At 37.8% G+C, this 120,709-nt stretch overlaps 3 protein-coding genes across 19 annotated transcripts; 2 read left to right on the forward strand and 1 right to left on the reverse strand.

Moving 5' to 3' along the window:
* Window positions 1–344: 344 nt before the first annotated feature.
* On the forward strand, window positions 345–14,907 carry CCDC28A (coiled-coil domain containing 28A). Of its 8 annotated transcripts, none has more exons than XM_021553091.3 (6): window positions 345–431; window positions 1,221–1,409; window positions 3,960–4,123; window positions 5,080–5,234; window positions 5,867–5,889; window positions 7,041–7,769. In XM_021553091.3, exons 2-6 carry the CDS (start codon window positions 1,252–1,254, stop codon window positions 7,093–7,095), a joined length of 555 nt encoding a protein of 184 aa, XP_021408766.1. In that variant the 5' UTR covers window positions 345–431; window positions 1,221–1,251; the 3' UTR covers window positions 7,096–7,769. The 8 variants fall into 8 exon arrangements, 7 of the variants coding, with proteins under 7 accessions (XP_021408766.1, XP_021408770.1, XP_021408768.1 ...); XM_021553095.3 differs by having other exon boundaries at window positions 361–431; window positions 1,225–1,409; XM_021553093.3 differs by lacking the exon at window positions 345–431 and adding an exon at window positions 483–601.
* On the reverse strand, window positions 12,975–76,675 carry REPS1 (RALBP1 associated Eps domain containing 1). 10 transcript variants are annotated; one of them, XM_021553086.3, is made up of 20 exons: window positions 76,453–76,675; window positions 61,086–61,209; window positions 56,995–57,194; window positions 48,196–48,349; window positions 42,157–42,221; window positions 41,452–41,614; window positions 41,083–41,146; window positions 40,078–40,232; window positions 35,390–35,529; window positions 30,707–30,787; window positions 27,769–27,856; window positions 26,870–26,971; window positions 24,656–24,728; window positions 22,272–22,390; window positions 21,466–21,530; window positions 20,262–20,447; window positions 18,959–19,054; window positions 18,212–18,360; window positions 17,442–17,547; window positions 12,975–16,371 (listed from the first exon to the last, which is right to left on the reverse strand). In XM_021553086.3, the coding sequence occupies exons 1-20, from the start codon at window positions 76,603–76,605 to the stop codon at window positions 16,303–16,305; spliced, it is 2,352 nt and encodes a 783-aa protein (XP_021408761.1). In that variant the 5' UTR covers window positions 76,606–76,675; the 3' UTR covers window positions 12,975–16,302. The 10 variants fall into 10 exon arrangements, with proteins under 10 accessions (XP_021408761.1, XP_021408756.1, XP_021408759.1 ...); XM_021553081.3 differs by having other exon boundaries at window positions 30,707–30,784; window positions 42,094–42,221; XM_021553084.3 differs by having other exon boundaries at window positions 35,390–35,508; window positions 42,094–42,221; window positions 76,453–76,674.
* Window positions 76,676–94,774: 18,099 nt separating this feature from the next.
* ABRACL (ABRA C-terminal like) lies at window positions 94,775–102,583 on the forward strand. Its single transcript, XM_021553055.3, has 3 exons — window positions 94,775–94,853; window positions 97,187–97,253; window positions 98,466–102,583. Exons 2-3 carry the CDS (start codon window positions 97,193–97,195, stop codon window positions 98,648–98,650), a joined length of 246 nt encoding a protein of 81 aa, XP_021408730.1. The 5' UTR covers window positions 94,775–94,853; window positions 97,187–97,192; the 3' UTR covers window positions 98,651–102,583.
* The last annotated feature ends 18,126 nt before the right edge of the window (window positions 102,584–120,709 follow it).

Genomic DNA, 120,709 nt, shown 5'->3' on the forward strand with positions numbered 1-120,709 from the left:
GTGTGAACCTTTAATTTGAGGTGCCCGGTGCTCCGCGAAGCACTAAGAAGCAAAGGCAGCTGAGGCCTATTCCCTATACAGCGGGTTGTGGGTGGAGTGTAATTACAGGCAGGAGGTGGAGTGAGCAGGGTGTAAGCCGCGAAAAGAACCGGGTCGGCAGCGCGGTGGTTTTCCCCGCGTGTTTTAACACGTGTGGACTTGGATCAGATATTCCAGGAGAAACCCCCGGTCCTGACGGCCACCGCACGCCCCGCGAGGGCTTCTGGGAGCTGTAGTCCGCCCGCGGGGGAGGTGGTGCCTTGGGGCGGGTCTCCCACAATGCACCTCGCCGCGCCGCCGGGCCGCGCCGCCGTCACGTGATCCGCGCGCCGGGACGAGCCGGCCGCTGCCGCGGGGGTCCGCGCGCGCCGCGGGGGCGGGGCTCCCCTCAGGTAGGGGGCGGGGCCGGCGGGCGCGGGGCCGGGGCCGGGCGGGGAGGCGCCGCGATTCCCCCGCTGCCCCCCTCGGTGCCCCCTCGGTGCCCGCCTCCCGAGCCTCCGCCGTAACGAGGGGCGGTACGCGGCTGCCCGGGCTGCGCGCGGCCGTCCCCTCATCCCGCGAGGTAGCGGCGGGCCCGCGATGGCGCCGGGGCGAGGTCGCGGCCCCCGGGGTGTAACGGGTGTCGGAGGCTCCTCGCCGGGCCCGCGCAGCGCGGGCTGCGTTGCCGAGCCGGGCAGGGCCCGGCGGTGGCGGCAGGAGGAATCGCAACGCGACGGGCGCGTCGCGGCGGTAACAGCGAGCAGCGCCGAGCGCTGCAAGCCAGACCAAGTGCGCGGCTGCGGAACTGCTGCGCCGCCGCAGCCGCTCGGCGTCGGCCGAGGCTTCCACCGCGGGGAGGTTCTGTGCCACGGGTGCGTCGCAGCGTCCCCGTGCTGTAGGTGTTTTGCCTGCCGTGGGCCCAAGCAGTCGTGGTGTTTCCTAGCCGTAATCCACGGGACACGATGCTTGAGATCATTTGCAGGTACCTGCTGGCTGATGGAAGTTTTAACTCCTACTTTTTCCGCTCATCAAGCAGGCCAGGGCATCTTCTCTTAAAAACTGGGTTCCCTTGTTCTCAGAAATGAGTGCTCGTCTCTGAAGGAACTATAAGTGTCATTTCCACGAGCTGTCTTTCTACTTGCTTTTATTGTGAATGCCAGTTTAATTTTTCTTTTTCTCACTTTCTTTTCTTCCCTATGAAGACAGTAGTCTAGATGCAGTAAATTGGAAGAAATGGAAGAAAGGAAGATCAAGAGGAGGAGCCCCAAATCATCTTCCAGTCACTCTGCTCAGGTTGCTAACTCCAAGAAAAGCTCAGTGCCAGTCAGTAAAAGTACAGCCTTTTCCAACCCTGCCCCACAGCCTGCCGTACAAAAACCAAAGTTAAAACGGTAAGTTCGGGGCATTTGCAGACTTTACAGGAAGTGAGAGCCAGAAACTTAGCAATGTTAAGACAGTCTAAAGGTTGTTCAGACTGTGACAGAAGAATTTCAGACTTGTGAAAAGTTTTGATGATGTGTCTTTGTTAGCAACATGATTTGTGTTTAATGCAATATAATGGTTATTTTACAGCAAAGGAAGGTGTATTACACTCTTCCTGTAAGTTTAATGAAATGTTACACAATGTTGTAGACCCACACCAACAACAATTTAGCTGAATATAGCCTGATGTGACTGGTTGGGTGATCAGGCTTGGGCATCATAGATAGCAGAGCTCCAGATGCACAGCTGTGAACAACAAATAAAATATTACATGACACAAGGTTGGAACCGACAAGTATGGCAGGAAATGAAGAACATAAATTGAATAGGATGAGCTGGAACTGGAATTTCTAGGTGTTTTGTAATTGGGGACCTCTCAGCTGGGGCAGCATCTTGAGTAAAGAGAAACATTCAGTTCTTCAGAAAGTATCGCATCAGACTAGTTTGTGGTTTTTGTTGATGATATGTTGGTTTCAGTTTGAGAACATTAATTTACCTGCATGTTAGGAAATGTGTTTCTTGGCTGTGGCAGACACAGTAGATAAGTAAATGAAGAATTTTAAAGTGAAATGTTAGCTGGAGAGAGGCAGCAGAATTCACTGACCTCTGAGTTTTAGCTGAAGATTAAATATAGAACTGTCAGCATCAGCATAGAGAGTCTGTTTGAAGGATGCAGTATTGACATGATAAATAATTAATCTCTGCAGTGTAAAGTCTATACATTATTTTTAGGAAAACTGTATTAATACTCAGAAGGAAATGTTAGTAAATACTAATGTGCTATAAATTGGTGGCTTCTGCAGTTGACTGAACAGTCTACTCAAGTCTCAGCATTCTCCTGGGATTTACTAGAAATTAATTTCTTGCAGTCCACAGGATTGTCTAGAGAAAAAAATGTCCTTTTTGCTGTAAGTTCTGGCCATTCTGGCACTATTGCTAAACTTACCAAGCAGTGCTGATACAGAGAATTATTTGAACTTTTCAAGCAAGAGAGGTAATTGACATAGTAATGTGAGGATGAACTGCTGTTGTGATAATGGAGTGAGACTGTTTAATTAATTTTCACTTTATCTGCAAGAAGCCAATGAAGTAGGTTTTACAAGACCAATAATATATTTTATTAAAAGAATGGGGTAGAAAAAATGGATGACCTGTCTGTTGTACAAACCATTTAGTCTGAAATTGAAACAGAACCTAAATTGAGATGCTCTGAGTTGAACTGGATATGGTGATTGTTGGACTGCTGGTTGTTTTTATAGCATATAGTCTATATGATGTTTTATAGACTACAGAAGCTCTTGGGCTGGACAAAGAATTATTATTTCCTGTAAGAAAGACAGAATTTGCAGAGCATGGGGAGGGTAGGGCTTACTATGCTTTAAACCCCCTAATCTTCACTAATTAAATAAAGTCTCTCTTTTAAATCTGTGGTATTTTTTTAATATCCCATAGTATTCTAAATTAATTTTTTAGGCTCAGATTTTTTCACTGGATCAGAACATCAGGTTCTGAACAGATTGCTCACAAGGCTGCAGGACAGCCTCCTACCGAAACTGTGTTAGGATGCAGCCTGTCTGTCTGTCTCTGGATCAGAGATGGAACATGCTGCTTCTCACTGGTAGCTGTGTTTTTAGTTTCCATATTGGTTGTGTGTTCATGGGGATTTAAAATGGTTATTAATTTTAATTCATGTAGTTTCTGTGGGCACATGGTGCTCTGAATAAATGTTATGTCTAGAGAAAAGTGTATGGAAGATCCAGGAATTTTGATGGTTTTCTTGCAGGAAGGGCTGTAGAGTATTTTTAGCAATTTGATGTTTGGGTATTGACTAGTATTATTTGGTACATTAGAGTAATGGGAGAGTGGTTTTGATGGTGAGCTTTACAAAATTAGGATGTTGTTTGTGGATTGAAAGAAAGAGCTCTAAGAAAATTTATGTGGAGGCAAGGTCACCTTCCAAAGCTTATAGCCAGCTGCTTTCCATATGGGTTGGAGTCTATAGATGTTTGTGACAAGAGGCGAGTATGATTTTTCAAGGGTTTTCGCTCTGGGTTACAGATGCTTTTTGGGTCATTTTATGTAGATAGTGTCTGCCTGGGAAAGTGGTGGAATCACCATCCCTGGAAATGTTAAAAAATCCTGAGTGTGGTGCTTGAGGATGTGGGTTAGTGGTGAACATGGCTGTGCTGGGTTAATGGTTGGATTTGATGATCTTAGAGGTGTTTTCTGTGCTAATGCCCTACGTGTCACTGCTGGGTAATGTTGGCCTACTTTAGATTACTAAGATGACCATCACGGATGTGTGGTTCCTACTATGAGCAGGAAAACAGTGACTGAAATATACACTATGTATTTCCCATTTAATTTTCAAAGCTCAGATGTACATTTCCTTACATTTCAAATTTACAGTGAAATTGAAAGCAGGAGGCAATATTTGTTTTGTTCAATTTTTTTTTTAGCGTAATCAAAGAGAAAGCCAAACCTCCAGGAGGTGAAGCAAAAGGGGCACAGGCAGCACCAATCCAGCATTCTTTTCTCACAGATGTATCAGATGTCCAGGAAATGGAAAGGGGACTTCTGAGTCTCTTGAATGACTTCCACTCTGGCAAACTTCAGGCATTTGGTAAGTGCATGAATTGTGTGTGTACAATAGCTGTTTTTTATAGTACAGTGGTAACATTTGCAAACAAGTGTGCTGCATGGACAGACTACCAGCTCTCAGTTGGACTCTGCCACATGAAATCAACATAATTAATACATCTTACTGCCTTTTAAAATTAAAGTCCCATTGTAAGGTTGTCTGTGTTTTAACATTATTCATATGTCATTTCATTATTCCTTCCAGCAGGGAAGCACCTTTCCTTAACATACCAAGTTTAAAATCACTTATTTATGTAGGAAGAAATAACTGTTATTAGCACCCAGTTTTGTTGCATATGAACATTTAAGACTATTGGTAACAACTGTTATGAAATTCAGTGCAAGCTGCATTTTACCAGGTTGCTCTTCTGTCTGAGCTTCTTAATATTTTTACAGCCTCAGAGTTGATGGAGGTTTTAGAATAAATATTGCACATTTTTGCTTTCTTTTCTCCCTTGTATAGAAAAATGCATGTGTACTTTTTCAAGTATAGTGTTAGGTCAACATGTCAATTCCATACTGATTTTACAAAAGAATCTGAGAGGTTTGTATTATATCAGCCATCTGTTCCAAGAAAGCAAACACTAGAGAAATCAGAATTGGAAAGGTGTTCTTGACTGTATTTTAAATCTTCAGAAAGGCCCTGTTTTTTAACTTAATCAGAGAAAAATTCAGGAGTATAGAAAAAACATGCATTCTAAAAAACCCTGAGAACATTGGATAGGCATTGTAAATTCAGCACAACACAACAAATGGGATGATAGAAACTTCAATAGTGAAACAGTGAGAAATCATCGAGAAAGCAAATGTACTTGTAAAATCGATGATAAAATTCTCTGATGTAAAAAGCTGCATCTCTTTGATGTAAAAAGCTGCATCTTCACACCTTCATTTTCTCTCTTGGGTTTCTTTATATAAAGTTTTTGCTTGTTCTTTTAGGAAATGAATGTTCCATAGAGCAGATGGAGCATGTGCGGAGCATGCAGGAGAAACTTGCTCGCCTCAATCTGGAGCTCTATGGGGAGATGGAAGAACTCCCTGAAGATAAAAGAAAACTAGCCAGTGATTCCAACCTGGATAGACTGCTGTCAGATGTAAGTACTGGGAAGGCAGAAATCATAGAACTTAGCCCACAGCAAAGCTCAGTTCAGGAAAATGCCACTCCTGTGTGCAGAGCTCTCTCTCTTGAGGAGAATGTAGCTCTTCAGTGAACCAAGATGTGCCTTGCCCACCTCTTGGTTTTGAGAAAACACAGGAGTTGTTCTCCTTTGTAACAGCTGCTGGTTGCTTTGGGGCAGGGAGCAGGCTGGCTGCAAGCTACCTGAGCACATCAGCCTGCTTAGGGACAGCCCATGGACAGCTTAGGGAGCTACAGCCATTTTCCCTTCAGTCCATCCTCCTACATTTGGGGGAGGTGACACATAACAAGGATAGATCTGTATATTCTACACTTTGTCTAATGTGCTTCCATAAAAACCATAACTGTTAAAATTTCTTTAAATTTCTTGACCTCAGCAAATTTAAACTTAATTTGGAACTTAGGTCATTGTGTAGAATTCAGTGTAGGTTTGATTTGATTTTTGTAATAAATCATACATTTCAGCCCAAACGATTAGTTATTTCCTTCATTATTTTAATGTATTTATTTCAGCATACCAGCATAATTGTTACATTTCTTTGACTAACAGAAGTGCCATTTTTCATAATTTCTACATTTATATTGCAGCTAGAAGAACTAAATTCATCTATGTATCCTTTTTCTAAAATGTTTATTTTGCATCATAATTACTAACTGTAGTCAAATTGCAGTGTGTTTCCCAAGTAACTGATGTCTTTACAAGAGTCAAATTGCCTTTGTGTTGTTTTTTTAGTTTTACACAACAAAGGATCAAAGTGCAAATCCAGGTGTTTCTTTCGCATATTCCACTGACCACTGCATTATGTGAGGGCTCAGTACCCCAAGTTGTAGTTAATTGTGATGCTGTGCTTTTAAATTAATACTGTAATACATCATTGATGTTTAGGTTCTTCCAATACATAAGTGAATATATCTTAACACATCTAATTACAGGTTGTTTTTTTCATCTGGTGATCTATTTAGCTACCACGTACCACTTGTGTACCACAATGCGTTGTCAGTGGCAAAGCCCATCAGCAGCAGGGTCCTTTCTATATGCATGAGACATTCTGGAACAAACATCCATAGAAATATTCCTACAACAATATTCAGAGGCATGTGTCCCACTGATAAGTGAAAAATTTTGGTTTTTTTTTTCTAAAAATATGTGTGGTCATTTATCCCCGTCTGACTGTGGAGAGTCAACTGACCTGATTTTTTATTTCTAGGGTCAGATACTTCATCCAGAGCTTAGGTAACTGAACAAATGTGTGCTCTGAGCCCACAGAGAAGAAAGAGCTGAATGTCTCAGCTTGTCTTTCACACTGTGCTTTTGATAAGCCAGGATGGCAGTGGAGGAGTGCAGCACTCCGTTTGCTCTGCAATCTGGTTATTTCTGTTGTTAAACACTTGGCATGCATTGAGGAAGTGAGGCTCTAGTTTTTGGGGCTTAAGATCCTGCACTGGTATCTACATTCCCTGCATATCCATGGAAAGCTGTTTAAGGCAGACTTCATAAAGAGGGTAAGTGGAATGTGATAATATGTAATAGAGATAAAAATAATTTGCCATTGCCTTGATCCCCAGGCTAGTACTGCAGGTATCTAATGCTGAAGTCTCATTGAGAAATATGAATCTACTGGTGGGGAACTAGCGTAGGACTCACCAGAACAGAGTTTGTCTGGACTGGTGCATACCCCAGAGTAAGCAGTTTCATAACAGTGCTGTCTTGTTTATGCCTTATATGTATGTAAAAGTGTTATTCCTTAATGATTTGCTTCAGCCAAAAACTACATTTAGCCGATGCTCAAGATATTCCAAATGGTACCACAGGTTGAGAGAGAACATCTTTGTCAATCTGGATTCTTCAGCTTGGCTTTTGTTTTTCTGGATAATGGAATCAAGAAGAGTTGTGACTTTGTGTTGTTTTTAATTTTACACAACAAAATCAAAGTGCAAATCCAGGTGTTTATTTTGCACATTCCTCTGCACTGCATTATGTCAGGGCTCAGTACCTAGAGTTGTAGTTAATTGTGATTTTATTATTGCCTTACTTAACAGAAAAATTGGAGAAACCTGGAAATATATTTCTTCTGCTGAGTGCCCATGTGGCTGCAAGTGGTACATGTATTTAAGTTCATGGGCATTTCTCCAGTTTTTATAAAGGTAGTGATAATACTGCCTTTCTGATTATTACACAGACAATCTGCTCACTGTCTCTTTAGTGTTTTGTTGATGAGTGATACCACAGATTAATTTTTTGTTAATAAAGTGAAAAGTTTTAAATATATGATGTTTCACTTGCAGAAGCTGCTACTGGTTTGGCTGTGTTAGGAAGATGAGCTTTAGCGTTGTGCAAGTGTTTGCAGAGTTTACATTTTTTTCGTTACTATGAATAATTATAACATCTCACCAAATTAAAATTAGCATGCATGCTAATAGTCTACATAAATTAAGTATTGTGAAACTCCAAAATCGGGTAGTTACTGTTCAATAAATCCAGGATAATCAATTTTGTAGTTACTCTGATGTTGTAAATAGGTTACTATTAATTGGTATGAACCTTCTGTGCACAGCCAGAGATAAAAAAAAAATCTGTATTAGTGTAAAATCAGGCTGGTTTTAGATCCAAAATTTCTATCTCAGTCCATCAAACCATGCCTTTGGTTCTAGATTTATTTTATATTCCATTTTTAGGTAATTCATTCAGATTCCACACTGATTTTACGCTTACTGAACAAGGAATGGAATCTTTATCCTTCTGCCTGAGCAGAAAGCTTTCATCAGCCCAGGTTGGGCCTGTGGCCAAGGAATAGATTTTGTTAAGTATCTTTGGAGAAGAGGCTCCTTCAGCCACAACATGTAGTTTTGGATTGTGCAGCACCAAGCCTGCAGCACACTGGGACAGAAGGATCCTTCAACCACCACAGATTCAGCCTCAAATTCCCTGCCTCACCTATCATGCAAATCTCCATGATTTACAAACCAGTAGGCAGCCCAGTGGTTGTCCCCTCAGGTTGTTCTTGTTCTTTAAGCAATTTATCTCCTTCGTTGCCAAGATTCTCCAGGAGTTTGTGTGCTGGTAAGTGTACCTGGGAGTCCCTGCCTGCAGCTGGGCACGTACCTGTGATATTGTGAAATCCAAAGTAAGCTTAAGAGAACTAGAATACAAAAAGCTTCTCACAGAGTGAAGCCAAGGTTGATGTTTGCTCTCCACACACACACCTCTGACCAATAATTGGGTAATTATCATTTCTGCACAGCACCTTACATCAGCACTAAGCCATTGTTTCTAGGTAGACTTCTGAACAACAAGCAAAAAAGTAGCATCTTTTAGCCTTATGCTTCATACCAGGTGTGGCAAAAGTCACTAATAGAGCTGCAGTTATACAAAAAAAATTGTATTCTTGCAGCTCACTTGGATGCAGGAGCAGAGGTGTGCTCACTAGCAGCCTCTGGCCAGCAAGTGCAGTGTATCGCAGCATTGTAACGCACACTTGTCCGTAACCACACTTAATTTTAGAGTTTAGGTATTCTATATTAGAGGCAGCTCTTTCCCATTTTTGGGCTCTGACATCAAACTGCTTAAGCTTATTATTTCAAACACATTTCAAATCAGTTACAAACATGTTGGATGTCTTGATCTTGTTTCTGTAGCAATTTATGCAAGGACAGAGGGTATAATTTGAGATACAGACACAAACTAAGACCTTTCTCAAACAGCTGTTTAGAATTGTACAAGAATTAGCCCCTTTTTCTTCTATCACTTTAAGCCCACAGGCATTTACAAGCCACAAAGAATGCATTAATTGCGAATAATTGAGAAATTCTTTTTCCCTTACCTCCTCCTGGATACAACTTTGTGTCTTTAACACAGTCTGTTAATTATTAACTTCTGGATTCATACAAGAAAATTTTGTAGCAAGACTTTTGAGATACTGAACTCTTATGTGGTAATGACTTAATCACATTTCTGTGCTCCTGCAGGAAAAGAAAAAAAATCTACTGTAACATATTTGTGGAAAGTCTTTTTTAATTAGAAAAGTATGCAAGCGACTGCAGAAAATGAGGTCACTTTCTATTATGTTGTTTCCTGAAGAGTTGTTTATGGAGATTAAAGTGTATTAAGTGTTTAATATGTTTATCAGTGTGAGTTTAGGCCAGTGCTGTGGTTTAAAAACTCACACTGATGAATGGGTTTGGTGTTTGGAAGAAGGTGCTCTTGGCTGCGTCACTGTGGGGAATCTGGGGCACAAGTTTCATTCTCCTCTGTACTTCCAGTTGAAGGCTACAACACTGGAAGAAACAGATGGGCTGAGTCTATTAGTGCACAGCTTCATGGCTGGTGTCACTGCCAAAATTTTGGGGTTTTTGACAGTGCAATTAGCTATGCAGCACCAGGGCTGCTGCATCCCCTGATGGGATGTATCCTTTTTGCTGAGGGAAGAGAGTCTTTGCTTGGGAAGTAGCAGGACTCACTGACAGAGCTTTACAATAGATGTGAAGGGGGACTGGGACAGTCCCAGACTTGTTGCTGCCATGACATGGGATGAGATGCAGAGGTCAGAGGGACAGGGTGGTGGTAAAGGTCCTCTGCTGCTCTCAGCTGTGCTGGGTCAACTGGAGCACACCTGCAATCCCAGGGACTTGTCTGGTAGCAGAAGCAAACAGGAAAATACCAAGGAGGAAACATGTCAAATTAAGTACTCCTCTGGGAAAGATTGATTCTGCAATGACACCAGATATTGTGAATCAGCACTGAACTTTGCTGAAATAAAGCTTTACAAAGAGACTTGTGGCACACATCCACAAGAGCTGTACATCTCTCTCTCCCAAGTAAAAAAAAGAAAGAAAATACGTTTTTAGTAGTTGATGTTAGATATAAATTTTGAATCATAAAAATTAGTCATTGTAATAGAGTATAATTTTCCCACTAATTAGAAATACTAAGATTAATATGAGATCTCCAACTTACAGCTCCTTAATCATATTAAACCAGTGAAAACCAGAACAGAAATAACCAAGAACAATTCCCAACAAACTGAGAGACTGAGACCAGAGTGAATGAGTAGTTTGCAAATTATTTGATCACCCCAATCAATGCAATATTGCAGCATCAAGCCAAAGTACTAGAACAGATACAGTCCAACAGTTCAGCAAGTGCTAACTAATACAAGAAATATTATACAGAACTCTAAAAACTGCAGTGCATACATGAAAGAAAGATAAAGGAAAAAAGGATGAAAAACGCTGACAAAATTGGTACTTTTGACATTAGAAGTTCTGAGACAGTATCCATTTTAGCATGTTTTTTGGTTAACAAAGTCACTATGGAGGCAATGTTGTGAAAACCATAGAACCTGTCAAAATTACCAGCCTCTTAATTTTGAAAAAAATTATGTGAATAATTACTGGTTTTCCACAGAACATTCTTGCTTTACTTACTTTATCCCAAAAGGTTACATGCAAAGTAAACTAGGGAATGCATGCTTTTTAGGTACCCTTCTGCAGCAAAAGGACCTCCTGATTGGTCTATGATCTCTTGGTTCCTTTGGACAAGAAGGCAGGTGGCCATGTTCCTTCACAAGGGCAGTGAAAGACACAGGATTGAAGCTCTAGAAGAAAGGCTTGTTATAAATGGAACCACTCTTCTTCCAAAGGCAGGATATGTAACAGAAAAAACAACATGCTCAAGGCATGGCACCTTCTGCATTTTCTGATAGAATACAATGAATTACAGCTTCCTACAAAATTCCTTTGATCTTTTTCTTACGTATTCAACTCTGTATTCTTCACTCTGTATTTCCACACCTTGATTAACTCAAGCTTGCTATTAGCTCAAGCTATGCAAAATAAGGCACAAAAGCACTTACTAGAGTGCTAAATTTCACAGCATTTAATGAAACACATACCTAAGTTAATACAGGGATTCCCAAAATACTTCCTTTGCCTTCTGCAGAGAAATCATATATTGCTGAAACTCCTTACTATACATAAATTTCTTGCTAAGTCTGACACAACCAGTCAGGGATGCTAGGCCTTCAGAAGCCCTTAGGTGAGTGTCCACAGCAGCTTTTGTAATGCTTATTCCACTTCCTGCTCCTCCAGCTGTCAGGAAAATAACTGATTCCAATATGAAATCAATTTATTTTCTCAATATGCAACCAATCTTTCAAATGCTAGTGTTCCTTACTTGCCTTTTGGTTGGATACTAAAACTCACAGGCTCTTTGTAGAAGACAGTTCTGTTGCAGAGTGCAGTTTCTTACAATGAATGTGTTCCATTCCAGTCAGCTTAAATGCAGCCTCACTTGAGCCAAAGAGGAAATGCAGTCAGACCTCTGAGGCTAAGTGACAGAAAGCAAGAGGCACCACTACAGCTGTAAGGGATACACCAAAGAGTGCAAGTGCACTGCAGAGTATGATGTACCTCCCATCTCTGTGAGCTCCTCTGCAGACTGGGAAGCCATACAGCCACACATGGTTCAACAGCACTGTTGCCAAAATTCGGGTTTCCATCAACATACCACTGAAAGTCAGCTTAAACTGCTTTAACTATCTATGACATTTTGGTAATTTCATAGGCCACTCATAAACAAGAACAAAACAAGTAATTTTAGCTGCTTCCAGATTAAATGAATCAGTATCTGTAAGAGTGATAGTGTCAAGAATATATTCTACCAGAGATGAAACAGAATTAATCTAGCTTTCTGAAGCTCAGTATGCTGGTGAAGTGTAGTGAACAGTATTAAGAGTCTTCTTAATGCTTTGTATTTAAGCTGTGAGATCATAAACTTTGTATTTCATAGAGTCACAACACCAATTTTTTTAGTATTATAACTAATACTGTTTTGGACAAAAATATTGGACAATAATTGAATACCTATATATCAGTAGGGTGGAAAAAGGTACTGTGAAATCACTTTGAAACACACTAACAGTGTGTTAATTAGGTACAACTACTGTACAATCAATATATACTTTAGGTACAAATAATGTACAATCTACCTTTAAAGCACAAAACAGCACCTTTAAAACCCATGTTGCCAATTTAAAGAAATATTACTGAAATTACCCAGTATTCAAATTCCCCCTCCGTGTCCCCAAACAAAAACAATTAATTAAAAAACTCCTGTGAAGTTTATATTTTGCTTGTGTACTAGCAGGACAACCCTATATTGTCTCATTTTAAACATTAAAACATTAACATTTTTTCTGTACAATCCCTAGTTCATTGTTGAGACTATTAAGAGAACATAGCATTTAATGGTTTTTTTGTTATTAGATAATGAAGTCCTTGGTTTTCATGTGTTTTCATCTAGACAGCTGTATGATAAAAGATTGGTACATCAATATACACGGCAAGACAAGCATGCTGCATAAGCATGCAAATATATTCAAAATAAACAAGTTATTTTTTCATCTTCCCCACAGAGTAAGAACTGCATTGTTATTATTCAATTAGAAGTAATGTGCTTTTGCAACACAATACAATTTCATGAAGCTACATTCCACTAGAAACTAGAATGAGCTGGGAGTCAGAAGACCATGATTTACTATCTTTTACTGTTTTAGGAAAAAGTGATTAAGGCTAGGCCACCCATAAAGTGACATTTATAGACAAACTGCACAGCTGAAACCAGAAAAGTAATTCTCAACTCTGCCCTAAATGTAGAGAAACACAGCACACCCCATCCATAAGGGACAGAGACATGTCACACAAGAAACAATGCTGCAAATTTATTTTCTTTAAGTTTTTATAACCTCAACTTTGTTTATCCCATGTAAGACATTTTCAGTAATATGAGATCATCTAGTTCATCACAATTGCAAGGAAAATGAGGTGCATGTGAAGTACAAAAAAATTGAAAATACTTGCTTACACTGGATAGACTTAAAATACTGCTCAAAGCAAAGCGGCTTCAGCTTTTTACCTTTGCATTTTGGAAATCTTCTCTGCAGTCCAAAGATAGGCAGTGAATGGAGAAAAAAGCAACTCCAAAGCAGGTGGAATGAAGAAAGAGGCACATTATTAGGAGACAAAAAAGAAATGCAAATCAAACGAGAAGAGACACTCTTCCAGTGGAAAAGTCCAGAGAAAAACGTTCCCCAGGTGTTTCGGAAAGGCCTGCTGCTGTCCATCCATCCCAGCTGGGTACATGAATCACACTCCATACTATTTAGTAGTCTACATTTATACTTGCAATAGAGAGAGCACCTCTTTTGTACAGTACATAATTCCTTGCTCCAAAGAGCTTACAATCTAAGTTCATACAAAAGAATGTATCAAGTAGCTGGATCAAGATCAAAGAAATAGAGAATACAGGGAGATAATTTTATAGGGGATTAAAGTTGGGTTACATTACTAAATGAGGTAACTTCTGAACATCATTGGCAGTGATGCTCTTAAGACATTAAGTAGTTTTTCCAGTTAGGTCTTCTGATAATGAAAAACTGGTTTAAAATGTACAGAATGATGCATTAAAAGTAATCCATAAAATTCTTCAAAACAGACTTGTTGGCAAGACACAAAAAGGTTCAGGCTGCTAAAGTTCTTCACTTGAGACTAATTTGTCATTCTATTACGAAGATATGGATGTTAGAGAAATTCATATGTACATGTAACGTTTGAATGTAAAAAGCTTTTTACATTTAAGCTTAAAATGTTAAATTCTGATTTAAGAAGCCTGTTGCTATAAACACAGGCTTAATACTTAAATATTAATATGAAAATAGTGCTATTTTTAAAATGTATTTTAGACTTTAAAATAAACTATGGACAAGATACAGTTGGTTCAAAAGATCAACATTCTTTAACTGTGAAAAGTGACTCACTTTTCCCACTTTTTAAAAAAGGGAAAAACTTTTTCCCACTCTGTTCCTGCTACTTGTCAGTTATAATAGAAGTGATTGGTCTATTAACTTTAAAGTTTTAGTTTACTTGGGGGGAGGTCATTTGTTTTGCTGAGTTTTTCTTCACATTTCCCTATTCGTACATAATTTTCTGAAGTCCAAGCCTTGCACTTTGAATAATATTTATATGCCACCTTTGTGACCATTTAACTATCATTTTTTAATCCCTTTACATGCAAATAGAAACTACCATCTTTCATGCAACTATGACATCCTTTCATACCAGACAATTTTGCTTTAGATTATATACATAAACCATCTGCAACACTTCCATGACATTTGAAAAAGTTATAGTAGTAAAAATTCACTGCAATTATCCCGTCTGTTTATGATAACCAAAAAGAGAAATCCTTATTTTTCACTGTAACAGCATAACCAGTGGTAAATCTGACTTGACCTATCCTTTTGGAAGGGAAGCACATGTTAAGAGAATTTCATTTATGCACAGAAGTGAGACAGCGATGTTAAGGACTGCTAACAGAGGATGATTTATCTTTAATTTTTAAAGGAATTTTAGAGGAAATCAAACCTGATATTAAGCCTAAAGAACTATAAATATATTTGACCCAAGTCAATACTAACATTTACTTCTCAGAAATTACATTTGTATTAAATTTGCTTACAGGAGAATATAAAAGGAGTATAGCCACAGATTACCAAGAGAATCACTTCTGATCAACAGCTAAAAATGAGGGAAGAAAATGGCCAAAAGACTACGATCAATCACTTCTTGTACATGCCACAAAATTACAAAAAAATTACCTGCAAACCTGTAATAAAACCCTCCCCTTATATGAATGCGTTTCAATTCCCAGGTAAAGATGAATCAACAAAATTAAAATATTGTGCTGTTTTATTGGTGTAAAAATCACACAGTTGCTAGTTCTGATTCTGCAGAGATACATCCATGCAGTTAAACATCTATGATCCCACAGCCAGAAGAAGCCATTAAATAGAATATCTGCTGTTAGTCAGCAATTAATGCAAATTTACATATGAGATCAAAATGTGTGTATCGTACAATATACAACAAATCCTAATACAGTACATCAACCTGAAGAGTAAGATACACTCAAGGAACTCTGTTAATAGTGAAGCCTGTCTATTTGCCAGAGAAGTAAGGCCTGGAAACAAGATGACAGAAGGTACCCCAGAATTCCTAAGAAGCAAAACTGTTCCTTTTTTGTTTTATATATATTTTTTTTTTTTTTTGCTGGGAATTAGAAGTTTATAGAGGTATTGACACATTACTTGACAATACAATTTGTTATAGTGAAGACCGGTGGATGTGATCTGCTATTAAAAGGGAACATGTGAGACATGCAATTACAGGTGGTGCTTAGATAATGTGCAATTAATGTTTGGGACCTACACCCAACTCTTTTCACAAAAGGGAGAACTAAAGACCTGTTTGACAGACTACCAGTTGTGCCATAAATGCTTCTACGCATGCGGCTGAATCAGGATCATGAATGGATAAAATGTGAACACCTGGCAATCTGTGGTTACATACTCTATAATGTATGCAACAAAAATCACAAAATCCAATCCAGTTGATATGGCAAACAGCCTGCAAGAACTCTCCCAACCTGAGTAAGCTGGGGAATTGCAAAGAGGCAGGCTTTTTAGAATGGTGAACAACTTTCCAATTGTCAAAGGCAGCTTGGGAAGTAACATTGGCTGATGACAGATTAGTAGTTTGTCTCTTTTCTGGCACCATAAAATAAATGCCATAGTGAATGAAGAGTTTATGTGCTTAAAGGTTAAAATCAACTGATCAGGAAACATTTTCTGCAAAGATATTTCAACAGGAAAAAAAAATCCATGAAAAAATTCCAGTTGGAAATTTTGGCGACAAACTCTGCAAACTCAAGTCCAACAAAGATCACGGATGCCCACAGAATAAGATGTGAGAGGCAGTGTCACATTCAAGGAAAAAGTAGTTTGTTTTTTTCTTTCTCTCTGTATGGAAATTAAAATACTTAAAATACAAAAGTGGACAAACTGACAAAACAGAACCACAACATTTAATGTAGAATAGAGTGCATTGAGCTAGATGCATGGATATTTAAATAGGCCTTGAAACCAATACCCCTTTCAAAATTAGTAAATTCACAGTTAACGGCAGTAGGCTTAGAGGTGAGAGAAGGGTCGAAGTTGTTCCAGTTGGACTTCCAGGGAGATTCTCTCTTCAAGAACATCCTGTAAAAGAAAGATTTTCTACTGACAGTCCACAGAGAAAGAGTACTGAAAATTTCATCATGCAATCAAAATCTGCTTCACTTTGAGAAATAACTTATATTCTAGACTCTTGGTAGCTCCTTCCAGAAACTGAATACAAGATTACCTGGCTGGTAATTACTTATCATTGAAAATCAGTACTTTGCTCTAAGGTGATGCTATTTAGTATTTTTTCCTTTTTTTCAAATCACCCAAACCCAAATTTGTAACCAGAGGCAAACCAAACTATAATATTTTCAAATGAAGTTTAAAATGTTAAGGGGGTTAAGCTCTCCCCTGAATTAAGAGTATTGGAAACACACAGGTTTTTTCCCCAGATTTTCCTCCTATGTGAATTTTATGCACCTTGACTCTCATGAAAAGTAAGAAGTGACATTCAGGATTGAGTTTTTAAAATTACCTAACTTCCATTCTAGACAGTATCTTATTAATTCATATTTTCATTTAAGATACTTTTAAAAAATTATCTTCATAGTTAAAATGAGATCTCTTAGGCAAAAATGATGGCAGGTGAAATATATTAAGCTTATGCTTACAGATAGCTCCAAAAGAATGATAGCTGACCTAGATAAACAAATTATTATTATTGCACTAATTATTAAACTGCAAGTTTTGTATTTCAGATTTCTGTATTTGTTTTAAAATATTTATAATTTATAATTTTATTAAGACTTTAAGGCTTGTTTTTTCCTTAAGAAGAACACAAATCACTTCAGCTGCTCTTCTTGGTACTGCTTTTAAAGCATGCAATGATGACAACAGGTAACCTAGTATTGTTAAAATGAGGTGAAATTTTACTGTAGCTAAAAGCAAATCAATACATTGAAAAGTATGCCTTGCAGCAGCAGAAGTGTGATTTGTAATTTCACAAAGCTTATCACAAATAGGTATATTCTATGATCTACAAAAATAGCTAAATATTTCATATCAATATCCTCAACTACATTTATCAGTGGATTGCAGAGATGCCTGTTACTGTGCTTTGCTAACAGCTTGCTCTCTGAAGCTCTTCTCTTACACAAAGAAATTACCTTTAGCTGCTGCTGTAGTTCACTGTTCAGTCTGGCCAAAACAGTGTTGGTTTCCTTGTTACGTCTGATTGATGCCTGAATTGCCTTCTTGTCTTTCCCCACTGATCTGAGAATATATTAGAAGTACTGTAATAAGTAATTTTGCCACATAGCTGAACATCTCACTTATAGTTCCCCTTCTTTAAGTAAGCAGAATCCTCTTTTCAAAGTTTTTTCACTTGTTGTACTGTTAAATTTTCCCGCTTCTGTCTGGCTTGATTAACCACGTTTGTTTGCATGGAAACACAGATATTATACATGTTTTATATATGCACACATAGTTGGTTTCAGTCAAAGAGCACACAGTGCATTTTAAAAACGTGCCATTATCAATTTTCTGAAGGCCCAACACAGCAAACCACATTACCTCAAGTGACTACTACCATAGACTATTTTCATGCTAGGACACACAGACTGCGCATTTTGGACTGTTCATAGCAACCATTTAAAATTAAATGTTACATCTTAATACTTCCACCACTTATTCCCAACATACTTTAACTTGCAGAAGTTAAAAAGAGTTCACACTCCAAAATTCAAAATCTCTTAAAAGTCTCCCAGCAGTAGCAGCTTTGGGATGACCATCTTTAAAAACCAAAAACTCTTAAATTGTTGAATTAATCTAAATTAAACACACTGAAATTGTTTGCAACTCCTGGAACAGAAAGTGTGTATGCTGTTTAAATGTAAACTTTCCAGTAACAGATGTATTTATATACTTCTTGGGTTACCTAGGAATAGATGGCTGTGAAGCAAGAACAGCAGCTATGACACCTGTTTTCTGTGTATGTTCCTCAGCTTCAGGTCTTAGCTCATCTTCTGATTTTAATCTTCTACGAATAGGCTTCGGTGGTGGAGCAAGTGGGGTAGTGCCTTTACCCTGAAGAGGAAAACACAGTAATTTTCTGAAACTACACTTTATTTGGATTATAAACTGGTAGCTTGTGTTTCATATTCAGTTACTGAGGCAACTGAATTCACAACCCATCAGGTATTTTCTGATGGACATCTAGCTGCATTCTCATTTGGTCTGGTAAAAACCTGAAGTACTAAATCCTACCACATGGTGAAAGGCTAGTAAGTTGCTGCACACTGACAAAGAACTGTGCAAGCAGAAATACCACAGTAAAAATGAGTACTGTAAACACACAGCAACGCAGAGCACACTTTCCCCCCAGTAATTTTAAGTCTGTAATCAAATAAAAAGCTACTGTTAAATCAAGTTATGCACTAAACATTTTAATCTGTTTCAAAAATTTGAAAACTTATATGTGTCTTTTCTGCTGTCTCAAGAATAAATCTAATCATCATTATCTGCTACTAAAATTCACCATACACATGCCTATTTGAAGCACCTATTAGGCTTAGAAAACTGGGCTCAAGTGGACACGTATAAAGTTGCTGTTGCAAATCAAAACAAAGATTTAATTTCATATACATCAGAAAACTGTGCTTTGTTCCAAGGGTACTTTGCATACCGCACTACTGGGGACATTTGCAGGTGCTTTGTCTTCAACTCTTCCATCTGCTTTGGCAACTCTAAGAGAACTTGCAGAATCAGAAGGCTTTTCAACCTAAAGGAATATAAACTGTATTTAGAAATCTACTTAACATGTACTTCATTTAGCAACAATAGGAATAAAAACAAGTATGTTGTGTTCTGATATGCGAATACAGTTAACACCTAAATTCTAGTTGAATTCTCAATTCAATGTCATGAGGCACTGTATAGCACAAAAGAGGCTGTGGCCTGATCACAAACTGTTTCAGCTGTTTCTGCTATTACAGTACTACCATTATCAATTTGCCACTGCCAAAGGTTAATCCCCTCAATGGAACACAATGTGACTGCTCCACATCCACCTCAATGCAAAACAATCAGCAAGCTTAACTTAAGCAGTTTTCAATGGCATTTTAAGCTACCATAGCTGGTTTTGCAATGAGGTACATGGAGAGTGCTCAAATGGGGCTACGTCACTGACCTTGCTGAACAAGTGAAGTAAGACTATGCTGCTGACAGTTGGGACAACTTTAAAGCACCACAGGGACTTTTGCAAGTGAGGATGCAGAAGTGTCCCACAGAATTTATAATCTGGATAAAAGCTACAAATTATCAAAGGAGAACATGAAATAGTTTCTGCAACAGCAGCTAGCAATGACATTAATACTAATGCTTCCAAACTTTCAAGTCCTATGTCTGTAGTAGGAAACAAGTTTTTGTAAACTTGTTCTTCTATCATCTTTAATGATAGAAGAACACCAGAGCTCTATTCACTTCAGCTGTTTGTCCAACGACTTTGAAGAAAAGTAAATTAATGGAATTTTAGCAGATGTTTACAATACATGACAGTAATCTCCTTTATTAAAGCACGTCTTTTTTGAGACATCATTTAAAAATTACTAACAAGTCATTTGGAAGACTGGCAAGAATGAGCAGAGCAAAGGTATTGACGGTGCTAAGTCTCAAATGATGTGTATTACCAACACAATTATGTTTGTGCCTACGTATGCTAGTAAGTATTTTAAATTACAATAAAGAGGTGAGACGAAAAGAATTCCTTCTGCCTAGGCATTTGGTAATTACAATAAGTGCAGAAGTATTAATGCAGCAATTTAATTACTTTCTAGCAATGGATTGATACATCATAAAAAACCAAAACAGAATAAAAAACCCAACAAACAACACGCCACTGACAGAGAACAGCAGTAATAGGTTTTAACAGAGTCTCATAACTGTTGGTGGTATTAAAGCAATTGACAAGATCCTTCCTTTCTACTCACCTGCAAGACTTCTGAGTGTGCTTCAATTTCATCTTCTTCCTCTTTGCTTACACCTGAAGCAGCAAATGCCTCAAACTGGCTGAAGTCTGCAAAATTTGGCTGTTCTGGTATTTGCTGAGGTGAGGTACTGGTATGAGCTATTAGGCCATCAGCATCCACTGAGCGATGCACATGAGGACCTGTGCCCTACAATAAAATAACAAAAATATTTAGGGACAGAATGTTAAGCATTATTTGCATTTTATAGTGGACAAAAATGTATGTACTATCAGTAGGACAACAGGCAGGACATGCATGCAAGACATGCATGCAGAAATATTTAAGAGAAAGGAAATTCAGATGTGCTATTATCCAGGAAATAAGACCAAATGGGGATGTAATGTAGCACTAGCTAGACTCATTCAGTAGCAGGTATTTCTGCTGTGACAGAGCCATTTAGGCTCTGGGGGCTTGATACAGACTTTTAGTTTAGTGCTTATGTAATCACTGTGTGGAATATGTCTGTCCTTGTACACTCCCTTCATCCCTTCAGATAATTTCTGAATCACTGACTGACTTCAATTGCTAACTCAGATTCTAACAAGTAGTTGCTGGTGAGAAATAACTGAAAATAAATTTATCTCACTCATGTCAGATCTGCACAGCAGTTGAAGGATTCAGCTGGCTAAGACAAAGAAAAAACTTTTTCAAGATGTGATTTCTACCAAATCACCTAACTGATATCACTCACACTGCAACTGCAAAGATCACCAAGTCTGCAACAAGTGAAGATGTGAAATCACTCCTTTTGGGGCAGACATATTACATAAAGCTCTACCCTGTGCCAGACAAATGGAAGACAAACCCTTATTTTGCAAAACTTTGGAAAATGGCTCTTGCACACTTTGTTACAGCCTATGCACTACATAGGAATGGACAATGGAATGTGAAGGGATAACTTCTCTCTTTCCCACAATTCAGAGTTCCAGAGCCACTCATTCCTCCTCCATATCTACCTTAATCCCTACCCATGCTTCCACTAGAAGCATTTTTTTTATTTAGGAAATACTAACATTTAGCTGTAGTCTAGGTTTTGCCATCATTCACATCCTGGTGCTTTCAAAAATGTATCAAGCAATGATACTAATTTTAGAGATATATTAAAACTCAGTTATATAAAAATAATGCACTGAATTAGAATACCATTTCTCAGAAGTGACATCACCTGTGAAGGCTGTGGTCTTGGAGGCACTGCAGGCGGATAGGCAACAACTCCAGCCTGTTGCTGTCCTGTAAAAGATGCACCACATTTGGACAAGATTGTTACTTTGTATATTAAATTCTTAACATGTACGTTAAATTGTCAACATGAAGAAACATTGCATTTTGCCATATATTAATGTCATATTTGGGCCAATAATTGTAATGTCAACTCCTTTCAAACTGGTAAACAGAAAAAACCAGGGTTAATCAGAACATTGATCTTGTACAGGTCATGCCCTTCTGGTTTTAGTATCTCAGTCTTTGGGATTTTTTTGCCCTCATTATAAGTTCTTAGTATCTTCTCATACTCTGTGAACCTGAATTTAAAAGTATTGACAAGTCAGAAGTCCAATAAAACTCCTTAAGCAGAGTAGCAGAAGTGACTAATAATTTCCTCTGAAGTCAAATACTAAATACCCATCTTTGATACATGTGATTCCAAAAAGACACCCCTTGAAAATATACTGCCAGATACAATTCATTGGATGTGGGTATACAGCCACAATATTCTTTCCTGACTTTGTTTCCTACATGTATCCAAAAAACTACAAAGCCAGAATTCACTTTTAAATTAGCTACTTAAGTAAAGTGCAATATAAATTTTAATGCAAATAATACAGTAATGATGACAACATTTGCAACTTTTTTATTCAGAAGTGGTACTTTAAAAAACAACACTCTGAATCATTCCTCAGAGAAAAAGGCATTGGTTGCTTCAGGAATACATGTGCTGAAAAAGAATATGCACTCAGAACACAGCGTACCTACCTGGGGTAACTGAGAAGGATCTGTTCATATCTAAAGATGACGACCGAGAATGAGAAGCATGAGGCCTTGGAGGGGGTGGTGGTGGTGCTGCGTTATCTGGAGATGTTCCTGAATGTGACCTGCAAAATACATAAGTGTCTATAGTGATTTTAGGTGGCTACAACAGAAGCAAAAATCAAAAGTTCTTCAAAGCATGCAATTAAAAAAACAAGTTTGATAGAGGTAAAAACCCCTGATAGCCATTGATTTTCAAGATTGCCAAATTAGTTTTAAACTTCCAGTATTCTTGGATTTTAAAACTTTTTATATTTCCACTTACTTAAATATCCCTTATTCAAATTATTCTTATATTATCACATGTAATTTATCTTTGGAAAACCAACACCTTGATGTATATCCCAAACAATGACAACTCAGAAACAGAGAATGCTAAATATGGTAATTCCATCTAGATGACAGTCACTAGAATTTTTAAGATGTAGTCAGCATTCTGTTTAGGTTAAATGGGGTAAGTTCAATTTCATTAAAGAAGAATTTTGTGTTTCCGTTGGATCTGCCTCCATGTATATCGAGCTCAAGAAGTATCTCAATGTATGAGATAGCAATTTAATTCTCTATCTGAAATTTTCCAAATCTATATACTTGGCAGAATCTTCAGAAATTTTGACTCATTCTTAGGTAGGATCACCATCTAGTGGATATCTGTTGCAAATTCATGGAGAACACAGGCAGAAAGGATAGAAGGATAAATTACTGCACTAAGTGCCATTTAAGTGTGATTTATTGTATATAGAATTTTGGTACAACTTCATTTTAAAACCAGTTTGCAGACGCTTCCTAACTAGTCTAATTTGAACAAGACAGATTTATTGAATCACTGACATGAATACAGCTGCTTTTTTATTCAACTCATGATAAAATCTTTTCTATGACTGACCTCTGCAACATTCTTCTATAACTATTGTGAAATGTAAGCTAGGAGAGGTAAAGGGTACCCAAGTTTCCCACAAAACCTGGAATTCCTGAATGTTTAAGTCCAGACACAAAACTGAGTTGTCACAATAGAAAAGTTTATTTTCTTAATATATTATCTAAGGCAATGCTTCTGTAATACCGTGTAGTGCTTCAGCTGTTGAAATTAAATTCCAATTATACTGACTCCTTAGGTCATCCCTCTAGCTAGTATAGTACAAAAACCACATGCAGAATTAAAAATGGGAGAAAGTGGTTTAAGGAGAAATCCAAAGTATCATCATCTGACACAGCCTTGTCAGTTTTTGCTTTGTGAAACTACAAAAAAGTAGTATTGACTAATGGTAGGATTAAGTACAATGTCATCTCTATACAAAATTGCAATTGGTAGAAGAGATGCCAGTGGAAGAACTAAAGGAGTAAGTGGGACAACAAATTTCCTGTGTGCATACTCCCACAACTACCAGGTCAGGATAGAAGCTCCCTATGCCATAATGTGGGAACTCATCAGAAAGCTTCACTCAATTTCATTCTCATTCACACAAGTTCAGCAAGAGAACCTAACCCAAAGAGCAAAAGAACATGTTGAAACCATCATGCTGATAGTGCAAAAACATACATAAAAGCACGACAGAATCACATTTTCCATTAAGTAACAATGCTGGAAAGAATCTTTCAAGCTGCTGTACTGACAGGCAAATGGAAATCTTTCTTTGCTATTGAAGTCACCCTAATTATTCTTGTTTTGAAACTTAACTCTGAAACTGATTGTAAGATGGTTAATGGTGGAGCTGGTTTTTAATCCTATTCAGGCAGATTTAGTGGGAACAATTTGCACCAGCTAGTACAGCACATTTTCTTATGTGAAATTATGCAGTTGCTGGTTTTATGCTTGCGTAGCTTTCTCCAATCCCTTAATTTACGCTGGGCCTATGACTGCCCTTTATAAATCCATTAATAAAAGAGACTGAGTTACTGTCATGGTATACCTAATTTATGCTTAATTCTTCTTTTAGGCTACAGTGTCATAAGGTTCTTCTCCAATAATGCCTAAATAGGTATTTTAAAAAAATTGGTTTCAAGTAACAGCATGGTGTCATGTGCTTACATTCCCTTGCATTTAAGGGGAAAGCATTAAGATTCCAACTGAATGTGGAGCTTCACATGGAGCACTTGACTGGCCAATCTCACACAAATTTTTAGACAACTTTCCTATTTTCACTTTACACACTAACAAAAACAACGTATATTGTTAATGCATTAGGAAACAGACTGCTTCCAGATTCCTGAGTGTTAAAGTTAGGAACCTATTTTACCACCATTTAATAAGCTAGTTGTCAAATAACCAGGAGCTGAGAACAGGCTTCTGTAAACACCTTTTACTTGTTCTTTTCAGTTGCTACTCTACTGACCGTTGCCGTGTTACAGCATTTCCGATTTGCTCTGGATCTGAAGTGTAAGAGTCCGAACTGCTGTACCCATCTGCTGGGAGAAGGAAGTACAATTTCATATTTGCTTTGCATCATTAGCATACCCTAACAGACAGAAGTAACAAATAATTTCAAATATCTAATTTCCATTGTTACAAAAAATGCACATGTCCTTGTAGTGCTTTGCTGTAAGGTATCATCTAGTCAGGATTCAAAATCCTCGAGTCTGAATAATTGAAGGATGCAATACAAACCAACTCCACTCACCCAACACTATCAGTTGTTGGTTACTAGTGGCATGTACTGAAGAGTAAACAATGACAGTAATGATGTATTTAAAATACAAAAACTAAGTTTTATAAACAGAAATTTTTAAACTCTTGATGTTCCACTACTTCAACAATCTAATGAACAAGAGTAAGGGTCATCCAAGGAAAAAAAAGCAAGGGGCAGAACATGTCTGATTTTAGAAGTGCTGGACTGTCACCAACCTTAGAAATCAGAAAAAGGAAAGGGCATGTACAGAAAACAGATTAATGCAGTTGCTTTGCTACTACTGTAACTTCTGTACCTCCAAGTCTGGTGGTCAACCTTGTTTTGGACTGAATCTTTTTTAAAACTTTCAGCTTTTGATTAAGCAAACCTAGAGAAATAAAAGATGCTATTAAAGCATCACAGATTCTCAAGGACACCTTACCCTTAGAAGCTCTGCAAAGCTTGAGGGCTTTTTCCCCAGAAAATGAGGAGCCTAACAAAAGTCACAAGATTTATATGGAATGAAGGTAGATAGAAAAATTTACCTCAGGATAATTTATCACAAGGGATTATTCTAGAGCACCAGGCAAATCAAAGTTCAAGGCAGAAGTCACTGGAGCAAAGGGACTCAATTGATTTGTTACCAGTGAAGAGGAAAATTCCATTCAAAAACATCAAGATTTTTTCTGAATTACCCACTCTCTAAGGATTACTTTAACCTCCTAGGACACTAAGTTTTCGAAAGTGGTAAGATATATCAACCAGGCCTCAAAAATGGGAATCCTGAAGAGATGAATTTCCTGATCAGTAAGGCATATTCTTACCTGTTACATTTTTTATACCTTTTCTCCTTAATACTGCAGGTACTACACAGTGCTTATATCTTACACTGTAATGTGGTTTGTTTCATTTCACTACGTTCTTCCTCTCAGGGAAAAACAGTTTATCAAAGATTAGGCTCCATTTGGATAAGGAAAAGGGGGCGCCAAAAGGCTCTTGAACTTATTTCCTGCATGTTTTCTCATTCTTTTGCATCAGAAAACTTTTTAGAAAAAACAGAACTCTCCTTGAAAAGTAAAACTCAGACATGATCAAGACACTGGTCAGAACGAAGAGTGCTACTGAAACAGAGTTCAAGAGAAAAGCAAAACGTATTGCAAGGTGGTACTTTCTGAATTCCTCTTATATTACAAACCAACCAAAGTACTTCTGGTCTTAATAATGCAAAGGATTTAAAATAATGACTTCTTGAGACTTTATTTTTGCTGAAGAACAGTTCCCAACTTGAAGAAAACAACAAAAAAAAGTATCTCAGAAAGACTATAGAGATTCATTAGATTCATTCAGGCAACATATAATCTTGGATCTTGCTCAATATTAGACAAGTGGACTAATCAAATCAACTTAATGCAACATGCTTTGGACAGAGAAGATATTGGAAATTGAAAAGGCTATTAGAAGGAAATAAACAGTTGAAAAGCTGTACTAAAAACAGAATGTAGAAGTCTGTAGCACTTGCTTAGTAGCTAAACCAGATGAGAATTGCCTGGAAATTGTGGTCAACACATTTTCACTTTTTAGAAAACACGTTCCACGGTTCTGAGGAAAAACAATCAAATGCTACTTAGTGAATTCCAATTTAAGTACATTGAATTTTTCATTCTAGGATTAAAAGAGAAAACAGGAAGATGGAAAAGAGCTGTCAAAAATGAACTTTCTTGAGCATACAGGGTAGGAAAACAACTCCAGTGATATCAGTAGAACTTTCTTAATTACTACTTCTAATACATACTTTATATCAGAAATGTTTCTGTTCTTAGAATAAGTTTATCTCATTTTAGAGCTGCTACTATCCAGACAGCTTTCATTCACTGAGAGATATATCAGTTCTACATTTTGTGTAATGTAAGAAAGGAGACCAGAAAGCACTTTGATACTTACTAACTGTATTTCCAGCCGTAAATTTTACAGATGAACTCATTTTATTTTCTTCTGGGAGATCTGATGGTTTCACAAGTAGTGGACTAGTAGGGTTAGCATGATCTAGATGGAAAATAAATCTAGATAAATGAACTTATTCAAAGTAGCCTTTATTTCTGGCATCAAAGTTTTAAACTGGTTTTCTGCCCTTATCTAAAGTGTTGTGCTCAAGACTAAAATTGGTGTATTTTAACTCAGAAATAACACTATTACAACATAAAACAACAATTTCTCAGCATTAAGAGCTGTGAATTTTCAGCTATTTATGAGGCCAAATAAATTTTAAAAGAAGTGTGTTGTTGATACTATTTATTCTTCTATGCTGAAGATTCTTGCATGACTAAGACATACTGTCACACAACTGAAAACTAAGACCTGCCCCCCGCTCCCATTCCTTCAAGAAAATTTATCAAACCACCTTGCTTATTATTGACCAGTGTAAAAAAAGGCCTGCCAATATTCCCAAATGCTTTCAAGTTTCAAAATAATAAATGCAGTATTTCTGACCACAGAAGAACAAGTTTTATGAATGCAGGTTATGATCTCCATCTCCAGTTTCCTTTAGTATTTAACAAGGAAACCCAGACATTCACCTGCAGGTCCAAATCCAATCTTTGTAATGATGCTGAACTACTCTCCAAGAAACATTCTGCTAGAGGTGGTAAAATTCTCACTGTAGCAAATGGCCAATTCAAGCTCTGCACTTATCTGAACAGCAGTTCTTAACTCAGTAATGATATGCTTGTTACAACTCCAGATTTATTCATCCTTGGTGAAGGAGAAAAGTAAGTACATTCAAGGAAGTAAGGCCAACTCTAACTGTATGAAACTCCCCAAATTAGCAAGAGAAAATGTCCTACCACTTCCAGTTCTTTTAAGCTCCATTTCCTGCATGTGGATTTTGCTTGGAGTCATTCTTATAGGAACTGGGTGCACAATTGCAGTATCCTGTGGAAGAGATCACAGTTATCTTAAGCTAGTTTAAATAACTCTTAAAAGTCCGTGCAATGCCAATTCTAAACAAAATTCCATATATTTAGTTTATTTGCACAGTTCCAGGGAACTGAATATACCCAGAAAACCAAAGCTCTCTAAGCTTAATCTCTGTAATGTTAATTTAGCTACTTAAACTAAGATCTAGAATATGTTTCTATAGATAACTGCACACAGGACCTGAATTTTACCAGCTTTCCTCCATTTCTAGCATATCAGACATCTGGTACTTTGAGCACTTCTTCAGAAAAAAAAAAAATTACAATTTAAACGGTGACTTCTCAACATTACTTATAATACCTCAGAAAATAATGGCCTCTCTAAATAGTATAAATAATATTCAGTGAAATAGGTACTTTGTAGTAATTTCAGGTATCTTCTGGAATCTTTAAAATAGCAAATCTTCTAAACTTCAGTATAATCAGCCCTATGGAATATACCTCTAGTCAGGCAGTGGCCTCACACTTGGGCATTAGTCATTCAGACAAGGGGTTCTGTTTGAAGTACTTTATAGACAATCCTTTACATTTTCTTTGAATACTGACTGCAAACAGCTTAAAAGAATAATCTCAAAACTCAGAAGCAGCCTAAAAATAAGGCCATGGCTGTTTGAGGTTTTTTAATGTCATCCATATTCAGAATATATGAATGGGTGGGCCAATGACAGCACAAGAACACCCCCGGATTATATTCTATCATGGAAATAACAAGAAGTTTCAAAACTACCTTCATATCAGAAATTTCATCTATTCAGACTACTCAAGTAGATCAATTTCACTAGGTGTAATACATCTACGTTGTTATTTTCTATAACTTGAAAGTATTTCCATGACTTTCACTACCCTTGTTGCAAGCAAAACCACTTTCTAGTCATAGCTCCAACATTTTTGTTGCAGGAAGCTTTTAGGAATAGCTACCACTTGAAAATACACTGCTTTTTCTTCCCTCTGTACTGAGATTATCATGCAAAAATCACTTTTACTGTGGCTGCTTCAGACCTCTGCTGTACTCTAATGTGCAGCTGTACAGAAGTCATGCCTCAAATAGTTAAATGGATTTTATACAATGCATTAATTTACACCATTAGCCCAATTTTACATAAAACAACATGTTACCAACTTTGACTTACAAAAGGCATACTGTTCTCTCATACTAAGGGATAGATGTACTGTTTTACTTTTTCCACTTATGTTTTACCTCCAAAGCAGCTATGTTCCAACTGAAAAATACCTGGTCTATGAATTTACTCTTTAGATAGTTATTAACAACTGTTCAAGAAAGCTGGTTTTCCCTCCTCTGGGGAACCAGTTGTTCCATAATCATTCCTATGCATCACTACTGAAACTGCTAAAACAAAGTCTGCCATCAGCTAACTGAAAATTTGTCATCATTTGTTCTTATTTTAATATTGAAAATGAAGACTCTAACCCCAAAGTCTGTTACCCTAGCAAATATCAAAGATGCTCACCAGTCTTTTCTAAACTATATAAGCATTTCAAGAAAAGAACTCAAGGACGTTATCAGCCATAAAAATTTTTTTCATTCCCAGTGAATTTCTCTATATACATACAAACATATACTCTACATAAGAGCTCTTCATATACCATCACTGCTCTACTTTTTAGATTATCAATGTAAGAAAAGTTCAAACCTCAGGTTTCTGTCATCTGCTAATTGTGTGTGTAAATAAATTACTGTCTTATTGTGGAAACAAGACAGTGATAGCTCCATACTGTCAAGCAATTATACACAGCAAGTAACAACTATGAACTAAATTACATCATGTTTACCTCACTAAAACATAAAAATATGGTATATTTAAAACAAAAACTACCTCAGATGAAAGAGGGTTGGTTTTTGTTTTAAGCAGGATATTTTCACTTGCTTAGAATGTTTATTAAAGGTTAGTTCTGAGCATGGGGAATAGTGCAGTTTGAATTCTAGCCATCAGCATCTAGAATTGCTATTTGTACATGAACATCAGTGTTAACTTTGAGACTGGAGCACTGATGCATTGAAAATCTATGTACATTTATGTACTCTATCTTTTCAGAAGTGACAGGTTTAATAGTAAAAGTAGTAAAGTGCGTATTATGTGCACCTATTATATTTTGTTACACAATCAAATGGACACCAGCACTGTAATTAATTAAATTTAATGTCACATGCTGTAAAGCTTAAAACCAGCAGAACTTGAAACAATGTAGTGTATTTCTGGCTCCCAAACTTGGCAAGATATTTAACTACATAATCCTTCAGAGCACTCCTCACTGAGTAAAGCCTTAGAACACCACAGGTTTAGCTGGAGAGATACTAAAAGCCTTATTAATAACTAACTTGGTAAAAACATTTGGAATATGAAACACCACACTCATTAAATCCCAGTAGTTTTCTTTCACAGAAGCGAGCACTGGTTTTGTGCACATCAGGCTCTGCAATTCAAAAAAACCCAAAACAAAACCGAAGACAAAATTTACAATAGAACTTGTTTATCATAGGGTGTGGCCCTTGCATCAACTTGCACATTTTTTCAAAAAAACATTGTTTAAATTCTTTGTGTGTGACAGATTTTGACAGAAGTGTTGTATTAGGTCAAAATCAACAGGAAAAAGCATTCTTTGCAATCAGAGATTAAACTTGGAGCAGTACTAGAAAATTTATATTCTGAAAATAAGCAAACAAGCTATTTGCCACCATTCCCCAAAAAGCAGTCCATGGAATCATGCATAACAGGTAAATACAATGAATGGAAATTCAGTGTTAATAAAATTAATTTCAAACAAGCAAGCTAAGTGATTGACTTACAGGATCAGCTGGTGCAATGTTAGAATCAAATTGGGTCAGAGTTTGTGAGCTTGAAGAGCGTTCGCTAAATGTCTCCCACTGCTGAACAGACAGAGGAGAGAAGTCAGCATGATGAGGAAGATGAGAGTAAAAGATCACTGAGGAGATTTAGCATAGTAGTTCAGAGGTTGCACTGGAAAGAACCATATTTGCACAGGACAGTAGTTCACTTGGAAAGCACCCTAATATATATATATTAGGTATTTCTATTTCTGAGATTGTTGTGGAATCAAGTTTGTTATTTGTCAATATTAATGTTTATATTCACATTTTATAATGAAGATACAGGTGCAAAGGCAACCCAGAAGTACCTTCAGAGTTCACGCTTGCCAATGAACATCATACAAGTAAAAGAACTGGTTAAGCCATTAATATAATTTAGACATAAAAATCAGAGAAGCATTGTGTACATTTGTAGTCATAAAATCCACAGAAAGGTTTGTCAGCATTATAGCTGCCAAGTTTCAAACCTATTTAGTAAATGGTCATTTTCTTACAAAATCCCAGACAAATGAACACTGAGCAGAGCACTCCAATCACACCACTTTAGCTGACCAGTGCAACCCCCGAGAAGTGATTCTATGCCGTAAAAGAGAATTTCCACAAGTCTAAATCACTGACAAGGCAAAGAATTAAATCCAAACATACTGTTGATTGCTAAAAGCAAATAAGTCAATCTCTAAACAATTTTATAAGATGTGGGCATGCTGTACCAATACATGGCTGTCAAGAATCCTCATGCAAACTGTATCAATTTATAGCCACAACTGGATCAACACAGCATCGAAGTACATATAATTAGTCTGTGATCTGGAAACCAGATAAAAAAATCACAACAAGAATGCTAAGCCTGTTATATTTTGGCAAAAATAAATATTAAGCAAGTTTCACACACTACAAATACAAGTTTCAAAAATTAAAATCACAAAATTTTTATTGCTCAGAAAACTCAATAAAAATTATGTTTGTTATAGTTGTAGAAACAACTTGGGTCTTGGACTCTATGACCCTTGTGGGTCCTTTCCAACTCAGAATATTCTCTGTGTCATATTCTTCTCCCATCTCTATAGGTAAATGATCCCAGAAGACACAGGACAAACTATATGGTGATAGCCAACCTAATCTCACGTTCTCCTCTATGCCAAACTATATCCAGTGAACAGCCTGTATGTGAACCAAGTCTAAAACAGTTATTTCAGAAATAACTTCTTAAGGAAATTCCTAAACTATTTACAATCAGATGAAATGAAATTCAGAAAAATATTAACTAAATTTGTAATTGTTGTCATGTGTGGTAAAACTTCTTGTAGAGAAAGTGCTTTCCTCATTTCAAACATTAAATGAGGGCAAACATGGAATTCTATTCGTATGGAGGTGGGTATTCTGGTTGTTTTTTGTTGTGGTTTTCTGTTGGTTTTAGTGTTTTGCTTGTTTCTTTGTTTTTAACACAAAACTACCCTCTTCATGGACAGAACGTAACAAAACCTTTTTAGTAAGTATTCCCAACTGCTCTTCCCTGTTTAACACTCCCTGTATTAAACTGTTCATTGCTGTGTCACTCCACCCCTTCATGAAGAGGCAGCACTGCAAGTAGTCTGGAACTCTACAAACCTGTTAGTGAGCCAGTTTTTAGTAAATCAGAAATTTAACTGCCAAGTTCTGCCAGCCTCTCTCCTGATTTGGCCTCTTGCATTTGCACATCTGTTAATTTTCATTAAACATAGTAGTATTTATCTTAGGTCTACCACTACCCTTTTAAACTTGATTTGGCCACTGGCCTCCCAGTTACTAGTAAGACTTGCAAACAGACCATTTGATTACAGAAATATTGTTAATTGTTCCAAAAATTCCATAGGGCACACAGCACTTAGGTTACAGTTAAGATAAATGGTATAATATTATTTGTTACAGATGGATGCTTAATCTCTCTTACCACCCTACTCTGAAGACAAACTACAGGTACCTTTATTACTTGTCCTTGGGTTCCCTAGCTAGACACAGACAGATAAACACCAACACCTGCTCTAGGAAATATACTGTTGTGCTCCATCCTGAAATACTACCAGAAGCTAGCTACTGCTAATTCCCCAGTTAACAGAAAGCTAAATATATTAAGAATCTACTGGACTACATCTACTACATTTAAAAGCATTGATGGAGTAAAACCCATCCTAGTTAAGCTGAAGTATTTGTCCTGTAGAATTGCAAAAATTTTTTAAATTTTTAAAATTACTTTCAGAAGATCAATTACTAGAAACTAAAACTCAGCAACATGAACCATTATGAATAGAACACCAAGACATTTTAAACAAGGTGTAACAGTTGTGAACTTAAAAGCATATCTCCATATCTGTGTTAAAGCTAGTATGACAGCTGCATGACACTCAACAGTTTTCAACAAAAAAATTTGTAGTAGGCTTTTCTATTATTTTAAGCTTTGAAAACTAAGTGCTCGGACTTGGATGGAAAAGACATCTGAAGTGAGAAAGAAGTGATGAGTGAAGACATGAGAATCTGAAGCATGTAGTACAGCCAAAGTTAGGTAGATTTTCATGTTGCTCTTTATTCTGAAACATTTAAACTCATGTCTTGGTCTATACTTGGGAGCCTCCAGTAACTGGGCCTGGCAACAGCATTCTATAAACCAACTATTAGCTAGAAAGAATGGAGTAACCAACAGCTTTGAGTCTAACAGGATGAGACTGCCTGGAATGACAGACAATACGAAGATGAAGAGCTTTTACAAGTGATTCATTTGTTGATGACACTTATAAGAGGTTGAAAGACGAAACAATTAGACTGGTGCCTGCACTAATACCAGAAATTTTTTCATGGAATTAAATAAAACCTTGAGGACTTTGACCTAACTCATGCTGAAAAGAAAATGCCAAGAAGAAAGAGACATGCACAGCAACATATCTGAAAAATCAGAAATTCCTTTGTGTTAGAACAAAAAAATAAACATTTAGTTCAACTCTTACTTTAGTATAGTCAGTATCCAGTAGTATAGCTACTGTGAGAACTTTTCCAAACCTCTTAAGCTATAGTAGACTTTAAAAAGAAAATGCCACCTTATCTTATGTGAATGGATAGTCAGTTTCATAAGTCAAGATTCTAGCTGACAGAATTGTAATTAATTTTGCTCCACTACTGGAATTACCCTATTCAATTGGTTTGAGTCACATTAGACACAGAAGGAATCTGTTCAATTATGATGCAGGTACCAAATGATAAGCTTATTAAATCTTTATTGAAAACACAAGGGACTGTGTCTGGGCAAATTTTAGTACAGATGCATACAATTACAGCTTTTAGCAATAACTGAATGAATATCTGCTCCACTTCCCTCCTTCCTACCAGCAGTCTGAGTCGCTATGTCAAACAGAATAAATAAGAATCTCTAAATAATGTCCAACATTTTTTAACTTGGTATGGATGTGACTATTAGGTTAGCATTTGCCTTTACAAGGAACAGCAGACTTTATAAAGTCCTTCCCTATTGAGGAATGAAGGAAGTTTCCTCTGCTTCTAACTTTAATCCTAAAAATGTGCTTATTTTCTGCTTCATGCTGATTTTCCATTGGTTTGTATAAATCTTTTACTATCAATTTCCTATTCACTTGAAGTCTAGTGAAGAAAGAAAAGGAACCACAAAAAAGCTCTTTTAATAGAAGGCAATACTCAGCTACTGACAGAACAATATTAGAAGTTAAAACAAGTTTTAAATTGCTATTGAGTCCCAGATAATCAAAAATAGTTTTGCAAAAATAATTGCATTATTTTTTCAATTTTCCCCCCTCTCATAATGAAAAGTAAGCCAAAATCATCTTTGTATATGGCTGCAGTCAAACTCACTTGTTGATCTGAAGTAGCTCTTAAAACATTGCTTTATTCTAAATCAGAGGCAAAAACATTAAAACAGAGCAACAAGAAATCTAGGAATCAATCCTTTACAGGCCTTTTAAGCAAAGGACATTTGTGGGGAAAAATAATATAAAAAATATTGCTTCCTAACTTCACTTTCAAATTCTGACAAAATACAGCTCTACTGCAGAGGACCGCTTATATAGCAAGTATAAATGCTTAATTATGATGAAGCAGAAGTATGCAACAGTAAACATTAATGATTTAAAAAAATTTAGCCAATGGCTGGCTGAAACAGTGTAATGACTTCTCTATGTTACTGGTGATGTTTCAGACTAAAATCACCTCCAAAAATAAGTCTCAATGTCCAGATCTGTCAGAAATTAATTCTGTAGTTTAGCAAAAGTGTCTGGTAAAAAAAGAGGGTTTTTGTTACCATTTCAGAGGTAACAAAAAACTCCAACCAAATACATTCCCTACATGAAAATAATTAGGAATTAATTCATTCCAAAATATGCTATGAGATAAGATTTTGAGATTAATATAAAGCTTAATTGCCACTAATAACACTTTAAATAGTATCTCACAATGAGATAGAAAAATCAGAATTAAAGCTTTTTTTTTTTTTTTTTTCATTTTAAGAGAGAACCTTCTTGTGTCTATTGTCCTGCTAACTGTTTCATGATTTGTGATCAGCAATTCACCTATGGCAGATTATGGACACATACACAAGTTACTTATTGACTGGCAGTGAAATAACTTTCAGATAAAAGCGCTGACCTCACTGCTCTGATTCAATTCTGGCCAGGTCTGGTTTAGGGATGGCATTGATGGAGACTTGCTTGGAGGTGCTTCTGCTGGAGAGCCAGAGTAACCTACCTCACCAGTCTGTTCCCCAACTTCTGAAACGACAGGAATCACTATGAACAAAAATCATAAATTGCATTCAGTTTATTTTTAGAAGAGTTGCTTACATCTCATGGAAAGTGCAAAGTACCCTTTATTTTTCATCTTTTTCAAGTAAATATTTAGCAGCAAACAAAACCAAAAAACCCAAGAACTCTCATTAAGTGCACTTATTAAGCTACTACTCTTATTTTACCATCCTGTCCTCCCAGTACTTAGCCTTTAAGTAGCTTCTTCAGATTTTGATTACATATAGAATTAAATCATTTTTCTTAGAGTATGAGAAAATAACTTCACACTAGTGTTTATTACATTATATCCTGCACTAAGCATTTCATCTTACAGAATAAAATACTTCCATGTATGAAAGGTCAGAACAAAACCAGTATGTCAGTGCAAACACAAAAAACATGACAACAGATTAAGAAAACCATTTGCCCTTAGATTAGTCCCTAAATAATAAAAATTTCAAGTCTCCTTACTGTAACAGTGGTGTTTCCATTCACATTTTGCAAATTGACTATGTCTAGTAGCTGTCACAATGCAACTGTCCTTTGACACTGTTCAGTTTTCTTTTGAAGTAAATCTGAACAGCAGATCAAACTGTGTTAGACAGAATAATCTGTCTAACACAGTGAAATCCTGCTTACAATGTCTCCCATTCTAGATATCACAATGCAAGCTAAAACCAGGCATTAAGACACTCCAAAAACATGAAAGTTCAGACTACAACTGTGCAGTATATAAGCAACAGGAACAGTTGAAAAAGTGACTGAGAAGTAGTGAGACATATTAACATGATGTCAGCAGTCACACAGAATTAAAAGTCTGAACAAGACAAAATACTAAAAAAAAAAGGTTTAATATAATTACCATTAAAAAGGACTGCTTCATGGGTATGTTATTGAAGATGACTGCCACAAGAGTATGCTGTATCAAAACTTCTTCAAAATTTATAAAATTGACTGTTTTCAGATTCCTAAAGAGCTGACCTCTAAAGCCTTCTCTTCTGCTAAAGGCAAGTCAATATTCTGCCTGCTAATTTTCATTCAGAAGAAGCTAATAACAAATCCAGTGTCAAACTGAACTGAAAACACTTGAATACTCAATGGTGACCACCTGTACCTCTGAAAACAACCCAATATTTTCTCCAGAGAGCTGCCAGGGACAGCAAAAGGCACAGCCAAACCACTGAAGATAAAAAATAAATTAATTTCTTGTGGTCAGGGGCAAATGAAGTGCTACTACCCTGAAAAACCACACACAGAAACCAGTAACTTGTCGGAGCTTCAAAGGTCACGTAAACTTCCTTTAAATAGCCAGACATGAGGCTGTTTCCATAATGTTTCCAAAATTATGCCCAGCACCTAGCATCTTGAATTGTTTTCCTCTAAGGAAAGCAATAAAAATAGGTTACATTGAGGTCGCAGTGTCACAAGTACTCAAGTTGACCTGCTGTGGTCATTGTAAACAAAAAAATATACTAAGTCCAAACTCTGCCAGTGGCAATATTTTGGAAATACACATTGCATGTTAATTGCTCTGAAGTGTAATAAGAATAAAAAATTTTTATTAACTTAAAAAACTCAAAATTCTTGTTTCACTGATGGTACTCTAGATAACTGAACTAACTTCCCGTGTTAAATACAAAGTCAAAAGATAAGGCTGAAAATTATTATGGATAGACTGTATAGCTACAGTTTGCTACATTTAAGAATTTGTCAGTATTTGCAGAATTCTACATTTGCTAGAATTCTGCAAATGCCTACATGAAACATGCCTATGACAGTCTATGGAAATTTTAAGGGTAAAAGTAATTGTGTAAAAAGGCATGGCAGATTCTTTTCTTACAAAGAAATGCATTGTAGCATCAACCCAAACAAAAATTCACAGAAAAGTAAACTTGCTTTTCAGACTGAGATAAAATTGAGTTTGAAGGAATTACAATTCTGTAGAGATGTACTGCAGTACTAGAAAAACGACCAACTATACAAATGCTTAATTACACAGTAAGTCTGTGCCATGTGAGAGAAACGCATATCTCTAGTTATGAAACCATATGTAAAGCAAAATCCTATCTTCACAGGGGCTAATGAAAGAAAGGCTTTCCAGTCTGAACACTGCCAGAGGGTGCAAGGAGCCTTCTGTTACTCCTTCTTCTGCTGGCCACTTCAGTTCAGAGGTCAAAATGGAAAAAAGCAGCACTTTCCAAGTGCAGAGGAGAAGTGCAGAAGAATAATGGGAAACTTTCTAACAAAAGAACAGGATTAATAATGGTGCTGTTAATGCTTCTGAAATAAAGTTTGCCATCTTGCACACTGGTTTAAAAGACATTCAAGCAAGTAATCTTTAACAGTTTGACTGTACATTATTCATACTGAGGCATGTCAGCAGAAGATAAACCATTTCTTTCTTTGAGTTTTATCCCATGCAAAAGAGTGCACTCAAAAAGACACTCTGGTGGCATACTTTAGTTTCTATCTCTAAGGTGATTTTGGAAGATAGCTTTAATGAAACACAACTTTTACAGGAACTGAAATGAAAAATTATTACCAAAATTTTACTGGTTCATCTTTCTAGGCTGATTTACAGCTCTTAAGATGAATTCCTGTAATTCATCATGTCCAGTACACAAACCTATCACTAACTTTTAATTAGTAAATGTATGCTGTTGTAACTAAACATAAAACTATAGCCACATCAATAACTTCATCTGAAGTATTTTATTCAACATAGAAGTTTTGGCAATAAATCACATTATATGCTAGATAAGATCAGCTATTTCTAATGCTGTTGACCAAATAAATAAATATATAAGTAAAATTAAGCTAATTTGATAAAATCCCACAAGTTTGCAAGAACTCCAATTTTTCATTGTAGCTCTTAATAACCACAGAATAAAGTATCAGATTTTATTTTTTAAGCATGGCTTACATAGCAATGTAACTCTATAATATTCACTAGAACAGGGTAACTTCCCTTTAATATCAGAGGGAAAAACTTTTAAAAAGCAGTTTTCCCTCAAATTTAAAAACCACTTCATACCTCATGAAAATAAGTCAGAATTTTTATATTAACAAAGTTGCCTGTAAAATGAGAACAATGAACATACACATAATACTTTCTGGTCTAGTGTCTGATATATAAAGTTTCCAGACAACTTTAGCTGAAATCTAATACTGAGAATGGCAAGAGAAGATCAAGACAAATATAGCTGTTAAGTGTAGAGTTATTTGGGCTTTTTTGGTGTTTTTGGTGGGTTTTTTTGTTGTGGTTTTTTTTTTGTTTTGTTTTTTTTTTGTTTTGTTTTGGTTTTTTTTTGTTTTTTGTGGGTTTTTTTGTTTGTTTGTTTTTTTTTGTAAGAATGGTTTATACAAATAAATGTTATTTCCGTTCTTACAAGATTTTTGCTTGATCACCACTTTAACACAAAAATGGACAGAATGGAATGGTTTTAGATATTTGCTAGGTTTTCACCCAATTAACTGCAGCTATTTCTCACAAATATCTTCATAGCAAAATGCTTACTCATGCTGAAAACAGTTCAGCAGCAGCTCCTTGAAGAGCCAACCTACTCCCACAGAAAATAGGTTCATTATTAAAGCAGAGATAATAAGAAAGAGTATCTAGTTTAAAAACTCATCCATAATTTTGAGATTATAGTCTCATCTTACAAACACCGTATGAAAAGAGTCCCCTTGAAGTACTTAGTGAAAATAAAATTCTAGGAAATCAAAGTACCTGTGCACTAAGAATATAACCTGACTTTCCAAGCTAAGACTGCTTGTTAAAAAGTAATCTAAAGCAGCTTTGTCTCTTTTAAAATAGAAAAAAATAAGATGGCCACAGACATCCTGTTTTTAAACATCACTTTAACAGGGAACAGTAGTTTGTGTTTCAGTTACGGGACTAAGGTTTTGGCATATATGAACAAGCATAACTCACATTCAGTAGGTTTTCTGGGAGTACCAAAAGGTAAAAGGCAATGCACAGAACAACTAAGTGCCAACACAATGAAGGATAAATCTGCTTTCAAGTCAGGGGGTGAATTTAAATAAAAGGGTCTGTGGTACTGTTCCTGCAGTTTTAAATTGCAGGATCAGTACCACAACTCAGTACTATCCTTCCCTTAGCATTGAATCTGGGAATATTTTTTAAGTACCTTTGATACTTAGAAATTCATACCATATTTTGACAAATGGGGGTGAACAGAAAGTATGCTCATTTGAAAGTGAGTCTCAGGTATAGCTGGCTCGGGAAACTGAAATACAATAGCTGGTCATGAATAAAATCCATACTGTGACAATTTTGTTTTCCTTAACCTTTAAAGGACACAGTCAATACTTCCAAATGTACTAGTGTATGTGTACTGCTCCTAAATAACTGCCCTCTACAGGAATATGTACATGCTCAAATTAGCTTTGAGCAATAAGACTTCTAAAAATTGTACAACACTTTAGTTCATACTGACAAGTGCTTTCGGTTCATACAAACAAGTACCTCCTGTAACAATTAGACCATAATTTTAAAATACTGACATTTGTGTTGAATCCATATCTTACCCGTTGAGTCTTCCAAATCAATCAGTTTGGGCATTAAACTTTCAGGTAACTTTTCTGGCAAATCATACCCATTCTTCCTAGCAACTACCAGATGAAATGCAGCACAGAACTCGTCCAATGTCAGTGCACCATCTTTATCAAAATCTGACAGTTCCCTAAGAAGAAAAACTTTGTGTAAATAAAATTTCTAAAAGTTATTTTATTTCCAAAATACAGGCTTTCATTTTGCTACTTGGATGAGCAAAGTTTATTGTTCACTTTATGCTACTAAACACATCATATTAGTGCTATATGCTTTACTTCTCAAGATGATGAGCCTTCATTAATAACAGCTTACAGATCATTTAAAATCACTTTTATCTCTTCTGCTTTTTAACCCATTTAAGACAGTACTAAATAATTTTATAGGTCTCAGATTTTTGGCAAAGTATACTACTGAAATTACAGTGCTGAGGCAACATGATTTATTTTAAATGGAAATATACCTAAAATAGAAATCATTACACTGAAAGAAAGATAGCACCTGCCAAGGTAAGCCATTTAATGATAGCATGCAATGATGAATTACAAATTCCAGAATACAATTAAACAGAAGATTTGCACAAACTCAAAGCTGAATTTGCCATCATGTACCACAAATTGTATTTAAAAATGTGAATGCATGTTTAATTTAAATTTACTCAGACATAAATTAATAAATAAATATAGATAAGAAAATAATTATTTAAATTTAAATGCATTTTTAACAGTAAAAACCTCAAATAAATTGCTCCTAACTCTGAAGAGTTTGATATTTTCTCCAACTGCCTTATAAATAGTGCTAGCTCAGGCCCATTAAAACCGACTAAATAATACTGGCATAAATATGAGCAGGACTGAACATACTAGTGTAGTAATGAAATTTTACTTAACAGTTTCTAGTAAGTAACTATTAGATGTCTACCAAGTAGATGTCATCTTTCTAAACATTTATCATTAATAATTATTTTAAATAATCACACTTACCAAATATGAGAAAGTTCAAGAATAGGTAGTTTTGACTTAGTGAAAAATTCTTTAGCTGCAGATCCTAAAAAATTGCAACAACTGTTTTTAATATTTAAGGCAAGTGAAATCATTAGAAGACTCAGACCTACTGTAAAGGCAATGAGTTATTTAGCAAAGGTTCTGGCAAAAATGGCACTAATTACTAGGGTTAAATGATGGAAAAAGACATTAGTTTCTAGTTTTTCTTGAATTACACTGAACTATAATAGAATATTATCAGCAAAATGCAGAACTTTCTTCAAAACAGTATGCAAGCCTAAGTACAAAACAAAGACTTCATAACAGAACTGATGCATACACAATTCTATTTTGTAAAGAATAACTTACCTGGTATAAATCCATTTAGATCAGGTTGAATGGTTTTAAACTGATTAACATAATACTGCCTTTGTTCATCAGTTATTTTCCAGGGGTCATCATAACTACTTGATTGCCTACGAATTTCATTTGCTGTTGTAGCTGATGCTACAGTTCGTACTGTTGTCTGGTCCTGAAATGAAATATTTTTCCTCAGTATTATCTACCTTAAATGCTTTTACAAATTCTCAACTTCCTGCCTTCAGAATATAAAGCATAGTTAAAATTCACAGTAGTTAAAAAAGTGCAGGAAACCATCGGCAGATGGCACCTCCAGGATAATGGCAGGGTATTTTTGCACACTGATACAATATGGAATGACCGCAGATATGTAAGCAGAAAAAAAAAAGTATGGCACATATGCACAAAAAGCTAAATACAAATGTTTAAAAGTCATAATTGTTGACATTTTTAAAATTAGTAGCTTTCATTTAATCATTCCAAATTAAGGCAACTCAACAGAACAAGTATCTGTTGGGCAAATGGCACTGAATTGACTACAGCACAGATACACAGTAAACAGCTGCAATGAAAATTATGAAGGAAAAAAAAAATCCAGGACTGCAACATCAATCTGAATGAGGCAAATCAAATACCAATAAAGTGTCACACCTGGACAGAAGCAGGATGCATGGCTAAAAGAGCACTGGTTGGTGGGGTATCTGCAAAACTGACCCAATTTTCTTGATGGGGTGGTGGTGAATGGCCAGACCATATGGGATCACTAGAAGTAGATGAGCCTGAAATAAGAAGAAACATTTCCTTTTCAAAAGACAACCTTGAAAACTGAGAAAGAACTGTGTATATGGAAATATCTGCTGTCAGGGAGATACACTATAGGATGATGAGAAAAATGAAAACCAAAGTGCACCAAGGTGAGAAAGTTCACCTCTTGACATTTCACTTCTGTAAATTTTTACATTACGTTAGCTTCAATCTGCACTAAAAAGACAGAACTGAGGAATGAGCTTATTGCAACACATGTAAAATGTAAAATGGATTTGGTCCATTTAATGGGTTTTGAATGATTTAATAAACACTACATATTTTCATTTAATTGAAATAAGCAACATTTGTATGGACAAATGCTATTTAAAAGTGGCATATCATATTAGCATTTGACTTCATTATCAATATTAAACTTTCTTTTTTATGTTTTAGTTTGCCATTCAAAGAACTAAGTCTTGGAAATTCCTTCTAAGAATCGGGGGCTTTGGCACAGACAATCCTTTTTCCTCTACATCATTTCTACACTAACTTAATGCTTTTAAGTTGCTTAAAAACAGGCTAAGAATAATAACAAGCATCCATATAGAATGCTGATATCTGCTATTTATTAACTATCTGGAACACAACAGTTGAAATTCATCCAATGCCCTGCTATAATCTACTTCTGAAGAACTGCCAATGTTCAATATCTTAATATTAAAATAACGATGAAGCAAATGCCGAAAGACAAGGCCATCCACTGCCCAACATACAAAATCATCAAAATTCTTTAAAATTGCAGATGCAAATTAAAAATTTAAGGAACTCGAATTAGAGACAGAAAACAAACCATTTAGAACAAGTCTAGAAGAATCCCAGGACTTCTTTCTACTCCTCAATTCCTGAAAGAAATGCTGAACTCCTTAAATCTAAACAATTGTGAAACTGATGAATCTACTCTTCTTGCACAACTAAATGCCTTCTCTTGAAATATGCCAAATAAAGACATACTTAGATAAGAATTTTTGCCTTGTATGCAGAAGCAGACTTCCTTTTAAAAGACAGGTCAGTTTCTTGTGACTTTCTGTAAACCCTCCACACAACAAGAAACAGGACACTGATGTCATAAATTTAATTCTGCTAGTAAGATTTAATTTCAAGCAATAAACACCAAGAATTTCTTGTCATGATGCTGACTAAAAAAACCTGCTATGACAAGTGCATTCATATAGAGGTAATCAATTTATGAAGCTGACAAACATCAACAATTTCAGGTTCTTGAAACCTTTATGACACTACACTGCAGTAAACAGAATGAAGGAAATCTGAGAATCTGTGAGGCATGTTGAGGACTAACATCTTAAGTGACAGTATAATTGTTAGTATATAATACTGGTATCTAATACCTGGCATCATGCAATTAGTCTTTCATTCCATAAATGAAAAGTAATAGGAAAAATGCTTAGAACCAGTTTATCTTTGTTCTTTTCCTACATACAGTAATCATAATTGTGCAGAACACATTTAATTTTGCATTACATTGAGTAAAAAGTAGTATTTGCATGAGGAGAATTTAATAAAATTATTTTTTTCGTGGAGGATTTTTTCTTTCTAAGTTAGCTTTAATATGATGAAAAGGCACTATTAACTACTCATTTTGCTTAAATTCATCCTCCACTTTTGGAATCTCCTGCTGTGGCCTGCAGTTTCTAGTGACTTTTTCCAAAAGTGCTGAGACTAAAGGTAAGGCATCTGATAATGCTTTATTTGCTTTGAAGTTCTTCAGTAGCTCACGTAACTCTCAAACACGAGAAAGAAACGCAAGAGAAAAGCTCACTCTCTCTCCACCTTGTCTCTTTTAGGACTAACAGACAGTCAGAGGCAGGCAGGACCTTCCCAACAGTCCTTTTGATATGTGACATTCAAATTTTATTTTTGATACACTGACTTTCCCCTTCTCTACCTCTCAGACACTGACATTATTACCATTGACCTTACATAAGTTTACTCCTCCTTCACTTCTCTCAACAACTGATCTTGGTACAATTCAATTCATATCTCACTTTGCACAGCATCTGTTCCAAAGAAGTACTTTGACAGCAATGGAAATGCTAGTAGCACCAACCTATGATACATTCAGAGTATTTTACAGGTATTGCAAGAACTGTTTCCTTTCTCTCCTGTTCAAATAATACCAGCAAGAACATTCTTACATTACTGTTCTTGTTATTTACTCTCCACTGAAATGTTTTAGGATACAGGATGGAATGGCTGGAGAACACTGGAGAAAGATTACTAGTAACCATGGAGACCTGGAACTACACACATACTCATGGACTGCCACCAGCCAATAACTCAATTTGACAAAACCATTGATAACAGAAAGGTGGAAGAGAAATTGGAAGAAAACTGGGTCACAGAGAAGACTCAAAGCCGTTGGTCTATTTTTATTATTTGTAACCCAATGAAGAAAACCTTCAGCAGTCTCTGTGCATCTTCATCAGTGGAAACACCTGCAACACCACTTTAAATGGAGAATAGGCCCAAGAACAATTATCAGATTTGATCAAGCTGGTGAAGTCTACTGGTCTATGTTTAGCATGAAGACCTAACAAATTCCTGTAGCTGCTCTCTATCTTCCACTAGCTTGAACATCTTACCAACACATTGATAACTTATGGAAAATGATCTAATTTCCCATGGAATAAAAACTACCCCCTTTATTTTGAGATACAAATGGAAATATTCTATCTAGTTAACACATACTTCTCAATAACTAAACAAATTTTTGTTTACTTGAACTAAATTTTCAACTAACTCTGTAAACTAAGAAGAGCTTTCCTTATCATCAATATGTGGTGCAACAAAATCAGAAGCTAAATACAACTCTGACAATAAGATAAAATACTGGAGAGTTCTTATGCCCAGGTAAGAGTATTCCATAACTTGTAACAAGGCCAATTGTCATCAGTTACTGAAGCATTAACTAGGGAACAAAGGACTGTTCAGTCCCTGCAAGCCCACTATATATCTCAGGGCTCTTAAGATGCAAGGGAACTGTTTGTGCAGTAGACATATTAACATTCAACTTCATTATCAATATTAAACTTTTTTCCACTGGTAGACATGTTCCACTTCTGTCCCTGAAGTGTTCCGAAATGGCTACAAAATGCCTCCCAAAGAGAAAAGAAAGAAGTACAGCTTAGGTCTGCAATCTCTCATGCATATTCAGGAATCAACACAAAACTCTGATGTCATGCCAAAGCTAACAAATATCCTAGGACAGAACAGAATATCTCCGATTTTTAAACTTGTTTTAGATCATTATTTAGATACTACCAACATAAATATTCTGCTTTGCTTGCAGTCCCAACAGACTACAAGGTAATGAAAAAATATTTTTGCATTCTGACATGCCACTCAACTATCATTAAAAGTACAGGAGGGTTCTTTCTCCCAGGTTTGTCAACATCATGATCTTATCTTAAACTGCTAAATCAAAGGTACCTGAAAGACTTGGGAGGCTCAGGTTTTAACAGATTTGACTCTGACATTGCAGGATGACACCTGAGCTAACTTTAAATGTTCTACACAGGTAATCGATATCTGTCACTGAATTTTAATTCCTGATACTAAAGTAAAATAAATGTGTCCTTTGGGGCTCTCTTTACAAAAAATCTTGAAGAGAGATGGTAACTAGCCTTGGCTTCTGGTTTCGTATTTGTAAGCACACTGAGCTAGTGTGACAGTACCTCAGAAACCAGTAATAGACATACAAAGCATTAACACTATCTTAACTGAACTACAGTGACAGGACAACACAAGTGACGAAAAATTGTAAAATCCAAATGCTTTTGCTCTTTTGAGATGAGAACAGGTTTTCTTCCAAGAAATTGATAACTACAGCTGTAAGTTATGAGTTAGATTTCTAATGCAAGACAATGTGTAAGATTTTTAAAACCAACAATTGATTTATCTAATAATGATTCTATTTCTCAATAGAGAAAGTGCTGTTTATCTTTGTTTATAGTGGGAGTATGAGGATGCAATGGAATATTTACTATGCATAAGTCAGAATCTTCCTGTTTAAATATATCTTTCTTCAACAAAAAAATTAGATTTGATTTTTGCCCTTCTGGTAACAGCAGATAAAAAACATGCTGTTTATTATCTGACCCACCAGAAACATTTTCACACTTGAGATTCCATGGTTACAGTTGACAGGCTCATAATGTGAAATAATATTTGAGAATAAAGTAAAATACAAGCAGAGAGACCTGGGTTCTCAATTGGCTTGGATCACAAATGAACTGGCACAGTCCTACTGAAACTATAACACTTCACTGGAAGCAAGATGAGCTTGTAGTACTGATCTTAAGAAAACTAACCAGCAGTCTATCTGGTTCTATCCAAATGTCATGAGAACATAATTTTTCTATAAATACTCTCCTTAAAATGTATGATCAAGATGGGGGGAAAGCTGAACTGCCTATAACAGCTGAAATTCATAGCAATAATGAATCATCTGCAGTGCAAAAGGATCATCCACAGTAAATTACACTGACAATTTTTCTTAAAGTAATATATGAAAAACTACTTTGGCATTGCAAGAAGAGACAATCCCTCTATATTAGCATATTTGAATTACTTTAAATAAACTATGAATGTGTTCCAGTACGGAATAGAAAATCAAGGAATACTGAGCTAGTTCAGAAATATGCTCCAAGAACTCCTGAAAAATTTACCTATTGAACATCATAGGGAAACCATTACCAAACTGAAATATGAACATGGTAACTTTATTTTTAAGATAGCAATATTGAACTCTTCAACATAAGGAAGAGTTTTCATACTGTCGTGGAGTCTGTGACTTTTTAGGTTAGAAAAACTTCACAAGTTAGAAATCAGACACACTTGTATTTCAGCTTTAGAGTAACAAAAGTCAGCTGAACTACAGGAGAAAAAACATTGAGAAATTGAGTGCTGACAGTGCTTGGATTGAACCCTTAGAAGTGATTATATAAGCAATAAGCAGACCAATTTTTTTTTTTTTTTTTTTTTTTTTTTTTTTTTTTAGTTGTAAACTGACTTACTAGCAAACAACATTTATGACACTGGCATAAACCTCTGCATACAACCTGCTTCACTTCTGAAGTTTTATCTTCTTATCCAACTAATTCTCATAGAGTCCCTGTTCCTCCATGGATGCTTAGAATTAGAAAATGAGAACCATTGAAAGGTGACAGACCAATTTTGGAATATCATAACTGAAATAAACCAAGCAATCACAGTTCAAACTACAACCTACAAAATGCAACATTATTTAGCAGTACCAACAAAATCAAAACCTGAATTACAATTGTTCCCAAATTTATTAAGACTACCAGGTATCAGAAAAGAAAACAGAACTTTTTAAAATAAGACATATTAAGGGGAAATACTTTTAAATTTGAATACAGGTGATACAATAACAGGGACTGTCTTCATGTTAAATGAACATTAAAGGATGAAAAGCTTCACTGAAACAAGTGGTTCTATTTTGACCGATTGGAAATGCAGACGCTTCAGCTGTTTACATAAACTTTAAAGAAATAAAATTAATTTTTTTGGCAATTGAGCTAATCTACCAGAAATATAATTCAAGCAAACAATATATTATCTGCTGCTTTCCCTTGAGGTCCCCACATTTTCAGTTATACTGACAGCTTCTGCATAATTTCAACAGGATTATCACTTTTGATTTTAAAAATTTTCCACTGGAAAACTTAAGCACTCTTTTCCTCCCTCCAAACCCTTAGCATTTCCCCATGTGACCCTAATAAATGCATCTGCCATATGTAAGACCACAGATTCTACAGTGCTGCTATCAACACAGATACTTGAATCTGCAAGAAAATTTCCAGGACTGGAAAACACAAAGATAAACTGTCCTAAGCTCATTTATTATACTTATTTAAGAATTCCACAACGTTGGGTTACCACTGAAGCATAACAGGACATTGATACCTGGTTGTACTTCACTAAATGGAGCCCAAAAAGGCCCAGGTCCAGCAAGAGGTCGTTCATTATTCCCTCCGCTGGGATGGCGGTTGTGCTTCCTCCAGGTATGTGGAGAGGTTGGTGGGGATTGCTGCGGTGAAACAACTGGAGATGTGGACTCCTAATAAAACAAAAGAATCTTTTAGGTTTTTTACTATATAACTAAATACATCTAAAACCTATCTAAAACCATTATTTCTAGAGACAACCAGTTAAACTCTCATTTTAGAGAGTGAAAATTTCAGTACTTATTAAAATGAGGGAACAGGAGAAATCAGGTAAAGTATAACTAGGGCTGAACACATTTACATTAAACAATGTAATCTAATATATTTTTAACTTGGCACTCTTAAAACAACAGTAATGCTGAGTAAAATGACTTAGCTACAAAGGAAACCAGATTATAAGACTCATTTTCATTTGTGGTAAAAGTTAACATTTGAAACCATGTCTCAAAATAAATACTCACTGTGCAATTTGTTATCCTACCAAATATTAATCAAATGATTCACAGTTATTTACTTTTATTTAAAACAAACCAGAATTATAGATTCTGGTTTTAAAATTAAAACCCCACCAAATAGCACATTGGATTTTTTAATGTGCAAAAACAGAGATGCAATTTTTTAAAAAGAATGATGTCAGCTACGTTATACTTCTCTGCTGTACAGGGCAATGTTGCCATGATGCTAAGGCTCATACTTCTCTTTAATCCCATACTGTACTATATTCTTCCTGAACAGGTGGGGGAAAAAAGAGAATCACATGTGCAATTTCTACATGGAATCAGTTCTCATAAGACATTCAAATTGCCATTTCATTTCAAACAAAATACAAAGGAAAAATAATTTATATTGTACAAAGTAGTCATGCAGTAGAAAGTAATTTCTTCCCTATATCTTGTTTGCCAGTTCTCCCAATTTGAACTGAACGGTATTAGTGAAAACAAGTAAAAGAAGGTAAATCTTGAACTCCAAATATCCTGAAAAGTAATAATAAAGCCAAAAACTTCAAATTCTGTTTCAGCAGTACAGAAAGTTTGGTATTCTATGTAAAAAACAGGTGTTGACATATTATCAAGTATCAAGACAGACTAAATGTAGGCTTGCCCAAAATTACCCAAACTGATTTACTTCGCTAATATTCAAAGACCATTAAGCTTTTTAAACAATATTACACCTATGAAAGTCTAAAAGTCTTTTAAAAAGTCAGAAAGTGCCATTAACAAGCTTTTCTCCAAGAAAAGTATATTCTAAAAGTACATGCATCCTAACAAAAGAGCTTTAGAGCCTCAATGACTGTTAATTTACAATGTGTTGCTATAAACTTTCACCTCTTTTTTGCCCTCTAATTTTCCTATTCCTTGTAAATTGAAGCCACCTTGGTTGATTCTGGAGATTAGGTATTTTCTGGAAGTTCTAACTATCAAGTCGGATTTCCTCAACAAAGTTTCTAGACCACAAAATTTCAAACTTTCAATTCCAAGTATTTATATCATGCTCATATATATGGCAAAAAGTTTTACAAAATGGCTGGGAGCAATACTAATTCATTTCAGCTTTTAACTGAGGGATCAGCTGACTGCACAGTCTATATTACTGTTCCTCCAAAGTACTTCCATCAATTCAATATACCTTTTCTGTTGCACCTATATGCCTTTCTGTACTTTACCTGAAGATTTCTCCTTGTTCCATTTAGTTAAAAGATTTATTTTCAATGGCAGGACATTGTTATCCTCACTGGTACATGGGGACAAGAAGGGAAGGAGTCAGGGTTTCCAGAGCACCACTTGCAGGCTGGAAAATGGAACTGAGGTTGAATGGCTACTGTACTTAGCACTGTGCAACAGGTGATAGGAAAACCACAACACTGCATCACTTAGATCAATGAAAAGCTTCCTCTTCCATTAGCTTTTATACAAGCCATCTTTTATCAAAGATTTGAAGGATGTTTGAATTTTTTAGACAAAACATCATGGAGTAAATGTAGAGAAAGCTATGCTTAGATACACATGTTATTAATTTAATCCAGTACCCTTACAAATCAGATGGTCCAGAAAGACACAGAAGAAAACCTGAGGCAGACAAATGTATGATAGTCTACCTAGAGGAAACTACTCACTACTTCTAGTAACTGCATGTGAACACTAAAACTTGGCACACAGTTACCATGAAGCAGCCCTGTCCTAGGCTGAGAACTGATCTTCAGTAAGCTTCTGCCTAACAGCTGGTCTTACGCTGCCAGCACAGGAAGTAATTGTAAATATGGTCCCCAATTTTAATTCTTCTAAATATTTACTATACACGTGGTTCATATGATTCTGTAAAGCATGTAGTGACAGTAATCAGAACATCAGAAGCCCAAACATAGGAAATAATTAACTTTGTTCTCAGTGTGCAAAACAATATTATATCAGAATTCTGAGCATTTACAGATTTCCCACAATTGATTTGGAGCTTACAAACTCCAAAATAATTAAACAGCAAAAGCTTATCACCAGCTCTGATGTCAAACTTCTGGAAGGGGGACAATCCACATTTTTAACTGTACTGTCATTATAAGGCACACATTCCCAAACCAGTTAAAACCCAATTTAGACAGCATTGCTCTGGCACCATCTTTCCCTTGCACAATCCTAGTCACTCACAAATACCACTCATGGCGTTCGTTCACCTAGCTAACTAGAATCTTAAGAGAGCTAAAACCCTTAGCTGGTTTTTAAAAACATATTTACAAATATACACAGAAAAATGTGCATATATAGCAAATGTCTTGGCCAAAATACTGATGGCTTGATGCAAGTGTAAAGAAAGAGGATGAAAGGCAAAAAGGGCTGGGGAGGAGGCAGGACAGTAGAAATACTAACTCCCATTGTAAAGCAGTCATGGAAAAACACAATGAATAGAGATTTACTGAAACTGCAATTATATACAGGTTCATCTAACCCCTGTATATAGGTTATTGACTATGTATTTGCCTTTACACTGGATAAAAAGTTATCAGTTTTACCTAGAAAACATGGTTTGGTGTACAATTTTCCACTTCAGTTTTGTCTTGAGCTTCACAATTCAGCAAACAGAGGCAGTAATTTTATCAGAACCAACTTTATTCTGAGCTGCAACACTCATTTGCATAATGTGATAGCATTTTGAGAGTTTATGAATGCATTTGCTGCAGCTGAGCAAGTAAGGGTTTGCTGTCATTCTCTGGTCTTTCAAAGCCTGAAATATCTAGAATCCAACTTTTAAAAGATAATTAGGATACAGAACCTAAGTGATCTGCTCTCCCAAAGTGTAGCATGTGAGAGCAGTTTGCATTATTTAGCTTACTGGTAGCTCAATCATTTGAAGTTACACACCTAATCCCTTTGGGAACTTTGAAAATTTTACTCAGCATTTGCACACTGTAGAAGATGCTTATTAGATCAGCTACTATTAAAATCTTATTTTTATAATTTTTTTAGTATTTTCAATGCAATTACATTTAAACAACTACCTTTCATTTTCCCTCTAGACAAATCTCTATAAAAAAATCAAATAAATTACAACATTCTGTATTTTACCATGTTAAGGCGCTTATTTTATCTCTTCAAATGATTCCAGAAAATATCTTAAAAAAGGCATGTTGACATAAATGGTTAACATTTTCATGTTAAATCAAACTAATGAGGACATCTTTGTCAATAACTAATCAAAATAAAAGGTTATAGCTACCAGACAAAAATTTAGTAGTATATCTTAATTAAGAAAAAAAAAAATCACGTTTAAAAACATTGTAAAAAAGCATTTTTGTCAGACTGGAATTCCAAAACTGAGACTTGAAGCACTCGTAATTTGGGTATTTTTGAACTGACAAGAAGTTACTAAAAATAGCATATGGATTAAAAAAGGTGATATAATATATGACTAAAAGAAGAGCCTTAATGAAGACAAGTCAAATAAACGGGCTTAAGGCAACACGATAAGGTGCTAAAGGGACAATACTGTCCAGAGGGATCTCAGCCTCACAAGGGCATTATAAGCATACATGAGACAAATGAGATTATAAACCTTTTCCTGGGTTGCACACATCAGGTCAGAAGAAAACTGCCTAACGAGAATTCGAGATGCAATGAAGCCAGACGTCATATCTAAAGAACAGCTATAAAGGTGTTATGATCCAGGTCCTGACAACCACCCAGCCTGCTTATGAGTTAGCTACCAGATCCGTAATGAAAAAAGATTTATGTAGAGATGGCAATTGCATTGTAGAAACCAAATTTTTTTAATCAACTGGCCTTCATACCAAAGATCAAAACAGCCCAAGGTTCAATGAGAACTTCTCCACTTGTTACACTATACATTTTTCAAGGCAGGATATATGGTTCAGCCAATTGATGAAAATAATAATTAAACCAGAGACAAATGAAAAAGAGCTCAATCATAGCATGAGAATTGATACTGGTATTTATGTGATTTCCTCAACAAAGGAACTGCACTACATTTAACCTGAAGCTGAGCATTATCTCAATGGGGTGTCATACAGGATAGTTCCAACAATGTGGAGATTAATACAAGGATCTAAGGTAAAAAGGAACTGCCTATAGAAGGGGCAAAGCTGGATTGTATTAAAATGGGAATTACAAGGTTGAAGGGAAGTTTCTAATAATCCTCTTGAATGACTGATTTGGACAATAACCTGATCTGATACTTTAGATAACCAATTATGCACACTACATAGCATGCTTACAAATTTTAACAACAAATGTAAGGCAGCAAACAGATGGATCCCTTTCAGGACATAGGGAACAATCAGCTATCAGATTTTAAAATATAAAATACAGTTTTTCTTGCATAATGAACATTTACTACTAAAGGCCATAAAGAGAAGACTGGATGAACAGGTCATGTATCAGACACCTACAGTATGTCAAATGTGACAGACTTGCTTTACTCAGTTGCCAAAATATATGAGGTGAGACATATCAAGAAAATACAAGAAATAACCCTACAAAATAGTATTAATACTGGTGAAATATCACTTGGACCAAGAAATACAAATGTAGCAAAATATTTTCAATGAATGCAAATTCAAATTGGATCACAGGCAGAGAAGGATTAAGGATTACTGGTAACTACTTTATGAAATGAAACTGAGACTACGGATTGTTTTGTCAAGCAAAACAGAGCTAAAGTAGAATGCAATAGTTTTCCAGTAAATACTGGTAGTGCCCTGCAGCTAATACTAATGACAAAGTTGTTAAGTGAGCAGGCTGAGTTAAGTGGGAATTCCCACCATATTCCCATGAATATTCCTACTAAGGCCCTGGAATAGTTTTCCCCAACAAAGCCAGTGTGGAATAAAAGGCTTCACAATTTCAAGAGAGAACCCTGATCTTTTTAAAAACTTCTTATAATAATAAAATTACATATGAGATCTTTTCCAGTTCTGTGTTTGTAAACCAGGTATATTTTATCTGAAATTACCTGTTTAATCCACAAAACAGAAGTGCATAGAAACAAACTACCAGAACTACTAGCAGAACCTTAAAATAAAATCACACTAGTTTTCATACAGTTGAAAGAATTGAAATTATCAAATTCTCACTGCTACAGGTACCAAATCTGAGCTTCTCCTCTTAAGGTTGCACTGACGTAGCACTAAATCAGTATGATCTGGAGTGCCAGTAATATGCTTAAGGCACCCATAGGCAGACAAGTACCTTCAGCTTTACCTTTTATTTTCACAGGGGTATAGAAAGTTTCAGTCCATAAGCATTTGTCAGATATGTGTTTTCCAGATGTTAAAGTCTCAATATGTATTGAAGCTAGATACTCCCCTTCCTGGAAAAGAGGTAAAAGTATCCTAAAGCAGTACCTGATCAACATCAGGTCATACTTAAACTCTGAAAAAATACTTGTTTTTTGGCTTTAACAGCAAAATAAAAAACGTCTCCAACACTGAGAACATTTAGTCACTCGTGAGCTACTTTCAGAAGACACAAAATTCTTCCTAATCTCAATACTGCTGTTTCTTCTAAGAAAGTTTTCAGTACACTAACATTTTCAGTAACATAGCTGCTACTATCAAGGTATAGATATGTAGATACACTGTGGTAGCATACCTATGTCACCGAAGTGCTCATATAGACGTCACATTGTCAGCAGAAGTGCTCTAATCTACTTAGTCTTTATTTTACAGGAATAAGAAATTCTGTCAGAAGGAAAAAATATTTTCACCCAGTGTTTTATCTCCACTAGGATGTGCAGTTAACATGCTATCCAGTAAGGGATGGCATCATTCATTACTCAGCTAGACTTGTAAAATCAGTTCTGCAGCTTCCATGACAGCAGAGCATGATTTCAGTCACCTTCTAACAATATTAAAAAGATATAAACTTCTGCCCAGTGCTGTATTTATACATTACAAAAGCTACACAAAATCATTTATAGATACTCTTCGGAAGCACAACTTAACTGCTATTTCCCAATTCTCTGCCTCCAAGTAAAGTTCATTGAGGAAATTGCTGAAATAATGCATTGAAATAGTTTTACCTAGAAAATTTCAGCAGACAACATATTGAGTAAAGTTCTTCTACATAAATTATTTGTGATTATGAGATATTATACTAAGCATGACAAATCTCACCAATATGGAAATCTGCATATAGTCATTCTTAAAGATGAAAATTAAGATACCTTATGATGCCATACAAATTATCTTTCAGCCATAGCATTTTAAGAAATCAATGCATTCTCAAGTGCTGGTCATATTATCAAAGTCACAAACAGTTTAAGAAAAAACAAACTCCTAAATTTGCTAATGGAGAATCTAACAAGTACATGATAAGCTCCATGAGTGAAATATCCAAGCTTAACTGACATACTCCTCCAGAAGTAAGAGTGATCCTTAGGAATATGACACATTGTGATTTACTTTTTAGACTTCATCTCTTCAAATACTCATTGGTCAAAAAGATGGCGTAAGAATTCGTAATCTGAAACTCTCTAAATTGTATAAATATGAATGGTATCTCCAGGTCAAGACAACTAAATCACCAATTTCCATGAAAACATGGATAAAAGCAGTACACATCTTTTATAAAACAACCCAATTAGAATATTTATATGGTAAATGAGAAACCTGGGCTCAAACTCCTCTCTCAGCTTATTTCTACTGAATCTAAGTATTAGATTTGGACAAGAAGGCTGCTTGAATGAGTTTGCTGTACAGTCAGAAATGTAGCAGTAGCCACAGATTGTTTAGTTTTACAACAGGGTGACAACACTTCCCAGATGTTCTACACCGTGAAACTTAAAACTGCTGGACTCAATGCTGTCTTATCTGTTACATTTGTTCCAAGTCTGCTTTCTGGGCCAGATTACTCCAAGGACTTAGATACAGAGTTTATTCTGAAGATCTCAGACAGCCTTGAGTAAAAAAGAGATACCAAGTTTTTATCAGCCAAGACAGAGAAATCAAACTGGGATGCAAATACACTTTTGTGAATATGAGGCTTCTTTATTCTAAACTTGAAGACCTCAAACACCAGATTTATTTTTCTTTTTGTTATTTTGACATTATGCCACTACAGATTCCTGTATCAAATTACAACTGTTCACTAAATAAACTCAACATCATGATGGAAGCATATAAAACACAGTTTCAGCCCAACTAAAACCTCACAATCAGATTTAGGAAATCTGCAATGTGCAAAGTGCTCGGTGGCTCTCTCAAACACACCTAACCAAAACTAGACAGCAAAAAGCTATCTTGAGACCTACACTAGCTCTTTTTGCATTATTATCTTCTCTTTCAAAGAAAGGAAGTTGCAGCCAAACACTGATTATGGATTTCCTCTACTAATTTACTTTTTCTTTATATTGGATCAGTCTGGGCTATTTCCATAGAGACTAATAAATGTTTATGAGTGATTCCTTGATTCCCACAGAGACTATGGGAAATCCCCCAATTCTTTACAAAATAAGCCCAGAAAAAAAGCACACCATGGGGAAGAAAACAGGTAATTCAATGCATATGCCGAGCAAAATTTAGCATTTGTACTCAGCTCTTGTTTGTAGAAAAGACAATCGGAAAGGATTTCCTCATGGACAAAGAGCAAAACAAAAGAAATGTGTATGAGAAGGCACAGAGTTCTAACTCTTTATAGTATTCAGACATCTTGGCATTGAAAATGAAAAAAAAAAACAGTGAACAAAAAGTAATCTGTTTTCTCATTAAAACATAAGAAAGAGCTATTTGAAAACTTTGGTCTGTTTTTCTAGTTCTCATCCTTAACAGTTAAACTGCTGAACAATAAGACGTGAGGCAGAAAAAAACTACTGTGAAAAGTTACAGACTTTTTAACCAGATTTGCTTATATTGGAGTATGTTGAAGCCCTAGAAATTCAGTCTTCCATGGCACTCAGTACCACCATTCCAATGATCAGGAAACTGATGGGAACAATTTAATAAATGAGCTATTAACATCATAATGACTATAACTATATATTTGCCATCCTAACTTACACACTGAATTTCTTTTTTGTCTCAATTCTTTGTCCATTACTACCAATATTTTAAACACAGATTTTAAGATGGCGTAAAAAATGTCTCCTACATGCAAGTATTTCAGAGGCAGCTATGGTCTTTGTGTATAATATATGTCAGTATAATTATTTTAAGAAACTATATTGGAAGTAACCTAGCTCAGAAGCCCTATCAAATTGACATCTACACAGCAAAATAGTGATTAAGAATCCCATTTAATCTTTTAAGTTAATTCACCTGTTGATCAGTTGATGTACGCTGCTGAACTGTGTCATGGCTCACAGAGCCTTTTTTGACTTGCATCCTGCCAGGCGGAGGAGGAGGAATCACACCTGAATATGAAGCTGGGTTATCAGCATCTGAAGAATACAAGGCTGTATGTCTTGACTCTTGTTCATTCTTTGACACAACAAATCTGGGAAGAGGGAGGTCCTTTACTGTTGGAAAAAAAAAGAAAAGCAGGATATTTACCATACATAAATATGATGATTAAAAATAAAAACACTGCTCTATTTTGAAGTTAAAATTTCACACGTGACTCAATTCCTTACACACTGAGACTGCTGCTATAGTCAAGCCAGCACCTCACAGCTGGAAAAAGCAAATACCTATTCTGCTACCCAAACTCTGACTTTGGTACACAAAGATGACTTCACATTGCTCCACTACAGCTTTGCACCACAACTTGTGCACTAAATGCAGCAGCAACCAGATAAGCTGTATTTAACTCATTTTTTGCTAGATTTGTCGACATTAAATTCCAGAAGCATCATTTTCAAAATTTTTCTACCATTTCTAGCACATATAAAGAACTAGAGTCTTCATATAAAATGGTTCATCAGGAAAACCAATGCTAAAATACTGCAGTATATTCAGCATCATCTTTTGGTGAGCTAATGTCACATTCATATTTACAACACATAATATGATCTAGGTGTACCACAGAGTGTGACTATTGCTTAAACACATCTATGCATACTTTTCCACAACAAAAGCTATATTAGCTCATTTGGAATACTGGAAATATTCCAATGTCACCTCACTTTGATATGAAAAACTAAAATGTAAAGTTTCTACAAAATGCTAGGAATCCCATTAGCTTAATGTACCATGGTTCAGAGTAGCCCAACATAGAAATGAGACTACATAAACCTTCAATTTCCCACTACAAGATCTCTACCATTTTTCTCCCAACTGCAATCTTCTTAGTGCTCCACTTTGAATAAACATAAATTGTGAATTTGCTGTACAGCTTATTTGGAAATTATGTCTCCAACACAAAACAAAATTACAAGCATGGCTCAATTTAATTTCTCTTGCTGACTGCTTACTTAAATTACTTCTGGTACTGAGAATGAGTCAGTGGTACTACAACTATATTAAAATACAAGATGAAATTGGATACTGTTTATTACATGAGCACTGTACCCCATGCTGCAGTAGGAAAGTAATATAACTAAACAGCAAACCATGGCCAGCCAAAAGTGAAAAAGCCATTGCATACAAGTGAAAATGTATATGTCTGCAAAACCAGGAAAATACAGACACCAGATGATCCAACTGACACAGGGGAAGTCTGTGCAATCAGCTGTGCCTACACGAGTCACAAAATAATAGAGAACTCAAAAGAAACACAAAATACTCTACTGTCTTCTTTAAAAGCAAGACTAGATAAATATAGGTTTGTTTAGCTGTACTAAGCTCCTGCATGACTAACTTGCTATTTTTACCTCTCTCCTCTCTGACTTTTTCCAGTAACAGCAGAAAAATCTCATTTCAACACTACAGCATTTGTTGCCATTCAGAAATCCCTCAATAATAAACGTGAGAGCTGTCATGAATGGAACTAACCCTTGACATTGAGTATATTAAAGAGTTCTCTGTACTTTTCATGCCCACATCCTTCCTAATATTTTTTTCCACCAAAACCTGTACTCCATACTTAAAAAATAAATATTGCTTTGAAATAGACACTGCTCATTCATATCTCAATTTTTAGCTTCCTCGAAGGAAAATTTTCTGAAGGAACAAGAGCTTTGGAGGCTTGTAGTATAATAACTAATGCCAGTATTCTTACTCTACTGCCCATCTGAGTAATCAAAAGAGTACTTACGAACCAGTTGTCCCACACTTACATTAGACTTGGTATTTAAAATTTGACTGAGTTTCCACTCAGTAACTCAGATAAACTAAATGTCTACTGACAAGACATACAAAAATACAAAAGGAAAAAGTAGGAAGGTGAAAGAAATTCCCAAGATAAAAGAATTAAGAAACTTACAAAAATCAATGAAACATGCATAAAATGGAAAGCTAAAAAGTAGATGTCCAAAAATATAAGCTTTAACTAATTTAAAGTGTCTGAAGAGACAAAGAGTATACAGCTTAGCTTAGTTTGGGTTGGCTCTAACAGTTTGTCTTAAAGACATCTTGGAGATGGAATGTAAGCAGAACTAAGTTAGCAAAGCTCAGAATCCTTTTATCAGCCTGCTGCATTTTAATTGAGTTAGCTGTTACAACAAGCCTTGAATCATTCTAGAAGCAGGAAATTCATAGATAGGACTGGAACCACTGCAAGAGACCATAGCTAAAAACAGGGTAAAAATAAATATTCTTTCTATTGTACTTGGTGTATTTTGTAGCCTTGGAACCAGTTACAGAAAATTATTCCTAGAAGTTCAGAAATCATTACAAGTAATTCTAATATTATCATGAATCAAGGAAATTATCAATGTGAAATTAACGTTCCAATCACTGTTAACTGTTTAGCAGCATATTTTATATTTTCAAATTAACTCTGTACCTTCATTTAAATCTTTCCTTCAAAGATTTCAAAGAAATCAAATTATTGTGATTTCTTTTTTTTTTTTTTTTTTAACAGAAACCTCCTTCTGGTTAAGGTACCTTGCATTAAAATAAAACCAAGATTATAAAATCCCTGTAAAAAGCCTACTACAGATTTGTCTTTTCCTTCTCCAACAGGCATTTTATGAGAAATTCCACAATTGTTTGATCAAGTTCCAGTTTTATCAATATTAAGAGTTGAAGAAATTTTTCCCACTTTTCCCATTATAGGACATTCTGCTACAACTTGCTGTAGCTTTAGATTAGGGAACACATAAGGAAAACTAGGGAAATGCTTTATAAACACACAGTGGCTTATAAACAGGGACTTGAATACTACCAAAATGTTGACTAAAACAATGCACTTTTCCAAAAAGCTACAAAACCCCATGAAATCAGTATAAAGAATTTGTATGAACCTAGAATGAACATAACTGTGAGAGTATACAAAGTGATTAATTTCTTTTTTATAGATTTGTCAAATACTTCAGTCATATCAGATGGTTTTCAAGAGTCTCCTTAACTGCTGCTTAATCTATATCCTTTAGACAAAAAACTCCTAAGACATCTTTTTTATTTATTAGCATACAAAAATCATAACATTTTTCTACGGACATGAAATCTATTAGGAAAATCACTCTAAGGCAAAACTGTGCTCCAAAGTTATTTTTAGCTTTTGAGTTGTGTCCTATAATGCAAGGGCTATAATGCCTTAAAACTCATTACTTCATCTTCCTAAGTCTCTTTTCATCTTACAGAACAACAAGGACATGGATCCACTTATCTCATTCAGAAGGCTACAGGAGAGCCTCACATCAAAGCTCTTCCTGCAGCTCTAAATCATCTTTCTAGAATAAGCCTTCCTCCTGTTTCACCTATTTCACCACCCACACCACAGCTGACCTTTGAAACATAGGGTAACACGTGATATGGCTGACAACAGACTTCAAAGATCTTTTACAGGTCATGTTTTTCACTAGGAAAAAATCTTAAACTAATCTGCATATCTGCTCTTAGAAGGGAAAAAACTGTCAAATCAAGTGCAAAGAAATGTAATGTTAAAAAAGATAACCTTCTGTTGCAATCAAGGCTTTGGAAATCCAGCAGCTACAAAAGTCTGCAAATGTTGCATTCATCTTCTCCTTCCAGTTTACATTACTCCTCTTAGTACTTCACTCAGAGGACATGGCACACAATTTCTCACATCAGTAATCTATAGAATTAACTTGCTCCTACGTAGTAGGTACAAGTTGTTCGTTCATCCCATGGTGAATGCAATACTTATTCAATGAGTAAGGTACTTCAACTTGTATTTACTGCACAGTAAGAAAATACTCTCTCAGTTTCTCCACATTTTTAAATTAACAACACAGATAAAGATATATCCCAATAATCTACAAGGTTACTCTGTAAGAATATGTAAGACAACTACCAATAATTGCACTCAGCAACTCAATCCCCACTCCCTCAATCGTGTGTTTTACCTGAATTTAAGCTTTCCACTCTTAGAGGGAGACCAGATTGGGCCACAGAAACAAGTTTCAAAGCAATGTAAAATTGACTTCTTCCGAAATAGCCAAGTCTTGTTGCACCACAGAGCTCCATAATCTGAAATGAAACACAGTTACTTATAGAAAGAAATTTTAAACACAACAGCTATACAGATTTCATACATTTCAGAGGAGCACGCCATGTTTTCAAACATACTGAATCCCAGTCCACAATGATGACCTGTAATCTTATTGAAGGGCATTCCAGCTTTTGCCAGGTCACTGATAAGATACTAAGCACGACATATTACAAATCAGACTCTCAGAGTTAAATTATCCACACTCCCTTTTTATCTACTGAGCAGTCTCATCTCGACTGTAATGCTCCAAGTGAAACACTTGTTGGAAGTCAATGTAGATGGCATCACTGCTTCTCTTTCCTCAACCACAGTTCCAGACAATCTGGTGGTCAAATATTCTTGGTAATCCTAATTACTGTTTTCACCTTCATATGCCTAGAAATGGCTTCTAAACAGAATGGCTCCACAGTTCCTCAGGGACCAAACTACAGCTGACCACCATGCAGTTCCCCAAATAAATCTTCCTTTACATTCCTGAAGTTGACTGTAACGTCTTTCTCCAGTTATTGAGATGCAACCCTCCACAACTATTCAAAAAGAAAGATGGCTTGCAACAACATTAGCTAGCGCTTTCAAGATGCTCAGAAGGACCCCATCTAATCCCATGGATTTGATAGTTCTCTAGAGACCCTTCATCTTTTTGTAATATTACTAGTTTCTCTCCTTGAATCTCATTCCAGGCATGAAACTTTGCCTGTGACCATAGGGCAGAGACTTTCAGACTAATTTACATCCATGGGCATGAATTTCTGTCCTCACGCTTCCCACAAGCTCACTCCTCCCACATGAGCTCAGTCATGTTCCCTTGTTGGCAAACCTGGTCTCTTGTACATTTGCACATTTTTGAACTAACTGGCATGTATTACTACTGGACTTAGAAAAATCTGTCCTGAAAGGTTTTCCAGCTTTCAGAGGACACATTGTTCCAAGTGCAGAGGGGCCCTGCCTGCAGGCAAGTTCCAGATGAAGAAGTGAATTTTCACACAGCAATAACTGAGCCATCCAATGCGCAAAGCTGTTAGCCTGTGTGCTTCAGCACCACCAGATCAGTAAACAGACTTCAGTAACTCCATCCAATGAATCAGATGAGTTTATCAACTACAACTACACCAGATGCAGTTCAACAAAAAACTACTTAGTTATCTCCTTGCCATGCACCAGGATTCTGGAACATCATGAAAATAAGCTGCTGTAAAACCCATCCCAGAATGGTGCAGGAAGTTGACAAACTAAGTGTTTGTGTTCCAAAAAAGTTAGAAGATGTTTAGGGCTGTACATGCAGCTCAAATCCTGCTGGACAAAAATTTCTGCATTAAATCAGTTGTCTGATTCTGCATCCACTTCACATATTGTCCCACAGCTCCTGTTATATGCATTTTCCCACCATAATAATTCTGCAGTATGATGTCTGGAGAAAAGTCAGGGGATCACAGGGCATTTTCCAAAATCCACTGAATAAAAAAATAATTCAATACAGTTGAACACAACACACTAATTTCAACAGGTTGGTTGGACTACAGAAAGTTCCACCAGGAAAGAAGTGACAGTGCAAACTGACAGATGACAATTCCAATAAAAATTGAGGCATCAACATCTAAACCTTTACTCAACCTAATGCCAAAAATAATTATCCTGAGTTTAAATAAATAGTAGAGCTAAAGCAGTGGAGATTCAAGAGAAGCTAGGAATCAAAACCAGTGTGACATCAAAAGCAATTCTTTTTTTAAAGCGCTGTATGCTGGAAGACTGATGGAACATCCACATACTTGACTACAAGCAAAATAGAAAAAGTTTGTGGATTCAGTGGCCTAGCACCAACAGGTGGGTTTACTAGACTCTCATGAAGTCTTATGAAAAGAAGCAATGATAGAGGCATCTTGAGCTTATGAAATCATTAGGCAGTAATGGTTTTGTGCAATTTCAAAGTCACGGCTGAACTAAAAACTACCTTTTGTTGGAGCTTTTCAGTACTGCCAGGTAGGGAAAAGAAAGTTCCGTCAAAAACTGAATTAATAACTAAGCTACTGTGACAGGTAAGTATGAGAAAGGAAATGCAAGCATGGATGCAAAGTAAATATATATAAATACACCAGATATAAGTATCAAGAAGAGCAAAAAGCTAATGCTACAAAAAAACCCAAAACAAAAAATTACCCAGTCCTCCTCACCCACCCCCCTCAAAAAACTGAACAAGAGGTGTCAAATCCACTCATAGCTAGCTAAAGGAGTTCTCTGTTTCAAATACAGACTATAACCTAATTAGAAACATGCCTGAAGGTTGAGTAAAATCATTTGATGCAAGTATCTAGTGGAAACTCCTCTGCTTAGTGACACCATGCCCAAACATACTCAAAACAGAGTACCTGGAAACTCCCTGAAGCAGGAATGAAACATGAAACAGGTAATAAGCTATACTGAATGGGGGAATAATAATAAAAAATTATCAAATAACTGCTTCTCTGAGATTTAGGGCTTTCATCTGCTTAAGAAGAGAGAGGATAAGGAATTTCCCTAAACTCTTCAAGGAATGCAGAGCCATCTTCAAGACAAAATGCTTCACAATTGTTTTATCTCCTTAGATATGAAGAACCTGAGGTCACACTACTGCAATTTACTAGAGTAAGGCAAACAACTCAGTAAAGCTCCATAATTGTTGAAAGCCCTCAATAAAAAACACCAAAAAAAACTCCAAACAAACAAAAAATTCACAAAGCCACAACTCTGTGCAGTAGCTGTGAATTATTAAATTGCATGTTCAGTCATCATACCACAAATATGTAACAACAGCATCAGAAATACCAGGAGTTGGCAGACACCAGACATGGCTGGGAAGCAGTATATTATAAAAGGGCACTGTTTCAAGCAGATACCTTCTGGAGCCCTTATAGTTTTTAAATAAGAGGCCCTTGAACTTCAAGAGGTTTGTGAACCTTTACAAATTCCAGGTGAAGTGGAACAAATGATTTCTCTATCAAATGCAGTGAAACACACTTCCCAGAACTCATGAAATCTCTCTGGGAATATCTTCCAGAATATCACAGTCTCCTTGCCCTCAGGCTCTTCTACAAGGCAAATGAAGCTCATTATCTGTAAATATTATTCATGCAAAAGTAAAACAGTATTTAAACAGGGATGACATCAATGCTAAAACAATAAATGAAGCAACATGCATGCCACCTACACAGAAAAGATAAAAATATTTCATCTGCTTGGAGAGAGTTACTTAAGTACCTACTGTTCCGTACCAGAGGGTGGCAAGAGGCAAGACCTGAAGACAACTTTAGCAGGCTGGAAGCTAAAACACACATGCTGTGTGCTGATGGGAGGGGGAGTGCACAAACTTAGAGGAGGACTTTTTTTATCATCTCATCCAAACTAGGACGTTGTTGATTAAAAAAGAAGTCTTACACCAAGACTATAAACATGAAAATTGTTAAACACAAAGAAACCCTACACAGAATCACACAATAGTTGAACTTGCAAAGGTCCCCTGGAGATCATTTGCTCCATTCCCCCTGCTCAAAGCAGGCTCAGCAGGTTGCTTTGAACTGTGTCCAGTTGGGATTTTGAGTATATATATCCAAGCAGGGAAACTTGTACAACCTCTCTAGACAACCTCTTTGAGTGATCACCTTTACAGTAACGAAGTTCTCTCTTATGTTTAAATTTAACAAAGACCATGAACAATTTCGAGTAAACCATGCACCTGAAATAAAAAACAAGTTCTCACATTCATTATACATATTTGATACAAACTTCAGTTAAACCAAACCATATGAATATACTTGTACTTTAGAAAACAATTTTGAGTTTTACTGTGCATATTAACAATAACCTTCAAATGAAAAACAAGTATTACATTAAAAAAAAACTTGTTTACTTAAGATAAAAAATTAAATATAGTAACTTGCTTTTGTTAGTTAATACGAATAGTTAGTTTTGTTAGTTAATATGAATGTAACTGATTATGGACTGATTTTAATTCACAGTTTAAAATTTTAAAATGTATCATAACAATGTTATTTCTATATCTCATATGCAGTAGTTCATTAATGAGTTTCAAACTAAAAACGTATGACAGAATTTTTTGCAACTTAAAAGTTTATTGGAATACAACCTCAAAGTGGTTTCTGTCCTACAATGATGATGTCCTGAAGTCATGTACTCCACTCACCTCAGCTACAACAAAAATTAGCCACATCTCTAACGTAATTCAGGGATGTGTGATGTAAGTTGAAAAAGTTTTTCCTAATCATTGCTACTGTAGTGGAAAAAACTCCCTGATCATTCCTACACACAGAAGAACTATGAAAATCTCTTTCATTCATTTTTTCCTAGCTTGAATACATTTCTGTCCTCCCAATTTGTTATCTTCTAATCACATTTTGCAACTGCTGTTGGATCAATTCCTGTCACTTTATTTATCTAAATCTACCTCACTAATTGCTGACCACAGCCTGGCACAGTTTTCTAACTACAGTCTCCCACCTATTGTCAACTGGACAAAGCAATACTGATTAGTCTGCTAATATTAGTTAGAATTTTTAACTTATCTTCAAAGATATCCATTGACAGGTAGCTTCACAGATGCAACAGGTGTTGCACTGTGCAACAGGAACAAGACAGAGAACTGACAAAGATCCTTCTTTTGATAAGTTATTTTTAACCAAGTCAAGTCTCTGACCCAGTTTTTCAAAGGACTCCACAAAGCTTGGCACAAGGTGGGACACAAATAAAAAACAACTGTAGACAGATAAAAAACGAATGCAACTAAAAGAAACAGTCCAAGTATTGCTCTGAAGTCTATGTTTCAACACATTGCAAACATTTCAACAGTCTTACTCCTCTCCAAAGATCATTTGCAAAATGTATCTGTGAGGGATAATGAATATTGCTATATTTAATATTCAGTCAGTGTGAAGCAGAAAATGTTCATGTGCTGCTGAACAGCCAAGTGTAAAATTACCTCTAACATATACATTTATCTTATTAGGTACTCAGGCATTGTAGTAAATATAGTTAATCAGATGATACTAAGAATTCCAAGGCACAGAGTATATATTTAGGTTATTACTGTTCTCTGTTGCATAACAAATAGTAAGGTTTTACTGATTGTTCCATGAAGATACATTTCAGTCAATTCCACAAACCTGGCTTCAGAACACAGGCTTTGAAAGAAATAAAACCAATAGTGCTGGAGGACTTCCAAGACAACACACGTTCTCTGGCAGTCAACTATTTAGAGTCTCTTACTGTCTGAGCTTCTCCTAATACTTCTCTGCCCTTGATTTTCGCACTACACAGATCCACAGTGGAAGGAAGAAAAAGCTACTCATCTGCTTGGACAATCAATTCTCTGCAGATACTTAGAACTAAGATTTCCCATTCTACAGGTCATTTAAGGGTCAAACATACCTCTATTTCAGTTAAAGGAAATTTCAGAATTAATCACATCAGAAATAATTAGCTGTTCAAAAAATGACCTAGTACTTTAAGGCTCAGAGGAATTATTCTGCCCCTGTACTTTGGGATCTGTTTTACAAGCATACCCACTCCCTGAGTACAGGTCGTCAGATCTGGAGTCATGCTTTCACTTTGTTAACAGAAAAGTAGCAAAAACCACTGGAAATTTAAAACTCTGATTTATGATTGATAAATTCTTAACAAATGAATATGATGACACCACACAAAAACCTCATAGAACTTTTATTACTGGTGGTGCTTTTTGAAACAGTTATATTTGGGTAATTGCTGAACTTGACCCATTCCAAAAGTTGTCTGCAACACCTCTTGTTGTTCCTGGTAGCATGAAGATTCCCAGTGCATTAGGCCCATTTATTAAAGACACTTCCTAATGTAGTAGTAGCTTTTTTGATTTTTCCACTCAGAATCAAAATTTCTGGTCTTACTAACAGCTTCTGCAATTCTGTTACAATCTCTACACATGAATCTAACCTGCAGAGCCTCTTATGTAGAGCTCTATGGCTCTACAGAGGTCAGGAATTCCCTTCTGATTTGGTAGTACATGGCAACCACCACCCATCAATCCACAAAAATAAGGTAGATGCACCCTACATGCAACTACAAGACCTTGACTAAGAGAAGCCATTTTTCTAACTATCTAGAGAAATAGACTGCCCTACTTGACTACAACTCAGAGAAAATATTGTCATATACCCTCAAAAACAGGGAAGAATAAAGAATTCTACACCCTTCTGTTATGTTCAGTAGCACCAACAAAGGAAAATACAGATAGCCAGATGAACACGCACTTAGAGAGCAACTACCATCCTCCCAAGTAAAAAAAATCACACCTGGAAGACTTCAAGGCAGAGTTGCTATTTGTTTGTATTAAGACTTTCTCTATTGCTTTTTCTTTGGCAGAGTAGGTGCTCATGAGAAAGATACTTTACAGGCAGAAATGGTAATAATGCAGCCAGAAGAACTGGAAATTTTAAAAAAATCTGAAAGAGCAAAAGACAGCCTGGGGAACTACAAGAACCATTTCTTATTTTTGATGCCTAAAGAGAGGCTTGTTTAAAGTGAGATATTCCACATACCTGTGTTCTCTAACTATGTAATTTCACATTACTGCTTAACCTAAATAGCTCCTCCCTCCTGTGCTCTCAGCTGTAGTTCCCCATTCCTGAGCAATAACTGCTGCTTATCTGTCTGGGCACACAATGTGATTACTCCACTCAGTAAGCCAACAAAAAGTTACTGTGTTAGTTATTTTCTCTTTTATTAAACTGAATCTGTCTACTGTACAACCAACAAACACCTCAGCAGAGCTTCAGAAGTTATTTACTCACAGGCTTTATTTACAATAGAAAAAGTACAAGTTTTTGTGAAGAAACTGCAATGAATCTTATAGCATGTATCTGTCACTGGTCAACGTCAAAGAGCTGAAACTTGGATTTTAGGTTTGCAGTTTATATTTTTGACAAGCAAAGCCTGAAGCAGAAATGGCAAACAAACCCCAGCTGGCACACACAGAATGACATTCTTCATCTGTAATCTTTTGAGGCACTTGGTCTTATTCTTGCAATAATTGAAAAGTCCAGCTGAATACTTATGAAGACTAACCAAGTTTGCCCTAACTTTATGTGTTGTTTGCTTCTTCTTATGGTTGAAGTTTATGTGAGTAAATAACTTCTGAAGCTCTACCAATCTTCAAAATGTAATTTATCTTCCTTAGCACAAACAAATGAATGGAATTACTTGCATATAATTATCAAGAAAGCATCTAGCTTCAGCAGGCACTGGAGACATTTCACAGATATTCTAATTGTGGGTACTCCTACCATGTAGCATTAAGTTGAATACTTTTCCCATAATACTAAAAGCTGAAGAAAGGAGCATTCATATAGACATCTTCATTTTTATATCTTCTATGTAACTGAAGCATTCCAGTGATTGATATTCTTTGCTAATAATTTTCTTTTTCAGTTTTAACATTTTCCCCACACATCACCTTCCATTATTATGCCAGAACACTACTAACAGAGAAAAATTCCAAATGAGCACAAGCTTCTGGTTCTTTTGCTAAATGTAAAACGAAGACTAAGGCATTCTCTGATCCCAGATTTAGTGGTCATACTGTGGCCTGAACAAATAGGACTGTCCTGATCTGTTCCTGTTATTCCTGAGCACATTCATTAAAGTTTACCTGAAGATACTGTGTCCATTACTTTACACTCCTTTCCCACACCAGTCCTTTTTTCTCCGAGTATCAATCTGAGCACTGTTAATTAGTTACTTAGCTTTGCACAGCTCTCCTTCTCCCACTGAGGCCAAGAAGCCTTAACGATGTGTCTACCAAAGTTTAAACAAACCTTGGTTAAAGTTCTAAAAACTGCACAATTACTATTAGTGGAGCTACACTTGAGACTCCACTGTTAACATTAAAAAATTTAAGACCTAAAGATGTTTCAAATTAGAAAAACCAAGTCATTCACACTATGGTAACAATAATGACAGTTTTCTACAAAATTCCCAACTACTAGACTGTAGCAGAAGTATGTCAGCATCTAATGCTAAATTTTATACAGTCCTGGTCATCCTTTTCTGGGATTAGTGAAGTTGAAAGATATAGTCAAAACTGAGCATACTCATTACTCTGTTAGGATAGTTCAGCAGCACTTTAGACATCAGAAGTCAATCATTCCAGAAATTCAGGTCAGACTGTCATCTTTTCCAAGTCTTTTAATCTCTCAAAACACAGTTCCTATACTTAGTCAGACATGCCTAAATTATGCTGTATTTTTTGTATAACAAGTATAGGAATAATTTAACTCTTCAGACACTAACCCCAGGTGGTTAGTGTCTGAAAAATAAGCAAGTCATGAACATGATCACCAACTTGGTATATTTATTTAGAAAGAATTACATTCTTGGCTTAAGAATATCCTTATGGTCAACAGAAATGCTGAAGAAAAGAGAATAAGAGGGAAATATACTCTTACATTAATCATTATTGGAACTCCAGTGAGAAATCTGATAGTCAACGTATTTCTCCCACACTCACTTTTGACTTCAAACTAATTTAAAAGAACAGCAGAACTCCAAACTGACATCTAGGAATTTTACACAAAGGACTAACCTAAAACAGCAAATATTTATGACTAAATAGGTAGGAAACTTGTCTGCAAGGACTAATATTTTGAGAGCTAGTAAATACAATTGAAAAGTCAGAGACTGCCAGCAAAGTCCTGTAATTTCACAGTATCTGCAAGTAACATTTACTGAAGATTAAGATGAAGGTATGTTTGCCATTTTTCAGAGTCAGTGAAGTACTTAAAGTTTATAACACAAAAGAACTGCTTTCACCGGTAAAAGATCGAATTTACAATCCATAATTTTGTACAGCCAACTTGATTCTAAGACAGCTACACTTGCCAAAGGCCCTGACATTTCCAATTCTAGAATTCTATCCAGTTATGTCAGAAAGGATATTAATCACCCCTCCTGTCATGTGTCTTTTAAAAAGAAAATAATAAACTGTTTTCAAACTAAGCTGAGCTGTGATACTTGAAATTATCTGAGTGCTGTGTTGGCACATGGACTTAAGGAATTATTTACTATGTAAGTGACTGTACAGTATGAATATCAATTTCAAAGGCTCAAAACCAATTACACCAATAAATCCACTAAAAATAAATATAAGTCTAGTAGACTTAATCTAAAGTCCTACAGTTTTGCCATAACTTCCTGTCTTTTGTTTCAAAAAACAATGACTGTTCTTTTCCTAAATGCTGCTGAGATATGAGACCACTCCAACTAATTAACTGTAAAAATAAATTAATTTTAAGCCCAGTATAGTCTCTGTGAAAGTAACATCACTTAAATAAACATTTTTACCAGAATTCTACAGAAACTCAAAGCATAATTCACAGGATAAACAGCAGATTAAAAGCCATTCCTGGCAATAACAAAGTACACCCTTGTGTATCCTATCAATATAGTGAATCAAAGCCAACCTACTGCTCAGCTAAAAGATGCTGAATATGCTATTACAGTGACATTTGAAGGGAAAAATAGGTGATTCACAAATCAGTTATTTTTAACTCAGATCCAAGCACTTACAACAGGTTTTTAACAACTCTTGTTTACTAAATGAGGACTGGGATACAGCCTAATATGTGCGTGCCACCATATTCTATATGAAAAGATATTAAGATGGAAAATTATATCTAAGTTAGGTAACATTATAATCGTAAGTCTACAGAGTCATCAATTTTATGGTGCTCAGGCTAAAAAAATACTACATATTACTAAGAAAATGGCTATAGTTGGAGGAATCTACACTGCAAGAGTACCTTGATAATGACCTGTTGTGAATATTGCCTCAGAAGAAATCAAAACTAATTTAAAATATTTTCTAAGTGATATTTTAATATAAGATTTAAAATAATAAACAAAATATATGAATTGGAGTAAATAAAGTGATTTTTTTTCATTTGGGCTTGTTACAGACTAGTTATTAGTCAGTATTAGAGAAGAAAGCTTTTTACACAGCATACATTTTTTAAAGATCTAAAAGTGCTATTATTTTAAATATACTCCAAATTCCTATGACTGAAAGGAAGACATGAAATTTGCTATGTATAAGGAATTGTGATTTCTCACCCCATCAGTTTGGGGAGAATAATAAATTCAGCAAATTAACCAGAATGAGTTTGAGTCTTCTGCATGTCTCTACCAAACAGGCAATCCTAGGCCCTGGCTCAACTTCCATTCAAAGCCGGCATTTAGTAGACTCTATTGATTTGACAAACGGGTAGTCTTTCTGTAGGAAGATTCACTGAAACAGTAACTGCAACAACACAATAATTGCAAACAAGCTGTTATTTTCTTAGATCCCTTTCTCTCTACAGCCATTTTCCAACAAAGAAGCCAACATTTTAAATCAAGAACCTGCAATTTCATTTTGTCATGTTCTGCCTATGGACTGTAATTATTTTATAATTGTGCTGCCTGTCAGCAAATAAGCTCTGGCATTTGAGAAAACCACCACTTCTGTTCCCTCTGTCTCCAAAAACCACCACCCCAAGAACAACAGAACACACCTGCATCTCAGAGTCTGGACTTCTCAATGAGGCAGCTGCATCATGGGGTATGCACTTTCTTACAACTTCTGATGTGAGGGTAGCAAACTGTGACAGGGACTTCAGGTAGACAACCAGAGTGTAATTTTGTCAATTAAAAAAGAAGAAAAACTAATCTGTCTGTAATGACTCCTTAAAAAACAAACAAAAAGCTTGAAAGTGGCTAACAAGAGCCAAAAACAGCTTCACACTAGATTTTTACTGGACTAATGGAAGATTACTGTAATTGAAGTAACTGGGCATAATTGTGTCATTCTTCTGTCAAAGACTTTCTAACACTAAATTAGAAGCTAGGTAACACTGCTGTACAATGCCAGCACTGAAGATGACAGTTCATTCATTTTAGAGAAGATACATGCCAATACTCACACATTTGTAGTTATATAGTAATGTTGTATTTTAAAGCAAGATGCTCTGACTCATTTATTTCAGATGAGTATCATATGCATCACTGACTTGCTTCTTGTCTGGTGAAGTTTCTGTGATTCATAATCAAGAGTACAAATTCAGAAAACATTCTATGATTAAGTCACCTAAGTAAGAATTCTACAAATCAAATGGAACAGCTACTACATTCGTTCAATACACAAGCAATGAGTTTCACAATGCATTTTTTCCACTAACTGTAGCTTTTACAAGCAATTTCTCCATCACTGCAGAGACACCAAAAACTGACCTTACTAGCGTATATACATGAGCGGTTTAGGTCAGATACGAAACATGCCATTGAAGCCAATTTCCCTGAGCATGCTCCTCCTTGCAGCCACTCCAGAACAGGCAACTACGTTTCTTTTGTATCAGGCACATAATGAATGCCAACTAACATCCAGTGCACAGGACCAGGCTGGAACTCCAGCAAAAGGAAGCTCCTGAAGTGCATAAATACGGTGGATGACAGCTCCTCAGGATCACTCATGTTGTGTCATGCTGCTTGCACATACAAACACCAAAGTACATGCAACTGAGACACAAGATGAGGCAAGTGAAAACTACAATTGACAAAACCTTCCAATTTTTTGGCTGAACAAGCTTCCTGAACCAGCTCACTGCCTGTTCAAAGTAAAGCGAGAGCCAGCTCCATCTTACACTGGTTTAAGCCAACAAACTCCATGCCAGGGTTTTGCTCTAGAACAAAGAAAGTTCTCTACTTCCCCTCTGTCAAAGAGTTTTCCTGCCTCCTTTCTTGTGCTAGAACTGGTATTCATTCAACCCCACTGTCACCTGATACAGAGGTATAACCAACAAAAAGCTGTGATTAATTTTCTGCCCACAACACCATTGGACAGGCATGAGTGTCTTTGCAAGAAGGAACACAAGGCTAAGGGAAGACAGGAGCCCCTTCTTCAGTGCCAACTCACCATTAGATTTTTGTCAGCTGCAATGTGAAACCACACACTGAGAGCGATCTGAAGACTCACAACTGTTGTGAAGTAGCTGGAGTTCTTACCCCAACACGTGTACTATTATTCTGTCCTTTATGCAAGTCTTGTACCTTAATGCTCATTTCAGGGATGTGCATAAAGAATAAATGTGGGTTACTAGAGACTGGTGTTCTGACATATGCATCTTTGGTATATTATTTTGTTCTGATAATAAAGCTGTCCTTTTGTAGATGTGTACAAAATAGACATTGAGCTTTTCTTTCCCAGGACACTGTAGTATGGTATACAACACCCGTAACTGTTTCAGTCTTCTATATGTTCATTTATCTCCACTGAACAGGGAGCTGACAGTGTCCCTCAGAGGGAGAAATGAAATTGATTAGGAACAATGAGACACACATATTAACTTTTGCTTCTGTGAGACAGATCTCTTACAAGGACATAACTCTTTGCAAAAGAGGCTGCACATCTATCCAGCCTTTACACAACCGATTTGCAAGTAAAACAAGTTATGAATCTAAAAATGCAAGTGTCAGACATTTTCATTTCCAATGGAATTAGTTCTGAACTATTCAAAGGTACCTACCAACCTGTAGTACTGAAAAGGAAAAACTAGGAAGTAGTTCCTTAGGACTACTTGCTCCCCGTGAGCTTGAAGAGCGACCATTTTACGCTATGTTTTGCACACCTACAAAAGTACTTAGCATTCATGTGACCAGTACTACACTTGCATTCCAGGATTATGTAAGGATTAAGTAACTGAATCAAGTTCATTTCCCCACAAGCATCAGGTGCTTCAAATGAACAGGTAAAAACATAGCACTCATATGGTCAAAAGAAAATTCCACCTCCTTCACAGGATTCATTTCTTAAGCTACTTCATCTTGAGGTTTAAGTTACATAGTCTCAGCTTTCAAAGCATCAAATGCAACTTCCCTTTGAAGAACCCCAATATATTTATGCCTGTGTTAACCTGGTGTAGAGCCATACCTTAAGAAGTATGCAAAATAACTACACAACTAAATTGTTTTCAAAGGACAAAGTACTTTACAGGTGACCAACTGCGACTGCACAAGATACTCATAATGGGTCAAACTGCTAAGGGCATTTCAACTTTCTTTGTACTATTTACAGTCTCATTCCTCAGGCAATCTAATATCTTGTTTGCCATTTTAACTGCAAGGTTCTCCTTGAGATCACTAGAGTGATAAGCCAGGTCTACTTCAGCTAATTTATTTAGGACCCATGGAATGATGCCCGAGTAGTCTCTCTTCTTCAGATGAAGTCTACTTTGCAGGAAAATATCTGACCTCCTATGCAAAAGACAAGGATATAACCTGTGGACACTTTTTTCAGGTCTTTCCAAGTTCTTTCACTAAATTCCTGCATAAAGTAAAATCTCTAGCACTAGCTTACTATACACTGATTCAGACAAGTTTTATGTAAAAGAAACTTCTAAACACAGCAAAGATGTAAACATTCACTTTCCCTGGGATGATTTTTCTGAAACTGGCTTGCTACAAACAAAAAGCAGCCATGGGTGGCCCTTGAGAAACCTTACTCATAATACTGAGCACGCAGACTCTCCTACCATTAAGTCCAGTATAGCAAGTCGTCAAATAAGAGATTACTGGTTTTACCAGGAAGAACCATTTCTTATTCAGCCTTCTTCCACCTCATTGTATCTTAAACTCATTTCAACTAACCAAGCTGGGAAGCCCAAAACACACCAACAGTAACCTTAGTCAGTAAGTGTTCTCCTGGCACTGAATTTCAGTATCTTGCAATTTATGTTTCTAGCAATAGTAAGTTTAATACTTCGTGCTGGTTATCTCACTAGGCTGAGGATGAAACTGCACAAAAGGCAGCATGGCTTTCTAAATACAGGTTTACCCACAGGAGCTTAAAAGACTACGCACACTTTAAAGCACTGAACAATGACAGAGGGAACTGCAGAAGCAGCAAATTATTACAAATAGCCATTCATAAGAATGGTTCACTGGGAATACGTTCCTCAAATGTGTACCTACGCACACCAAAGCAGACTTTCCCTTTCCTATGCAGGTAGCTCTGCAATACTGCTACACGTCTTAGACATAACCTGACCAAGGAAATGCTAAAACTGGGCACATACATACTGCAAGTATGGGCCCGTGTCAGTCTTAACACCACATTTTTTGTTAATAGAAACATTTGGCTGACTACAGGTAAGTTAATACCTTCCAGCAAGTGATGTCCAAAAAAGACTGCATGGCTTAGGTGAAGTGGACCAGTGTCAGTAGCTCCCAAGGACACAAAACCAAATTTCCTTCTATGCTGCCCTTCATCAGCAGATCATGGGGACAATCTCACTCATTCTCAGTTTTACACTCTACAGTTCTCACGCTATGGACGGCCTCTGTTGGCATGGAACATTTTCCTACCAGTTGCTGGAGGCTGCCAGCAGAGACACCACCAGCCCCTTCCCAGCCCTGCAGTTGGAGGTACATAAGGGGAGGGGAGGCTGGCACAGGGTGCACGGTGCACAACTCGCTGTGCCCCCTGCCCTCCCCTTGCAGCTGGAGGGGTTCAGGTGGCCGGTCAAACAGCTCCATCCTACTGTGTCCAGTCCTGGGCTCCTCGGTACAAGAATGACAAGGAGCTAACAGAGAGAGTCCAGCGGAGGGACACAAAGGTGATCAAGGTCTGGAGCTCTTTTATCCGGACAGACTGACAGAGCTAGGCCTGTTTAGTCTAGACAAGACTGAGAGAGGATCTCATTAGTGCATGTAAATATCTCAAAGGGGAGGGTGCCAGGCTCTTTCCAGTGGTGCCCAGCGACAGGATGAGGAGCAGTGGCCATAAACTAAATCACAGTAAGTTCCACCTGAGCACGAGGCAGAGCCTCCTCAGCCGATGCCGGCAGAGCCCTGACCAGGCTGCCCAGGGAGGTGGCGGAGTCTCTCTGGAGACACTCGAACCCCACCTGGGCGCGTTCCCTGTCACCTGCTCCAGGGGACCCTGCCTCGGCAGGGGTTGGACGAGAAGACCTCCACAGGTCCCTTCCAACCCCCAAGACTCGGTAATCCCCGAGTCCCCGCCGGCGGGACGACCCCCGCCCAAGGGCTGCGGGGCGGGCAGGGGGCGCGGGCCGGGCGGAGGGGAAGGGCAGGGCCGGGCCGGGGCCATCTCGACACGGCGGGGCGGTGGCCGGGCCCGCCGACCCCCGGGGGCCCCGCGGCGGCGGCCGTACCTTCATGACCACGTCGTTGGGCAGCTGCGCGGCGCGGAAGAGCTCCAGGACGCGCCCGTTGGACGCCGCCTTCTTGGTGCTCTCGGTGTCGCAGTAGGAGAAGAGGTCGCAGAAGTAGCGCTGCTCCGCCTCGCTCAGCGTCAGCCCCTCCATCTTCCAACGCCGCGGACCATCCGCATGCGGCGGCGGGGCCGGGGGAGGCGGCGGCGGTGGGGGGGGCACACACGGGACACACGCGCCGCCGGCGGCCGCGCGCGGGCGGCTGCTCGCACCTTCCCCCCGCCGCCTGCCCACGCGGCCGCGCGCCTGCGCGCCTCCCCCGCGCCTGCGCACGCCGCCGCCCGGAAAGTGAGGCGTGGGGAGCGCCCAGCGCCGCGGGCAGCCCGCCCCCTCCGCCCGGCGGCGGCGGCGGAAGCGCCGGGCCCAGGGGCGGGGCTAGCGGGGAGGAGGCTCAGCGGCGCTCGCCGCCGGCCCCGCCCCGCTGCGCGGTGCCGGCGCCATCTGCGGCGCTCTAGGGGCGAAGGGGCAGCGGCGTTGGCAGCGGCGTTAGCAGCAGCAGCAGTAGTAGTAGTAGTAGTAGTCGTAGACCGCGCACCCGGGCTCCACTGCGTGGCCCGGCCGTGCGGCGCAGCGCCCCCTGTGGGTGTGGCGGCGCGGGGCAGCCCCGCAGGGCGGAGCTCGGCCGGGCGCGGGCGCTCCGACGCGGTGCGGGTGTCTCGGTCTCCGGCCCGGCCGGGACTGCACGGGCCCCCGGCAAGCTGCACAATACATCTGGGGATGCTCAGCTGCGCGACTGTCCCGGCCGTCCTGGCTTAGTGAGTCGTGTGAGAGGCTGGGGCAGTGCCGAGCAGCTTCCCGGGCCTGCCTTCACAGAGTCACAGAAACAATTAGGTTGGAAAAGACTTGAGGTCATCGGTTGCAACCTATGACTGAACACCGCCATGTCAACCGGACCATGGCACTCAGAGCCACGTCCAGGTTTTCCTTACATACGTCCAGGGACAGTGATGCCACCAACTCCACAGGCGGTCCATTCCAATTTCTGGTCACTCTTTCTGTAAAGAAATTCATCCTCATGTCTATCCGGAACCTTTGCTGGTGCAGCTTGAAACAATGTCCTCTTGTCCTATCGCTGGTTGCCTGGGAAAAGAGACAACCCACATCTGCCTAAACCCTTGTTTCAGGAAGTTGAAGAGGGTGATAAGGTCTCCCCTGAGCCTTCTCCAGGCTAATTGCGCCCAGCTGCTCCTCATGCCCATCTCTGGACTTGCTCCAGCACCTCAATGTCTGTCCTGAATTGAAGGACCCAGAACTTGGACATAGGACTCAAAGTATAGCATCACCAGTGCTGAGTACAGGAGAATAATCACTTCTGCTGGGCTTGGGGCACTTGACATCATCCCCAGTGCAGGTTTTGCTGATAAAAGGGCAGCTTATTATGCCATATAGGCCCAGCTATAAGTGGTTGCCCTCCTCTGTATGCTTCCTCTTTCCACCAGCATTACAGTATTCATCAGCACCGCATAGCACACAACAAGTGGCTTGGATAATAGCTCCATACATTGGCCTTGCAAGGAAGAATAGGCAAGAGCTCACCTATCTCCACATCAAGAGCTCTTGCTCCATGTGCCTCTCTTGGATTTGTTTTCTGAGCTTCTGTGTATTTCCTTGGGTAGAATTGTAGAATGGTTTGGGTTGGAAGGTACATTAAAGATCATATAGTTCTACCTCTTCTGCTGTGAACATTCTCCACTAAACCAGGTTGCTCAAAACTCCATCCAACCTGGCCATGACCATTTCCATGGATGAGGCATCCACAACTTTTCTGGGCAATCTGTTCCAGTGCCTCACCAACCCCACAGTAAAGAATTTCTTGCTTATATCTTATTTAAACCTACTGTCTTTCAGCTTGAAGCCATTCCTCCTTGTCCTGTCACTATATGCCCTTGTAAATAGTAATTCTCCATCTTTCTTTTAGGCTTCTTACAGATACTGGAAGGATGAAATTAGGTCCCCCTGGTAGATCTATACTTTTCCTACAGTACACTAAAAAAATTGTCTCCAAGCTCCTTCGGCTTCTGGAGGGCATCTCACAAACGCCATGGTCTCCTGCCTGACCTTTTGACTAACTGGTCTGATTTAAATCCTGCTGAGTTGGCAGTCCCCTACTTCATATACTTCTGCCATTCTTAAGTTATGTTTATTTTCTTTTTCCACTTCACCTTCCTTCACAACTCTTCCAATGTTTCTCTTTCCAAATTGCTGCTGCTGAATGCTCTATTTCCCTTAAGCACCTCATCCTTTCTGCCTCTTAAGATAGCTACATTTTTTTACCTAGACATTTGTCTTTCTTAATATTTGAAATACACAGCTAAAGTTTTCTGCTAAGTTTCTGAAAATCACAGATACTTTAGTTTATAGTTAAAATAATAGACAAAGGTTCTTCCCAGAAATGTACCATTTTCAAACTTTTGCAACTCCAATGACACTAATGATGAAACCAAACAGATCAATCACATTCTAAGTTAAAATTCCTTGAAATAGCCTATATTAAAGAAATAACTTTTTAAAAATATTATATCTAATTATTATGATTTTATAGACTTAGATTAGGCCAATTTAGCATCATTGGTCACTTACTTGGAGTTATTGTCACATCAGTATCTCTGCAAGTACAATGGTTATGACCACCCTCCATGGCTAAACTGCATATTGTGATTCTATTAGTTACACAGAGGCATGTGTAGAATAGATTTTTTAATCACTTATCAGTAAGAGTTTGAGTTCCAAGTGCCTTTGCTTCTTACAGTGATTGTGGGCTAGTTCAGGCGTTGGAGTTTAAAACATTAATATATGCATATATTTTTACCTATAAGGATCCTAAAATACTTCTGTTGTCAAAATAATTCTGAAGTTTATTTGTAAGAGTAATTTGGACATATTATTTTGAGTGGGTAATCTGGATGTTTTATTGAGTTGCTATTTTATTATTTGCATCTTTGCAGCAAGAACCCTCTTTATTCATTAATGGAGATAATTTGGCTTGCATCAGTTTGTACAAGACACAAAGACTAATGCAAGGAGGAAGTTCCCCAGCATGGACTAGTCCCACATATCCAAGTGTCAAACAGTTCTGAAGTGCGTTCAATAACTGTACATTTCACTAAATCCATGATATGTCATGTGAAAATGTCACGTCATGTCTTACTGGAGAGATGAATGCTTTTCCCTGTGGTACATCATCTCTGAAGCTGTTCAGGTAGGTAGTTTGGGAATCAGTTTGTTGGGTCTCATTTCCAACTCCTGTACCATAAACTTACATACTTGCTTTGTGTAAGTTCAAAGACTGAGCAGAAATAATAGAAATGACATGATGTGTAGCAAATTAATTTCTACTTCCAAAGATCTACAGGTGAACGCAGCATCTTTACCTCAATGTTTTTATGTTTGACTATGGGATTGTCCTTCCCTCCCCTGATCAGCCTCTAAAAACCTCCAGCCCAAGGAGGGATTTTTTGTTCAGAACTTTACTGGTGTCCATCATGCCAGACTAAGCATCGAGATAAATAATTAAAACTTTTCAGTGGCTTTTCAATGGCAATTAATTTTGTTGGTCTGGAAAATATGCTGTTTGCCACAGGATGAATTGAGGAATATTTATGCATATTAGTAAGAAGTGAGTAACTTCTCTGTAATGGCACTTGCAAGTGCAACTGACACAAACAATTTAGATTTTAGGTCTTTTGGTTTGGGAAGATTTGTATCACAGCATTCTCCAGAGCTCATATTAGATACACGAAGAAGGTTTATGATGAAATACCCACCAAAACACATCATTAGTGATATATTTTTGATACAGTAGATTCAGCCTTCAGTACATGAAACACTTGATTCAAGTATCTTGATTTATGTGTTAAACAGGACAAGAAAAGGACCTTTTTGTCCTGGATTTTTAAGTATTGTACCTATTCTTGTCTTTTTAATGTACTTTCTTAGAATTCAGAGTTCTGAATAGCTAATAGTTAAACTATTCTCCATGTGGTGCCTAATTTTACTGTATTTTATTGTCTATGAAGAAACTGTTAGATTACATATATTGCTATCAAAGGATTCATCCATTAGAGAAAATCATCATTGTCACAGAAAGGCCAAGTCCAATGACCCAAGGGGATTGAAGTGCAAGGTTGTTTTACTGCCCATAACTCTTAGAATCAGACCTAAATTATACATCAAGAATACATTCTTCTTAGACAAGACATACTTTTACAATTTGATATTGACCAGAAGTATGTATGTTTATTAGTACTATTTTTTTAAGGGCAATACCACTTAAAACTGGTTTCATTGTCTTTTATCTGCTATGAACTTACTATTGGTTTCTGAAAACTAGCTGTTACACATGTTGAGACTAATTTCTAAAAGTTAATGCAACCCATAAACAGATGCAGGGTCTGGTGCTCATCAGGTGATGGGGGCGTGCCATGTCTACACTCTACGTGCTTTTGATGTTCTTATTACAGTTAGTGGGTCTCACGTGCCATCTGATTTGCACTGAAGTAAGATATATGCTCAGATTTTTTTTTAAATTAAAATGCCTTCAAATAACTTTCAGCCTTATAAAGTATGTATTCAGGTCCAGTTTCCATTTTGCATCTGGTTCTACAAGTTTAGAAAAATGGCCCTGAGGTTATTTGTCATTGCCTTTCTAAATTCTTCCGCATACATAATGCTGTGGAACAGGTTTTACAATCTCTGTCAATATACTCCCTTTACTTGCAGCTCATCAGGAGTTCTGGGAACTTGTTCTATCCTGATTCTTTAGTGTAAAGACAAATAAATTAGGTCTAGAAAGGAATGGGAGATGTTTAAAAATATTTCCAGTTTCAGACTTTAGAACTGGTTTGTTGTTACTGCCTGATTTTTTCTCAAAAAAGAAAATACCTTTGGACATAAGGTACTTTATTCCAGACAGAAGAAGATTTTAAGAACAGTGTTACCTATTACAAATGAAAGAAGTTCCTTTTCTGCTTTTCTAAAAGCATATGTGTTTTCTTTGTATAGAAGCAACATTTTAGTGAGAATATTGCCATTTTACAGACATTTTGCCCATACTTCTTAAAATTTCTGCATGTATGTTCTGTGTTACAGTTTACAACCTCTTTCCAACCTTACATTTTTGCAATTTTGAAAAACATCCGTTTTGTCAAGTGCTGTTTTTAGCTTCTATGAAATGGCATCCATATTTCAAAGAACCTACCAGTTCTACCAGTCCTGTTGGGATTGTTTCTCCATCAAAAGGGCAGCCTACATTTAAGACTCTGAGATTTTCCATGGTGAATGTGAAAATCCCACACAGAGCCAATCAGCAGACAGTAACAATAATGGGGGTTTAGTTCCTTTCCTTCTGTACAAGGAAAGCACCTTTGCAAGGAGCATTTGTCACAGGAACAGTGGATCTAAAGCAATGTGGTTACTCACCAAAGTGAGCATGCAGGCACATCCTAGAAGGGAAAATAATAACTTCTTTATCAGCAGCCTCCCTAGAATGTTGTGTCAGCACTGTCATATGCATGGGATCCTGGCTGAAACCATTTACTGTCTCTAAACATTCTTAGTTCAGAATGAATAGTGTCCTTTCCATTGTGTTCACTATTGCACAGTTTTCCCCAGTTTCTCCTTTAAACATTTAATTTGTATATGTCAAATACTGAATTATTTTCTCTTTTATCCGAATACTTCACCTGACTGAGTGAAAAGAAAAAGCAATCAAAATAAAGCATTTAAAGGAAAGGGTTTCAGTTAAAGCAGTCAAATGGAAGATACTAGAAAAGAGCAACTTTTACTCTTTATGATTTTGGCAAATTTCTACAGAAGATTTCATCTCTGCATGTCAAAAGGTGGTGAGCCTTCTGCCTTAACCTACCAGACCTACATGCGTTTGGTAGTTTTCAGAGAGGCATTCCTTTACAGAATATATTGAAGGCAGAGTGATTTTTTACTGTTTACCTGCCTGAGTAGCTGATTGAATACCACCTATCTATCTTTAAAACTATCTTTGTTTCTTCCAAAAGGAAAGAATGTCTCTTGCTTGCATGATACTATCAAATAAGTCTCTTATTGAAATGAAAACTCCTTATAGATCCTTGCAATATTTAACTTTAAATTCATCTGGTCTTGCTGCCATATTTATTTACAGTTTATTCATTACAATGTCTGCATCTTCTTTTATAAATATATTCTCTATACTTTTGTAGAGTCAGGAGGGATGAGATTAACTTTTCTTTGTACTTTTTGACACTAACATACATATTTATTAATAAAATTACTTATATATTGACAACAACTGCCTTGAAGTATTATAAGGCTATATTCAAATTACTTTTTAAAAATTACTTGGAATACCTTTGTAGTCCTTCAATAGCTTTTTTTCTTTTGAAGCTCTAGAGTTTTCATTATTGAAGTTCCAGCTAGTCTGAAAAAAGTCTTAACCTCCATTACCTTTATTTATTCAGCTTCCGGTCACCGTGAATTCTTGAGCCATTCTCATTGTTCTCCTACCTTTCACTCTTTGCTCTTGCTCCCTGAATGTGGAAGTGCAGCATAACTTGATGATGAAACAGGATGTTATCCCTTCTGGATGGGATTATTCCTCATTATTCCTTCCTGATTATTCCTCATTATTCCACTGAATAATGATTTCCATCTGTTAGGGTTGTTAATAGATACTTCAGGAAACTTCTGGCACATTACTGAATTTGTCAGAAATTGGTTACAAGGTGGGAAGAAGTGCTGAAAGCAAAATTTCACATCTCTACCATATTACACACATACTCAACCTTCCCTTCTTTTTATATTCCCTGCTTTTAGCTGTATATATAAATGCATCTATCCTTTTCCTTACATTTACATTGCTTACATTTTCATTTCTATCTTGCTATTTTTTACCTAAAGAATTTTCAGTTATAATCAATTATGCAAGATTTTTAAATTCCCTCTTTAACCTTTTGTTCTGCATATTTTTTCCTCACAGACAGAAATACAATCCTGTGCAATTTTGATAGTCATGGGGTTTGTATTCCAGCCTGTTCCTTGTGCTTTGGTACCTTCTCTATTCTGGAATAATGGGTTTGCTCTTTCACGGAGCAATTCTCCCTCTTGGTCAGAATCTGACTCAGCCTGTTCTTTTAGCTATTTTCCATTAATATCAGTTTCCCAAGGAATTGAATTAATCCTCTTTTTTTGTCCACAGTGATGTTCTTTGTATGTTAAGATAAATAAAATATAAAATCCCCTCTGTGTCTTATGTTTTTTAAAGATAGCTATAATCTAATTTATTTCTTAAATTCCTCTAGAGCAAAAACACCCCCATGTGCTTTCAAATATGCTTCACTTGTTAAAAACAACACTGTTGTGACATTTCTCTGATGTTTCAGTCAGGTATAGGAGGGATATTAAGATGCTGTGTGCTCCATCTGTGGTGGCTCTAGGAAGGAGTCTGATAATTAAAGGTCTTCCTCTCTATATATAGCTTCACTTTAATGTATTTTACAGACTCTCATATCTTCACACTTTCTAATTTTTATGCTATTTTTTTCTGTCCCTTGTCTTATGTTTTTCTCTTTTTCCCTTCTGAACAGCTTGACTTATTTTGAAGATCTATTTCCAACTGCATCTCTTTATCCACTTTTATTATGAGGGATTAGCAAGGGAAGCTGGGATCCATGCATGATCACAAGACAGGCAGTGGCCCCCTTTGCTGGCAGAAGCCCCATGCTGCGGCCCTAGCCCGGGCAGTGGACTGTGTGGTCTGCACCAGAGCCCACAGCCAGGGATACGCACAGCAGCAATGCAGAGGGATTGCAGCTCTGGCCAGGCCCTGCAACAGAGCCTGGAATGAAAGCAGCTTCCTGGGACAAGGTTGGCCCTGGCTGTGGCTGTCCTTCCAGCAGCTGACCCAGACCCCCACTGCCAAACCCCCATCTCCTTTGATCATTTACCTCACCTACACATCCCCGGCTCACCTGTATTCTTATAAAATCTAGGATAATTCTATCACATTGAGGAGCATAACTTGTACTTACCTCACTATACTTGACGGCAGAACTTGATTTCAAAATACAGTAGCATTTTCATTGTATGGCACAGAAACCGCTCACAGACCCCATTTTTTGAATTTGATAGTAAAATACATAAAATATACATAGAACTGAAACTTCTGTTTGCATTGAGGATCTCAAGATATCAGAGAAGAATGTAGTTTTCCTGTCAGTGTATAAATAATTTCTGAAGAAAAGCTATTACCATTGAAACTTGACTCAGTTAGCAAATGCTAATGACAGTCCTGTAATGTAAAATCAATAAAAGTTATTTGAACTAAATCCATGATTTGAGGAGAGTGGAAATACACTTAATTAACACACATTCAAGTCTTCTAAATAAATGCAAACTCTTTATTTTTGAAACATCATGTTCTGTTCCAGTCATTTTAGCGGGGCTATATTTGGTAGAATTTGGGCTAAGCCTACATAGTGCTACAACTTTCTGAGTTTAAGTGGAATCATTGCCAAGTGTTTTTTTTCTCTCTGTTCCTTTAGGGGGAAAAAAAGTTCAGATCTTACAGTTCTTTAAATTAATCATAAAATGAGTGTTTTATAAACTGGCAGGATGGAATGGCTATATGTGCATAAATACAGAGAGATGATTGCATCTTTTGCTATTCAAACATTTTTTCATTGAACTGTCAACTTGTGTGTGTTTTCTACCAAAGTAATTTTCCAGAATTTGTGTCTTAGAGAAGAGAGAATACTCTTGAGTGCATGAAGCACATATCTCTCTTATACTGGAATATGAAATAAAAGGTGAAGAAAAGCAACACTTTTCATCATTACTCTTCCATGTGCCTTTTCTTTTAGACTTAGAGCAGTTTTGACTCTCATATAGAAAAAAATTAAATCAGGAAGCTACTAGAATATGCAGTCACCTCTCTGACTGATGGGCTGTGTCCTAAATTCTTATCACTTCTGTGCTCCCCAGTAGATCAAAACCCAGTTGTAATAAAAAGCAGTGCTGATTCTTTGCAAGAACCTAAGCACTGTTGCTACCTGGCTAAAGTAGCAGCCTAGATCTTGTAGTCTGAACAGGAACAAAAAGGTTGCAGACTGTCTCAGCCTCCTTGTCCTCTTTTTGACCCATGGACTGATGTACTAGTTTTCTTCATGGTAAATACCTGGGTAGTGCTTCTTTTTATAGGTGTATTCCAAATGGCTGAGAGACAGTGAGGGCAAGCCTCAGGCAGGATCCCTGCAATCAATTTGTAGAGGATGTCATAGAGATAGGAGGAATAGCACTGGGGAGCAAAGCAGGGCTTGCCAGGAGCACGCAGTGGGCTCATGCTTGCTTCCCCACGTCTCCATCTACAGCTCATCTACAGAGTGAGAACAGAAATTTCTTGTTCCACTTCCCAGTCCATTTCAATAAGAGTTGCAGCCCTGGTAAAAAGCCTGGGACTAGGGTGGCCAAGAGTGCACCAAATGTGTTTTGCAATGATAGACTTGATGAACTTAGAGGTCTTTTTCAAACTAAATGCTTCTATGATTCTATAACTCAAAATCTTTCTCTTGTTTATATTTGATCATACTACTCTAGCCACTCAATTGACTGAAGACTTAGGAAAAAAAGCTGAGAATAGGAAACCTAAAAATAGTTTATTGAGATTTTTTTGTCAGATTATTTATTTGTGTAGTTTGATCTTATTAACTTGAAAAAAAGTGAACACTTTTAATGCAGAGCTATAATCTTTACATAAAACTCCCTCCCACAAAATCAGAAGCTACCTTTCACATACAACCTTTATATCAATAAGGGCTTTTCTGATATTGTCAATGTACTGGAAAAATATATATATATTATTAGATATCCAAATACACTAAATCAAGATGATGCACTCAAAGTGCAAACCACTGCTTTTTTGAATGAGGCATAGTGGAAAAGGATGCAGGAAACTCTAAGAACAATAGGTCTGGTCCCATTTTCCTCTTCTCTTTATATAGAGATTATGAAGGAAGTGAAATGGTTCTGTTTCCTCACATCTGACCCATGAGAAAAATAGCCTGTGCAGTCAGTTTTAACTTGGGAACACATACAAGCTCTATTTCCCAGTAATGAAATAAAGGATATGTATTCCTCAGAAAGGGAGTAAACAAAACAACGCCTTCATTTCTTCTGGTGTGAGACACTAATCTCAAGCCTTCTGCTTGCCTCTGTGATGGAAACATTTTGATCTGAAGTAACCAGTTAACCAACGTACCAAATCTTTATTGATGACTATTTGTTATATGCAAGTGGCTAATACTGAGCCTTTGTTAACACTGTTAACTAATTATTAACACTGATTTACTTTGCTTGGTCTGTGATACAATTGATTGTTTGAAGAAAAAAAACACTACCCCTCCAATTTGTTTCCTGCTAGCACTGTAATTACAGTTATTTCTGGATTTTAGAGCAGCAATAGGTACACAAATTCTGCAATCATCAGCCCCCTCCTCACCCATATAATTTCTGCCAAATTTGCAGATCAACAGAAGCCTACTTTCATGTCCTCTAATATTGTTTTATAAGATTCCATTAAATTTGAAATGGAGATTAACTGCTTACAATGGAGTAATATGCTGGTTCCAAATACACTACATAGTGATGATGCACTCAGTGGAAAACCTTTGCTTTTTTGAATGATGCATTTTGAAAAGAGGAGGCGGGAAACTGTAAGAACAAGTTGGTGCGAACTTACTTAAGGAAGGCTTGGACTCAGAGCAAGTGCGTTGAGAATTTTCTGTAACTGTTCACAGAGAAAACACTTGCCTGTGTGCAAGACAGCTTTTGTGCTTCTTTCAGTAAACATAAAGGAAGTGGGACCCATCTGTGTTATTTGTGTGACAGAACAAATAATATTGGCTTCAAAATATGACATCACAATACCTTCAGAAGCAAATATTATTCATGTATATGTAACACAATCACATAGGATAACTATAAACCAAAGGGATGGTCATATATTTTTCTTAATTGTGTTTTTAAATCTAAGCTTCTGCTATGTGTCAGAGATCCTTGGACATAATTTCCTCAAGGAAAAATACGAAAGGGTAAGACTTATCCCAGAAGCTTGGGATACTCAATTGCAATTCACTTTGCAAATGAGATATTCATAAAACTTAGGTGCTAGATGCAGAGGAAAATTGTCCCATTTGTAATCAAACCATGTGGCATAGATAAAAGTGCAAATTAATTTGATATTCTCACAGTTTAACCTTCTTCACCGTCACAGAAATCCTCCTAGGCTATTAGGTCAATATGCAACACCATTGCCAGCATTCCATGGGAAACTATGCTGGGAGTCTGATCGTTGTTCCCTCTTGCAGTTTCACACAGCAGGAAATCAAATTATTTAGGATCAAATGACTTGTGGCTGCAGTGCCAGTGAAATTAATAAAATTCGATGACATGTGAATTTGAACCTCATTTGGATTTCAGTGCTGGCATTGTATCTTGAAGCCAGAAAAGAATTCCTAAAAGGCAATTTGTATACAAGTGTTTCTGTTTGTGACTTAAAAATAGAATATAAATTCAGTGCAATTGCAAATATTATCAGATTCAAATGGTGTGATATGTGCCATAAGTACTGTTTTTCAGCTAAGAACCTGGAATGCAGATAAGCAAAATTACAGACAAAACTGATCCTTAAACTTGAATTAAGTGATCATTAACTGTCATGAATCCAGTGATAAAGAACATTTTCTTCCCTGTTTTTAGCCAACTGTAAACTTCTGTAAACCATGATTGCATGGTCAGCAGGTCTTGACATTTCCCCAATTAAAAAAAATTACTATGATGACTTCTGCCATGACACAATTTCATATGCTAAGTAAATGCATTCTGACAAATGCAAATCCACAGTTCCATTTCCATAAGATTTCCTCCAGGAAAAGATTTTATATACTTCTGCCATGACTCATGATAAATGCCTGAGCTTTAGGGAGGAAATTTATATGAAACCAAAAATTAAAGATATTACATCTACAACTATATTTGATATGAATGTGAATAGTAATTCCATATTAATGTAACTGTCATCTCTGTTGCCATTATTGGACATCTTTTATGGAAAGCCTGTATTTTTGGTTTTCTGAAAAACTCCCCAGAATATCGGTATGAGTATGTATATATGTAGAGGGAAAGGAGAAAGGGAGGTGATTTTTTTTTCATGATGCATACCAAACAAGAGGACAGAAGGTCTGAATGATTCAACTGCTCCCATGCTGTCTGGAGATCGGGACATGTGCTGCTGTTTTCTTGCCACATGGGATTTTTTGACACCAGGAGTATGAGAAAGTAGTCTTCATGTGGCTCTCTCTCAAATATTCAGCTCTTGTAACAATCTAAGAACACATTATATAAACAATCTAAAACACATTATATAAAATCAGCTATTTATACATTTTTTTTCTCTTTGTAAACTGTCTCCAAACACTGTTTGATGCACTGCTCTCTCAAAACATTCACGCACATCCACTTTCCTTCACATCCTTTTGTGCAGAAAAGCATCACCACCCAGCTAATTTTGACTTTGTGCCTGTTGAGAAAGGCTTTGGGGTCAATCTTACAGTTTTCAAGTAACTGCTCTCAGACACATGGTTTGCTGTATAACTAATGTTATGAACTTTGTCTTTTAGCTTGTATTGATACAGCATCTTTCTGTTATTTCACGCAGAGGTTTACTCTTGGCTTAGGGGTAGAGCAAGCAATTTCAGTGATTTACTTCAAGAATTTAAATACTCCTCTTTTTTATTCCACTGTAGTAAAGATTTACATGCTTAATTTAGGAAGCAGCAGCATTATATTGTTTAAGACACCTAGTGAATAATAAGAAGGCTGTGATGCACTGAGACCATTCCTGAAATAAGTCCTCTCTCCTGGACAGACATCAGTGAGCTTAAGTGAATCATTCCATCTACCTCAACTGAAGTGCTCATTCAAGAACCAACACTGCCAGCAGTCATTGTGTTTGTATTTGTAGTCTCTCTTGTTCTGAGGCTGGTCTGGCCTATTTCCTTCTACATTAAAAGAAATGTTTATGTTTTGCTAAGTTACTTTTTCAACTCACTGAGAAAGTAAAAAAAGAGAAAGTGTTGGGTTTTTTTTCCTATTGTTCTCTTTTGGTTTGGTCTTTTTTGGTCATTATATGAAAATTAAAGCTAAGAACCCATATAATTAATATTTTAAAATGTGACTCTACATGCAAATTTATGGAAAGTTTTCCAGAGCATCACTATGCTTTTCATTTGGCTAAATTACTTTCTCCCTTGAAACAATTGCTGAGTTAAGACAGAGAGAGTGGTCAAGGAAAACAGTGATTGGACCAAAAACTATGAAGATACTTTGGATATGGAGTGCTGTTTTCCTCATTGATTGGCTTGTCTCAAAAAATATGGCCATTCTTCTGACTGCCCCAATATCCATACTCTCTGAATATTACTTATTCCACTCAGCTTTGTATAACAGCCTTGACTTGAATTTTAATTTCTCATTGTACCCTGTCATGTTCTAGAAACAGATATCTTACATTTTCTGTGTGGTTACAAAGTCCACAGGAAAAAGGAATGCAGTAGATCCTCTACCACTTGAAATCTTTAAATCATATGAAGACTTTTAAGACCTATTTTAGCCTGGCCTGATGTGGCTTTTGAGTCATAACCCTACTGCACACCCGTGCAATGGGTGCAACGCCCATGGTGAGAAGTGACTCAGGGCAGGTCGATGGCACAGATACCTGATGGGGCTGGGCTAAGACAAGACATATCTGTACACTCCTGTTTGAATCACAGCACCACAGTTTCCATCCAGCTTTGGAGATAGTAAGGAGAATCTGGCACTTTGAACAGGTACAAGTTACTGGTGTTAAAGCGAGGGGACGAGACAACAGGCACATGCAGCAGAAATGAATGTCTCTAGTAAATCAACATGTCAAAAAAAAAAGTGTTGTAAAATGAAAGTAATTATGTAAGATTATGTAAGAAAGATGTTAAGATGATCTCATCTAGCAGTGAAATCTGCAATCATGGTGTCAGTTCTAATGGTTTTTGGCTGGAGAGGATCTCAACAGAAAATAATGTGTATGCACATGTGATGCTTATGCCTGCCTGCACATAAGCACATATAATACAACAAAAATTAAAAGTAACATTATTATACAAAAAAAGAACAGCATGGGTTATCAATATACACTAGTAAAGTGAGGCTGTCTAGTTAATATATGCTGGAAAACAATATAAATGGCCATTATCTAGCAAATGACATTATAACTTTCCCTTAAATTTTTCAGGCTTGGCCCTAATGGTATTACACACCTGTCTCTGGAGAAACCTGTAACAACAAATATGTTTACCATGTGTTTACTCTAACATTAAGTACTTTTATAAAGCTAATTTCTCATGGGTGAGAAGCTATTCAGAATCCTTTCAGAATCAATGAACAGCTGAAAGGTAGAAGGAGACAAAGAGGTAAAGCTGGTAGTCAACTGATAGTCATGACCAAGAGAGGTTACTAATTACTAGGGTGCTCTTAATACCATTTCTGTTTGGACCTTCTGTGCTGTTCAAAGCTGTCATTGAAGACATGGGAAAGGAGGTGAAGAAATTTGTGTGATCCTATTTTAAATTACACACTAAATACCTGATGGTACTGAAAAATGGAAAATAGTGTACGGGGAGAGTAATCCTAATTATCTGTAACAGAACAATTAATTACCACCACTTTGGAAATAGTTTTTGAAACCATTGTGCATAGCACTTAGATATTTTCAAAAAGTCAAGTAAAATGTTGGGAATTTTTATTATTGGGAGTGACAACAAAACAGAAAGCATTCTTACATCTTTTGTATATACTATAACTACATGCTGAATAATACTGACAGTTCTGCTACTTCAGCCCCAGAAAGTAACACAGAATTGTTTGAAAAATTATAAAGAGAAACAAGAAGGATCAGCAACATGGAGACACATTAATCTTATATGAGATTAAATTAGGGACTGTGGTGGAGGAAGGAGAAGATAGAATAATTACTTGCTCCAGTAAATGCCAGGAGCCAGGAGAAAACCCAATAGTTTTCATTGATTGCACTGTTTTCCAAATGCCTTCTCTTGGTCCCTGCTGGAGGCAAAATGTCCAGTTAAATTGATGGTTTGATCAGATGCACTATGTCTACTGTGTTGTTCTCAAGTGATGTTTTTTACATTGTGCATAATTCCTCTGTCTGGCTGCCTTCATGGGCATCTGGGGGGATAGTAAGAATGAAGTGACATGCCAAGGAAGGTCAAATCAGAATAGTCTGTTTTAAGGAAGAATCTCATGAGTTTTAGGGAGCACTCACACAGCTAAAATGCATAATGAATTATAAGTCTGATGATGACCTTCACCAGTTATATGAAATATGTATGAGCAATATTTCCATGTCTGTCCTGTGAGCTTGTGAAGGACAATTTTGCACTTCTTTCATTTTTAAGACAGCATCAATTTGTGGAAACAGAGTGATGGGAAATCACCATCTCCATAATTATCATGTTTCCTGCTCACTGCTGCTGCCCCTGTAATGACATAATCAGTCACTGAGTTCTGATGCTGCCCAGCTAATTTTTGTACTTTGGCAGTATCTGTTACCTTAATTGTCATGGTAACAGATGGTTTTGACTTCTTATTAACCTATTTTAACATTACATGACTAGGAAGGGCCATGAAAGAAATAATAACAAAAGTGTTTCAATAATCTCCTCATGCCTGGGGACAAATACTTAGGAATAACACTTCCTTTTCAAAAGACAGAATAAAAACAAATATATTAGGCTTACTCAAAAAAATATGTTAGAAGAAAATAAGATGAAGAAGTATGAAGTTTTCTGCATCTTTCTCAGATATATAGTTGATGTTTCATATAAATTAGGGTCTATGAGTCAAAACTGAAAAGAATTTTTAATACAGATTTCATTATCAGCATAATAATAATGCCTTTAGTCTGAAAGGCACAAACTATTACTTGATCAAACAAATTATCCATAATAAGAATCACATTGTGCAAAGGCCTACATTATTTGTGCAAATGTAATGAGTTTTTTGATGATTAAGAAATCTAGATTATGTGCAACTGAAAGCATGTAGTTAACAACAAAATCAAAAGGTTTTGTTCTTTATTCTATACTGCTAAATAACTGGAATCTTTGATGTATTTGGTAACATACTATCAGATTCACTTTTAAAAGCTTTATCTCAGATCTACCTCAAAAAGTACCCTTTTTTACTGTAGCATTTAGCATTTTGTCAGCCAACATAACAAAGACCTTAGAAAAGCAGTACACACATATAGCATTGTATGCACAGAGCATCAGTGCTCTTCAGATACTACATTCTCCTGGGAATTTTCAATATCTTTTGATTCAATTCAGATAGATTAAAATTTCATTTATTTTCTTAGCAACTTAGGAATGTAGCCCTTTTAATCTTGTTTTCCTTAATATCAAAGCTTTTTTTTTTTTTTTTTTTTCACGAAGAGTACCCCTTACTGATGCAAAATATCTTTATAGCATATTGAAACCAGAAAGCAGTATGGTTTGGGGGTTTTTTTTAACTACCAAAGATTCTGTAACTGATTGATAAATAGTGATTATTCAGTGGAAAAGTTAATCTTTTCATGAAAACACCATCCAAAATATCCCTTGCAAATCAATTTATCTAGCTGCAGGTTTGAGCCCTAGCAGAGCTTGCTGTAGTGGTTTGAGGTGCCATCACCTATTTATTCCTACTCACACCTGGGATGGGAGAATGTAATAGGGGACCAGCCCCCATGGGCACAGCTCACAGTCTGAGAAAGAATCTCAGCCTCACCTTCAGAAACTAGCACATGAAAACTGAATTGCAAGGGCTGGAAACAGTTTCTTTTGTCAACTGTGCTTTAGGGGCAGTCATGCCTGGTGAGGAGGTGGGAGAGACAGCTGGCAACGGCAATGCCTTCAGCCTCGGCAGTGAGAATTTTTGGGAGAGCCTTGGTACAAACCTTGACCCTGGGGGGCTGGCGGCAGCTTCATTGCTTTGTAGGAGGTAATGCAGCTCTCAGCTTAAATGCCTGACTCCTGGAGAGAGGATGTAAACGCTGCTATGAGGTGAAGAGACAAGAGTAGCAGTGAATGCCATGAAACAAGACAAAAAAATAAGTTGCATTCTTTCTGCAGGGTAGGGCGCAATGATATGTGTGCTGAATGGAAACACAGATACACTGCATCGCAATTTTATTGATGGTAAATGGTGTTAACTTAGCTCGTTCCATTTCTTTGGAAGGAGAACTAGTTTTCTAGGAGAAAATAAACGTGGGGAGCCTAAGGAATGTGGCATATCACCTGGGGAAGCCAGCAGAGATGGGGAATTCGGGGCATGGATGGAGAGTGATGGAAGCAAGACGGTAAATTATAGAAAGCTGACCCACAGGAAAACGAGCAGCTGCTGAAGGGCTGGCCTTGGAAAGTGTTTTACCTGGTGTGAAAAACGCCAATCACTTGGTTTTTAAAATTTTAAAAGTTTTAGTAATAATAAAATGGTTATAAAAATAATAATACGAGTAAAAAAGTTTAGAGTTAGGACAATTACAAGACAATAGAAAAAGCAAAGAATTACAGATGTCCGGATGTTCTTGGACACTAAGTCACGAAAAGCATAACTAGTGAACAAAGGAATCACCCTTAAAGCAATACACTTGTTGCATATTCATCTATCATATATGTTGTATGTCAACTGTTTCCTTTAATCCCCTGGAATCTTCCAGTCTGAGCGAGGCCTATAGAAATTAGCTTCTTCTGATAAGAAGCCATAAATTCCTCTCCTTTGGAAGATTTAGGTGTTCCTCGAAGTGAGTATCTCATTCCTAAAAAAAAAAAAACAAAAACAGAATTCCCCCACATACATAGTCTCTATTTTAACATTAGGTTGTAACCTAAAACTACGTAAGATAATTAATATAGCATAACTTTCTAACATTACACCTATAATTTTCATTGTAACATTTGCGAAAAGCCAATCTTAAAATACGCAACTATCGCACCTAGCAAACTCAGTAACGCCCGTGCCGCGGGAAGAATTCACCCACGGCACGGCGCGGCACGGGGAGAGGGGTCCCGGCAGGGCAGCAGCACTCCGCTCCCGCAGCATCCCGGCCGGGCAGAGCCAAGATGGGCGGGAGCACCGCCCCGGGGCGGCGGGAGGCGGCGCGGCCCGGCGGGGCAGAGCCACCTCCGCCCGCCCCTCGCCGGGCCCGCCCGCCGCGGCCCCGCGGCTCCGCCGGCTCCGAGCGCCCACAGCAGCGGCAGCGGGTGAGTGCCGGCGGGCGGGAGCGGGTCGGGGACAGCCGTCCGTCCCTCCGTCCGACCGTCCGTCCCTCCGTCCGACCGTCCGACCATCCGTCCCTCCCTCCCTCCGCGCCGGGGCAGAGGCGCTGCCCGCGCCGCGGGTGCGGCTGCCGCTCGCCCGGGCGAGGCCGCTTCCCGGTGCTCCCTGCGCCGGCGGCGGCGGGAGCGGATCCCGCCGGGATGCGGGGAGGGAGCCGCGCTCTGCCTCGCAGCGCGGTGGGCGCCGGGGCCATCAGTGCCTGCGAGGGGACAGGTCGGCGCCGTGGGTGACAGATGCGTCCGCGCGGGTGTGTGCTCGCGGCGTTCGGCGCGTTCCTGCCATATAAGGAGAAGTTTAATTTCCATTCCACATACTGCCTTGCAACAGTGTATTGGCGTCAGGAGTACCAGAGTCTAATAGCTGGCGTGCACTTTTGATAGTCGGTGTGTTGAGCATCTACAGTATAAAACAAATATTTGAGTTTTGAAATGCCGAGCATCCCTACTCCTTGCTCAGCCATGCTCCTATGATCTCAAAAGTCTTGCCTAATAATGTAGAATTTAACATTTTTTGTTCTAAATAATGCTGTTTATATTGATGATGTACGTGTATGAAAATAATTAGGAATCAAAGTGAATTTAAAGAGCTGAACGTAAAAATGAGCCTTTAAAGTGAGAAGAACGTCTTTAAAGAGCAGATAATTATGCCGTTGTGATGACCAATATCAAAACTGGCGGTCTGACAAATAAAAGGAGTGTAAGCTTTCTAAGAGATGGGTCATATTTTCCTTGCTGACTTGATCTGTTTAGTGCAGAGTCCAACGAAATCCGGAAGTTTGTGGAGTTCACCTAAGGCAGTTGCAGCTGTGCAGCCCTGCTGCCCTGCCCTTTGCAGCGGTGGTCCCACGGCAGCACATCCAGTGTCAGTGTCACCTGTCGGTCTGCAGCTGATACCGTGCACTAGGGATGAACTTGTGGTTCACCTGGGGCTTTGCCCAGAACCCATGCTGATAATTAAGCTTGCTCAGTTTTGCATGTTAAGAAGAAAAAAATTTTTGCACGTTAATTTTGGATCTAAAAATCAGGCTGTGCTGCAAAGGATTTTTTTTCCTCTTGTGTAAATCATAAGGGGTCAGGAAGTGGAACTACATCACCTTTACCAATTTAATTCAATTAAAAAAAAAAAAAAGGAGGGGAAGCTTTTCTCTTAGGAAGAGTTTGTGATACATTCAAATGTCTACTTTTTAACTCCACTTTCATACTAGTGCAGAAGTCCCAGTTTCTTGAAATACTCACTGAACCCTTTTTAGCTAGTGCTCAGCTCCAGAAGCTCTCAGTGGCTTTTGTTCCAGGCTGCATTGTTGGCACTCGTGGAAGCTGCATTTGATGCTTTGCTTTGTTTGTGATGCCCAGTTTCTTGTGCTTACCTCAGTGCCAGTTTTTGCTTAAGGGCTTCAGCATCTAAAGGTTTCATTGTGTTGGTGCTGTTTTGCACAGGATAGGCCATAAAACACCATTCAGGTGTCTGCAGTTGTCAACCTTGGGCGCTTTGCAGCCAGGTAGTGTTGTGTGTAACTGTAGTGCTGCCAAATGCTGTGCTACATATGGCTAAACTGTTGTAAGACATTGGTGCAAATTGCTGAAAAGAGGTGCCCCAGATAGGTTTGGCAGTGTAGTGAATTCTCAGGATCATTTTGAATGGCAAAAATGTTGATGGCCTTAGGTCACTTGCATAGTTTGGATCAGTTCTGCTTTCAGTAGCAGGTATGCAGGAGTTGCTGTCCTTTCAGACACCATGTGTGTCTGTAACCAGCAATACATGTCTGCAGTATCTTCCCAGCATATGTAGAAAGCTGTGGTGTGGTTTAAGAAACCAAACCTACCACATATCCCAGAGAGAAATTTAAAGGCAGATGTTCCATTTTAATTGAGGCCATCGATGGAAAGTTGCAAAGCCCCTGAAGACCTGTAATGTTAGTGAGTTGCTCTGATTCTGTGGCAGCTTAAGCTCATTCCTTAAAACAAACAACTCTCCTCTTCCTTGACCTTTCCACATCTGTTATATTTTGAGACTGGCTCATTGTATTTATGTATAGAACGTAACAAGATTGTAACTTCTGTTCTGTTCCCTTCAAATGCAGAGCTGCAGAGGCTCTTTGTTCAAGACTAAAATCCTAGATTATCCTGTAGACGTTCATCTCCAGGCTACTGGGATTTATGAAGTGTTGTGACATTCCTAAAGAACTGAGAATGTGCCAGAACAGTGCAAAGGATTTACAGGATTCCTTATAAATTTCTAATTTTTCTTTTCCTTTTAGATCACAATGAATGTGGAACATGAAATTAGCCTCTTAGTTGAGGAGATTCGGCGGCTGGGGACCAAAAGTAAGTATTGTAGTATCTCTGTATGGATGTGGTCACAGTAGAGATGCATGTATGTACATACATGCCACCATGCATGCATGTCATACAAATGTAGTCATGCTACATCAAACTAAGTACTTGGCAAATTCAAATAAGCAGGTAACCTGAAAATGTGCATATGTACTTCATTTTGGACTGTAAGGTACTGCCTGGGTTCCATCCTTTAAAGTAGTTCTGTTATAAATTTAAGCATTTAAGCTTCTGCAGCAGAGAGGATATAGGCCTGAAATTCTGCTCCCTGAATCCTGAATCAGCCACGAGAGTTACCTTTTCTTTAGGCTTTCAATACTTGCTACAGTCACCACAGAAGAAAGCTGCACCTTCTCCTTCCACCTCCTTGCTTGGTAACTTCTTTACTTCAGAATTCATGTGTTTCAATTCTGTTCATGATCTTATTATTTGGAAAAAATTGGTCCACATGACTAAAACTAATCCAGGAGTTATATATGTAGTTCCAACTTCCTTAAATTTGCTTAGAAGGTACTATTTTCTCTTAAGATTGTTTTTCATTGCTAAAACTCCTATTTCTTTCCAAATATTTATGCAGTTTGTGGATGTGCTACCTGCTCCTATATGTCAGTTCTGGTGCCATTTGTTCAGTTCCACTTGTTTTTCAAAACCTGAATGCATATGTACATCTTGCATTTTGTATGACTGTATCTGCCTTTTAGGAATAACATGCCTTTAACATATCTTTTTAAATTTTTGCTTTGTGTGAAAATTCACATTGCAGCCTTTTCAATGTGACCCATAAAGATTAATGAGTGAAAAAAATATTTTAATGTATGGTTTAGATATAGGTTGGAGGAGCAGGGTGTTGGATTTAATCCTTATAGGTCTCCCTCAGTTTGAGATATTCTAGGATTTTAATTATTTAAAACTAATTTCCTCCAAACACTGTGAAGAGGTTCAATAGCCTGTGCTTGTCATAGGTTTCAGATCATCAATAAAAGTAAACAGAGCAGATATATGGTCCTTGATACAAGTGTCTGGAAGGAAAGGCAAAGTTAGATTAGGCAGGAGTTCTGTCTACTGTTTGTCATCAGCATTCATAATATGATCCCAAACAAACTGGAAAACACAGTGGAGCTTGCTTTCAATGTTCTCTGTGTCACCTTATCTTCCCAGTAATCTCCTAACTTGAAGGAAATCTATATTATGTCTTTTATTTAGATGCTGATGGACAAGTGAGCGTGAAATTCGGTGTGCTGTTTGCTGATGAGAAGTGTGCCAACCTCTTTGAAGCCCTGGTGGGGACACTTAAGGCAGCCAAACGACGGAAGATTGTCACTTACCAAGGAGAGCTGCTTTTACAGGGTGTTCATGACAACGTGGATATCATGCTGCTGCAGGACTGAGGCAGTGCTTCAGCTATGTGTTCATGGAATTGCTTGAAACAGTTTGATCAATCAAACGATTGTTTGATTTGCCACATACTCTTAATAAGGCTGATCATTCCAAGGCATTTTGATGTATTTTCTATATCTTTATAGTCAAAAGAAAACTGTCCTTTTTTAGAAAACATTTCCTTTTGTAAGTCTTCCTAAAATAGTACTGTATGTGAGTAATGTAAAATATGCCAGATCTTTTTCTCTTTTTTTTTTTTTGTCCTTTTTTTTTTTTTTTTTTTTTTTTTTTTTAATCTCAGGTAATTCTCTCTCTGGTTGTTATTTTCAACATGTGAAGAAGACGACTGGTAATTTAATATTTACAAATGAAAATGTGCCATGAAAGTATAAAATAGAAGCACATACTTAAATTTGTGTTACTCTTACTGCTTTGGTTTCTCTTTTTATTTGCAATCTGAAATGAAAGCAAACTGAATTACTGCAAGGAGCATATTTAGGCAACTGTTCAGAAAGCACAACAGTGAGATAGAAATAATTTTGCAGCGTGATTCAGTAGAAGAATGACTGGCCTTTGGATGACCAGATTGTGCAGAAAAAGCCATGAATGTTAAATGTACCTCATTCATCTGTGGCACAGTCATATACTTTCATTTTCTTGTCCTCTAGACTTGTGAAGGAAGTAGGTGAAGGTTCCCTGAATGCTTTCATGCAGTGTTAACTCGAAGTTAGTACAGCAGCTTCAGGCTGTGATTCTTTTCCTCATACAAGTCCTACTTTCTCTAAATCTCTCCAGGCAGATTGTGGCAGAGGAGGGGAAGAAAAAAAGCCTTTTTGATTGTTTTCTAGCTTACTGCCAAGTCTTTTTATCAGGTAGAAGTGTACCCTCCAGCAGGGAGAAAGTGTTGCTGCATAAGGAAAGCAGCCATGGGTAAGCAAGCTACTTACTGCTCTGTGCTTACACTCCACAGCTGCAGTTCTTAAAGTTGCAGGATAGGTGAATTTCCCTTAGCAGCCTTTTACAAGTGCAAAATTTGAAAAATTTGTTTGAAAAGTGTTTCCTCATTTACAGATCCAGCAAATACACGCATTGTTATGGAATCTCTGCAAAGCTGCGTAGTTCCAGCTGCTGCCCATTTCGTCTTGTTTTGTTCTGCTTTGTGCAACAGGAAAACAACTTAGATCCTGTGTGCAAACAGATCTGGGCTGCCTCTGCTTGTGCTGGCCCCAGAATCTGGAGAGCAGGGAAGTGATACGCAGAGAAACTTGAGCTGTCTGGGTCCAAGCCAGCTGGAGTGTGGGAGCAGAGCAGGAGCTCAGCACAGCTTACTGGCTCCAGTGCTCTGCCACTCTGGTGCAGCTCTTCTGCTTCCAGATCTGAGCTGGCAAGTGCCTGCACCCTTGTGCTCCTCAAGTAGAAAGAAGGGGGACAGAGACCCATGCCTCCTGCCAGAGGGGTGAGACCAGACAGCTGTGAGTTGCCAGATAACTACAGCTGATTTTTCTTCTGCTTCTATTTTGCTGCAAGGGACTGGATTGTCTGGATTCACAGAATAGCCTGAGTATGCTGACAGATACCAAGTGCTTTTTGATTGTCTGAGATGCCAGTTTTGGTACAGAGGGTACCAACCTATCCCAGACAGGAAGTAGCTCTCTGTGCAAGCCCATGACAGCTCTTTAAACTCTGAAGGGTTCAGCCTTGAAAATTTAGTAAAAACCAAACCAGTAAACGTAAGGCTCAGTGCTGAGTTGGAGCCAAAACAGGACTATGGAGAGACCTTTATGTCTCTCTTACTTTAGATTTATTTTAACAATACTAATAAAAGTGTTCAGGGCTTCTGGGAACACCATGTAAAAAGAGACAGAGAAACTTGGAATTAAAATAAATCTGTAACAATCAGAGGAGAATGTGGCTTGTGTACTGCCAGAGGCAGTTGAGTTTCATTTTCTCTCTGATTCTGAAAGCAGGAGAGGAACAATAGGAACAAGGATGTATATCTAAGAATTTGCCTCCAGTGCAAAGTTTAATCCAGTATCTACTGGCTTCAGAATTGCGTGGGGTTTTCACTTCAGGTTATATACAAGCACTGTTGACTTTGTAATTTATTTTTTTCCACAGAGAAAATCAAATACTAACATTTCTTCCCATGCATGGGACAACGTATCTTTTAAGGAAACAATTTCCACAGCAAATGGCCTGGACATGAGACGTAGTTCCTGAAGCACTTGATACAATAATAGAAAGCTGGGGGAAGGAATTAGCTATTTCTATAACCAGTAGTACAATCAGCACTCCTCTGTGATGCGTTTGTGATCTTGCCAGCTATGGGTCTGAAGGAAGTTTGCAGGTCAGCCAGGAGCACCAGTCATTCCAAAACAGAAAGTAATTCTGACTGTGGGGAAGTAGGAAGAATCAGAGATTTTGGACAACAGCATAAGATGTATCAGTGGCTGTGACCTGCCTTGGATAATGCTGGCAAATCAGTGGAAGTGTAGCTAGGCTAATTCAGTCTTCGTAAGATCTGAGAGCATGGTGGAAACTTGAAGAGAGGTTGGATGAGCTCCAGGCAAAGCTAACCGATACAATCTAAGATGTCACCTGTGCATGTCTTCAGATGGGACTGTTAGAGTAGCTGATGGAGTGTGTGCACTCACACTCACTCTGCTGTTTCTGTACAAAGTCCAGTAACTGGAGATAAATGTGCTTTTCAAAGGAGTTTTAACTAAGCTGTGAAGCTGCTGAGGTGCAGGAATGTATAACCTCTTGTAGGGGGGTGGTGACATCTTAAACTTTGCAGCTATTTCTTCTGTGAGCATAGTTATTTTAATTTTGTTTGTTTGTTTTGCTAGGAGCATGAGCAAAGCAAGGATTGAAATATATGCAACACTATATTTTATGTGCCTCTCTAATTGGAATGAATTTTGAAAATTCATGTTGTGTTTTGCTTGTTTCACATGTTCCCTCCAAAGCTTTGCAGGAGATAGTATTTCTGCTCTGAGGGATTTCACTTGATGACAGCAATGTCACTTTTGCCATTCATTCCTGTGTAAATCTTTGCCACAAAAAACAAAAACAAAAAAACCCCAAAAAACAAAAAACAAAAACAAAAACAAACAAACAAACAAAAAAAAAAACCAACACTTGAAGGAAATAATAATAAGAAGAGAAGCAGGAAGTTTTTACATACTGAAAACTTATTATATTGCCACTGATATTTAGTGGTTTAATTTTAAATTAGTTGGATGTTTTATAAATAGGCTGAGATTCTCCTCTACTCTGGCAGCACAAAATATTAAGCATGTTTAAACAGTTTCAGAGCCTTTGCTAAGATGGCACCACATGATTGTCACAGGACTGTCCTTATGGCTCAATACCAAAACACTAAAGCTTAATGATATCTTTGTATATCTCCACCTACTATATAAAACAGTCCTAAAAGTTTGTTCCACAGTCTCCAGCATAAGTTATGTTCAGAATTACTTGAAAATCTTTTGTCTGATAACATGGTAGGAATCATGCTTTCAAGGACTTAAAAAAAATCTTGTGTTTCTTTTGGAAACTGGCGAAGTCAGTAATTTTGCAAAATTCATTCTGCCTTTTCTATCAGCAGCAAAAACCACAGCAGTTTAGATCTCCTAATGATTTGATTTTTAATGCAAGATATCTTCATCATTTTGATCTGAAATGGCATTCTCAAAGAAAGTCAAGAGCAAGTTGAAGAGTTGCTCCAGTGCAATGATTTCCAGGATTCTGTATAGTCAGTATTTCCAGGTAACTCTAGTTTAAAAATAAGTCAAATGGGTTATTTGAGGATAAGTGCTTGACAGTGTTTCTGGAAAGCAGTGTTTCTAACATCTAGTTACATAAACTGCTTAATGTGAAATTATTCTAATAAAGTTTTCCTGAGGGTGGTGGTTCAGTTTAGTTCTGCCACTCTGAGTACAGCTCTAGTCACAAATGCTTATTTAAGCAGCCCAAACCAGTCTGCTTGCACACATTTTGAGTAATACACCAGAAGCAGCATTATCTTCTGGTGTAGCCTAGATGTCATTGCAGATTATGCTTATCTCTGCCAGAGCACCTGAGTGACTCAAATACAGCCTGGTAACCTAGAGAGGGAGTCGTTCGACCTACAAATGCTCTGCTGAGTCTTGTCACATCAGATCCAGATTAAAACTCCTTTCAGAGAAATGCTTAGAGTCAGACCTGAGCATTTTCCAGTACAGCATTTTCACAAATATAGAGCATTATGTCCATGACCTTGTTCCATTTTGAAGTTTCTTCCTGCACAACCACTGAAAGCTGAATGACACTAAGGGTTTTGCTGCCACCTTGCCATGCTTAAAGCTCTTCTGCAGAGAGGACAATGGTAGGTACCATGTAATTGTATATGCATACTATGCATACTTATTGGTACAACAGGTACTCAAAATCTGACTACTTTTTTCCCAGTCGGGAAACATGCAGTAAAATGACAATTATATTTGAATACAGTGATCTGCATTTCCTGGTCTTTGCTAAGTCTGCTAAATCCCACAGAAAAACATATTAGTAAAATTGATAGTCTGTATCTTGCAGAATTAGGTCTTTTTCAAAGTTTTGGTAATAGAAGACATATGCCTACCAGGTCTTCATTAGTCAAGAGGCCTTGGTCCATCTCTGCAGCTGATGTTCTAAAAAGCTTCCTTTATAAAATTATATTTTGGAGCCCAGTATGATTTTCTTGGAAATCTGCTTTCAGTTTTCTTAGGAGAAAAAAACAAAGTCAACAGTTATTGAAGACACTCACCACAATTCATCAGGACTTCAGCACCCTGAAGCAGTTCACACAGAAGTTAAGATACAAACATAGAAATAACTGTGTTCCAGGTAACTTCAGTGGCATGGGAATATTTAAATTCAAGTATGTGACATCTTGCAAGGTAGTCTAATAGCTCCAAATCCACAGGCACCAAAGGTTTCACTGGAAAACTTTGCTGGGAACCTAAAATCATGCAAACCTTCCTATACCCGGAGAAACTGCCACCTTGTCTCCACTGAGCACCAATGTGACACAGGGTGACACATGACCACAAGGAATCAAGACACACATGTCTAAAGTCAACCAAGGATGTGTGCTGGGAAGCTGGGACACTGAGTAGTCCTTAGCTTTATACAAAAATGTCTGTAATTTTCTCCTTAAGCACCCACTCAGACAACATTCATTATCTTGAGGAATTGGTTCTGGCCTGAAGGGGGTGAGAGCATCAGCAGTGGGTGGGTGCAAGTTGCTGCCAGGCCCCTGCATGGCACATGGTGTGCCAAAAAATGTCAGCAGGTGAAGAAAAATTGCTGTGTGAATAGCTGTGCCTCAGGCTCCTTGGGAAGCTGGTCTGTGCTTCTGTGTCAAGCAACACTGAGGTTGAACAGTTTGCTCAGCACCAAGAGTGAGATTCCCTAACCTGTGTCTTCGTGTCTGGAAAACAAAGGCTCTCTGTGTGCTCACATTTGCATTGTGTTCCACTCAAGCATGTCCAGCCAGCTGGCCCCATAGCAGGAATCTGCTGTAGTGGGACTTCTCAGAGTTGTTTTCTTCTCTATGAACACTTTTGGCAGTTTATAAAGTCATAGAATGTTTCAAGTTGGAGGGCACCCATAAGTTTGTAGCACACATTTCTTGGTTCCCTTTCAGACACCTTGCATAGTGAGAAAAAGATCTCCCAGTCATGCCTGGGACCCCATTCATAGATGTGCACCCTAGTATGGGTCTTGATGGCTTTATTGACATTACTGAATACATCTTGTCTCAAAAGTATAAGAACACGAGGCACAGAGAATGAAGGGTTAAAGCATGGCAACACCACAGTCCCACTGCCTTTGCTAAGTTTAGGCCTGCACAGGACGTGCTTCCCCTACATTTTGAAAGCAGCCAAAGACAGCAGGGTTTGCATTTGGATGTAAAAGTCAAACCTTCCTCCCTGCGGTCTGCAGCCCGCGCGCCAGCAGGATGTTGTGGTGGGTGACAGCCAGGGGTGAAGCCCTTCTGCAGAAAAGAAAACAAAACCAGTTCATGTCAGCAGAAGCAAGAGGGAGTAAATGATACAAACACAGCTAACTAAATGATACTGCAAATTTTTGCTTTATGGCAATCCAGACTTCTCGTGATCGTGCAAGCACATATTTTAAATTTCTGTTTTGAACAAAAAAAGAAACATCACTAAAGCTGTCTAGAAAACTCCTGACTTGAGCTGTTCCTTGCAAGTCGAATGTGTTGCTATCAAGTCTCATGACAGTTTCCTTTAAATTTCAGAAACAAAACTAATCATTTTTGCATTGTTAGTTACAGACAATGTCAATAATCTTGGCCAGTTAATGATATCTTTAGGGTAAAATGCAGACAGTTGGCATTTTATCCATTTATAATAATTTTTTAAATGGCAGTGCCATCCCTTCTCTCCCTCTCTGCCTCTCCCACACACACTCAGCATTTTATGAGTCAGGCTGCAAGAATATCAAGAGGCTGATGCAAAAATTAGAATTTGGAAAGTTCTTTTTTAAAGAATACTTGAGGTACATTTTCTTTGCCTTCTTTACTTTTCTGGTCATATTTCCCAGCTGCTGTCTGCAGTACAAGAGTAATGTTTTCATTAAATCTAATATCTTGAGGGTATTGTATGGCTAAGGTGAAGCCACAAAAGAAATACATTTTCTTTGCATCAAATTTCTAAGAATGATTCTGTATCTTATAGAATCTTTATTTTTGCAAGCATCTAGAAGCCAGTGGGGCAGTTCATATGAGATCAAACCATGTATTAGGCTGTGAATATAGAAGCAAAGAAGCAATAAGTGTGAAAATCTTGAGTTTTATTACTGCACTCACTATCTAAGCACATTCCCATCCTCAGCACAGATCATGTGTGAGCCACCCATGCGTTACATCATTATCCTGTGGCTTCACAACCACAGTAGCTGGGGCTACCATACCACTAAACCAGATGGTACCAAGGCCACAGCTTGGACATAAAATCATACCCTAGACACATCTGTCTCATGAGAATGGTTTGTATTACCAGTTTAACCCATTACCATTACCATTTAAAAAAATCTACCTGGCATGAGCTGTGTTTCAGGTTTAAAGGTTCATTGGGTTAGTACAGCTGTGAAGGCTGCTGAGTGATCTGGTCACCTGGTTGCTGGAAGGCAGCAAGCCTGGGGGAGAAGCTCAGAGAAAATTTGAGAAAATCTGAGAAAATCTGAGGTTCTACTGGGTGCTCTGCCCAGGCTTGCCCATGGTTATGAGAAGACTCTGCTCCAGAGACACTGTTGTCTCCACCATGGATGCACCATGTAGTTCCTCCTCACCTGGAGGTCCACAGTGTGAGGGGTGAGCATGATACTTCCACCTCCCAGCCCTGAGATGTGCCTTTTGGGGTGACTATCCAAGACAGTGACTATCTCTGCCCTTGTTGGAGAAAATAAAGTGTGAGTTTGTGCCTCTATAACACCAGCAGTCCATTTTACAGGTACTTATTCTCTTTTGTTTTAGTATCTCTAGGGTATGCCCAAACAACATAACCGTACCTATTATAGTACAAAATATCTCCATCTTTGCATAATGGGTAGACAAAACAACCTTTTGCATTCTTAGCCCAAAGATCTCAGAAGATGTTCTCATTAAGGCATATGTTCACAGATCCTATCCCTATGACTTTTCTGGTAGCACCAGGGCTTTTTGGTGGAAAATCTCCAGAGTAAGTATTGTTCCTTTGAATTTGTCCAATTATGCACCACAAAGCCAGTCCTGACTGGAACATCGGTTTTACAGAAGTAATGGTGCAAATGATAGTATAATCTAGACTTTCATTTAGTTGCTTTCCAAATATTTTTCTTGTCAGACTTTTTATTTTCCACTATTACAGCAAAAAGATTTTTAAAAATCCATGTAAGACATTGTTTTGCACTGGGTTAGTGGTAAGGTGTGAGAGAGATGAAGAGAAATACAGTGCAGGGCTCTTTCTGGATTTCAGAAAGAATGGCTGACAACAAGTAGATTAATAAAATAGCCCTTTGAATAAGAAAATAAAGAGAGAAACATAGTATGTAATACTTAAGTCCCCACAGAATCAGACAGGCCCCATATGTATTTTCTCAGGGCAGAACCTTCTAAGGAAAGGTTCTTCCTTTATGATCCTTTAAGCTAGTAAATAATTTCCTTATAAAAAACCCAAGTCTTTTCCTGAAGGTTGATTTCATGAGAGCTTTTCACAGCACTTTCAGATGAGGCCAAGGCCAAACAGGATTATATAATTGCTGGTACCAAGGGCAAGCTGCCCACAGGCTCCTCTCTGAATAAGTTTGTCCCATGGTTGAGGCATCAATCTGTGCAGCACAGCTAAGGCTGAAGGCCATGGTGGATATGCAATGTGGCACAGCACAGCCTGGGACTGCTCAGGTTTGCTGTGAAGGGCAATTGATTCCTTGATGCACAACCTCCTCCTGGTTAGGATCACTACAGAGATGAATTCTAGTTGATTCCTTCTAACACTCCTCCTTGTCTCACTTCTGAAATGAACTCATATAATGTACCAGTGAAAATGCGAAGAAAAATTGGGGAAGTACATTCAGATGTTGTTTTCAAGTAGAGGAACTGGTCTTCATGAGAGCTTGAGTGTTTCATGTCTGGCATGAAAATTAAAAATTGTCCCAATGGGAATTTTGCCAAATACACATTTTCTATGATGTAAAAACTACATCGTATCACATAGAGTTAGGACATCAAAATTTACCTAATCCTGCTTGGTGTCATGTGCTGTTTCTGGGCCTTCCTCTTGCAAAATTTTGGTCTTTTCTGATTTCCAGAGCTGCCAGATACTCTAATATTGGCCCATTTTTTACTGACTCAGACTTTTCTCCACCCTGTCATGTCTAAACGGTCAATTCACCACCCATGGACCAGACTGAGGGAGCTGTGGTTACAGTCAGGGAGGAAGTGTGCAGCAGTGGCAGGGTTTCATTTTGTAATACTCACTTGCTTTATTCCAAAAGACATGCTCTTTCCTTTAGTGTCCTGCCTTTATTTTTCACAGAAATTTCATTTCCTACATGGTGGAACAAGTGAAGCAATGAGCCTCATTAATTCCCAAACTGGCTTCTTTTTCTTATCACTGTTCTCCCTGTATGACAAGATCCCTGTAGAAAAAAAAGAATAATATTTAATTATGGGTTATCATCAATTGTACATACACTAGAATTCAAATTAAGGCTCTATGGAAGATGCCTTTTATAATTCTAGAGTGTTTAATCTCGTTCTAAAGCGTATCATGGAAGTGTTGTATGATGAATCTATACACTCATTGATAAGCATTATCTCCATGTTGATAAGCATTTCTACATACAAATCCTTCACTAGGAAGATAGAAAACAGGTCTCACTCTGGATCTGTGTATGAGTTGTTGGTAGCACACTCTATTCCACCCCTTCACAAAGGCTTGTGCTCCATTATTTTGGCACGATACTGATGGGGCAAATGCAGATGGCCAAAGGACTCTAGCAATGTGAAAAATGCTTGTCATCCAAGCTTGAGTGGAGCTCCAGAGGAAGCAAGGCAGCGCCCATGTCACTGCTCCCTGCTCCAGACTTGCAAAGGCCTGCCACGAGGCACAGGTAGCAACTGAGCTCCTCCAGAAAAGGCCAGATATCTTTTGCAATAGCAAAAACGAATCAAGCTAAATATGTAGCTTCTCACAACTTGCACATAAAAGTTCAGTTTGCTCTCTCTTGTCATTCTGACTGTTCTAAGTCATGGCAACTAAGTCATGGCAAAAGGCAGGGAAATTTCTTCAGAAGAATGATTTTGGTGTGCTTAAAATTTGGTAAACTTAGAAAAGTGTTTTATTCCTTTTTTCCCTTTTCCAATGGCTTTTAGAAGCAAATGTAATCTTTAAACACATCCTGTCTGATCCTGTGTCATTAATGACATCTTACAGAGCATCACCAATCAACAGCTGTTTGTTCCTAAATCCTTTTTTAGGGATTTCCTTTCTTAGCATTTCATATTAGCACAGTACAAGATCTCAGAGAGCGTGAGACTTTTATAAATAATACATAAACTGGATGCAAAATTTGTTTCCCCTCCAGTCCTCAAGACTGCCTATGATCAAGGTTAGGGGATGAGATGGTAAAGATTATAGTTTTCCTACACTCTGGCTGATGTTGCTTATAGGAATGAAGCTGCTGTGCTCCCACTTTTTTCCACTTCCATTTTATGTAACTTACACAGTTTTGTAAGTGTTCTTGATCTTTCCATCTTTTTTTCCATCCTTATTACAGCTTCTTGTGGAAGGAAGAATGTTGTCTCTCCAGCTTCTTTTCCCTTGCAGAACAAAGCATTCCTCCATTGTGGCTTTGCATTTCACACAGATGGCAAAGTTACATACAATATTAGTAGATCAAAAAAGGTGTTTGAACTCAGTTTGCACAACAGCAGGTGATTACATCAAATGCAAACTGCTGTATGATTAAACCTAATATTTCTAAACATATGCTGAGATAGAAAGGGTAAGTTTTATTGGAAGTTTTCCAGGAGAAATAATTTGATTTTGCAGCTTATATTTTGATGTTTATTGAACATGTCTCAATCAGAGTTGTAAGATTGGGCTCAATATATTCAAAGTGGTTTGAATCTTTCAAGATCATGTCTTTTTTCCATTTCCAAACCCAATGGCTTCAAATCATCACATTCCACCACAGCTGAAGTGATTTATGTATCTTAGCAGTGCTGCAAACTGCAGTCTTCTATCCTGGAACTCTCTCCACAAAGTATTAATGTTCCCCAATGATTTCAAATCACTTCACACACTATAAAAAAGGCTAGGTGATTAACACTCTTAAAAACTCCTTATGCTTGGCAGAGATTTACATTTATATCCTAGGCATGTAGAAAACCAGGCTGATACTAACCAAAAGATGTACTATTTTGTACCTTTGAATGTAAAAGGTATTTCCTAAGCTCTTTTGCTCTGCTAGTCAGCTAAATGTGTCAGAGTCTGTAAAATTACACTCTGCCTCTCAACTTCAGCAAATTCTCATAAAAAAAGCTGAGAAAACTGGTGAGAATTTTTGGCATAGAATGCAAACTCTGCCACTATTAAATTATATTTCCCTAAGCTAAATACTGTTTATCACTACCCTTTCTTCTCCCCTTTTTTCCTCTATGACCTGTAGAGAATCTCCTTTTCACCATGGGATATTGTTTATGCAGACAAGGGGATGGCTCTGAGACCATACAAAGCAGATCCAAAGCTGCATTCAAGAATTAGAGTAAATCCACTGGTTTTCTCCCTCCTCCTCCCTTTCTATGATCTGGTAAAATGAGGAGACACAGAATAAGTGCATGTGAGGTGGGATCAGTGGGTGTTGATGTGTTGGCTAGAAGAAGATAGACCTTCCAGATTTTTTGCCAATGGATACAAAAGTATTTGCACAGGTGGAGTAAGAACAGTCCACTGTGGCAATTTTTCTCTTCTTTCTTCTTTCTTTCTTTCTTTCTTTCTTTCTTTCTTTCTTTCTTTCTTTCTTTCTTTCTTTCTTTCTTTCTTTCTTTCTTTCCTTTCTTTCTTCCTTTCTTTCTTTCTTTCTTTCTTTCTTTCTTTCTTTCTTTCTTTCTTTCTTTCTTTCTTTCTTTCTTTCTTTCTTTCTTTCTTTCTTTCTTTCTTTCTTTCTTTCTTTCTTTCTTTCTTTCTTTCTTTCTTTCTTTCTTTCTTTCTTTCTTTCTTTCTTTCTTTCTTTCTTTCTTTCTTTCTTTCTTTCTTTCTTTCTTTCTTTCTTTCTTTCTCTTTCTTTCCTTCTTTCTTCTTTCTTTCCTTCTTTCTTTCTTTCTTTCTTTCTTTCTTTCTTTCTTTCTTTCTTTCTTTCTTTCTTTCTTTCTTTCTTTCTTTCTTTCTTTCTTTCTCCTTTCAATGCAGAACGAGTTATCCTTTCACTTTCTGGAAAGGAAAGGGCAAAGCTTATTGCCTTCCCCAACTAGCTTTGAGCACATACAAAATCTGTCAAAATCTGTCTCCTCTATTCTTGTGAACATAAATACAACCTTCACTCGTGCTGGTTCTGTCTTGGAGATGAACTCCTCCAGTTGGTTCAAATTATTTTATCTTCCTTATATTCATTTTGCTCTACCACACTTTTTGGTGTTAGCTCTTGCTACTAGCCCTCCTGAATGGAAATGTCAAAATCTGTGAGTTTGCCTTGTCTCATCAGACTGGGGCTAAATTCAGTTGTCAGCACATTGCTGCCACTATGGTCAAGTGCTATTCAAGGCTACAATGAAGGGCAGTATCAGCCACGTACAATATTTGTGGTGCAAAGTGCAAAGCTTCTTGATGAAAGAATTCCTTCCTGAGTATGTGGCTAGGTGATTTCAGGCTACCAACAACCCTGAGAGCAAACAAGCTGAACCACATAGTTCTTTTGCAGCACAGAGAATTACTGATTTGTTGGTAGGGAAAAATAAAACATCAGATCCCCCAGAGCACTAGGTTTGTCCAAGCAACTTATTTTATCTGCTGTGTTTGAAGGTTTAAAAAATTATTTCTTTATTTATTATATTGCCTTTCTTTGTCCTGTAGGGAAATGAAAATTCTGCAAATTGAACCATACCTGCATATGTATATCAAGACAGATAATCTCATGGTCCTACAAGCAGAGTCTGTAGGATGAATTGAGCTATAAAAACAGGAGCAAGAAGTTTGTGTTGGCTTGCCTTTGGAAAAAGTAGTCAACTATGGGATCTGTAAAGATCTCACCGTGATGCCTCTGAGATTAAGGAAAATCCAGGCTGTTGGTTTTATTTTTTAATGGGAAGCTTTTAATCTTCATATGTGTTTTGGATGCACACATAGGAAATTTGGAAAATTAAACAGAAATGAAACATTAGCTGGTCTTCAAAGCTCGTCACTGTTATTTTTTGTGCCTGCTATTGTGCCGCTATACAAGCAATACAGAACCCCCAAGAACTACTGCGTGGGGCTCCTCATTTCCTCTCAGCAAAGAACAAGTTACAAGTATCCAAAAGCTAGGAAGTGCAATCTGTTCCTCCCAGAGAGGGTCCAAGGGATACCATGGCAGGTGGGCTGCCACTTTCCCCTGTTCCAGAGGAGCTAGCTTGAGTTTAACTCCGATGAAGATCAGTTCTTTTGCCTGAGGGAAGCAGGATGAAAGCTAGTGCACTGGAGAGCTTGGATAGCTATTTCCTGGTCCTGGCACCAGCCACAGCTCTTTCTGTGACAGCTTGATGACTCGTTTTTCCTATATGCAAGATGAATGTTTCAGTATTTACTTACTTGGCAAAGAGAAATGATGATTAATTTGTCTTGGTTTTTGCAGTCTGATGCACAGAGTGTGATTAGTTGCAATGTGTGTACACATCACCCCCCAGCAGCATGAGCATGAACCTCAGCAGAAGCAGCTGCTTTTAACCATGCAGGGAGGTGCCTGCATTTTCCCTTCCTTGTTTCCACACAAAGGTGGTTGTTTGTTTTTTATGTGAAGGTTTAGTGCAGGTATGGGTGTTTTGAAATCCCATGGTTAACCATTCCCTAACTTCTGGGCTGGCCCTTTGCATGGTGATGAAGATCTAGTGAATGTCATCTGGCAGTCTTAAGGGGCCAATTGTATTACAGATTGCCCAGGAATATCATCTGCATCCTTCTATCAGGGCCATACCTCACATGAAGACAAATTTCAATCTAATTGTAAAAATATTCTTTGAGTACAATGAGAAATAATACAAGAAGTTTGTGATGACAACAATATAAATCAGCACAGCAGTCAATGGGATCACCCCACAGGCCACTCATCCATTTACTTCCATTAACTGGTGTTCATTCTGTGACTTCATTACTTTTCCCTGCTTTACTGCAAAGGATTTACAGGTCTGGACATTAAATCTATCTGACTTCTGTAACAGAGTAGTAAACAACACTGCAATCTAAATTTAAACTCAATACCTGAGAGACCTACTCTTTCAGATTAGAGATAAGGGAATTTAGGGAGAAAAAAAATGCTCAGCTCTTCCGAGACTCTTCATCTCTTCTCAGTGTTTCCAAAGACTAAATATCACCTTCACACTTTCTGCCCTTTTCATCATGTGCCTGGAGCTATACTCCATAAATTTCATATGGATTCACTAGAATTACTAGATCTTGTGGTTCCAACACCAGCTTTTCCTTTCTGTAATGCAGAGGCCTATATTACAAAAAAGAGAGAAGGACCCTAAATGATCTGCTCCCTTAGTCTTACTCAGAGATATCAAGGGATGATGGCAAATTAGAGAATAAAAAAGACATCTCCATTTCTTTTTCTAGTGTCTCCTTTCTGGTTGGTAGCAGATTTTTTTCTGCTGGAAATTACATATATACTACAATTTCATTATTATCATTTACAGTGATTTCATGCATGTTCCCTGGTGTGAAACTCGGCAATATCCAACACACTTCTCTTTTGGAGGTTGACAAAGACTTCTTACAGAAAGAAAGACCTTTCAGCCTGTGACAGGAATGGCAAAGGCTGTGCCAAGTAGAGATGCTGATGGCATTTTTGTACCACCTTCATGTTATTTATTACTTTTATCCATCCTCATCGTACCCAAGTCATCCCAAATACTTATTGTGGCAGAAGGGTACTGAATTGTTACCTAATGGAGTCTGCTCCTGAAAAATCACAAACCTCAGATGTTCAAAGTAGCAACCAGGCCCAGAGAAACTAACGCCTTCGTATTAAGTGTATGTTTCTGTGGCAAAGCAAGTACATTGGGCATCCTCTTATCTCCTCCTTTTTGAGTTTTCAGGTTGCCATGCAAGCTTTTTTTCAATTTTTCACTAAAATTATCTGCAGTGGCCTCTTTTAGCTTAATGCTGGTCCCAGCAGCGGGGGCTTTGAGAGAGGCATCAGTTTGCAACACCCACTGCTGGGATTGTGTCTCCATGCAAGCAGCCCAGGGGGGCCCAGGAGGGAGGGGGACAAGCCAAACATAAGCTACGGTGCGAGCAAGCAGGGAAGGTGGTGCTGGGAAAATCTCCTGGGATCTTGCTGTTCCAAGTGTTGGCGGGTGGCCATGCCAGACCCCCTTCTGAGAAGCTGTCTCCAGCTTGCTGGTTTTGCCTTGTTCAAGGAAGTAAAGTTTTGTACATTATTTGTAAACAAGTGGAGCTCTGTCAAAAACACCCACTTCTCTTATCATTACTTTTCTTACCAGAAAATTACTACAGAACCTTGAATTTTGGCTAGGCATGGAGGTTAAAATACAAAAAGAAGATAAATCCTAATTGAAACGCACAAGATCTGCTTGGTTCTCTTCAGGCGTCCTGCAAAACTAATTTTCTTTTCCTCCTTACCCCCTGCCTGAGGCACCCATTGTCTATAATTCAGGATTCAGTTGGGAAGGTAATTTCTCTTGGAAGCCATCCTTTCTTGTTATTTCTGATTTTTTTTTTCCCCTGGAACTTGACATTTGTGGGAAATACTAATGTTATCTGAGTTTGATATAATTTGGGTCAAAGCTGAAAATGAAAAAGAAAAAAAACATATTGTCCTTGAACTGGGAATATGACCTTTTCAGGCAACTTCATGTAACTAGAACACTTCTGAATTACTGTATATATTTTTGTGTAATTTCAGGATAGCATTCTGAGAAGTTCCTCTGTAAATGCATAATGCCATTGATTTTTTAGTGTAAGGCTTGATTTTAACTATGCATTTCAAGGAATTTTCCAAAGAACATCCATATAATGGTCCTTATTCTAAGGAATGTGAGATTTTAAACTTATGAGAGAGGATTATTTGCTCAACATCATACTATAAAGGTGTGTAATTGTTGGGAAGAGAAAGCAGAACTTCTGTAAGGAAAATCAATAATTCACAGAACATATGCAGCAGACCCTATCCCTATATCTCAGCATGAACTGATAGTTTAGTTGGCTATGTACACAATTTTGAGTCACTAATACAGAGCCTATTGGAATTAAAGCAATTTCAGAATTACCTCTCCCAAAGCTTGCAGTTCCATTTATTAATGAATTTTAGTTATGTTTAGATGTTTAGATGTTTACAGCATCCCATTTGTCTTATTCTGTTGGCATGTAAAAGAACAAAATTTATTATTCTTCAGACCTGAGTCTATATAAAGAATGACACCCTATTGGCATATAAAACTGGGAAAATATGAAATAACTAAGCTGCCTTTGGCAGCTACTGATTCAAGTTGGGTTAGTAGAAAGAGAAAGGTCAAAGTACTGGCAAATTCCTTCTCTCATCCAGAGGGAAGTGAGCAGAAACCTCAGAGGCAGATGTGGAATTCTGACTGATAATATAACAGACTGACCTGAGAATGTGGGGGAGGAAAATCCAATTGATTTAAGTAAAATGTAACAGACATAGCTATGAGTAGGTTTTGTCTTTATTTAATAATAATGAAAAATGTTTAAAAGTAAAGCAATTAGTTGAAAATTATTAATTTAAAGATAATTAGTTGGAAGAGATCTGTGAATGACATCATTAAGGCTAAGAAAATATTTCTGAGTTAAAAATAAAGAGTATTTTCTCTTTATTTTTACATTGCTTTCATACAATTGCAAATTATATCTCTTCCTTTGCTACAACACATCTTGTTCAAAGCCATTTTTAAAAGCCTCACAGTTAATGTTTTGGTGAACAATAGGACTTGAAACCATAACCAGAAATCCCTGAAAACCAAGAAGGTCTTGTTCACTTTTTAAATGGGAAATGATGGATTTCATGCTTCTGAAAGCAAATGACTGCATCCTCAGCCAAGACTTCAGAGGCCTCATGACATTTAGTACGCAATTTTTCTCTTCTTTCCTATGCCATCAGTTAATTATGAACCTCTCCTCTCCTCTCCTCTCCTCTCCTCTCCTCTCCTCTCCTCTCCTCTCCTCTCCTCTCCTCTCCTCTCCTCTCCTCTCCTCTCCTCTCCTCTCCTCTCCTCTCCTCTCCTCTCCTCTCCTCTCCTCTCCTCTCCTCTCCTCTCCTCTCCTCTCCTCTCCTCTCCTCTCCTCTCCTCTCCTCTCCTCTCCTCTCCTCTCCTCTCCTCTCCTCTCCTCTCCTCTCCTCTCCTCTCCTCTCCTCTCCTCTCCTCTCCTCTCCTCTCCTCTCCTCTCCTCTCCTCTCCTCATCCATGCAATAAAAACCCAGAATCTGCATAATCCTAAAACCTCTAAGCTGTCTGGTGCAGACCAGTTCCTGTGGTTACAAGCAGACCCAATGGAATGGGCTCCCTGTTGGCTCCAGGGTCTTTGTAGGGCTGAAATATACTGTGGGCTCCTTTTTGGCATCCATACATTTTTTTATCAGGCACTGGCTATAGCTGCTGCAGTTAGTCACAATTTAACCTATATGCTGGAACAAAGATTTTGGTGGATGCTGATAGCGGGGTGGGGGGGTGGGGGGGGGGGGGGGTGATTCACTACCTGGCATTATCTGACTGTACCAGTCAGCAACTCCCACGAGTCTGGGGGGAAAAAAGACCTAAAAGTTCACACAGAGCTATAAGCTATTCTGTGACAGTTTTAAAGCCTGTAACGTGTCTTTCCACAAAATACACTTACCCCTCACTATACTTAGGCATGTTCTCAGAATAATCATTCAGAATTAGCTCTTGAAATGAAATGAAAGTTGCAGCAGCAGCCTTAGCAGGGTTATTACCAGCAGGACCCAGACTGGGTGCATGCTGAGGGTAACAGCTGGTGCAGAGAAATGAATAGCCAGCCATTGTCCCTGCACCTGGCCAGTACCAGCTCCCACAGCCAGAGACGATAAACAGGGCAGCCACAGAGACGACTGGTGTATTTTTCTGGAGATAAATGAGTTAAATGGTAACTGCGGCAGAAGTGTATGATGTGTAGGAATTACGTATAAATGAGATGTGATGAACAAGATCTTCTACTTTCCCCCATCAACGAAAGTATTTTAGCTCTCTTGTCTTAGCAACAGAAAGACAATGGGGAGAGGGTCCTTTCACAAAATGGAAAAGAGGGGGATGGCCAGACCAGGAATGCAAATGAACCTTCCGGCACTCTGGATGAGTCTTTAATCCTCATTATTCTTTGCGGGTGCAGTGGAGATTTGGACTTTTGTTAGCTTTTGTTAGCTAAATGCAACCGAGGCACAACTTGTACAGGAGGCCCATCTGTTTATAAGGATGAAGATGGTGGGAGAACAGCAAGTGCTGAGCTCAGTCTGCCCTGCCTCTTGCAGAGGCAGGCATACACAACTGCTACAAACCTCAGTGATGTTTTCAGAGATGGAATGTGGAATAGCTGGCTGTTATCAACACAAAGGGCTTTGCCTGGTGACTGGGAAGGGACAGGTAAGCCTGCTGCACTGGCTGTGTTTAGGAGTCTGGAGGAAGAAACCTTGTCCTTGTGCTGCAGCTGCCCTGGTCCCATCACCAGGAAATAAGGTCTGGGTCAGTGGGACTGAGATTCAGCACAAGGAGAACATCATGCTCATGCTTTGCTTTGGAGTTAGGACCTTCACCTTTGATCATGAGTGCTCAAACTCCTTTGAGTTCAAGGGACTGCATACAGCACCACTTTCCCATATTTCATGCACAGCTCTGCATTGCTTTACAGCATCCCTACCACAGATATCCAAAACAATGTTCCCATTCAATTGAGTGGTAGCAATTAGTAATAACAGAACCCATCTCCTGAGATCTCATTATAAATCCCCAAACCTGTGCATTTACACATAATTAGTGATAGCAGGAGAGACTAATCCCCTGCCTGTTGCTCATCCCAGGGATGGCAAATGTTTCCCCACTGGATTTTTGGAAACTCAATTGAGTTTTTCAAAAGTAAACACCACAAAAGTGAAACAAAGACTTTCCCATCCCTTCTCCTTCAACAACTGTTGCTATATCACTTTCCTACAGTTTCAGAGAAAACTTGCCCATGCTGTCTTGGAGCCTTTGCACAAAATAGCATCTATTATTCAAAGAATGAGTAACAGCTGACACATTATATGCTGTGTTTCCTTTTCCTTTTCTTAAGAAATGGCAGGAAGAAATGCTAACTAGCAACTTCTTTGTAGTAAACACTCATGGAGAAATGGGAAAATTTCCAAGTTATGAATAATTTTGTGTTTTGCAGCTTCCCAAAAATCAGGTGTTTTTAACAGACACGTGATATTCCCATGGAAAATATGTGCCCTGCCTGTAATCTCAGCAATAATTATGTGAAATTGATATATTTTTCTTCAGCTTCATCACCTACCTACTTCTGAACAGCAGCAGTGAGGGTGAGAAATGCCACCAATTTTCTCTCAGTAGCTGCAAAAGCTATAAATTTGATGATCTGGAAGCAAACTCCCAAGACTTAAAAAATACTTGGGGCTCACAAGAGTCTGCATTCAGTCAGTTGTCACTAATTACTTCTGAGCTGAGAAGCTCACATTTCCCCTGACAAACTTCACTGGCCAACTGCAACGAACCTGTCTGCCACTATTCCACACTAGGGACAGAGAAAGATGCTTCAGGAAACCCAGATTTTATTGTCTTTGAAGTTGGAATGCTTCACATAATGCTACTTAGGAAAAATGGTAAGTGACTTCTAGGACCAAAACTACTTACTGAGACTGGGTTGAAGAACCAAAGTCACTTCATCTCTTGATTTTGGAGTTTGGGCCAAAGCCATTGAGGAAAGGGGAGCTGCAGCACACATACGTCCAGGCACTCAGCGAGGGCCTTCACTAACAGGGGATGGGAGGTGAAAGTGGCACCAGCAGAAATCACAGATGGGGGTGACAGAGTGAGAGGTTGAGGGACTCTTTTTCTCTTAAGAATGGGTACTTGTGAATGACAACTAACTGGAGCCCAGATGTGAGTTTTTAGTCATCTCAAGCAGCTGGGTGAGCAGCAATCTCTTATCTGGAGAGGTGACAATAATAGCTAGCAATAAATCAACCAAAGTACTCAATTTTATCTCCCACAAAGGACGTTTTACTTCTATTTCTTCTTCATGGGTAGTTCTACTTGATCAGCTTGAACCTGGACAAAAATGAACATTTGTTGTTCAATTCATTGTTTGGAGAACTGGAGAGGTCTGAGTTTGAGTTTTCACTATTTTAATCTAATTATTTATTTTTAAACTTATGCTTACATAAAAGCACCTAAAAAGAAAGTTTAGAATACAGGTTTTTTGTATTAAATATTTCTGAGAGGAAGATTACAAAATGATTGCTGTTAGCTCTCTCTCACACTTTTTGACAGTCATGGAGTGGAATATGTCTCTCTGTCAGCAATTGAAGTAGAATGGCACTATTTTATCTTCTCCCATTTCTTGTTGATTGACCCTGATTTTAAGTGTCTAGTCTGTATCTATTGAGAAAGTCTTGTTTGTTCCTATACCATCATGCTGATTAGGTGCAGTAATTTATTTCTGTTATTGATGTTCTCAGGCTCATTTTTTAACCTCAAAGGAGATTACACCAAGAATGAAATATTGGCCAGTACCTGTAAACCTAAAATACTTTGTTTTGGGGAATTTTTTTCTCTGTTGAAAACAGACCTTGTACATTTTCTCAGCCTCATGATTTTTTCTATGTGCAGCTCTTTTGACACCATGGACATGTCAATCAGGCCCCTATTTCACATCCACAGAGTTTTCACTGTTTTATTGGAACTTGAAGACTTGAAAAGCTTTTTCTTGGCAGTCTGATCCTCTGTTACAGCAGGCAAGCACATTTATGTGCCTGTAAAATAGTGGAAAGGTTCTTTTTCCTTTTTTTTTTTTTCCTTTGTAAACCTACAGTAGTAGGAGTAAAATTTGCTCTTGCTAGATTGAAGTCCTGCAATTAAGGTGGCTGGAATCAGGATTTGCCCAGACTTGTGGCCTCGGAAACTGGCCACAGTTTCGCCATTCCTCTGGTTTCTAGACAGAAATACAATTTAGAAGCTTCAAAACTGTGAACTAAGGTAGGCAGGACATTTAACTGTGGGAATGCAAGACACTGGAAAGCATATAATTTCAGAACATTTTCACCAACACAAGGAACTTTTTAAAAATATCTCTGAAATGCTGACATCTGCAGGCAAAGAATCTAGGCTATTTGACTCAAAACTTCTTGTGATAGCTGCTTCAAGAGTATTTGAAAATACAGATGCTAATTTTCTTGGGAAATGAAGGCCCTGGCTACAGGTACAAGATGATACAGAACGTATGTAATTTCTAAAAGAAAAATATTTGGGAACTGTTCCAGTCAAAGAGTTTGACCAGTTACTTCAGACAAAATTGTGACTTAAAAAATGGAGCACGTTCCTATCAGAGAGATCTCACTTATTTTGACCCATCCACTTTGATTTGATCTCTAGAGCCCAAACAGCTCAGGCATGTCACAGACCAGTAACATAACTGCTCAATTTCTTGCATGCATGTCTACTTCTTCCATAAGGAAGTCACGGATCCTCTCCAGGATCTGGATGAGAATGAAAAAAAGTTAATTTATGTGCAAGGAAAAGCTTGCCAAACTCAGAATAATGGCTCATCCTGGGAACTGGTATGATGTTCTTATGATAGGCTGCAGTTTTTTATTCCCAAATTGGATAAACTGGTAGGTATGTGAGCATACGGGCAGGTGACACCTACGAGCAGTGAGCTGCTGCTCGTCGGCCAGGAAAAGGCAAGTCACGAGTGCTGCTGTTTTGCAGCTGACGGGCAGCATGTCGAGTCCCTGCGTGCAGGAATCCCACGATAATTAGGTACCCATTTTCCGCAGTGCCTCCCACCGAGCCCGGACTCCTGGAGAAGATGAGGCTGCTGCCCCTCGACAACGCCTCTGTGGTGGCAGAGTGCTTCCAGCTCCGCCCCAGAGCAGCGCAGCACTTGAGTCTTCTGTAACTCACATCCAAAAGGTTCGCCCCCGCAGTCCGTCACCCACGGAGCCACCCCCATCAGGAACCACATGAGCTGGGAAATCCAAAGGCAGGGCTGTGCTGCTGTAAGGCTTTCTGCTCCCCATCCCCCACCCCCTAGGGACCGCATTGTTTTGGTTTCCTTCCATCTCCTTTTTATTCCTGCGCG

Source organism: Lonchura striata, chromosome 3, assembly GCF_046129695.1.
Source record: "Lonchura striata isolate bLonStr1 chromosome 3, bLonStr1.mat, whole genome shotgun sequence".
Classification (NCBI taxonomy): Eukaryota; Metazoa; Chordata; class Aves; order Passeriformes; family Estrildidae; genus Lonchura; species Lonchura striata.

What these genes read in the sequence shown, in the direction of transcription:
- CCDC28A (XM_021553091.3), top strand. Translation starts at nt 1,252, where the DNA reads ATGGAAGAAAGGAAGATCAAGAGGAGGAGCCCCAAATCATCTTCCAGT. An exon ending in TGGCAAACTTCAGGCATTTG is followed by an intron (nt 4,124 to 5,079) that starts GTAAGTGCATGA and finishes TTGTTCTTTTAG; the next exon opens with GAAATGAATGTTCCATAGAG. An exon ending in GAAGAACTAAATTCATCTAT is followed by an intron (nt 5,890 to 7,040) that starts GTATCCTTTTTC and finishes GATTTGCTTCAG; the next exon opens with CCAAAAACTACATTTAGCCG.
- REPS1 (XM_021553080.3), bottom strand. Translation starts at nt 76,605, where the DNA reads ATGGAGGGGCTGACGCTGAGCGAGGCGGAGCAGCGCTACTTCTGCGAC. An exon ending in CTTGAACTTTCTCATATTTG is followed by an intron (nt 40,233 to 41,082) that starts GTAAGTGTGATT and finishes TTTTCTTCTTAG; the next exon opens with GGAACTGTCAGATTTTGATA. An exon ending in AACTACAGCAGCAGCTAAAG is followed by an intron (nt 16,372 to 17,441) that starts GTAATTTCTTTG and finishes TTTCTTTTACAG; the next exon opens with GATGTTCTTGAAGAGAGAAT.
- ABRACL (XM_021553055.3), top strand. Translation starts at nt 97,193, where the DNA reads ATGAATGTGGAACATGAAATTAGCCTCTTAGTTGAGGAGATTCGGCGG. An exon ending in TCGGCGGCTGGGGACCAAAA is followed by an intron (nt 97,254 to 98,465) that starts GTAAGTATTGTA and finishes TCTTTTATTTAG; the next exon opens with ATGCTGATGGACAAGTGAGC.